The 111194-nt window shown below is 33.3% G+C and overlaps 5 protein-coding genes and 1 long non-coding RNA gene across 17 annotated transcripts in view; 4 read left to right on the top strand and 2 right to left on the bottom strand.

Moving 5' to 3' along the window:
• Window positions 1-1129: 1129 nt before the first annotated feature.
• Window positions 1130-2934, top strand: LOC119631890 (NADPH-dependent diflavin oxidoreductase 1-like). Its single transcript, XM_038024449.1, is given in 1 exon segment — window positions 1130-2934. A coding segment is annotated over 1 exon segment (1758 nt). The 5' UTR covers window positions 1130-1170; the 3' UTR covers window positions 2929-2934.
• A 218-nt stretch (window positions 2935-3152) lies between these two features.
• On the bottom strand, window positions 3153-3699 carry LOC119632712. Its single transcript, XR_005246805.1, has 3 exons — window positions 3549-3699; window positions 3360-3472; window positions 3153-3301 (listed from the first exon to the last, which is right to left on the bottom strand). It is a non-coding gene; the product is annotated as an uncharacterized LOC119632712 (long non-coding RNA).
• A 5584-nt stretch (window positions 3700-9283) lies between these two features.
• On the top strand, window positions 9284-79080 carry LOC119632262 (serine/threonine-protein kinase mig-15). Of its 11 annotated transcripts, none has more exons than XM_038025081.1 (17): window positions 9284-9428; window positions 19975-20040; window positions 44971-45661; window positions 45969-46372; window positions 46442-46639; window positions 47176-47196; window positions 50097-50392; window positions 51258-51396; window positions 54658-55713; window positions 64168-64293; window positions 75944-76453; window positions 76530-76685; window positions 76762-76929; window positions 76995-77144; window positions 78030-78164; window positions 78633-78707; window positions 78771-79080. In XM_038025081.1, the coding sequence occupies exons 1-17, from the start codon at window positions 9360-9362 to the stop codon at window positions 78942-78944; spliced, it is 4434 nt and encodes a 1477-aa protein (XP_037881009.1). In that variant the 5' UTR covers window positions 9284-9359; the 3' UTR covers window positions 78945-79080. The 11 variants fall into 11 exon arrangements, with proteins under 11 accessions (XP_037881009.1, XP_037881008.1, XP_037881014.1 ...); XM_038025080.1 differs by having other exon boundaries at window positions 51240-51396; XM_038025086.1 differs by having other exon boundaries at window positions 50046-50392; window positions 76211-76453.
• An 8845-nt stretch (window positions 79081-87925) lies between these two features.
• LOC119632003 (ubiquitin-protein ligase E3A) lies at window positions 87926-92129 on the bottom strand. Of its 2 annotated transcripts, none has more exons than XM_038024668.1 (8): window positions 91824-92129; window positions 90481-91763; window positions 90179-90420; window positions 89761-90121; window positions 89482-89699; window positions 89239-89420; window positions 88661-89153; window positions 87926-88580 (listed from the first exon to the last, which is right to left on the bottom strand). In XM_038024668.1, exons 1-8 carry the CDS (start codon window positions 91898-91900, stop codon window positions 88242-88244), a joined length of 3195 nt encoding a protein of 1064 aa, XP_037880596.1. In that variant the 5' UTR covers window positions 91901-92129; the 3' UTR covers window positions 87926-88241. The 2 variants fall into 2 exon arrangements, with proteins under 2 accessions (XP_037880596.1, XP_037880597.1); XM_038024669.1 differs by having other exon boundaries at window positions 90179-90402.
• A 1425-nt stretch (window positions 92130-93554) lies between these two features.
• LOC119632061 (protein FAM91A1) lies at window positions 93555-96840 on the top strand. Its single transcript, XM_038024760.1, has 2 exons — window positions 93555-95583; window positions 95651-96840. Exons 1-2 carry the CDS (start codon window positions 93741-93743, stop codon window positions 96712-96714), a joined length of 2907 nt encoding a protein of 968 aa, XP_037880688.1. The 5' UTR covers window positions 93555-93740; the 3' UTR covers window positions 96715-96840.
• Window positions 96841-106088: 9248 nt separating this feature from the next.
• LOC119631948 (mucin-17) overlaps window positions 106089-111194 on the top strand; it is a 219066-nt gene continuing 213960 nt past the window's right edge. The window contains exon 1 of the mRNA XM_038024565.1: window positions 106089-106722. The gene's annotated coding sequence lies outside the window, so the exon portion shown is untranslated. The remainder of the gene's footprint in view (window positions 106723-111194) is intronic.

Here is a 111194-nt window from a genome sequence, read left to right as displayed (position 1 = left end):
GGAAAATTCTTAGCACCTCTTGAACACTTTTTAGTTGTTTTGGAAAAATTTTTCTTGTTGGATTTTGCACATTCACATAGGAAATGTATTTTTTCCTAACCTCAAATGGAGTTTAAATTATCTAAATTTTTCGCACGCACAGAGTCGTATTTAAGGATTTGCATTATTTAATTTTTCTCACGCACAGAGTCGTATTTAAGGATTTCAATTTTGTTTTTGCATATATTTAATTTTTTTAAACCAATGATAACATTTAAAAAATACTCGAAAATTAGAAATCGTTTTTCAGTTGCACCGGCTACGGCGTAATTTAGAAATGGACGAAAGGGGAATATCCAACATTCCAATACAAAAGCACCAAATCGATTCCTAATAATACCCCACAAACATTTCACCAATCCCGCGATAATTGAATCATGAAATTCCCTTTTTTTTGCAGCGCTGGGCACGAGCGCAAAAATTTCATTTAAAAAGAAAATGTCAGTCAAGGCAGAAAGAAATAGGTAAATTTTTTCCTAAAGATTCCATTCGTAAAAGCCGAAATGTTTGTTCGCTTTTTTAAAATGCACTTCCAAGCTCTTTTTTTTTCTATCCGCTAAAAGTGGATACGGATTTGTGGTAAGACACTTTCGACATTTGCGCTTTTTTTTTATCCTTTAAGGGTGTGTTTTATAGAATGCATATTCACATTTTATAGGAATTTGAAGATTATCCGCCGATTATCCGAAGATTATCGTGATGCCGAGTGTGGTGGAATTTGCTTCATTGTCTGATATGAAGATAGCTATTGAAAAGTTGGATGACACCGACTTGAATGGACGTCGTATACGTTTGGAAGAAGATCGGCGCAGTGGCCGTGGAGGACGTGGACAATCTGGATCGCTGTCCTGTTCTAAAAATTAAAAAAAAGTAAATAAATAAAATAAAAGATAAAAAAATTAAAAACTTTAATCAAACAAATACTAAAAAAAATAAATAATAATATTATATATTAAATCTAACCTTACTAGTCTAAGATCCAAAGAACTCTGCGTTTACATTGGACCTTTTTTGCACATCTCAGCGAAATTTCGTTTGTTTGCTTGCTGAATAATAGAAGAAGAAGAAAATAATTTTAGGTTAATTTGTTAGTTTAATATAAAAAATTAAGGCGTTTATCTAAAAAAAATAATGAGAATTCTTATTTTGTATGGTAGCCAAACAGGAACAGCCCAGGACGTGGCCGAACAGTTATAGAGAGACTCAAAGAAACGCAACTTCGACGGTCTTGTAATGGCTATGGATGATTACCAAATACAACAACTCACTGAAGAATATTTGGTATTCTTTGTAGTGGCTACCACTGGGGATGGTAAAGAGCCTGATAATATGCGGAACACATGGAAGTTTCTGCTGAGACGTAACTTGCCAGTCGACTCTTTGAGCAACTTGCAATTCGCTTGTTTAGGTTTGGGAGATTCCAGTTATGCTAAATTCAATTACGCAGCAAAAAAGTTAAATAAACGCTTACAACAATTGAGTGCCCAACCTATTGTACCGTTAGCCTTGGCAGATGATCAGCATGATTATGGTTCAAATGCGGTAGTTATACCATGGATGACGAATGTATGGGAAGAGGTGGAAGAACGATTGTGTTTAAACTTTCGAAATGCCGAAAACTTACACGAAGCTTTTTTTTTCAAGTGGCATTGCTGCAGATTAGATCATACTGCAATTCTTGATGAAGACAATTATCACCTACTTTGGCCTCATCGCCAAACTCCCACTCATTCATTTAAACTAATAAACAATGTGCGTACCACTGATCCTTCGCATTTTCAAGATGTTCGCTTTATACAATTTGAAGTGCCTGAAAGTGCAACTTGGTTACCCGGAGATATTATAGAAATTCATCCTCACAACTCTAAAAAACAAATTGACGAGTTTTTTGCCTTAGTCCAAGAACATGAACTGGACTTTGATTCCAATACATTAGTGAGAATGAGTAGCAACCATCAGGGCATGATTCTGCCTAAATGTTATAGTAAACCTTTAAATGTTAGACAAATGGCAACATACATATGGGATTTGAGCGCTAAACCGCGACGAAGATTTTTTGAATTATTGGCTTTGAACTGCGAAGATAATATGGAAAAGGAAAAACTTTTAGAATTCACTACTTCCGATGGTTTGGAGGAGGTACTTAATTATATTAATCGACCACGCAGGACTGTTCTAGAAGTTTTGCAAGATTTCCGTCATGCTACGTCCAAGCTGACTTTGGAAATTTTTATTGAAATGTTTAGCTTCATACAAACCCGCAGTTTTTCTATAGCTAGTTGTGTAGAAAGCAAAACGTTGGATCTCCTAGTAGCCGTAGTAGAGTATAGAACTAAAATGTCTTCGCCGCGTTTGGGTCTTTGTTCGAATTGGTTGAAATGCTTAAAGATAGGCGACAACATTTTGGGTTGTCTTAAACGAGGTACCATGCAATTACCGAAAGAGCTTAGCACACCTTTGATAATGATAGGACCTGGTACAGGGATTGCACCATTCCGTAGCATAATTCAAAAGCTTACAATTAATCAAAATGATTTGAACTCACATAAAAGCTTAATGTGGATATTTTTCGGTTGTCGAAATCGTTCAAAAGATTTTCATTTTCAAAACGATTTGGAATTATGGCACAAACAAAACCATATAAAGCTCGTTGTTGCTTTTTCAAGAGACCAAGATCATAAGATTTATGTCCAACATCTAATAGAGGAGAATTCGCAAGAATTGAAAAAATTAATAAAGGAATGTAATGCCTATGTGTACGTAGCTGGTTCTTCCACAAACATGCCTAAAGCCGTAAAAGAAGCCTTTATAAATGTTTTAGATAAAGATGAAGCGTATGTCGAAAAAATGTTTAAAATTAATCGTTATCAAGAAGAGACGTGGTCATGAAGATTTATTAAATAAATATTACGTAAATGAGCAAGAATTTAAAAATACTGTATGCATTCAATATTCCATCAATAGTTTGTCGGCCGATGTGCGACAAAAAGGTCAAAAACCTTTTTGTAGAACTTGCAACTCAAAGTCTTCAGCGTAGAACACCTAGAGAACAAACAATAAGCAATCAGCTTATATTTAATATGATTATATTTACTAGCACGCATTCCGGACAGTAGGTTATTTGTAGATCAGGTAATATATTGCGATAATACACAAATTTGCTGCTTGGCTTATTACGGCGTTTTAAAACCAGCACATGATTAGGATCTATAGCTCGTAAAGCATTCCGATCTAAACTTAACGGCAACGCACTGGCAACATCCTGTACATTAAACGGTAAACATTTTAATCTCCAACTATAAATATATAAACATACAGACCTCATTAAATTGATCTTGATCTTCACTGGCTTTTGGCGGAGCTAATAACAATCTCTCCGCTTCAGTATCACTAATATCAATCTCAGGATAGAATTGCACTAACGTTAAAATTTCTGACAATTTGTTTATGTATAAGCTTTTAATAAACGCACGCTTCGTTTTAGTTTATTAAGACGCTCTATGACTTACCAAATGATATAAAAGAAAATATATAATACTGTTTGCAAGTGGGGCAAGAGTTTCCATTTAAATGTTGACTATAATTTGAACATTTATAGCACAAAGGCAGCAATTCTTCGGCGTCATTGAAACCGCTCTTGCAAGCCTTACTGTTTAAATAATTAATCTAAATTATCGCAATATAATATTTAGTTAGGAAATTAAATAAGAAAATATTTTTTTATTATTAATAAAACTTACGTCAATCTGTTCCTGCACGCAGAAATGTTCCTACACTACGGATTTAGTTATCAACAAAGATGCGCAGAGAAAATTATGCTGTTAGCCAATTCCCCATATGCAGACATATATATGTTTTATATGCAAACATGGTTAGGATATGGTTTTTTTATTCATTATATATCAATCTTTCATATACCGTGTGTTGAGAATAGAGTTAAATCTTTGTCATGAAGAAGAACAGAATTATTCATCTGTTCATAGTTTTCTATTTCACGAATTTAGAGAGTAAGTAAATGAGCGAACTTCGAATTTCACAACTTTAGAGAGTAAGTGAATGAGCGAACTTTGAATTTCACAACTTTAGAAAGTAAGTAAATAAGCGACCACTTGTTAGAATGTAAATATTGGAAATATTTATTCTCCTTTCTCCGCATCACATAAAAATATATAAAAATACGAGTCAGTTCCTTTTTACGAGCCGTGTTATATTGTGTTTGGCCAAATAAACTGCGAATGTTGTAAACGAAATTTGATAAGCAAATATCCAATTAAAGAATAAATTCGTCCAGAGTTAAAGCTTGGAAAAAAGCGCGATAGACTCTGCTAGCCTACAAGAGCACTCACGTATACTACCAGTTGGAACTCAAAAAACCCAAAAAAAAAAAAATATATATATATTTAAATTAATAAATAACTTATTAATTAAATTAACGTGTGATAGTGCCCTCCAATAACCTACGGTTATTAAGGTACACCTTTCAACTGAAAATTAGTTAATTAAAAGATGCTTAATTAGTGCCCTGATATCTTTCCATTAATATTTAGCCTACAGAACAAGTCTATAACCAGATAAAGTAGTAAACAAGTAAAAATTACTTCTGTTAAAACAATTGCCAATGTAACCGTGATATAACGTATTTTTTATTGATACTAATTCTTGGAGGGAGATATCTTTAGATTAAATGAGAAAAAAAGCGAAATATTGGGTCATTAGTCAAGTGAAGATGTTGATGATAAAAACATGACCAACACACAGGCGAAAACACAGGCAGAATAACTGAGATGAATTAAATAATGAAATATTATACCTAATCAGGTAATTACTAGTCATATTCAGCATTATAGACAACCCCGATTAGCGTTATAAACCCATTGACACTGACAATAATTTTCCGATTAGATAATAGTTTTCATGATCTTAAATATCTGCGACCTGGAAGAGCGAAATCCATTGTACGTCTGGATCTAACGAACTGAATTTTCTCTTATAGACATTTTGACTCATGAGTATAAGTAAACGATGCATGACCAGGACTTCTAGTATTCTGCCGTGTTTACGCCTATTGAAGACGTATCCAGCTATCTAGCACATTAACTGATAGCCGATTGTAGATCTGTTTTTTTGAAAGTTGCCATATAAATTCGCTCCGTAGGATATGAGTAGCACAAGAAGTAGCTACAGTTGCTGTGTGAAAGTAGCACCATATTGTAGTTTATTGTTGTGAAAAAGTTATCGTGTGTAGTTTGTTGTTGTAAAAGTAGTAACGTGCGTGTTTGTTGTTGGACATTCTAGTTTTTGTTTACATTTGCCAAGCACGTGCACGTGTTTACATTTCAACAGTAAGACCATATGTATTTTGTTGCTACAAAAGTAGCACCGTGTGTAGTTTGTTGTTGTAAAATTAGTACCATGTGCAGTTTGTTGCTGTAAAACATATTTCACGCCTGAAATAAGTGACGAAATAATTGCCTGGAACTATATATTTTGCTTCTTAACAATAAACGTAAGAGAGAATGATGATATCCAATATAAGCAAACGATATGAAAGACCACAAGAGAGAGGGATAAAGTAAAAGAACTGAAATCACGTAAGACTATACCACGAACATTTTTATTTTTTATGGGTTAGGCGATGACGTATTCAGTAGAACTGTGCTTGAGTGCATTAACACAATGGTAAAAGTACTCGTGTGCTGTTGTGTGTGCCTTTGCTTAAGCAATTATATTATTATTTTTGGAGATATTTTAACAGACTTTGATACATCGACATGTTTTGGTCCAAGGACGATCGTTATTGAAAATTGTTCAGATCAGACCGCTTTTGCGACCGCTGCTCACATAACGCCTCATTTTGAAAAATCATTATACGAATAATTGAAGAACGACTTAAGATAAACCGATTAATCGAAAATCGGTGCGACAAGATTATATTTGAGCAAAATTGGAAGTCTGACTAACAATATGAATCACCGCTTCACCCGTTATAACTCTAAATAGAGCAATGGGTAGTATCATTATAGCTTTGATTTTGTCTGAGTTTAACTTTAAATTATTTAGAGAAGGCCAGCATGAGACCTAAACGATTCTGAAAATCAGTCCACGAAATAGATCTCGAATATATAAATGGTGCAGGTTATCAGACATTTGCAACTTTTATTTCTATGAACTTTCCATGAACAAGACAAAAGACGCAGCTTGGTTGAAAATGGCTTAAATTCTAGATATATGAACAAAGGAATTGACGAGGTCAGCTACAAACAGCTTCTTTGCAGCCAGTAAATGATTTCTTAGTTTAATGCGCAGAGACGGAGTACGAGAATGAGCTTGTGTGTCATGTTACCACCAAATTACTGCAGCGTTATTCTTAATACATACAAAATAACAGATGGCATACAGGTTTATATTTACGATTCAGTTGTTCTCGACTTGCTGTAATTACAGACGTCTCTGCCGCCTCCTTGTAACGTCGTCTAACCACATGTAATAGAAACAAATAACGTGGGTCTTTTAGCGAGCCACCGCCTTCACCTAAGAAGAAATTCTATTAATCAAATATTCATATAAAAATTTTTCAATCGAAAATATGTCTTTTAAGAATTTTAAAAATATAAATGTAAAAGACGACTAAATGGGGCTTAATATAGAGTCTTGGACGCCGATAGAATTAAGTTGTCTTATTTCAGAGAAAAGCAGCCGACTCTAAGACACTAATGCCGACTATTCAAACAAGAGCTAATAAGTTTAATAGCGGTCAAGGTGAAATCGAGGCAAGACTTTAGCTTTTTTTACAATAGATTACGATTCACATTGTCAGAAGGCTTTGGCAAGTCCACAAACATTTGTTTACAAATAGTTCAAGGAAAACAGTATTCAATCTCAATTTAATTTCCTTTTTTTTTTTTTACTTGTTCTTACACTATTAGATCGAGGCAAAGATGCAGGCACATTTATAGATAATTAACTACAGATAATGGCCACTTTTAACCACTGATTTGTGCTAAAGCAAGAACGAAACGATAAATTTTTGAGTATTCTTTCTAATCATTCTTATTTGCGTGTGACGAGGCAAGAAAGGCCAAGCATGAGAGTTTGGCATCGCAGTAGATATAAATATTATTATACCAAATTGAAATAAACATATATAACTTTTTCAACTCAAAAGTTAGACATACTTACTCTCAATGCTCATATTGTCATAACAATCACAGAGCCTTGTAACAAGCCAAAGCACTGTTTGTTTATCTCTAGAGAATATCCTTTCCATGTAATCCACAGCAGCGGTGAAGCATTTTTCATACTATTCAGAACATCATGTTTTCGCTAGCAAAAAAGCCTTTTGGGGCATAAAACTCTACATTCATCAGTTGTAAAATTTTCAACCTTACTTAAGAGGCCAGGAAGACAACCGGCTTAAATGTAACACTTCATTTGTAGACAGATTTTCTGAAAGTGCACAATAATTGCTTTTATTCATACAGTAATCACAGTGTGCTTCCCTGAAAATAATTAACAATAAAGATTTGTGATAATCTTCTGTTAAATGCAACATGGCATAAATTAACTGACAAGCGACTATATTGGAGGAACGATACAAAAATTTGCTAAATAAAATACACTCTGCACGAACAAAAATGCAGCGATGTGTTATATAATATAATATTAGATCAACTGGATCAACTCAACTTGAATATATCATGGGAGATAATGAGATAATTTTAATATTGTATTTTTTATAATAACCAAAAATTTTCAATAAAGTTAATAAAAGAAAGAAAAGCAACAATATGCTTTATTTATATATATATATGCTTCATTTTACTACTGTTGCTATTGTTTGTTGTCAAATTGCCAATTTGTTTGTTTGTATAGATTTGCAATTTTAACAGACCTTTTTATATTGTTCCATTTTAACAGATTTATTGCCGACGGCTTTGCCATTTAACAGATTTCTACCCGCCTGCTAATTTTTGTGTAAAAAAGATGTTTTCAAAAACATAACGCTGGCAACTCTCAACCAAAAATAAAGATGATCTTGCCATATGTACCCGTTAGCTGGATTTTAATCATAAAATTATAAAACTTTCAGTTTTATCAGAGTTCGGCAAAAATCTACCAGTCTATCTTTAATCTAAAACTAAAGCAACAATTTTTCCTTCTTTGCTTGATAAGTAATTAAGATGAAACATGTTTCCTGCACCTAACGTTCTCGAAATGAACTCGTATATTTAAAATAATCATGAAATTAGTTTCTTGCCTAAAATCAATTTGCCAGAAATGCAACTGTTATTTTGACTCGTACTGCGTCTAATGAAAAGAATTTTTTAATTTAGTTCTTATTTAGAATTTATTTAAAAGTTCATTTTTATTGTTTTCTTATTTACATCTTGTTGCACTTTGTATGTATTTAACCACATACAAATGTCATCGCCTTGTGGCAACACTTGTTTAAAAGGGAGAATAAGATAAATAAAAGAATAAAATTTTATTTTTCAGTTGGGCTGCGAGGGCTGCGAGCGATGTTGAAAAAGCAAAAGTCGGGCGTGGAAGTTAGATAAAAAGTAGTTGGAGATTTGTAACATTACTAAAAAGAAATAAAAAAAGCTTTATAATAAATATATAATATATATTATTTGCGTAAGCAAAAAACGTGAAGTTCTTGCGGAATAATGTCATTACAATGAAAATATGAATACGTTGCTTTATATAGTACTAATTCCCAGTGACGTGACGTCGAAAACAGGCAAAGAGAAATACGAAAAAAATTCATAAAAAATTTTTTCTTCTATACTTTGGCAATTTTCAGTTATCTATCAACCGACCAGAAATTGTCAAAATGGAGAAGAAGAAATTTCATTAAAAAGGGACCGGTAGTAAAAGATATTGAATGAAATATTTTTATTATTTATATCAATAAAAATTCTTACTCTGCATATATGAAAAAAAGTACCCTACAAAGAATAAAGGACCGTCATGTATTGTAAAAAAAAAAAATTCACGACAAAAGAAGCTGACAGCAATCGGGAAAATGTCTGCGTGTGTTGTTTGTCGAGGGTATGAGGAAATCTAAAAAAATTATTTTTCTAAATTTCAACTTAATATTAATGCAAATTTTTGTTTTTATCATATAAAGAATGTTTGAATTTTCAGCTAAATTTTTTTAATAATCCGATAAAAAGCGAAGAAAATTAGTGCTCAATAAAGAAAGTGAATATATATATGTGCAAAGTGAAAAGAAAAAAAGCAGTAGAGAAAAAAGTAAAAAATAAAAGCAATAAAAATAAAACTAAAAAAAAAAATAATATAAACAGCAAACCAAAATGGCGCACCAGCAGCAACTTGCCTCCGTAAATTGCTCATTAGATGATATCGATTTAAATGCATTAAGGGTAAATTCTATTGTTAAAAAAGCTGATTTTCTTATTTCTAAACTATGTGCAAAATAGTCTACATATATTATAAACAATTAATATAAACTTGTTGTATGCGTGTGCATGTAAGTTTATAATTTATTAGGTGTATGTGTGTGGAATGTGTGATTAATTTTCTTCGTTTTCTAAAATACTTATACTACTGGTTCTTCGTATTGGTGGGTTCTACGCCCTCTTTATTTTAGTGTTCAGTGTGTGAGTGCGAGTATGTTGAATCTATGCACGTGTATGTGTTGTATTGTGTGAATGTGTATGCGTACGTGTGCGTGTATGTGCCATGTATTTGCTTTGATTATTTTGCTTTTTTATTGTGTGAGAGATATGTGTGCAAATCCCCAATCTTTCGTTAGAAGCTGGCCTGTAATTTAAGTAAACTTTAAAAGCAAAGCATGGAGTTATATATTAAGTTGGTTAGAATAAATTACTTTCTTGTTTTCATTCACTCATGCACAATATATACAGCTTCTGCTCCATATAGCGCGTTTCCCTATTCTTATTATAAAATTTATTTTACTTCTTTCTTTTTTAATGTCATTACAGAAAAATAATACATTAAACCGTAAAAGACCATCATATTTTGCTTTCTATATTTGCCTCCGATGTTAAGGTAGTAGAGTTACCCCCTGATAATGTGCACAAAAAGGATCTAACGAAATATTTTTGTTTCTCATTTATATTAAGTCATGGAATATCTAAGGCCGGCATTCTTTGAGTATTATGTCCAAAAAATATGATTTTTTAGACAAAGGGTCCATTTAAGTGTAGATTGTTTTCCTAATTAATTTAAATGTGCTCACCATTTCGGTTGCCTTATTTTCCACGTGTTCTTGGTGGCGATATAAGTCTAGTAACTTTGGCGTTTTTTTTGCAATGTTCGTAGAATGTATTCTGGATAAGGGGAGACTCCACAAGTAAAACTTTTCATATATTTTGCACGAACCATTAAATATATATTGCCAAAGACAAGTACAAATTCCAGCATTTTAAAAATTTAGTTGCTTAGTGATATTTACGTAGTAACCCAAATTTCTATATGAAATTCTACGAAAATTTAGTGAAAATATGCTTATTGCCATGTTCGTAAGAAATCGACATAGTTGTAATATATAATACTAAATCTTATTTTTTTCGCATAATTTATTAAATTAAAAATAGCATCTTGCCGTTGTTGTCAAAAGCTTTTCTAGTTGCTAATAGTATGAAGGATTTTTTTCATGTGAGAATTATTACGATGACAACAAAAAACAAGTTACTAATCAAGATTTGTGTTTTAACAAAAAAATCTTTCAGAAGTGACAATTAGATGACCTTTTAGTAGTTATCCAAGATTTTCCAGGTCTTAGTTGCAAGGAATTTGGATTGAAAATCTTGGCAACTCTATGTCTTAAGCTTATTTAAATTTATTGGTTTCGTTGTGCGTTCTGTTCTTGCTTTTCTTTCGCACACATATGCAGAAAAACACACATCTACTTTTATTTACATTCGCGTACTTTTCACAAATATTTCTTTCATAAAATTTCTCAATGACCTGAAACCACCACGATTACTTCTCCCTAATATTTTTCTATAGCAACAATTGTTGTTAATGCTACTGTTGCTGTTTCTGTTGTTCCTGTAGATATTTTTTCTTATACTTTAACAACTTACAGTCGCCTCTCCATGCCACATCCATGAACAATTTGGCTCTGTTTTTAATACCATGCATTTGCAAGTCCACACATCCTTTCTTTTTTTTTTAAGTTTAAACAAAAACGAGAAAAAGGTAAATGTGCGTTAATGTTGCTTTCATAGTTAAAGTTTGTTGTGTAACGTGTGTGTGCTTAAATGTGTAATATGTGTTTGTTGTGTGCAGTCACATATCACCAACATCATCATGGATGTATCATTATACCCAACATATCAGCATCTTTCTCGTCTTCAGCATCGTACTTACATAGTCTATTTTATTAATGTTGAAGCTTTTAACTAAAGGCCGAGAAATATAGAAAATTCTCGTAGAAACATTTGTTGACTTTGTCAAGACAAAAGTGAGACTATATATATATATATATATATATATATATATGTATATAATCTTTTGCTCTTCAATTTTCCTATTAAGATATTTAAATGCCGTAAGAAGAAAATTATTCAATCGGGAAAGTTACGAATCAAGAGTCATTCTTCTTAGCTTTTCTCCTTACTTAAGTAGCCGATAGTTATCAACTCCCTGAATAATTTTTGGAGAAATATATTAGAGAGAGTACCGAAGAGTTTAATTAGATCAACCGTAAAGCATATTTAATGCATTATATATATATAATATATAGAGGTGTATAACAAATACAAATAAGCAAATTAATATATTATATATACCTATTACATAAAAATGGAACCATATATATTACATAAAATATAAAAACATATACTATTATTCTACATTACATACGTAGATAATTTATTTATACATTATGCATATAAAAAATACATTTATATACTTTACTCCCCGGATTAGTTAGTATTGTTTTGTCGCAGTCTATGCGGAATTCGCAATTAAAATGCATATTCTGGCATCATTTATAGATTTGTGTAAATGATGCCAAGTTTTTGCTTTAAGAAATAAAAACAATCATGCCAATAGTAAATAAAAAATATGTGTTATTATAAAACTAAGTACGGAAGAAAACAGTAAATATATGACAGATATGAAAAAGTGTGGGAAGAAAACCAGAACGAGACGGAAAAATTCGATAAACGTTTATATTTAAAACGTATTTCGTGAGTTTATTTTTTTTTAATAAGAAAAGCGAAAGAAATCATGAGTGTAAAGTCAAATTAGAAATGCTACTTCTGCATGAATTTCAAGCCGAATTGTATATAGAGTGGGAGATAGAGCTGAATGCTGAGCATTGAAACTACCAAAAATCCTCGTATATAAGTATGATTTTTCACTTATACAGTTGAATGAAAATGAAACAGAAAAATTGGTGTAAATGTCATATTTTATTTACTATATAATTTGAATGAGGAATTTAGGTCTATATAATGACAACCAATAATCCATAAAAGCCCAATTTTTAGCACGATCACCAATCTGAAAGTAGCCACTACGTCCAAAAGCTAAAAAAATTAAAATACATGCGTGCATGCATACGTAGGCATGTGCGTAAATGTTCTGTTTTGTCGTAATGGCGACACATTGCCAACAAATGGTTTTACAAATTTATTATTAATGACAATATTATACTGACAATAATTATTATAATAATATTGTTGTACCCCTAAGGCTATTAGTAAACGAATGTGTGAATAAGAACAACTTAGGTGAATTATACAATAGAAAAATCAAAGAATGATTAATAAATTGCACTGCATTGAGAATTGTAACAAGTACGAAAATTATATTCATCTGTGGTCCAATATTCTGTCCCCTCCACGATCATTTTACATATAATATCCAAGTTTTTATATTCACATCAGAAAGACGGATATATATCCAATTTGTGTTAACGTTTGCAACACCAAAAAGATAGCTTTAGGGACCCTGCAAAGCATATATATCATTAATAAGCGTCACACACTCAACTAATGTAGCCATGCCGGCGTTTATGTGCACAGGCAGTATTGATATTAAAAATGTGCCAAATTGGTTGAAGGATATGCCTACCGTAAAACGTAAACCGAAACCACGGCTGTTTCTTTAAGCAAAAATTTATAGGTGTTTGCTGTTTGATTTGGAACATGCGATGAATAGAGCTGAAGTTTGCCCAAAATGTGATTTGCACGAATTATCGTAAAATTAACGTGATTATTAACATTTAGATGAGAGTGAAGTTTGAAATCTAGATTAGAGACCAAACCAATAAATTCGATTTCTTTATTCGTCATTTTGACCCATGATAAGCAATCACAATCATAGGCAGAGGGAAATGAAGCAATTGTTTCAGTTTTAGATGAATTTTACTTTAACTTATTAATAATGGAACTTACGCATAGTACCATCAAAGTCTTCGCTGATTTATAGAATCCAATTCTTTACTAATCTGCATGATAGTGAAGGGTAGGTTTGCGCGTTATCAGTATGTAAATTGAATGTTGAAGTCATGGCTGCATGGAAATAAATAATTTTTGACATTCGTAAACCAAAAAAGCCCCACAGTAGAGCATTGCGGAAGAAGAGTTATCTGACGGTAGACTTTCAAATCGATTTTTCGGATAAGATATAATAAGCTTAATCCCTGCCGTATTGAAATCAAGCGAAAATTCCATCTTTTCAAGAGTAAATTATGCTCATTGTTTGAAAAGCTCCCTTAAAAAGCGGTAATAGACATGAGCAGGTAAATAAATACCAGGACCGTTCTTTACTTTAAATCGGAGCGCACCCCACCTCGGGCTATATTTTATGGAATGTCCGCGACGTAATGCAATATGCTGCCAAAATTTTGCATACCTAATATGTATACATTTTAAAGGCATGATAAATACATGTTGAACAATAAAAAAAAACAAGATAGGGAGATAGCAAATTGATTGTAGTTTTTCGTACAAGCTTTTTTGGAATACGATTCATTTTTATTTGAAACGATGGTCGAATGGATATGTTTGGGTAGTGGTATTAGTAATTGCAAGGGTATAGATTTTCATAAAATAGCATTTAAAAAAAAAAGTGATTGAGTCATATCCAATAAAATTTTTGCTCGCTTCGTTCGCTTATCAGCCCACAAACGATAAACATACAAAAAACGTAATAAACCGCGCTCGCCCGGCTTACCATACTGTTTGAGTAGTAGAAATAAGAAAATCAATGTGGATGTAGACAACTGACAGTAATTGAAACAAGTAAATTTTAAAATAATATATTTTATATAAATCAGTATTTTAAATAATATAATATAAACAAGATTTAAAATAACACAATGTAGAAATAAAATTTTGAGAGTTTGTGTTTTTGCATTGAAATAAATTGTCTTTGTTTCCCGTTTTCCTTTTTTGTTTTTTTTGTAATATGTGGTGTGTTTTTTTCTTAGTTTGTTTACATGAAAAAGCCATTTATCATTTCGGCGAAGACTAGCAGAAAGCTGGGCCTGGTATAGCTGAAAATTTCTATGAACGGATTCTCATCACTTTTACTGTATTCAAATTTCATAGTCTAATAGGAGAACAGAAGTGCTATGCGGGTAGAATGTTATAATCGCTTATAACGCTCTGCATTGCTCTGAGTGTTGCTCTCAAAGTGGTTCTGCGAACAAAATTCGCAGCAAGACAACGAGCAAAACAAAAAAAGTAATAAAACTGGGGCTGTTGTGTATACTGCTTTCAAGCAAACGCAGAAATCTCTAATTTTTCGATCTGAAATCCGGTGACCACCTTTGAAATTTATTAGAACATAAAATGTGAAACCAAAATATTACATTCGACAGTGTACTAACCGAGAAAGTAATAAAAACTTTGAGTGATTTACAAGATGTGCCGATTTGATTGCTTTCATTGTCTGTCAAGCCTTATCGATTGACGAAATGTTCACAGTTTGCTGGTTCTTTCTTTTTCTCAGTTTCTGCATACATTGTTATAAATTTTATGAACTTTCACAGTGTGTTTCGTAGCCTTGTTGTGCGCGTTATCACTAGCAGGTCACGAACCATATGTTTTTCCAAACAACTGAACAGCTGTTCTTGGTTTCTTTTTATTGTTTTTTTTTTTTTTTTTTGATAATCTGCCATTTAAGCATATGTGTGGAGACTACAAAAGCATGATATGGTTCGTTATCAACTCAGCAGGTCACAGCAGATTGTCAACGACAAAATTTTTAAAAACTTAACGTAATTAAAAAAAAAAAGTATTAAATGTGTAAGAAAATATAATCACAAGATTTTTGCGTGGTGTTGTGCAAAATAAGCAAAGGGTATAAAAAAATTTTTTTTCATTAGGTTCGTAGCGCATTTGAGGGATAGGGAAGACCCGTTTCTAATTCGACGTCCTCAAATCAAGGTACAGGTCCTTACTTAAGTAAAGAGTTGTCCAGTATAGCCATGAAAATGTATACAATATATGCTTGCTGAAATGGACGCAGAATCAACTGTTTTCGGGGGCGAAGCTAAAACCAGCAGCAATCCAACCGATATCCAAAGAGAAGAAAAAAAACTAGACAAAACTCATTTAAAAATATATAATCATTTCAAAATGTTAACTTCAAAAATCTTAAAGACGTAAGCGAGCCCTGCATATCAGTTGATTTTTCCAATGGTTTATACGACGAAAGCAACGTTACCATTGCTTTAAATAAATACTTTTCTACATATTGATTATATTTAGTTCTTTCCATACTGCGCAATAATGTTACTTTGCAGCCAATTTGTCCCATACATTTTTCACGTGTTGTGAATTTGTCAAACTTGTTTTATTTTTCTTAATATTTGGATTGTTTTTTGCCAAATGCCAAATAATCATTTAATTGCTCCTGGGTTATGTTAAAATTACGCATTAATAGTGTACTTTATATTTTGCAAAGATAATTTCTTCCTTTGCAAAGCCGTATATTTTCATTTCAAGCTTCAACCTGGTGGTTTTCATAAATTAACAGCCCTGTTTTAGCGCAAAATTGTTATTGGGGAATTTCGCTGTCCATTTTAGTTTAAAATGCGAAATGTGAAGCAAAGTGACAACAACTACGGCAGGGGGCAAACACAACCGTAAATTTTATGATAATTAAAAGATAACTACGCCAGAATAATGTTGTTAGAATTTTTAGATGGTGTTATTTTAGTACTTTATCCAGATTACTACGATGCAGCAGTCTGGCCTGTCTCTTTTATTTTATTTTTTTTTTTTTAGGTAGGAGGAAAAATGTCTAATTGTTCAAAAAAATCTAGGCGGCACGTTCTAATATAAATATAAGTAAGCTACAGCGTTCAAGCCTAATGATAAAAATTTTAAACCAACGTTTTTAGTGGAATTATTTTAAGTTATTTAAATTTTATTGTCATTTACATTCAATAATTTACATATGTTTTAATGATTTTTCAATATTTTGATTATTTACATATAATTTGTTGTACCCTGCAATACTTGTGATACAAGTTTATATTAAGTTTGTGCAGAAAGAAGAAAGGTTTGGTTGCAGTCGAATATAATTTTCCTGCGTGTTCTAGTTGGAATTAATTGTTATTTTACAGCTATTTCCCTCAACTTGCCATGATGTGACAATTACTTATAGATAATAATATGCATAAATATAACTTGGGTAAGAATACAATTTCGGATTTTCATTGCTTATCAATATTTTGTTTTGCAATATTACTGGTGAGTTTTTCATTGCATATTCGTAATGCATTTGGGTCTTATTACCGAATTTCGTTTTATCGAGTTAGGGGATCATTGCTTTTGAGAGTTTTCCCAATTAAATTGCTGTGCAAAGTGCGAAATAAATGACTTACTGAGTTATCCTACATTGTCATCGGCGATGATAATACCCTTCAGATTTGAAAGTTTTATTAGTTTGATTTTCAATTGTTTCCTTTTTTGTCAAAAATTGTCCACATAAAATATTCTAAACTTATCGTGTTTAAAACCTTTGGTGTGCTTTCTTTCACACACTCATTAGAATCATTTTAAACATTATTAAAGATGATTCACTATTCATTTCCAATGATAATTGTTTTTCCCTATTCCAAAAAAAAATATATATATATTGCGCATTGTATCCCAAGCCATTATCTACAACAACAACTATTCACAACTCGCTTGTAATCTGATACAAATGTGACAGATATTAGATGATCAATGTAAAAAACCATAACAGAATTCTTTAAAATGAAATTGCAATGCTATCTGCGCGCCAACTCACTATATTGTTATCATTTTTATTATTATGCATAAATTTTAAAGAATATCCACAGTCAGAACACCGTTGTACTTCGAAAACCGGTCATAGTGGCAAAGCGAAGAGATCTGAATATGAAAGAAGATGAAAGAATATATTAACAGAAGATACTCTCATAGAATATAGAACAACACAATAGTAAGAACGCGTTCTAGAAACTTTCACACATTTTTAAGTTTTACGAGGTGCATTTTTTAAAATCGCCTGCACTGTGCTGCTAAGTTCTCAAAGTAAAAGCATCACTGCAACTAGGTACGTTTGAGTTTGTAAATATACGTGCTTATGCTGTGGACGCGAGGACAATGCAGCATTTAATAACATACGTGGTGGACTCCGTGGTGTTAATATAAACTACCACGAGTGTGAATTTAAATTTGGATTGCAACATAGATGCTTGAAGCTCTGCTTGATGAAATCATACTAGAAAATGTTATACTTTATGTATTACGTATATATTAGCCTAGGTACGAATTTCAAAAAAGTCTTAAAAATAATTCCTGAAGAGAACATTTGCTTTTTTTTATGCACATCCGCCAGATATGCTAAAACGGTGATACTGTGCTCGTTTGCTCATTGATATTTGTCATTTGCCGAAAAATATTAGGGATAAGCGAAAAAAAGAAACTCATTACTGAAACATTATAAGTAAGAAAATTATATCCGGTCGTGAATGAATCTTTTGCACTCGTCACCGTTATCCTAAAAAAGATAAAAAAAAAGTAGAAGAACAACATTTTCATCCTCTATAACATGGAGTGGGCGCAGCTGCTTTTTCCTATTTTCAAAGCAAAACTTTTTGTTGTATAAGCGTGTGGGCGTTTAAAACGTGTCCTTGAAAAAGTTTAACTCACTTTCAAATTCTTTTGCGAATTTGTAGATGATGTCTTCATTTTTGCGAATGGAAGAATGTTTATCATTTTGAAGCTTGTTTCTGCGCTCAACATGTTGGGAACGCGTGGTCCATATTTTATATTTTTGTGCAGGTGCTACAGTATCGGCCATAGTATATGCGTTCAAATTTTTGTATATATATCTGCTATAGTTTATGAGTAATGAGCAAACAACCAATCTTTTATTCCTTTTGATAAACAAAGGTATTCTCAGTTTACGTGATACTGCAAGTGTATCCACTGACCCATTGGAACAGAGGATGGGTGCATAAACTTCCAATGTTTCTGCCCAAATTTGAAATCGACAGTTTCATATTGTTCGCCTTTTGTAAGGCATTACACAGACGGACAGATGGTCATGTTTAAACCGATTGAGGATTTAATGTTAATCTGGAAAATAGATATACTTTGCCGGATCTGTGAGGTTGCATATGTTTTGAGAAAATGAATATACTCGTTATCCTTGGGTGATGCGTATAAAAATAGCAGAGTTTATGGCACTCGGTATGGTATATCTGCGAGGTCAGCGGAGAGCTTGCATACCAGCAAATTGTTTCTATAGGTCCCTTGCTATATTTCGTCGATATACTTTCTCATCTTCGACTTATTACATTTGCAGTTTCGAATGTTAATTTAAAACCGAAGTAGGCTGAAGTAAAGACGCGATTTTGCGGGATTTCACTTTTTTTCGCATACGTAAATATGCTTATGTAACATATTTATAAAATCAATTTAGTCGCCATTAAGTTTATCATTCTAAAAAAGTGACTAAACAATTCAGTCTGCACTTTTACTTAATTGGTTTATTGGTTTCCTTTTGTGTACATTCCGCTTAAGCATATGCTTCTCCGGCTTTGACATTTATTTCCTATCTCCTAAATGCAGTGTTGACTCTGCTACATATTAACTCTGCCGTATATAGAATGGGATTAATTTTACTTTCACATATTCGCGAGTGTCGGATCTTTTCTCCTCCTTTTCAATTCACTTTTCTAACTGTTCTCTTATGCTCTTATGCTTTCCGTTTTCAATACAACGGATTTGGTTTGTTCAGAGTACACATTATATAAGAGATAGGCCGTGCCGACTGTAGAAATCACATACATTTTCGCACAAAATAGTGAACAACGAATCGATAAAATCAGCTTAAGCATTGGAATTCATTTAGTCATGTCTATGTGCCTGATTGCTGAAGTTATTCCTTTTTATGAGTTTTATACTGAACTTACAAATCTGTCAGCAAAAAATGTAGGTGAAATTTCTGTAATAAGTTCGAAAATTAGGGAAATCGAACGTAGTGATTTGCGCGGAACTTGAGCAAAAGTATTAACTGGACTTAGATAGCATATATATGTAAACGACGGTTCAGCGATTTGAAAATATAGGATGTATTTTCCGTCAATGGGTCTTGGCTCTTTTTTATCAAATAACATTTTATATCGGTTAGCGAGCTAGGTATTAAAAAATTTGAGGAAAAGCTGAAAATTTAATTGAGTCCAATATCCGCTTAGGTGCTGTAGCAAATATTAATCCAGTATTCGAATTGAGTTTTTATTGAAAAGGTCAATTCGAAGGCGATATTTACTCGTCCCTTGAGACAACACGGGTCTAATAGAGTAGGCTATGCTATGCTTGATGTAGCTCCCAGATTAGTATAGCCGTGCTCATCATGTACTTGTTTCATATATTTTGTTTCCACAGAGACTATGTTTCGGCAACAATTTTATAATGATTTCGTTTGTTTATTATATTTCAGGATCCTGCTGGCATATTTGAACTTATCGAAGTTGTCGGCAATGGCACTTATGGTCAAGTTTATAAAGTAAGTTTCCCAATTTAATCATATATTAATTTCAAAAATAATCGCTTTGTCTTATTATTGAATCCTAAGGTGATATTTTTAATTTATTTATTGCGTTGCTTGTCAAAAATATGTCCTTTGGATTCAAATATTTATGGTTTTTTTTTTTTTTTTTTTTGTATGACGAATCCGTTTAGTGAGCTGTATCCTGTATGTAGAGAGAAGTGGAGAAAGATAGGTAGGGATGAGCTCATCATGGGAGTAGGTGTTATGCCTCTATCGACTGAACACTTACCGTAGGTGGGACAACGCTGATCGTAATTAAAGTATGCTTTACGACACTGAGAATTGAAGTAAGTGATATAATCCTGATCTGATAGTAGCACTTCTTAACTGTTTGGTTATGTGACAACTGAAGGGCAGAAGGGATATTTCGTCTTTCGATTTCATACAATTACAAATCGAAAACGTCAATTTTTATACTCATAGCACACGATGTATTAATTTTATATACATATGTATATATAGAGTCCTTGTTGTCTACCGTTGCCCAAACGTAGCACATCAAATTCATATCCCAATTTTCATTTTAAAATACTGAATATTAAACCACTTCTGTGGTCAAAAAAATTCACGCATTCAGTCAAATTTTCCATGAATTTATTTAATATGCCAAAATGCTACATTCTACCTTTTTCTTCTTCTTCTTTTGGTATATAATAAGAATCGCAAATTTTTATCGTATAAAAATTTCAAAATAGTGTGAATGGAGTCCGACTAATTCCATTCTCCGTAGGGCCGTGGGATCTAGAGATTGACATCAGACGGACAGACGAGACGAGATTAATTCAATTCAAGAAATTATCCTGATTCGATTGGTACAGTAAAAGGGGGGGGTTTATATTTCAGGTCGTGCTGGGTGTTGCAATATGTCCCTGTCCGACCATACATTTTAATAATAGCGTATTTCGATTCCGTTGGTCCCGAAGCGGCATAAAATTGCATTTCTTATTACAACTTGCAACTGTTGATGTTCAGTTTGTCAGAAAAAAGCGTAGTATGGAGCGAGGAGTAAACATTACCAGATATGGGCCAAAGGTTTTGAGACGTTTGACCACCATCTGAAAAATTAAGCGCATAATATAAGGTACATTTATAAAAGCATGGTAATGGCGGTACAATGCTGTGGAGTGGCGTGCGACTCATCCAGATTCCAATCTTCAGACGTTTGAGAAAATGTAATGGAACCATATAGTTTTCAAGAGCATTCGTCCGTGGGGCGAAGCACGCCAGTGTACTAGATTACATCAAAGGATCGCAAAATTTGCGACTTGTAGCTTAGACACAAGAATACAAGAGAGAGAAGCTTCGACTCCGAATCGATCGGCTTACTAAAAGACTAAAGTCTTAAGTGTTGTAGGCTACATGTAGAGCATATTCGTACAGGGAAGTGTTAGCTATTTATGTGTTTATGCCTTCATATCATATCGTTGATTAAACATTGCCTTTGAATATTATCCCTGATAATCTCAAAGCGACATTACAAGAGGTAGTAGCTAACGTCCTAAAAATAACAAAAGGAATCGCGCTCGTTACTTGAATATTGGCCATGAAATGCTGCTTTCCAAATGGGTACAGAGTTCGGTCACAATAGGGCAAATGCCCCTCGTCGTAAGTGGATGACTCCAATGACAAAATTGCTTACTCTCTCTCTGACCTGGTCACCGGTGTAAAATAAACACGTAACGATACGAAGGATAAAAATAAAACGGTAAACGCTTCTAAATGCTAATGAAATATACAAATGCAATACTGGCCATCAACTATTCCACATCACTGCGTCGAATACGAAGGTTTATTTATTTTCGTGATAAAATATCAAAAATTATATTTAGCTTCTGTATAAATACGAACTTTTGATTACAGTCCTCATGTGGAAACGGGACCAAGATGCAGACTGACGTGTTGAAAGTAGGATCGTCAAGTCTTTTTTTTTGGGCTATCCACGCAAACGACTTTGTTCCGCAAGTAGAGCACAATATAAGAATAGGAGGTTACTACCGTTCACATAAGAAATCGCTGAATCGCTGAATCTCACTAATGCAGATAGACGAGTTTCTACAAGAATACACATAATACGTAGATTAATAGCTCCCAGGACTAAGTAATAAAAAAACTTTTTTCTTCGTCAAATTTCCATTTCGTTGCCTTTCTTATAGAACAATTTGCCAAGACCACTTGCCACAGTCTCTACAATGAGCAAATCATTTTAATAAAATCTTCATCGTGGCTTCACCAAGAGAAATGCAAATCTCTGGAGCACTGGATTTAAAGAATTCAGCAACGAATTGCATTCAATGCAAGCCAAATAAGATTTCATTGAATAAGTAAAGATAGACTTGAATGACTAAGCCTATCGCCTTATTAGTTATGTTACGCTTTCGTAACAACACACTATGATTTTTGCTTTAACACTAGAACTACCAGATATGTCATTTGAGTTCTTTTCCATATCCGATTACTTATGAAGCATGTAATGTTCCGAAATGTTGTAATCATTTTTATTTGTATGGAAAAGTCAACCGCGAACGGGTCGAATTATGGATCAAGCGGGTGGCGATTATTTATACACCAAGGTTACCAACAACATATCTGCACAAAATTGAAAATTGTAGACGAAAATATAAAAAAAATGGTTGGTATTTTTGTGTTTTTTTTTTTTAAGTTGTTTTACTTTTTCATTCGCTGTGGCGCTTAGGTGGGCCTGTAAGCGGATCGCAACCATTTCTCTAACATTGAATTCTTAATTCGTCAAGGAATGTTTGTTTCGAATTCCAGCTTTCTATATGTGTGCAAAACATTAGTAGTTGTGGTGTTAAATAGTTACAACAGCTCTGCCAACATATGCTGTTAGTACCTGTAATACGGTGACGCATCTAAATCTTTGTATATTTTTTATTAAGACATTTTTTCCCGACTTAATTTTATATATTATTGTGATAATTACAATATTGATTACAAATATAATTGATCATATTTGCTGTTTATATTATAAGTCTTAGTTTTTTCCTGTGAAAATACAATGCAGGTATAGCAGCAGGCGTACCTGATAGCTGACTAATAAAGTTTTGAAGAAAAACGATAGTAAGTTTTTTTTATCTCAGAATAATATGTTGCTACTACTTTTACGTTGATCTCTCTTATAGGATCCATTGGTAATATTTACATTAATTTTTAGTTTCATGTCGGTTACAAGATGTAAGTTCTCGAGTTTTTAGGCTATGCCCGCCGATTCTTAATTTCATTTAATGTACATATCAAGTCTTACCTTTCTATTTCAATTTCAGAATGCCCGAAGCACACATTTTTTTTGTAGCTTCACCTGAATTGCTCTTCTCAATTGATAGGATATAAGTAAATAAAGAAGCCAATAGGTAGGTCAGTGCATATAAGCGCTTATTCTTTGATGAAATTTCATTGATAATTATTCATAAATTAGTAATTCGAATGCACGAATCCGCCTATGCGCAATAACTTTTTTTTTCATCAAAGTATTAAAGTCAATAAGCGAGGAGCGATAGTAATTTTTCATATTATTGAACAGAAAGGTGTCAATCTGAGCGAGTGATTCAAAGTGAGACAAAGACAGACCATAGCAACTAAATAATGTTATGAGGTAAACGATACTTATTTATTATGATTTTCATATTGTGACGCACAAAAATATGCATGGGACACAACACGCAATGAGTAAAGCCGCGGCTATAAGAGCTCAAGACTTTGCTTAGAAAAATAAATATTTGCCTCATATTTTTCCTCATCACTTTACACAGTTTAAGTTTGCAGTCAATTCACCTAAATCGATCAATTCGCAATTCCCTAATTCCATAATAACTAAAAACATATGATACTTTTTACTCTTTTTTTTTTTTTTTTTCCTTAAGTCGTTGATTTTCGTCGAGTCTTATATATACTTCCAGTTATGTAAATATGAGCTTTCGTTTCGAAAATTACTATAAGATATTGTCAGCTCGTATAGAAACATGAAATGAAATATATTTGGCGCATACACAATACGATTTTTCTTCCCACACAATCTTTGACATAACCTAGTAATAATAGTAGTAGTAGTAGTAGTAGTAGTAGTAGTAAGTAATCAACCATAAATTTCGCATAAAGTGCAAATTATAATAATTAAATAGAATTTGTGGCTATATTGGATGAACTTATTTCTGAATATTATTTTGCGAAAAATTAAAAATACATTGCTCGATGCTGTTAACAATTCGAAAAGGTAGAACTAAAACGCCTATTCGTTTGCATATGCTATCAACCGTGACAATCGTTTCGTTTTTTTCATAAATGTAATAACTACTGTTTTGATAAATGCTTGAAATTATTATTCAGTAAACTCAGTGTTCAGTTCAGTAAATTGAATAGCATTTTACATTTTACGACTTCATCATCATTCCTTAGTCTTACTATGATAAAAACAAAAGATTTCAGGTTTATTTTATTTCCTTTTTTTCTTTTTGTTGTTTTTGCTTAAACATCATCGCAATCAACTAAAAAAATACCAGGAATTTACACTCATTTCATTTCGATTTAATCAAATATTGTCGTTGACTCGATCACGGTTATGATTTGTCAATTTTATATGTATATGTATGCGTATATGTAAAATATATATATATACGCATATATATATATATGTATAGATAAATGCGGGAATGTATTGTTCTCACTTAACATTTTTAGTTAATTAGTCATTGCTATGTTGTTTGTTAGCATGCTTGCTAGGCAACAACAAAAGCGAAACCTTCAAAAAGTTAGTTTATTTAGTAAATGAACAATAAGAATAAGCAAAAAGGAAGTTACATTTGATTTCATATCAATTGCTTCCATCTTGTTCATTTTTCAATTCTGTATGTACCCTACCCGATTCGCGGTAAGAGTATGTCAACACCATGTGCGACCCCACATAACATTCGGAGAGATTTAAGTTAGACAAAATTGGTTTTTTTTTTTCTTCTTTTTTGTGGGTTATTCTAATCGACCCAAAGTCATTTTCTGGAGATGTTGTTCGGTCTATGTGTGCATGTATTTCTGCATTCTGCACATTTGTGTCGCAATTTTTGCTCTCACGTGCTGTGGCATAAGCACAATCCTAATGGATTGAACAGATCCGTTCAAACTACCGCTTTTAAAATAGACCTTGACCAGAGGCAAAGAAAAAAGTATACAATATGCAGTAATACATTCTGTATGGAATTGCGTTTCTATATAGAGCGATTCTATATAGAGCGCGGCAAAAGCACCACTGATATCATATGCAAATTGCGCAAAAGGAAAGCCATAATGCAGGCTCGATGGGATGTGTTGCCTTTTCGATTAACAATGGTTGTAATCTTTGACTTATGAACTGCCTGGGCGGTGTTTCCGTTTTTATAACAATGCTTAAAAAATCTGCTCTTTAATTGATTTGCTTAAATTACAGTAAAAAAAAAAAGAAAAAATCGTAAGTGGGACAAGAGAAGAAAAGAAAAACGTGTAGAAAACATTTTTGTAAAATTCGTTATCAAGTAAAAATCAGAGTGTTGAGCAAGAACTTTCTTAATTTTTTAAGAGTTTGAAAATTTAACATTCAACCGTAATGACCTTAAGATTAGCATACGTTTTATTATGAGCAAACAAGCCCGGTGACGCTTAATTGCATAAAAAGTTTTATTCAAAATTTAATGTTGTGCCCATGTGCGTGTATGCTTATTGAACTAATGAGTTGCTGTTGGAATATCGAATTTATTGCAACCTACACAATCGTCAGCATAACAACTAAAAACGGAAGTTGAACCGACATTCCTCATGTTATATTATAGGGTCATCAAATAAGTGCTTTTTTCTCTTCAAATTTATGCTAAACACTAAATGACAAGAGATAACATCATGAATTTTCTCTGACTCTAGATATTAATTCATTTTCATATCAATTCATTATTAAAAAATGATTTCATGTAAATGGACTTGGGTAAAAATTAAATCCTGGAGGATCAGTCTTTGTCAATTTTCGACATAAATCTGCTTTAATATCACCAATAACACGAATAATCTTGGTTTCTGGTAGAGTAAGCCAATGCTCGAACGTAACCCACAAGTAAAAAGTCCAATATTTTTATATAAAATAGATTGATTTTGTCACGAAATATGTGATATGTCGGCCCATTTTGTCAAAGCCACATATTGTCGAAGTCGAACTTATCTGAATTTTGCCATAGAACCATATTTATCACGTTTCAACGTCTCAGTGGGAAGTGCGTTTTATTTACGTTTACTTTACGGAACCACGAAATGGATGACCCCACAGTAAATACACATCTCTCGGAGTAAGAACTGCTGACCTGTTTTTAACTTTTGTTTAAAAATTATATATACATACATATAAGTATTTGCCTGAATTCGTTTACACTAAGGGCAGTAACGAAGCAGAAACTAACAGCAACGCAACATACGATGAATGGTTTTTTTCCCTCCTTTCTTTGACAAAGCAATGCTTCAGCACTAACACTGGGAAGAAAATTGAAATTTATAAGCCACGTGGTATAGTATGTGTCGGCTAATTTCTGCGAAAAGCAGGGTTTCCCAAACACTCTGCCCGCAAATGCGTAAATTTAAAGAACTTGCATATTTCATTATTACTTTTGAGATTCTCAATCAATTTGTGTGGAGTGGGCCTTTCTCCTGGATTTGATGAAATTGTTCTCGACATTGCCATCTTTTCTAATTCAGTTCAATAGTTTTATCACTGCTTTAAAAGATGTATGCATTTCGAAGAAGAATTGCTTTTTCTTTGGCAATTCCTTGCTTTTTTTCTGTGTAGTTAGTTAACTGTGTTGATTAAAGCGATAGAACAACGATGGGTGGGTAATAGTCCCATGTGAATGTTTTTCTCTATTAAATTGTTTGTGTCTACTTACGAACACACACGAGTGGCGCAAAATTGCATACCATTGATTCCTAATTACCTGTTAACGAATAATGTAACTTTAATGACTGTACCCTCGGAAAGCAATAGATGTGTGAAGACTAGGATCGAATATGTCCTGTGAAACCATTAAAAGTTCCATCTGTTAACTTGAATTGAGTCAACATATTTAAAATATTTTTATCTCACCGAAGAGCCGTAATGTCCTTCTTCAAATTTTCTAGTCCCAACTGGAAATATTTGGAAGCCATTTTCAATAAATCATTTCTCTCCCCCAAGGTTCTTTAATAAAATTGTTCATTCCTAGCGAAAGAGGCCTCGAAATAGTAATTGTGTAAGTTTTCCTTCTACCAAAAATTTGAGTTAATCCTCATGCCCAGCGGCTATAATTTACCAAAATGTTAAGGACTTAAACTCTAAAACTGGATTCACGCGTATAAATATGGTGGGCGTAGAAATTCCGTGCGTGGTTTTCAGGAAAACTTGGCTAAAACCTGATCCACATTTCTTCGAAATTTTTCTAATAGCTTCTACTCCTTAAAGGGGCTAGATTATACCGAACTGAAGGTGGTGCCTTCATTCATTCATAGGGTCGCGTTTCCTTATTTGAATTTTTCACTCCTCCTGATCTTGAATTTATTGCCACTCGTGCGAAAGTTGGCAATGGAAACTCTTCGTAACGTCTTCCTATATTCTCTTAAAGGAAGATGTTACTATTTATACAAAACGGACTGCTCCTATTCGCGATGTCATTGTAGCTTTCAAACATTCCAAAGTTTTTGTAGTGTGTTTAAGGGATTTTCACTTACTGCCCGTTACTTGGTGTGCATTGCATCCAATAAGAGACAATGTGCTTATCACTGAAGTATCCCTTGATTTATCCCTTCTGTAGCATCATTCTTTAGATTCGCAACTTTCTTTAAAATAGTAGTAAGTCTCAGCCTGCGTTTAGATTTTGCTTCCATTGCATATATGATAGTTCAATTAGATCAGCCGACAGTATTCTTTTACCCGGATTAATATTTTACTTCTCACACACTCAAACTCGATTGTTAGTCATTAAGCCTGAATTCGTCGGTGGGAACATAATAACTCGAGCGCTCTTGTCTTGTAATATCCTAATATTAGCTATTTGTGGAGACGTTTCGATTCAACAATCCCAGCTTCGAGCCACCTATCCGCCGTGACAAAGTGCTTAAAATCTATAAAAATAGGAAAAAGAAAGCTTTTCAAAAAATATATATAAAAATTGCGCAGGATATATAGGACTATTTCCAATCCTACACTGATAAATCTAATATCTAATTAGCGTGACCGTCTAAACTACTGCAATGCTGGACAAAAGATAGAATTCGCCCTTCTTATTACATTTTTAGATTCAAGAGAAAACGATGTAGGAAGAGTGGCTTGCCCTGTATAAATGTGGGTATAGACTACGGGATGTTTGTTCAAAATTGTTCAAACAAATAATTAGGCAACAGCTAGTTTTCGCTATCAAACCACCTACGAACGAACCTTTTGCCATATTTTGAAGGCACTCTCAAGTGCTTCGCACACGGATACCGTATATACTGAATTAAGGAAGTCTTCGATTCAGTTAATCGTAAGCTATTCGTCTGTAAATTGCAGTCCACTGATTTCTTCCTTATACTATTTGAAAAGGATATGCTCGCTCTCGTCTTCATAATAGATCGTTCTTTTCAGTTCGATAAGCTCTGAAGAATAGAGCGTGACGTCAGGTACCCCTCAAGTCAGCGTTTTAAGATTTTTTTTGTTTGTTCGATATGTACACTGACGGTGTCAAAATGTTTTCTTCCTTTACCTTAAAACCGCACTGAATATAAATAAATTATATTATTAAACGGATGGGAGGCATTGTTCGAGCGGACCAGTATGCATCAACATATTGTTTTTGGGGGATTAAAACTATACGCTATCAATTCCGTCATACTGTATAAATTTGTAAAAAAGCAAAGAAATATGCGGCCACTTAAAATATGCAAAATTGTTGATTAATCAACTGAAAGGCTTGGCGCTTTTACATACACTGCTCCATTGGTACCCATACAAGTGTTCGGATCAGAAAAAACCATACCCAGCAGAACTATAGAGTATAAAATTTGAATAATATATTTTTAACATGTCTTGTTATTATTATTAATTTCGTCAGAGAAATAAACTCTAAGACTGAACTGTTAAAGCACTAGCATCTAAGGGCTATCGGCTTTTATTAAAAACTCTACCGCACTTGAGATTCGAACCTACGACTCTTGAGTTTTTGTTGAGTGCCGAAATTCCTCGCCTTCGGCCACTGATACGGATGTAACTTAAAATATTCAGATAAAAAAGTTGTTCTCACCTTAACCATTGATGTATAGCTGGTGGTGGTCCCTTCACAAGAATAACGCTTGGAATGCAAAGGCTTAAGTTAATACATTGTACAATTGACTCGCCGGCACTGTTAAGAGAGATTAACTTAATAGTATTCGTAACCATGATTCTGGAAACTTTTCTTTCATACCTGTTTAGAACAACACGTTTTTTCCTCGGCTGCTCTGAAAATTTTTTTTCCTTATAAAATTAAGTTATCAAAAGACATTAATTTTTATTTGTTCAAAAGTGTACTTTGTGGTGTAAATAAGCACAAACGCTTTCTGTAGCCAATTTCCAGTCTTACCGCTGATTCAACTTTTTTACTCGCTTCCTACCGTATCGTTTCCTTTATCCAATTCAAATTATAACGAAGCGGATCCCAATGCTGAGCCGTTTAGACTCTTGACTAAACCAAGTGTTCGCTGAGACGCCACAAAAAGCATCCTCGGTGCGGCAAATCTTCAATTTATTTCTTTTCTGCCGTCTATTAGTTAGACAAGGCCTCCTTCTTAAGTATCAGTAAGAGGAGTGTTTAGCTCCAGTTGAAGAAGTAGCAACAGGAATAGCAAGAATAATAGTACATTACAGGCATAATTGCATCACCAGCAGATTTCCCTCTTTGATGCATGGATTGGAAGACGAATTGTGAAAGAAAGCTCTCCGTTGGGCTAGTCGTAATTGCGGTACGATTAATGCAGATTTTCACAAACTATCTTCAGGCAGACCCAGAACGGGTCTATAAGAATCTAAAAAAATTAACTGAAAAAGTTATTAAATTACAAAACTCTTTCAATGGCTGTAAGCTTGTTTGAACGGGTCGAATTGGTGTCGAAAAGAAACCTAGAGGTTAGTGGGTCTTGCATTGAACGGTAATAGTCACTACATTACATTAAGATTGTAGTGATTTGCATTCTTCAGTACTTTCGGCGATGTCTCTATGGGTAAGTATAACCCATCCATTGCGTCGGCTTCTTCGGTTGGGGGTGGCGTTTCTTCATCTTTGCTTACCTTTCATCTCCCAGCGAAAAGTTTTATGTATATCATTAATGATGCGGCAGGTATTCAAGGGGTAGTGACGTTGCTTAATGCAGAGGCCAGCGTAAGCGAATGGAGGATGATCGGTCCGTTGTAGCCCATCAGTAAAGTTTCTTATACTAATGAATTTGACCAGGTAGGGGACAATCCTGTGGTCATTCCTGCGGGTCAAGCTCTATTCGCGTTGCATCGAACACAACGGTTATGGTATTAAGCTACAAACGGTATCAAATGCTGAGATGAAGAACGTTCGAGTTTTTAAGTTTAATCCTGAGCAGCCTAGAGAAATATCGTCCTTTAAAACTTTAATACCGCTTTCACTGTTCGATCGTTTGTTGAATTTGTGTTCCTGGCGTAAAGGCACTTTAATTAAAGAACTTTTACCTCGAAAAAATAAAGTTTCGCCTATAAGACTGGAGCCTTCCGTGGAGTGCTCAAAAAACGAAATGGCAAACTCGTTATCTCAAAATATACGTGGCCTCAGCATGAAACTTAATAACTTCCTAATTAATTCTATTAACTGGTCGTACTCAAAGAATGTTATTTAACCTCACTATCTCGCAGGAAATCTTGGTTGCATCGGGTGTTCCTCAGGGGAATCACTTGGGCTCTATGTTATTTTTTTTTTTTTTTGTATTAACGATCTTTCTTTGTGTGTCCGCTTTTCTAAGATTCTTAGGTTTCGAATGACTGGTTTTCTGTCAAGAGTGTGTCATATAATTTAAGCAAATGCAAGAAAGTGTCCTTCTGTTGGGTATCTCCGCTGATTACTCGTTACTCTATCAACAACTATATGCTAGGGAATGTAACTTGCTTTAAAGGTTTGGGTGTGTTATTTGATACCAGAATCAAGTTTAGCCGTTACATTGAGTTTTCCGTTAACGGGCTTTATTAGGAGATGGGCTAAAGAATTTAATGACTCGTATATTTACAAACTTGATACGGTTGGAAATGATTGGGGTTTGATTAAATTCATTCGAAGCTGGGTTTCCTCTTCTCATCTATTAAACATTGTCGGCATCAATGTTTCGTGTCGATCTTCACATCATTCCCGCACGAATCAGTTTAGCTCGCTATGTAGTCTTTATACCAGGAATTACCTATCGCTTTGATCAGTTTACTGATTTTATTATTAAAATTAAAAACATAGTGTTATCATAATGCACATAGTTATAAATTGAAAATGTAGTATATAACGAATCGTTTCGTCATGCTGAATAACGTAAATAATTAATGCGCGCTGGACGGTTAGATAGTCTCTTATATTGTTGTTATTATTATTATTATTATCAATAGTAATATGTATTAGCTTAAAGTTTAAGTCTTGGCTTGTATTGCAGTTGTCCTGGTTTGCGATTGGAATATGTTTTTGGAACCAATTGTGGAAATAAATAAATAGATGAATAAATATAACTTAGCCGATATATATACAATTAAGAGCTTTTCAATCTGTTTACGGTCCTTTGCGAAAGTTCAAGAGATATTTATAATTTAATCTCAATATTGAAATTAGATGCTATGAAATCATCTCCATAATACGAACGTCTTGCCTATGTCGTGTCTAATTAATAATTAATTAATCTTTTAATCTTTAAAGCTTCGTTTGATCCGCCAATTGATGTAAACCTGTTCATTAGTACCGATTTTATTTTGGCGTGTTTGCATCGATTTGGAGATTCACCTGTAACACCATAAACTATACGAGCTGTACGTGCTATTAATGTGCTTTTTTTCTTGGTCATGTTTTTCGTACCTTATACTTTTAACTGTCGGAGTAATTCGGCCCAAGGAACGCTATTGAACATGGTTTGGACCGGTTCACTTTTTCTACCACTCTCCATATAACACCCTATTCGGACAAGTCGTTATGGGGGAAAAAATTGTATTTTTCCAAATTCCTCGACAAGCGTGGCTAGATAATAGCATCTCGGCAGCGGAAACTTTAAGCGCCCCCTCTTATGTAACGAAAACTGCAGTTCAAGTCGTTAAAAACGACTTCTTCACGTTATCGATTTGAGGTAGATGAGTTAATATTGTTTGTGTGCTAGAACCGAACTTCAACGTTAATTCATGGGCAGACTAAGATGACGCGCGGCACATTTGTGTGGTCAAAGTCACCTATAAGAAATTTCGCGAAGGAATTTGATATCTTCAAGTCACCTATGCGATATGTTCAAAGTCACCTATACGAAATATCGCGAAGGAATTTGATATCTTCTGCTGCGTACTAACGCTGGAGCCGAATGTACCATTACGGTTTCGCGCAACCTACGATGTCGTTGCTCCACGGAAGAACTCGTATTTTATAATAGTGCGAATTTAAAAAATTTTTAAATAATTTTTATACCCACAACTGTAAGAGAGGGGGTGTATGCTCATTTTGTTCGAATATATATGTAACATTCAATAGGAAACTTCAGAGACCCTGTCAAGTGTAGATATTCTTGATCAGCGTAAAATTCTAAGTTGATTTAGCCATGCCCGTCCGTCTGTGCCGTTGTGTGTCTGTGTTGTGTGTCCGCTTCAAATTTAGTAAAAACATTGGAAGTTTCTGCACGCAGGTTGCTATTAAAAATGGACCAAATTGATCCGAGCGAAAGCGCGCAGTGGAACGTAATCTGAACGCAACTTCATTTTTAAATTTTCTTTTTTCTTTTTTCTTTTGAGGTTTTATGCTTATCTATCATAAGGTGAACAAGACCGAGTATTTACAACTATTTTGTACACTCCTTAAGTGAAGATATATTATGCAATATGGGTATGGTAATAAAAGAACTTGGAGAGTAGAATGCGAAGAACGTAGTGGTGGGTATGCGAAAATTGGCGTCCGCTTAATATAGCTTTCCTACTTGTTATGGTTCGCAATCATATCTTTATATAGTCGAGATGTATAACTTTTCAACCAAGCAAAACAGAACCAACGTAAAATAACAAGTGGTTAAAATTGCAATAATTATTAGTTACAATACAAATTTGACCCGTGCGAACCTAATAGTTTGCGGTTCAGTTGTACGGTCATATTTAAATTTTCAAATATTTAAAGAGAGAAGTATGTCCATCATCTTGCTTTTCATTCCATTCTCAGGGTTTTCTTAGCGTTTAGAAGATGCCCCACAGTTGTTATCAGGTCCGACTTGGAACTGCTTTGCAATAGACATATTGATTCAGGTTTTCCCATTAGCTAGTGTTTCAAATCCGCGCATGTTTTTTTTTTTTGATAGTCTTCCACTTTTCTAGAGCAACTACGAATAATAATTGACAGTATTTGCATCCCATATATTTCGTAAAATAAAATCCTATGATATGAAAAATGGGATCCTGTATTGGTCAAAAAATTGTAGTAGTCCTAGGTGTGCGCTTCTTTCATGACAGCCACTGGTACAGTAAATCAAACATATGAAATTTTCATTAACAACTAAATCAAAAATAAATCCCTTATATATATATATGTATAGATAGATAGCGGTTGGGATTAATTTTTAATGCATCATGAGGAAGAAAACGTAATTCACAAATATTCACTACTTTGATGTTTCTTCTTTTCATGACATCATTTCATTGTAATGTAATCAAAAAAAAAAAAGCAATTTTTTTTACCCAACTACCAAAGTATATCACAGGTAATTTAATTAAATTTATCACGCGGTAATTATAATGAGTTCTGGTGTAAATACACATATTTCTATTTTATTATAGAATGTATTCCGCACACAAAATGAAAAACAAAATGAAATAAATACAATAACTTTCATACAAGTTTTTTATTATTTCATTTACTGATATAATGTACATGTGGTATGCTTAAAATGGGTGTGTGTGTGTGTGTGCATGTGTTAAACAATGTAAATTTACACGACCAAGTTTGGAGATATAAGAAAAATTTTTTGATGATAGTTTGGAAAAAATATTCAATTCACTATAATTCACATTCAATTATGATAATTCATTACGGTACTTGCAATGTGTACACTACGAAGTGGATGTTGTTGGGCTAGATTTGTAAATATCAGCAAATATCGGTATAACGTTTATATGTGCTTAATAAGCGTAAGATTTAGGATGGATTTACTCCTGCTTACGTGTTTTAGGTGGCATAGCTTAAAGGTATACTCTTTTTTTGATTTTTACTATTAGTACTACTACTGCATAGATAGCAGTAAATAAGGGAAGTGAAACAAAATATTAAAATATACAAATAAGAAAAATATATTCGGCCATGGCCGAATGTTATATGCCCACCATACTTCTCTTTAAAAAAAAAAATGTTGCGAAATTTTACAGCTATTTCAGGATCCTAGAGTAATGAGCAAAAATTGCACTTGCTTGCTCTGGTTTAAGTTATACACGGTAGGTATGCTCTTTAACAGATTTGGGTCATGCACTTGTTATATAAAAAAACAAAAAAAAAAACAAATTTAAACATGCATTTATCAATATATTCCGTGTATGTACATAAATCATTATCAAGAAATATTCTTTCTCAATTACTTCAAAGATTTAGAAAACTTATTTGCTCATATTGCACTGGCAAGGCCAATAAGCAAATTCTTTTAGCAGATTTCATAAATTGTTTATTTATAGAAATATTTGGAAATGAAATCAAATAAGTAATTGCGGAGCTTTACTAAACCTATCGACAATGGCACAGAGCGTTGCAGAAGACAATTAATTAACTTTATACATATCCCAAATGCATGAGGTGTCGATTATAATGCAAAATATTAACGTAAAATATACCGCCAGTGACATTGAGCTCAATCAAGTTACAAAATTCAACTTTTGTAGGGATAATGATAAAAATTTCAAATATTTTTTCCTGGTTTCCATTGATATATTTCGCACATAAAGAAGAGCTACTACTCCAATATAGTAATAGCTATAACTATTCGATTAACTATTTGAATTATGGGCGTTCTAGTTAAACGACTGTTTTATACAAGGAGCCTTATTCTGCCATTGCTATCGTTCAACTATCATAAAATTGATGCTTGTGTTTGCTTATCATAGTTGCTGTCATTTTGTAACACATTTCGTATTCTAAACCAAAATGAGAGCGAAACTCTCTAATCACAATTTTGCTCTAAAGCAGGGATGTTATTTTATGAAAGTCACATGTTCAAGTGTCAAAAAAAAAAAAAAAAAAGAATATATAAGAAAGAAAAATCTTCGCAAAGTGGAATGAAGGCAAATTATTAATGCATATTTTTAAAACAATAATTTATATATTATTTTAAGTGTGTGTTGATCGGAAAAGAGGTTATCAAAAATGCATCCACGCGCTATTATATTATTATTTGGCGTTTGTCATAGAGCACCCCAGAATTTAAGAAATCAAAATAGGTCCGACAAGTCCGCTACCAATGAAAAACTTGTGGCACAAATTGGCTACACAATTCAACGGTATTCCTGAACCTACCAGAAATGCGTAGAAATGGAAAAAAGTAAATATAAATGAATATGTAGAACGGTATTTATCTAAAATAATGTTAATATAATTTTCAGTCTTTAAATCATTGGGAAAATCAACTGATATGCATGGCTCGTTTGCATGGAAAGTGGACCTTTCGAAATGTTTATATTTTTATAAATGAAGTTGTTGAAATATTTTTATCCCTTTCGATCAAATGTATAAAAATTTTTTATCATGAAATAAATATTTTATTTTATATACATTACAACATGTTTATATAATTTTTTCCAATTTTTTTCTTTCTTCTCTTTGGATGTCAGTTGGAGTGCTGCTGGTGACAGCTGCGTTAATAGAATTAGTTCATTCTGAGCATATTTCAGCATTAATATCTCTTTTCGTAGGAATATTGCATGCGTGAAATATATACGTTGCATTTTCATGGCTACGATGTAAAAGTCGTCTTCACTTAAATAAGCAAGTAAACATTAATTTGAGAATGTCGAAGGATCGTTCTTATCCCTCAGCATTGTTTCAGCAATACAATTAATTGCTGCAGACCTGCCTTTGCTTCGTCACCATGTTGTAAGCCATTCTATTTGTTTCTTTCACGGTTTTAATACATCTCTATTGCTCATTGAAGGCTTTAATGCAGCACATCTAGCACCTGAAGTTTGTATATCCATTTTTCTAGTATAACGATAAACTAGACTTGTCCTTTCGGTTTGTTATTCCCTGGAATCGCAATTGGCTACATTCTTCCAACCGTTTCTTTTCGGAACGCTAAAGTCCACACAGAGTGCGATGAAAACCTGACATTTGCCAGCGAATTTAGTGGTCATAAGTTGAGTTTAAAAATGTTCGCCATCAGTCGACATCTCGCAATAAACAAAAAAATGTAACCTACAATTCGCAGCAGATATTATTTTGAACTTTGGTATATTGCTGTTAAAAAAACCTCTTAGTAAATCCGGCATATCGTTTCACTTTCATTAACTATTGCCCATTCATAGTATTTGTTTTCAAATTTCGTTTATGTAAATCCATTAGGAGTACCTGAACCAAGTGGCGATTTTCTGTCTTTATTATACGCATCATCCAAGGATTGTATGTATATTGACTTTGTCAAAACAAAAAGTTTATGTTCGTCCGTCCGCCTGCGCAATGTCTGTTGTACACATTCTCTTAGGCGCAAAAATGAAACTATCTGGCTTCAATGTAATAGATATATTGGTATTAAGGATGGTCCAAATCGTTCGATGGACGCAATAAAATGGAGTGCAATAAAAACTTTATCTTCATTACTGACATATTCGGTATAAAAGATTCGGTCACAGTCAAATATAATTCTCCTACTTGGTTTCGATATCGTTGCCTCAATATGTTAAGCTTCTTCGGCGGTCCCGAAGAGAATGCTGACAATTGGAAAAAATATATCGCAATTCCCGCAACTACGAAATACAAGAGTTTTCCATTTGCCAAAACAAATTTCATTAGTATTCCACAATTAAACCGTTTTGCTTTTTAATTAAAAATTGAAATTTATAAAATAATAAACAGTTGTTTAACGAAACTCGTATAGGCACTGCGCTAATATATATCCGGCTACTTCTCTTTATGATAACAAATTAATGTGTGTAACTCACAACGGCGTTCCTCCGTTGATATGTATTTACATGAATGTGTATGCTATATCGCGCGCACTCAATAGCTTTCAATATTTTCAAGCTCTTCCATACACACACAGCAGAATTAAAAATCTTTTTTTTTTTTTTTTCGTAGTAGTAGTCATAGCATGGAAAAACTGACTGATTAATATTTTATCATTGAAATGTCAATCATCACGTTTTTGCTTCTTTATTTCTGAACGGGTAAAGCTCTAAATTAATATTCGTTTTTTTTTTATTATGCTTATAAAAAATTAAGAAAATTATATCCGTTCGTGGCCGAATTTTTACACGGGCGCCCCCCCTTCCCCTCACCCTAAAAAAAAGTCAAAGAAATAAATTTTCTTGCTCTGTAATATGGAGCTGATTTTTTCTATTTTCGAAATAATCGCGTAATCGTTTGGGCGTTGTAGGCGTATCCTTGGAAAAGTTCAAGTCAAACAGTTACACTTGCGCAAACAGATAGATGGACCGACGGACAGACGGGCTTATTTGAATGCATTCTGAATTTGAGACTTTATATACTTTATGGGCTTTTGAAGCTTGTTTCCGCGCTTCATAAAGTATTGAAAAAAAATTAAATACACTATAAAATTGGGTAGACGCTGTCAATTTTTTATATATTTGTGCAGGTGGAACAGCATCGCCCTTAGAATATGCGTTCAAATTGTTGTACACTTATCTGCTATAGTTTATGAGTAATGAGCAAAAAAACATTTTTTTACTCCGTTTGAAAAGCAGAGGTGCTCTCAGTTTACGAAGTGCTATCGGCGTGCCCCTCGACCGATGCAACTTATATTCAATATTAACACGCGTGGACGAATTTCGAATGTTTCTGCCCAAATTTGAACACGATAGCTTCATTTTTGCGGCCAGGAGAATTTTTACAACAGACAGTACACAGACGGACAGACGGACGGCTTTTATTTTGCTTAAACAGTTTCAGGAAAACTAAACTCACCATTCAATGTCGCTTTTTTGTTACGTTAGAACCAGTTTTTCCTTTTTAAACTGTGTACTGTACGCGTTCATAAGGGAAACAAAATTCAAGTTCAAGTTACATAAAATAAGCAGAGTTGAAAATTATGGTCTTGGTATTGTCCCTACGACAAGGTAAGGTATGTGTTATATCTTAATAGATTCTAGGTAAGAAGCATCTTTATAAGGGACCGTTGCGAACGAATTTTGTAATTGCTTATTTCTAGTTGGGTTACTAGTTGATACGATATATTCCATCCTACTATTATAGAAGACGAGTCTACCTATTTGATACCTCCTATACTTCATATTACACTCGATTTGTATCGCAACTAAAACCAATTTATTGTGCTCTTTTTGTTAGTCCGCCTTTATTTCACACATATATGTAAGCAATTGATTGTACTTCCAAAGGTGAAGTGAGTAATAACTTGAGTTCACTTTCACTCTGGTTTCTTCAAACAACTTTTCAAAAGCATATTTTACGGTTCCCGTTGACGGTTTTTCCGTTATAGATTTTGAGCTAAAGTTCGACGAATTTCGTACATCATCCGGTAAACGACAGGAACGCCAACCTTTATCGTATAGTATCGGAATATAATGAAAAAGGCGTTTTTCTTAAGATAATGATGAGTTGTGGACATTTTTGGCCGCTGCTAACTTCGCATTTTTATCATCTTTCTAACAAAGTATGAATCCCGCATTAAAGTAGGAGTTAGTTGGTCTTTTGAGTCAAACTATGTAAGCACCCAGTTTTGATTACCACCATAATAAAGGCTGCTTAGAGACGGAGAAACGTCTGATAACATGGTAGCGCATCTCAGTTTGGTCTTACTAAAGTTTCAGGGAGAAACTTTTGCAATACGCGTACAAAAGTCCGGTTCTTACCTTTTCTGCTTGATCGTTGATATTGTTTCGGCCTCCACCACAACGGTCTGCGCTGTCTTTCTCATCACCCATGACTATTCAGTAGCGTTTTCCTTTGAATTAAGCCGTGCAAATAACCCTTCCTATCTGCAGTGGCTCCAAGCCAAACTCGCGCACCCAGCAAAAATAGTTGTTTAAAACCAAATGTGATACAAAAACAAATCCTTTTTCTTCTTTTTTATAGCACTATGTACTACATTAAGCGGCATAAACAAATTTCAAAATTTATCTTCATTTATTAAAATAAAGATAAATATTCCAAAATGTACCCAGTTTCAACGCCAAAGCCAAACTCGTACAGCTATGGTTTTATTAGCCAAATTGGTTTTAATTCAAGCCTTTTTGTGAAAAGTACTTGGAAGAGTTCCAAAAATAAAATTTTTTTTTGTAAAATTTTTAAATGTTATTTGTTTGATTGTGTCGCTTACTAAAAAAAGGATAATAAAAAAACAAAATGGGAAAGCGACGAGAACAAACCAATGTTGAAGTAATCAAATTAATAATGCAACACAACAAAAATCGCTGCGGGAGTTATCCGAGTTAGTAAATCGAAGCCACTCAAGCATTCAACATACAATAAAGCGATACAAGCCTGAAAAAAGGGGTTGAAAATAAGTCAATAGTAGCCACCAACAAAATTTGATCCGTGAAGGATGGCCAATACAACGCCCACAGTAAGTTTAAAAAAATCCATTTTTAAGTGGGTCGAACTTCGAAGAAGTTGCCGAAAAGGATTTAGGAAAAGAAATATTTCCCACAAATAATAAGAAATATATTAAAAACAGCGGATTCCAATGGCAGAAGAGCAAGGCATAAATTACTTATGAACAAAAAAAATCAAGACGCAAGGCTTCGATTCGCCAAGGAAGACCAATCAAAAGATTTGTCATTTTGGACAAATGCGTTAATCACTGACAACCCTTCCAGTTCATATGGCAGACCATATGTACAGAGAAGGTTGAATGAAACGCTCCTTGCCAAATTTATGAAGCTAACAGTAAAGTATGATGGTGGGGCGGTAGTCGCGTAGGATGCATTTTCTGCGGTGTGTTGCATTTTGCCGAAGGCATTATGGATCAGCACATGTGCCTTAATATTTTGAAAGGAAGTTTGTCTCTTTGCAAGAAAACACTTGGTATGGTTGAAGACTTCGATTTTTACCAAGCCAATGACCCTAAAAATAAAGCTTACAATGTGCCTGGTCCTGGTTATTATATAAAATTATCCGAATGTCATGGGTACACGAACTCAGAGTCCGAATGTAAACCCTATCAAAAATTTATGAATCTATCTAGAGAAGAAAACTCCCCAGCACACTACAAGTTCCAAGAACGATTTTAAGACACTCTTCAGAGCGAATGACAAAAAAATGAAACCAATTGCTTGCGAGAAACTTCTTCCCAGTACGCCAAATAGATGAAATGGTGAAATGGTGATGAAAGACAAAGGCGCCCATACTACTATATAAATATTTGTGAAAAAGTTTTTATTTAGATATAGGAAAGAAATAAAAAAATTGATAGTAACTCTTTTTTTAAATTAAACCACATTTTGATTATTAGATATCGATAATTTTGAAGGATTAATAAATTGTTTTAGTTGTTGTACGAGTTTGGCTTGGAGCCCACTGTATCTGTATTTCCTTCTCTTTTTCATTCGCTTTCGTATTAAGGTTAATTTAGAAATTGAATCTAAATAGTAACGAACGCGCTTGTAAACACTTAAGATTATTCACGTTACGTTGGTGTTATGTTCAGGGAAAAATAAGTCTTTGTGCCATTTTAACTAAGCTTATGGTTATTGTAACATCCTCATCCAACAAATAGTTATACAGCGTCAAGTACTTTATTATGTTCGGCATTTGTTGTTTTCTGCAGATTGTGTTCTGTTTAGCTTCAATTCGCGCTTCTATCAATATTTCATCTAAACAATTTAATAAGCACCAGGTCGCGTATCGTACGGTCGCTTAATGTACGGTTCGTGCACGCCGACTTTTGTTTGTTATTGGTAAAAGGTAAAAAAAATTATCAACTAATAAATCCTGTCTTCGCATATGTGTTATTATTTTTATTACAGACGAAAAGTTTGATATAAAACAAATATTTACATATCTTTTCTTTTCTCTTTGAGTGTTTCCGTTGTCGATTAAACGAATTGTTTTTTTCCATTTGCTTTACTACTTCCATCAACAGTTAAATGATTACATTCTATTTTCGCGTTGGCTGGCTATCAGGTTTCAACTGTAAAACGTTCATTATTTTATATAATACTTTTTTTACCTACTTACTACTAAAGGATCGGCATATATATTCATTTTGTCGAAATGTTTGCAGCGCTCAAATGGGCCGCCTTCAGAGACTCCCATCAAGTATACCTATTGTTGATCAGCATGAAATTTTAAATCGTTTTTTAAGTATGTCCGTGTGTCCGTCTGTGTGATCTCGGCGATAAACATGCTACTAGTGGTCGCAAAAATCGAGATATCGACTTAAAACAAAAGCATTGGAAGTTTTTCCCCGTAGGTGTGTTTTGGAAAATACTTTTGTTTTCATTACTTATAGATTACTTTATATATATACAGCGTATATTCTATAAATGATCGTAGAGTACCTATACAAAAATGGAAAACATCGGTCGAGCCCGGAAGGAAGCTTCACAGACCCAGCAAAAGAGTGCATATATTCGTGATCCTAAATCGGTTTGAGCATGTCCATCTGTCCGCCTCTCTGAGTAATGCCTATTGTAAACAAACAAAATGAAACTATCGATTTCAAATTTGGGCAGAAGCATTGGAAGTTTATGCATGCAGATTAATATTAATAAAAATGGTGCCAATGCGTCAGAGAATACACTTACAGTGTCACGTGAACCGAGAATACCTCCGTTTTTTCAAAGGAATAAATAATTGGTATACAAAAATTTGAACGCATATTCTATGGCACCTGTCCACGCCTACCCAATCTTATAGTATATCAAAATGTAATTTTTTTTTTCTTTTCAATATTTTTATAAGGCGCTTCCGCGCACAAGCTTCAAAAACCCCATAAAATATATAAATTCTTGATTAGTCTCAAAGTCGAAATACACCTAAGCATGTCCGTCTGTTTATGTGCAAATATGAAGAAATCGCCTACAAATTTGCAAAAGAATTTCAAAGTGATCCAAATTGGTCAAAGGATATGCTTACAAAAACTCTGAATACCATCGCTTTCAGCGCTTTTCAGTTGTCACTCATAAAGTCTAACAAAAACATTATAACAATTTCCACTATTATTCTGAAAATAGAAAAATTAGCTGCGCCCACACCCAGTATTATAGAACAAGCTTACCTTCTTTTTAAATTATTTCTAAGGTCATGGTAATGGATATAAAAGATGTGATCACGACCGAATATAATTTTCTTACTTGTATTTTTTTTTTTATTTTCGAAATAATTGAAACAAGAAATTATTTTGGGACCACTGACTGCCTGAAAAACTGTTTTGGTATAATTTCTTTTTTCTTTTTTTTTTTAGTATATATGAAGCTTTTTTTTTATATACTGAAAATATATTTGACAAAGTTTTCGCAACTGTTCACTACGCCGTCAATATCCATAGATTATTTTCAGTTATAATTTTATCTTGAACTTGCTATTAAATAATTGCAAGAATTCCTGAACAGCTTGTATTAGATGAAATACATTCGCGAGTCGTGTGACTTTGTTAGTGCAAATTCTTTCAACCCATACTATAAGCGCAGTTGAAGACTGACAATCCTTGGATAATTATGAGCGGAGGTTACTGCAAATTTTTTCGAAGTTTTTTGTTTTATTCGCGTAAGAAGTTCTTTGAACTGAACCTTGTAGAATATATTCGAGCATTTTGGCGGAAAGCGGGGGAATGAGAAAGAATATGTGAGCATGAGAGGTTCCTGTTACGATCCTTATATTGTAGACTAGACTCTGGTAGAACACGTAAGGGATTTTCGCCACGTTCATTTAAACCTTTTTGCTTTTTTACTCGAACCAAAGTCAATATATTTGGGCATCACTAGCTACGACCCGTTGCGATTAAATAACATTTTGTTTTTAGATTAAAATTTGCACCATAAAACTTATTGGGCGAGGTCCCCCCTAACGGGGTAAGGCCACTTTAACAACCGAAAAAAGAGGTTTCTTGACGAATGTTTTTTGTATGGGACCAAAAAAACAATATTTATGAAGATTGATTATCAAGCATAATATGCATACCTTATGGGATCGCGGAATCATATTTTTGGGTGCTGCAAACATTATGATAAACTTAGTATGCCTAGTATATATAATGAAGTCATGTTGTGCAAGCCGTTTTCAAAAAATTTGCTTCGAAAAAAACGAGTTGTGGTGCCTTTAATTCCATCACAAGAAATTTACAAAAAAGTTGCTGCTTTTAGGTTATTACAGTGGAGAAAAAAGTATATGCGGCCATGTGTGAGTCTTTTTATTAGCTGGGCGTGGGCGATTTTTGCCATTAGGTACTGTAGGTGCGTTGATAGAGTGTACAAATTTTTGCCGTTTTAGTTCATTAGTGATGAAAACAGAAGTGTTTTCTTTTCCAACCTTTGTGTACCAAGTTTTAATCTTTTTAGTAAATTCGAAGCCGATAACTTAATTTTTGCCGCCGAGAGCTATTTAGGACAGACATTACACACACGACCTGTCGGATCTAGCGATATGCTTATATCGTATATTGAAAATTGGTAGAGAATGGCATAAGCATTCTAAGAAACGACGAAAACAAATAAAATAATAATAATAATAATAATAATAGTAATATTACCTTTGACAGCAACTCAGTAGTCGGAGGTTCAAATCTCAAGTGCGGTAGAGTTTTTAATAAAGCCGATAGTCTTAGATGCTACTGCTTTAAGACTTTAGACTTAAAATTTATTCTCTGGCTAAATTTATAATAATAATAATAATAATAATCTTTGACAAGAAAGGTAATTTCGCCAAGTGTGTTTTGGGAAGAATTGCATGAGGCCAGATGGTGGATAGCATATTTGAAGGACACCCTTGCCTTATTGTAATGATTGAATTTATTTTGTTAATAATAATCTTTTAAAAGAAATTAAACTTATTAAATAAAAAATAATTTAATTTTAGTGTAAATATTTATTTATTTATTTTTTTATCTAAATAATTGTTTCAACAATGCAGGCAAGGTTTCTTGCTGTCCAGTTCTAGTTCGCTTTCCATGCGTTTCCATATTCTCCGTAAATATCCTTATTTCCATTCTCTTATTCATTTCCCTTCCCTACCTTTTACAATGAAATCTATTTTTTTTCATTAGCTAATGGAATCAATGTTTTTATGCATAAAAAAATATTTACATTTCGTTCAACGTTCGGATAAGTTATTTAGAAATGCTTTAGCCGTTAAGAGAGTTCTCTCTATATATAGAGTTTGATAAGAGGATTACTTACTAACTTATATCTTGTTGTGCTGTAATTTCTCGATGACAATTTTTATATAACCGCGCACGGATTTGTAAAAAAATCCAACGAACTTTTGTTGCTTTGCTAATTATTTTGTTTTTGAAATTCTTTTCTCGCTATGTTTTCAGGGTCGTCACACAAAGACTGGTCAATTGGCTGCCATAAAAGTGATGGATGTCACCGAAGATGAAGAAGAAGAGATCAAATTGGAAATTAATGTGCTTAAGAAATATTCAAATCATCGTAATATTGCTACCTATTATGGTGCTTTCATTAAGAAATCACCGCCTGGCAAAGATGATCAGCTTTGGCTGGTTATGGAATATTGTGGTGCTGGTTCAGTAACGGATTTAGTTAAGTCCACAAAGGGTCAGAGTCTCAAAGAAGAGTGGATAGCGTATATATGCCGCGAGATTTTGCGCGGACTTAGTTATTTGCATTCGAATAAAGTCATACATCGTGATATCAAAGGACAGAACGTATTGCTTACCGATAATGCCGAAGTGAAGCTAGTAGACTTTGGTGTGTCAGCACAATTAGATCGCACGATAGGTCGCCGAAACACGTTCATTGGTACACCTTACTGGATGGCACCCGAAGTTATAGCTTGTGACGAGAATCCCGAGGCTACCTATGATAATCGTTCAGATTTATGGTCGCTGGGCATAACCGCATTGGAAATGGCTGAATCTCAACCGCCACTTTGTGATTTGCATCCGATGCGTGCTCTTTTCTTAATACCACGTAATTCGCCCCCTCGGCTAAAATCAAATCGAAAATGGTCAAAGAAATTTCAAAGTTTCATAGATACAGTGCTTGGTATGAAAATGATATGAAAGACAACCTTGACACTTACCACCTAAATGATATACTAACTTTGTCATTCCGCTTATAATGCCTAGAAATAGACAATGGGTGAACAGTCAGTCGGTCAATTGTGATAATTATACGCAATATTAAGAGAATATAAACATACATATATATATACTTATATGTATATATAAATATAAGTATATATGTAAGTGTAAAGCGTTCGTATCTTGTGGTGGTGGGTTAAATTCAAGCCAAAACTTGTTTATTTTGATCAAATATTTCATATTGATTTACATTGGCTTCATATTTTTAGTGAAAGACTATCATCAGAGGCCTTACACAGAACAATTGTTAAAGCATGCCTTTATTAAGGATCAACCCACAGATCGTCAAGTGCGTATACAACTAAAGGATCACATTGATCGTTGTAAGAAACGTAAACAGGAGAAGGAGAGGGAAGATTACCGTTACTCTGGTTCAGATAATGATGATGATGAACCACAGATAGCTGGTGAGCCCAGTTCAATTATACAAGCTCCCGGCGACACGTTACGGCGTAATTTTCAACAAATCCAGGAGGGCCGCATAGCGGCTGAACAACAACAGCAGCAACAACAAATGGCCGCTGTGGCTGCGGCGCAGGCAGCGGCTGCTCAAGTCCAGCAACAGGCCCAAGGTCAACAACCACCAGCCATTCGTCAGCAAAAAGCAGCATCGGTAATTCAGATAAAATGCATTACGAGTATTAGATTACTTAAGCTATAATTATTATTATATTTCAATTAGCGCGATCAACGTCAACAAATTGAAGAGCCTGGACCGCCATCACGTCCTGCTTTGCCACAACGTTTAATAGTGGTACCGGATCCCCCACATGCTAATCGACCATTGCCACCGACCCCGAAAAGTTCGGAATCTTCTGCCCAAACGCCTCAACAACAACAACAGCAACAACGCAATTCACAAAATAACTTTAAACCATCGGTATGTATTGTTGAGCAACACAGATTGTCTAAATCAGTCAGTATATATAGCATTCATTGCCCTTTCCCTATCTGCATACCTTTAGTCAAATGGTAATTTTGTAGGTTTATAAAAACTCGCATATATATGTATGTCGATATCCTTTCATGTTTCTCCCAAAATATAAACGTTTCTGTCTATTCCATACTTTTATGCAATACGTACCCATGTACATAAAATAATTAATTATTTATAATTTAATTTTAGTTTCTCGGCATTGTAAATTGTTAACTCTTTTTTTTTTTATTTTAATGTACATTTATTTTCATGTTTATTATATGTGTTTGTGTGATGTTCTCTCTCGTTTCCGGCTGTCGTCTTACTATTATCAACTCACATAATTTTTGTTGTATTTTGTAAACCAATACTACTACCCTTACCTTCTGTACCTACACATCAACAACCTAATATTATAAAAATAACAACAAACAACAACAAAAATGTCCTATTTGTTCCCTAAACTCCAACAACAACCTCAACATCAATTACCATCACAGTTACCACCCAGGAGACCAGAGGTAGGTTTTTCTCTCTTACACTATATTATTTTATACACATATGTATGTACATATGAACACTTTTTTGTTTTTTTTTTTTATTAAAAAAGTGGCTTTTATTTTATACCCACCACCACAGCAATGGAGATACGCTAACTTTCATTACATTTTAAACATTTAAATATACATCTATCAACAACCCTTCAAAGTATATAAACGCTTTATAAAATTCCAAAAATTGGCGAGACTTGTATACAAGCACACACTCACAATATCTAATAAAATACTAAAAAAAAGTTCTCCACAAAAATTTCAATTATTTCAACATACTTCCATTAATAAGTTAGGTCCAAACTAAATATCGGTCGTTGTCATACATTTGGCCGAGACTTTTTTCATTCGCCTTCAAAAATTTACCATTTTTCTCTTACAATTACCAAAATATTTTACGTATCATATACATAGATATATCTATGGTAGTGGATATCTAATTTCTAAGTTCTATCTAAGTCGTCTTGCAATCAATAAAATATAGTTCGCTCAGTTCTTCATATATTTACTTCTATTTTTGTCCACCTTTTAAGAGCACTCGCTCCCTATCGCTAATCAAAATGTTGTCACATTTTCACGTACGCTTCAAACAAATTGAAGAAAATCGACCAACCCTCACTTATCCAACATATACAGACATACAGAGCATATTTTCACAATATATTGCAAATGAGCTAATATTCCAGTCAAATACAGTGCACAGCGCATAGCGCTACTTTTACCTCACGAATACAATTTACTGACACTTCTCATTTTTCAAAATACAAAACTTTGCACTATTTGCTCAGAAGAATGAGCAACAAACGTAAAGGTGACAAATTCACAAACACTCTATGCTGCATGTGTTTTTTATTCATCTGCCTATATCATCTCACATAAGACCGACTCCCTTCCTCCCATTGCTTATCAATTATATTTAAAATTTTTATCTGTGTGGCTTTACTCTCGTGAACTAAAATGCTAGCAGCGTAGCTTTATATTGCACTTATTTATCGATACGGTCCCAATTTGATTTGTTTGTTTGTTTATCGTGACTTAATTTTCAAGACAAAAGAACAATTGTAAGAAAATAGTTAATTAATCATGCGATGATTGTTCGAAAAATTGTTACGAATTGCAAAGGTATTAAAGGTTTTAACGCTATGCATAGAGTAGAGTGATCAGAGAATAAATGAATTTGATGCATTATCTTTTATTGTAGACCCCTTTGCTCTTTCACGCAGAGGATGGTTTTATTAGCTTCAGATCGAGTCATAAGCTTCGGTATTTTCGTTATCGGTGAAACAAAGTGGGCATGACTCGGACGGAAAAAGTGAAAAACGAATAACCAATCACGATAGTTGGCCAAGCAAAGCCAATGTAAAACGTTGATATGCTCTCATTGGTTAAAACATCACGTAACTATACAGTTTTAAGCGGATTACTTCTGAATTGCTTATGCGATCCATTTTATGTTCAAGATAAAAGTGCTTTCATTCTTGACTATTTGATATGCAGAACGATCTGCTCTTCTCAATCAGATTGTGTAAACTGAGAAGCTAGCCCCATAGTTGGAAACGAAAGGGGGGCATCCTTCCTGTAGCCATCCCATGACCTCGTCTTGATTTATCTTGGTTTAAACGTTCTATCAATCAAAAAAAGAATATATGTCCTCCTCGTATTTTCGCAATTGAGAGACAAAATGTGGAAAGGACATAACGTAAAGCCGGGGTTACCCTCAAAGCCTAAATGACTTAATCTATGGCGACTTTCACCTCGCATTGGATTCATTTACTGAATGTCTCCTTGGCAAGAATTACTGTAAGCTTTCTCCATAGTAGGAGCTGGACTTTTTTGTACGTTTAGTTCATTCAGCCTTGTCCTTTTGTGGCGGCACTTGTTAACCAATTCAACTTATCTTTGATTGGAGCAACCTTAAAGACCTTGTTAGGTTTGTTTTTCTCTTATAACAAAGAATCCAGGATTTTTCTGCTGAGCTATGCATTGCATGAAGTCATCTTGATCTGGTCAGCGTTTTCGTAGAAACGTTGTCTGAAAGCAGGTGACGGGTAAGTCAGCCAGTCCCGGTGGTGATTCACCTGTGACATCTGTTTCCTAAAAACTTTATGAAAAAAAACCAAGCCATTTGAGCTCATGTAGACCCATTTCGGGTCATTGTAAATATAGATTAGTTCGTTTTACTTATTTATACCGAAGGACCTAAGTTAACCTAACTTACAACGAAATAAATGCAAAATAGATGTTGCACTGAGGACCCAGTGAAAGGATCTAAAATCTTTTTAAACGGATTAGTTTTTCGCTCCTTCAATATAATATTATTTTGCAGCCGGCAACCACTCACGCAATACTTTCGTAGTAATCAACAATGGTCTCGCTTTCCTTTTCTTACATACTTTATACATACTTTGCTAACGCTTTGAAAACAAAATGTTATAACTCCAGTTAGTTCATTAATGCATTTTACTAAAACAAAAAATAATGAAATTATTTGAAAGACAAATTATTTTTATACAAGACTCTAATGCCACTTTTACCATTTTTTTTTTATTTTCCCTTAAAAAAAAAAATCACAAACTATTGCTGTAAACACATTAATAAAAACACGTAATAATTGATATTTGAAATTGGTAACAAAAATAAATAAATAAATAAATAAAAAAATGTTTACCATTTTCCATTGCATCTACACACCTACACCACAAAAAAAAATCCATTATCCATTCTTTGCCTGTCATTCATTACCACCACCAACCGACAACCTATAACATACAATCAATCAATCAACCAAATCCAACTTTGCAAATTATATGCAACATTAGGATTTGGACATGATAGCGGCACAATTAAATGAATTAGGGGTCTCTCAACAGCCGCAAACCGGTTCATCAGCTTCAGCATCGTCTTCATTTGGACAACAGCAGCAAGCTCAACCGGAAGCACCACCGCGGAATAATCGTCAATCGGGACCATTACCACCAACGTCATCAGGTTCGGGGAAACCAGCTGCCGTTTTACCACCATCATCAGCTAATAATCATCATCATGTGGCCGTTTCGAATCCCCTCGATCCAATGGACAGCAGTGATTCTGATAGTGAACCGGAAGAACCCAATGATCGCGCACGTAACGACGGTACTCTGCTAGCAAGTGATCCACCAAAGCCACTGTAAGTACAAAACAAAAAGAACAAGATTGAATTGGAAATGTACGAATAATAAGGCCAAGTTAGTTTAAGAGCTATCCTCTATTCAATCTATCTACTTAGTTGACGCATCAGAGGGCAAGCGGGCATATTTATTTTACCGTTCCGTTGCGCAAGCATTAAGAGCACTTTCAAAGAAGATGAATTAATCCACACGTTTTACTAGCATGAAGTTTTAACTTCATTTTGCTATGTCCGTATATTCGCGCCTATTTATGGACGAAAATACGAAAATATGATAATAACTTTCATCTGTTTGGAAGAATTTGAAAAATATTACAAAAATTCCGGTTGCAATTAAAGAAAAGATTTATTGATTGATAAATAAAAATGAACCTGACACTTAGGCATTTATTACCATATGAACCTCATACTTATATCGGCAAACTATAAAAAGAGAATCAAATAAGGCGGCTTGTCATGCTGATAAAATAGACAGATTCTATTCTTTTTTAAAGCATAGGGGAGAGTAGGAGAATAGCCGAATTTAATGTATGCATGGACATACAGAAATCGCTCCGACATACATACCCTTGTTTCCTTAAATCGATCAATATTCGCCTACCTGAAGTTAATGTGGACTTTCCTAAATTTCTTTAAAATGTATTAATAATAAAATTAAATTGATAAGTTAATTAATAACCTTGAATCTCTTTTTCTTCTCATACTATTTCTTATGTATGTACTATAACAATTTTATGTTTGTATATTTGTTTGTGCATTTCGTGCATTTTTAATTAATTTTGGTTTTGTAAAAAAAAAAAAAAAAAAAAAAAAATATCTTTTTGGTTTGGTTGGTTGGTTTATTTAGCCCTGAATTTTCATATAGGCCTGGACTGGTTCCAGTTTCGGAAGATTCTACTACTCCAATGACGCACGGTGGCAGCAGCGGACCGCCAAATCGTCCGTTGCCACCAACGCCCGACGATGACGAACAAGCAGGCGATCGAACATTAATCATGAAGCGGGTAAGTCAATCGAAAAATCTACCCGTATTTTGCATCCATTTGTTCTTCCTAAATATCGCTATTGCAGTAGCATCCGGTTGGGAGTAGGTTTTTTTTCCCTTTTTTTTTTTTTTTTTTTTTTTTTGTTTTAATTTAAAGAAAAACAATTCCCTGGAATAAATTACGTACAACTATGATTTGAAAAATTTTAATTGGTGATTTTTTTAAAAGTGTCGTCTATGACATTCTCTTTTGGGTTGTGACGATTCAAAGAATTGTATAGCGAACGAACATAAAAGCAAAAACAAAAAAAAAAGGTGTGGAACAGTAAATTTTATAATATTTTTTTGTCCACAAATTAATTATACTAAAGTTATTTTGCTGCCATAAATTATTGTACATTTTTTTTTTTTTCAATTGTACAGCGGTTTAGGGCTTTTAATAAAATTTGCAAAAAGAAAAACAGAAAAAAAAAAACCAAAAAATTTAACACAAACAGCTGAAAATTAAAACAATAATCCGTGCAGTTTACAAGTGGTTGTGGTTCTCTCGACTTAAATATTATTTTCAAATAATTTTATTTGAAATTGATCATAATTTTTATAGTTGTATTTTGTTTACATTCTAAAATATATATTTATAATTTTTGCAAATACTTTTCGTGAACTTTTTCTTTCTTATATTTTTGCATTTGAAAAAAAAAAAACAAATAAATAAATAAATGTTTTTTTTTTTTTTATTTCTTTAAACAAAATTTACTTTTTGCGCTATAATATTATACTTGCATATAAAATAGCACTCAATGATTTACTCTTTTACATACATATAATCGTGTATAAAAATTAAATAGATTTAGTTGATATTTTTGTATATACATACATATCTTTTCTTAATTCATTGTACCGTGAAGAAATATCGCAAGAGACCATGGTTCGTTTTTTTTTTTTCTTTTTTTTCATTTTTCAAATATAAACGTATGTACGTATGAAATTCATGAAAAATTTTGCAAAAGTAATGTAACAAAAAACTATCACTCCCTGTTTAACTCATCCCCTACCATTTTCGACTCTTAACATTTGTGAAAATTCGTGTGCGTGATAACTGGGCAGATGCTCTCTTTTTTCCACTCTCTCTCTCTCTCTCTCTCTATCTCTCTCTCTCACACACTCTCTCCCAAGTTTTTCTACTTCTCTTCCCCGCATCCTCTGATCCACCTTTTTCCTCTTCCGTTATACTTGGAACTAGAATCACCGCGCAATTATATCCTAAGTAGGTTACAGAAACTCTAATAAAGTTTTATCGAGAAGTACGAAATAATCAGTTTGACTTTTAGAGTTCATAAGGTAATGGTACTGCGTGACACAATTTTTTTAGAAAAAAAAAAAATTTAATAAATACGTCCTTGTCTCCTAGCTGTGACTGTCTGTTCGATAAACGTATTTAGCGGCAGCCACGCCCATTTAAATGTTCTTTCATTGCAAATATATGTATAAGGTTTATACCTAGGTCGAATCATGATTATACAAAACTATTAATACATTATATGTCTGCCCTAGTTTGCCTTAAACGGTCATAAGTTTCTCCACGCAAACGCGTGTTTAGCCTTCAATAGAGGTCGGACGTAACTCGATCTTTACGAAAACTCGATTCGAGGAAAGCTCCAAACGACGACAATCTTTGATCTTAAGAGAGAATTGAAGACATTTTCTAAGGTTTTACTTGTTAACAAGTAGAGTGACCCTTTAACACCTTTTAAAAGTACAACTAACGAGGTTTTCCTACCAAATAAAGTTAATCTAACTCAAATATTTGCTGGGAGCACCACCGCCGCAAAAATGTGAGCATGTATTATCGAAATTGGGCATTTGCATTCCTTGGTCGATCAGTATGGCACTTTATGCGAAATGAACAGATCGGCAATTTTATCTTAATTGAGTCTATAAACTGCGATTCCGTCGTGGTATTTTTGAAAAAGATTTACTCAGACATTTGCCCGGACTATCGGTATGTTTGGTCGCAAAATTATCGCGTTCGATTTGCTAACACGATCACAGTTAAACGATTACATGATCGATCTTTCATATCTTTATGTTTATTAAATAGAAGAACGGAAGGATAACTGGGACTTTTAATCGAAAATGTGTATGGAAGCTACGAACAACCAACCAACCTCTAATAGCAGTAGTTACAGCGAAAGGAATTGGACATATATTCGTTTAGCTATCTAATCTAACATTAGATCAAAGAAATATTTCGTAGTGTTTTTTGTAATAGAGTCAGGTAACTTTAGTAGCGCTAATCCAATCCGCGGCCGTATATGCATATGTGAAAACTCACTGTGTTTTGTTTAATCATTTCAACTAAGAAAATAATGCCGCGTAGAGTTGCCAAGTTGACATGTTATGGGATTTATAGTAAAGACAACCGATTATTTGAATTGGTAGCTTGTCTCCGCATTGGAAGCTGCGATATGAAAGATCAGCCACTCTCCGGTCGACCAATTGTAAATAAACTTGGTGAAGTTCTCCGAAAAATAATACGAAAACGGCATACGTTATTTTATGATATCACCGCAAAATTCAGAATTGACCAAAAAAAATATTGAGTCTTTTTTAGGGCATAGAGTAACTTGACAGTGTGAATTCAATGTGAATTCTTACCGAATCGAAACGAACTTGCACTATCTTTGAAGTTGGGCCCCGTATGATAATGGATGTAGCTGGCAAGGTTAGGTATGACTGTAACACATTAAGATGGTAAGAATCCTCAATTCTTATGCTTAAAGAGAGTTAGTATTGACATAATAGATATGATTAGCAATTTTCTAAAAAGAATTTTCAAAAAAATATTGTTTTGCGAAAGATTTAAATGTTTATCATGCTATCTCTGCGTAAGGAAAAGAGGCAGTCGCCTTCCTTCTCTCTCGTATATGTTTCTAATAAGCATACTGTTCTTGGAAGCCCCTTCGTTATTGTTGACGTCTCTCAACATAGCATTTAGAGAATTTCAGGCTAGCAAGACTATGTTGATCTGATGAAATTTTGAACAGAAAGCTACTACTCAGTTGGGCCGTTCACACGAAAAAAAAGAAATACCCCTCTCCGGTCCCCATCGTTCTTCCTCTCATCCGCTAAGTTTCTCTTCCTTTCCCATCAATGTGCTTCTTTCTATTCCAATGTTTTAAAAAAAAAAACTTCCTCCTGCAACATTGCCTTTAAGAATTATCCTTAGAAACTCATTAAATGTATAAATATGAACTTCACATAACATACACATATATAGAAACTCGAAAATCAAAATAAATTACAAAAATCAGCCTCGACATCGACATGTGCAAATCGGCCACAAAACGATTTACGTGATGAGGTTGTTTTGTTGCGCGACTGGGATATTGAGAAATTCTTTCTTAAACAGAACAGTGGCGAATTGAGCGGCGGAGTGATCAGTCTTTCAAGAGCGGCAACTCTTACATCGTCGAATATAAGTACATTAAAGGCTGAACAGAAACTGCAGAGGTGCAGCTTGGCCGAATTGCCACGGCAACAACATCCACAGACTCCAAAAGGATTCCAACCGCTGAAAGGGCCAGGGGTGAATAACGTTGCAAAGAACAATAGCCTTAACAATAGTAACAATAACAGAATAGGTGCTCAAACCAAAGAACAAACACAGCAACAACTGCTTCGCTTAAGTCCGGCAGAAGCAATAAACAACCAAAAATCCAGCGTTAATGTTAATAACAATAGTAATAATAATAATAATAATAATAATAACAACAGGTCTTCCGTCACAAGTGCCTTAACCCGCAGTGCCAATGCTACACATAAGCGACAAGAGTCAGACTCGAAATTACCGCAAAATTTTATACGCGGTTTCCGACGCGAAAATTCGGACTTCTTTCCTCTTACCAAACGACACTCGACCGTGCTGACGAATAGCAATTTACTGCAATCGATACCACCGATGCCGCTGACACAGCAATCGCTGCAACAATCATTCAGCTCATCCTCACAAAGAGGCGCATCCATTATGCAACATAGTAATGTCTTTAAAAATGATCATAACAAAGCAAAAGATAATTCCGTCTCCGCACAAACAAAGGCTGCCAATCAGGGTAAAAGTAAATCGGGTACCGGTAAATTATCGTCGTCATCGCATGGCACAAACGCGTCCAGCAAAAATAATTGGACTAGCAATCTAACGCCGAGAAATCTAGATTTCTTACGCCCACGTCGTGAAAAGACTGAATCAGTTATAATTTTGCAAAACTCTGCCGCCAGACAACAATTGGTACATCAACTTGTACAGCAGCAACAACAACAACAACAGCAGCAGCAGGTAAACAATGCTCTCTCACTCACTCTGTCTGTCTCTCTCTCTCTCTCTCTCTCTCTCTCTGTCTTTCTCGTTTTCTCTCTCACTTTTTTTGCTCTCTCTTGCCTTTTCCCTCATATAAGATATAAGGTTTAATAACTATTCCACCAACACCGCCACCACCACCACCACCACCACCACCATCACCATATCATCCCACTTCAATAGCTGGTACTAGTTAAAAAACGATATTCCAGAACTTAAATAAACAAATAAAATAATGATGTAATAAACCATTGCCAAATTGAAACGAATTGCATTTGTTCTCCGGCAGTGTATAATAAAACATTTCCTCCCAAAAACAAATCATAACTTAAAAAAATTACATTAAATTACATGACGATTTTAACTTCTTTACATATCAGAGATTCTCAATGGATAAAATAACATTGCCCCCCTCCCCAATTCGCTGCATTTCTTTCGATTGAAAATGAAAATATACATTTGTAAACGCAAAATGTGTTTTTTTTTTTATTTTTTTTTTTTAAATTTATCAAGAACTATCCACTCACGATTTTGTTGTATATATTTTATTATACCCTACACCACTTGTGGTACAGGATATATTAAATTAATGCGGAGGTATGTAACACGCAGAAGGACTTAAGATAGACCCACCTTATATTATACTGATCGATTCAGAATCATAATTTTCAATCAGAACACGTCATTGTACCAAATTTCATCAAAATATTTCAAAAATTGTGACCTGTAGCTTGAGCACAAATTTATATAGGCCGATATGAGACGGACAGACGGACAGACAAGTTTAGATCAATTCTGATCATGAGTACAATATAAGATGGGTCTATCTGAAGCGCTTCTGCGTCGCACAAACTTAATATACCCTGACCAAGTTTAGTACTGTAGGATACGAAAGCCCTACTATCTTTTATGCCAATGAACTTAAGCTAATATATAACATATAACAACATTATTGTCAATATGACGTTCAAGCTTTAAACGATCCTGATAAATATTATTCTCAATTTTACCGTAATATCTGTGCTATGGATTTTAAGATAAACTATTAAATGTGAAGGGCATTCATTTTCGAGCTCAAGTTTTTAGCGCAATTAGTACAAGCGAACAATGAACGATTGGGAATGGAACGGTCGGACTTGGTCGTTATAAATGAGCGGACAAATGAAATTTTGTATACGTACTTCCTCTACGTATTTTCCTCGACGACTCGTCAAAGACGTTAACCTGTATATGGTCATCTAAAAATTCATGCTCAAGGTGTTGTGTAAGATAAGCCTTTCTCACCTTCTTACATGCTAGCTTTTTAATTACATTTAATTTAATGTAAAAAATACAAGTAATTTTTTATGATATCGAAATATCTTAATAAATTGTAAACGCAATGGAAAATTTTTTACATTTATATATACGCAATCTATCAATTCCGATCTAGAAACATCTCAAACATTTTCATTTATTCTAGCAATCGAAAGAAACACGACTTGAATTCATGCATATGCTTTGATCCTTTTTTTTTTTTTTTTTTTTTTTTTGTTTTCATTATTTTCGCATTGAGAATCTTTGCGTACGTATGCACTAACAGCATTAGAGATAAGCTATATTCCAAGAGAGTCAATATATTTACTTTATATTCATTATATATATTCATTATATTTGCTGTAATATTAAGTATTGCTCGATTATATTTTAATTAATCTTATGCTTGTCGTGGTTTGTGCTACTCTACCAACATTTGATTTCGTTATATGTATTAATAATTAATAATTAACATCGTTTCGTTTTTGTTTTTTGTCTCTTTTGCACATCTGTTACTAAACCTTTCTGAAAATATGTCATGCACACCAAGCACAATAAATTTTGCAATAACATTCAATAAAAGAGAAATAACGAAAAAAAAAAAAAATCACCAATTGTGTATGTTTTGTTTTTAATTTATTTTGTTGTTTTTTTTTTTTGTTTGTTTTTTGTCTTAACTAACGCACGTCGCATCTTAGGAAAGAAAATTGTATGTAAAAAATTATGCATATTTTTGTGTTTTATTTCAAGTAATTATTTTTCAAAAAATTCTCGATTATATAAAATCACTTTACCATCCATCCATAAGCATTTCTGTATGTAATATACGCACAATTAATTACATTTTGTTTTATTGTTTTCATCATTTTGTTTGATATGTAGTTTATTATTTTTTTTCTCTCTTTCTCTCTCTCTCTCTCTCTCTCTCTCTCTTTCTATTTATCCTTCGCTCTCTCTCTCTCTCTCTTAAGCGAACAAGAGCCTCTACCATTTGTTAATTAGCTTATCTAATATTTATTAGAATTTGTATCCATATACAAGCAATTAATGTATGGAGACGAGAAAAAAGAAACAAAAAAAATTTGCACCTTTGTACCGCTAGAACGATCATTAAGAACTCATTTGTGTTAACATTTGTTATTAACCATTGTGAAATTTATTCGTTTAGTTTTTTAAGCTAATTTCCTCTTAAAACAACTGCATAACTTTCTTTTTTTACTAATTATCTATTTCTCTCCATCTTATAAGCTATATATATACATACCCCTATATATATATATATATATATATATATATATATATATATACCTATATATATATATATACATATATATATATATATATAGACAGAGATATATATAGTAAAAGTTAAAAGTGTTCATGCGGCATCCATGAAATTTCGAATTTTCCCAAAGTTTACGTCAACAACGTTTGGTTAATGAGACATTTGATTATTGCTCACTGTAAATTTCGTTTGCAACCTTTTTATGCCTGTTATCTTAAAACATTTGCAAAGTGTTGTAGCAACAAAAGTATATTATTTACGTGACATTGTTTCCTAGAAAATCTTTGCAACGTGCCAAACCACAGCGAAAACAAGTGGCGCTCTCTTATTTCCTTACCGTTTTAAACATCGTAAATTCAATTCATTCAATTTCATTTCTATCTTTAAAACGTTCAAACGAATAATATCGTCTTGTGAATTTGCTTTTTTCTTCTTTCCCCATTTTTTAGCGGATTGAAGTAGTCCTTATGATAGCCAAAAACGATACAAAATCATAATTATGACCGAAATGAAAACTTAAACGGCTTAAAACGTCAATTTTTCGAACACATAGTCACATTGAATAACTTAGTCAATGCAAAAATCAAATAAAGATGAAAATGTTCGAAGCCATTAAAGCAATTGAGTGGTGTAAGCAGCAAAGCATCGTAGTTTAGAATCGAAACAAAAACTTTCTTCAAAATTGGATTTTAAAAAGTTGAAAAATCTTTTTCTTGGAACCATGCCTGTCATGCGGAGAATACTGTCGGTTTGCGCGATACAAAATTTAAAATTTCCTCAAAATATAGCTTAAAGTTCAGAGACGTCGTTTGTCGTTTTCCATTTCTTTAATAATTTAAAGTTTGTCGGTTCCATGGTCGGGAATTTCAAGCGATTTTTTCCAGTGCCCCTGACACACAGCAGTACTCTGGGCGATATTACATGACAGAACGTCCCAAGTCAAAAGATATATATATATTTTTTTTTTTACGATATTCATAACTTAACAAGCTTGCTGTATCTTAGAACAATATTGACACCGGAGAATTTTATTGCGACTGTCGTTTTGCAATACACTATGGCAAGAAAGCGCATTGCTTGCTCTTATGGCTACTGGTAGTTGACCACAAGAATGCAGCTAATCGTCCGAATCTTCACGAATGATCCGATTGCTTCTCTAACATTTATATGCTTTTTCTACGGAATGATTTACCGACACCTCCAAAATGTAGCGCAGTGAACAGATAGAGAAGGACACGGGAGAACTCAATCTTAAAGTCAAAGCGATCGAGTTGTGTCGCCGTTTTCGTTAGGATGAAAACCATCCCTTGCAACTCCACTTCTCGATTATCGAGCATAATAAACTGTATATTCCTTTGATGTTCTTTTGGTGAAACCACATCTTTTCGGTGTCTACTGCATTGAGCGTCATCATTGTCCGTACAACCTTCTTTCAAATCCACAAACCATCGAGAAATTGTTCTTTTTGGCGGGGAAGAGTTGGTAAACACTTTTCAAGCAACTGCTGAGTTTGAACCGGGTTTCTTTTTTTTTTTTTTTGTTTACTAAAACAGAAAATTCCAGAATAATAAAAGTAAATTCACGAAAGACACTGTCACACTCGTAAATAAATTATCGAAATGCCATGACATTTTGGTGAACGTCCTTTGAGTGTAGTCATTTTTCAGAAATAAGGCGCTTTTCCCAGTTTATTTCCCATTTAAATTTAAAACCCTATCTCTGCTACATTTTGAGCATTTGACCTGGCAACTCGGAACTTATTTTCCATGCTACTGGTATCGTTGTTTGTATCGTGGCGCTACATGCATTCCGTAACTTTATTATTTCGCCATATAAATATGCATTAATACTGAAATACTGAAATTTTCACTGAAATTTGACTGCTTTCACTGTGTTTGCCCTATTCATTTCGGGTAAAATATTTTAAAATAGAAATCTACGTTGTTTAAAACATTAAGGAATTAAACAAAGATTTTTTTTTGTCTTACATCAGATTTAGTTATCATAGTAGATGTATACGTGTAGATTTTCATCCTTCAAGTTTTTTTAGGTCCTTGTTGCTAGTCGTATGACGGTGTTTTCGAGCGAAATCTTCCCCTAATAATCTATATATCTATTTGTTAATAATCTGTACATCCATTTACCTTACCTAAAACGCTGGCTTGAACTATTTTTTTACCTTTTCAACTCATCTTTTCCATAATGTTGAGAAGCTCATAGGCGTATGTGCACTTCTTTCATATAAAATATATATATATTATATGTATATATTTTGATGTAAAATATTTGATCGGTCTGTATTCAAAATTTAACTAAAAACTAAAGCCAAAAATACTGCAGAACAATTAAAAAAAAAAAATTATTTTAAAACAATACTTAAGGTTTACACATATAGATGTGACTTAAGCAGGTGATATGATGATCTTAGCTCATCGTAAATAGAAAATTATTGCATTTGGTGCCATAAAGTCCTATAAAGGGATGTATGTTCGATTGAACGGAACGTTATTATCGTCGTTTTCAAATGTTTATAAAATTTAATGATAATAACGGCGATTTCTTATACTTTTCAGCGGCACAGAGAGAGGGTACCATTAGTTTTCCTCCAGTTCTTTCTATAAGGACTGTGGGTTGATAATAAAATCCTATGTATTTGAAATTAAGTCTAAAGAAATTTATTAACTTTTATGACATCTTTTGAAATATTTTCAAAACAATTCTCACCATAACCTCTTCCATAAATATATTACAAATTTCGTCCTAGAATGAATCTTGGGTGCGCTTCATAATAATAAGGTAAATCGTTATTCTTATTAATTATTAGTTGATCGATCGTGGCGTTATTTTCGCAAAAGAACGTTTGTACGATTATGTGAAATATTTATATTCGCATTCCAAATGATTATCGGCTACAGCTCGCTATGTCTTTTTAGCAAGTATTGCGAATAATTGTGCACATATCGACATCGGATATTTCAGGAAATGCGATCAACGATTTTCTGAAAATTTTGAAAATTATATATTTTGAATGACTATAACCGTGCGTGTCGTTTTGAAAAATATTTATAAAGCATGTAACATGGCTTTCTGTGGCTTTCATTTATATATGCAAAAAGAACTCCTAAATACCAATTTCTTCCTATCTACTTCAGTGTTGCGACACCGATGACACTATTTGTATCAAAGAGAACTCAGACAGTGACGGGCAATGTGGGCCCAATCACATGCCCAATCATATCTATGCTCTTAAACATCCGCGTAAGCTTTGTTGTGCTTATACAAGGACACCGTTACGAAAAGTGTTTTACGGTAATAAAAGACGTTTGTCCGCCAATTAAATCCTTTTACACTCTCACTGCTCAGAGCTGCTCACTCTGCAATTGTCCGCATAGCGCACAACACACTATTTCATCTTTTTGTATAATCTTTTAATCGGACTCTCCCCGCCTTTGGCCCAGTTTCACCTTTTAGTCCCTCTTGACGAGCACAGTGCCTATATATGGGTGACTTCCCATGAATGCCCCGCCAATAAAAAGCAAAAAACAAAAGGCAGACGTTTTTCCATATTTCGACGTTTTTCCATAGCCGTCCTTTGGGGCCATCTGAGAATGTTGGGTTCAAAACGGTCTCGTTCGATTTACTTGGACTTCATTTTATGTTTATTGAATGATTTTTGATATTTTGATTTTAATACCTTTCGATGCCATTTGATGATATGAAACTTTGATTCGCCGCAGACGCAGTCGCAAGTGAATATCTAGACACGGGTTTGCTTGTTTTGGCGAAAATGTATCTTGACTGGAATACTGTTGAGTAATTTCGTGGCAATGAGTTTCACCGAACATTTTGTGCACTGGGAAAGAAATATAACGACTGGCAATTTTTGGTAAGTGGGCGCTTTGCAACAAGTCGCTGGCTAAAAAGCCAAGAATTGTCGCAGTAAAGTAAACAAAGCAAATAAGCGAATACTGTCGAAAATTGATAAAGTCCAAAATTAAAAAAATGTGGTGTTGCGCATATGATTTTTAAATCGAACAAAATCATTCTTATAATTTGCAGAAGCAAGTGACGCGAGACGGTAATACTTTCTTAGTTCCAAACATAAATTGATGAAACTGTATATTTACACGACAGGCAAAGCCTGGAGTAGATGTCAGTACACAGTACAGTGCAAAAGCGACGTCACGTAAGTGGCCCTTGCAGACGTTTTTTACAGTTTATATTTATATTGGACATGGCCGCAATCAACCTGTGAATTTGATACCGACAGTTGTCTAAGAGAAATAGCAGAAAATAATTGTACTCCAATTGACAGAGGGACAAACCAATAAATGTGGTAACAGCAGCGAGGAAAATAAAAACGCAACGCGTTCGGACAACTGTTTCGAAAAAAGTATAAAAGTCATTCTGGTCGCAAGAATTGTCCAAATCTGTCCAAATCTATACAAATATAGAGAAATAGAGCGGCGTATACTTGCAATAAATGAGGGCATATATTACATATATTTATACAATACTTATACAACATATGCCTAATTGTAATGGTATTATGAATTTCAAAAATCATTTAATGAAAAGTCAACTATTTAACCCGTTAACTGCTGGCGTTGAAATGAACAGATCGCTACCGTTTTTGAACGTAACATCTGGAGATGGTGCTGACATCTTCTCACAAATATGTCAGTGATTTGCGGATTTCTTCTTTTCGAGTTGACTTCAGTCTCTCGTCGATTGCGGGCATGTTTTCGCAGCGAAATCGCACTCATCTTTGAAATCGATCTTCAAAAGCGATGAAGGAATGCACATTTCAGATATCGGTTTTCAATTTTCATTTTTGCGGCCGCGACAATCCTAAAAAAAGAGCGAATTAAATTGACTTGATAGAAATAGGTGTATAGAAAACGTCAGAGACGCTGAATATTTCCAAAAATGCTATTAATCTAGGAATCAACTGAATCTATATTATCATGCCCAAAAATCGAAATCTTTAACACGTGTTACATGAGCATATCCTATTAGAGTTTTTAGTTAGCGATGCATTACATGTTCTTTTTGAAACTATTGCCAATCTCCTCCTTTAATACTTAGGACGATCTGCGGATCGGAATTGAACTTGAAATAAGAGGGATGAATAATTACTCTTTACTTAGATATTGGCAACTGTCAAAACGCTATGTCCATTAGTGAATGTCTTCTCCATGGTTTTGGGTGAACGTAAATATATTTTCAGATGCGCTTGAAATGCGATTAAAAACTTTGTTATAAAAGCAAAAAAAAGTCGAATTAATGACAACATTCACATATGTCGAATACGGTGGGAGGGGGAGTGGAACGCGCATGCTAATCTTATTGTATTGTAATGCTCGCAAATAGTGCAGTAGAGTATAACCGTAGAAAAGTATGTTCTTTGTTTTCGGTGAGGTATGGATTAATGTAGCCTATAATGTCTTTATGTGCACTTATCGTTAGCGATCGATATCGTCGATGATTTCTTAAACGATCAAGCTGAGAATGGTCACGATCGGTTAACTGAAAGTTCGCAATTGGCAAATATTTGTTTGGTTTCGGGTACCCAAGGTTCGCTTTCTTTGTATACAAATTTTCAAATATACATTTTATGATTAATAGGTGTGTGATAGAAAGCAAAAGCTAATTTTTTTTTTTTTTTTCATTATTTTTTATGAAAATAATATATGCATTTATGAATCGACATAGCTAACTTAAAAAAAAAAAAATAATAACAATAATCATTACTATTATTATTCTCATAAATCTTAAGTGAACGCTAAACTCTTGTTTTCTAAAAATAAATTTTTAATTTTTTTACATTAAAATCTGTTGAATTCATTTAGAATCGCAATTCCGAGAACAGTGGTCTTGGTACACCTGGTACACGCACTAGCAGTGTCTTACCCGACTTACTTAGTCAGGCTTCACCAGCTACGCCCCCACGCCATGACAAATCATCCAGTGAGGAGGTAAGTGACATAGTTTCTCTACCAAATATTTTCTCTTATATTTTCGCTTTTCTTGTTCAATATTTTTGTCTTGTGTTTACTTACTTCTTTACAATAATTAGCGCCTTTTAAAGTAAATAAATGTTCGTTTATTTCGTTATCTTTTCATACCCATCACCGATGTATGCGAATGTTCATTTATTTTCTCAAAACAACTGCAATACCCAGCAAAAGGCCTCAGGGGCTCCATAAAGAATATGCGTATATATATATATACATACTTGACCAACATCAAATTCAGAATTGAATTAAGCATGTCCGCTTATGCGTCTGTTTGTTGGTGTAATGTACATTGTAAACACTCTGCTGGCTGTAAAAATTAAGCTATCACCTTCACCCCCGCAGTGCAACTTAAATTGAGAACACGTTTGTTCCTAAAAGCCCGTTACTCATATCCTACGCTAAATATAATGACAAAATTTTCCTCCCATTTATCTTACCGCGCCCCCCCCCCCCCCCCCCCCCCCCTACCGTACCTCTGTAGCGAGAAATCGGTTACGCCCACCGCAAAACTGTAGACTATCAAATTTTTTATATAAATTTTTTATTAAGTAATTGTCTTTTAAGAAGAAGAAAAAGGTGGTGGGTATAAGGGATTCGGAGATAGCCGAATATAATTTTCTTTCTTGTTTTCATTAGTTTCCGTTTCTCAGTTAATTAAACTTACATATACAGTATTTTTTTTGTCAGCCAAAGTGTTTTGTTTTCGTCTTTCACATTTGCAGAATAATTGTTGCGACGTTTGCCCTCATATTCATCATAGGTACATTGTCATTCCATCCTTAGTTGATATTTGTAAAACAAAAGCAATTAGCGCTTAGAACACTTCGACAACGTCGGCCGTTTAAATTGAATTTTTTTCTACTAAAATACATAACAGAGAAGAGAAAATCAATTATGCGATAAATTGCTTTCTGATTTTTTGGCAAGTTGTTCTAATATTTCTTGACATAAAAAATTGTTCCTTACATAGAATTTATTATTATATAATTTTTTTAAACACAACACTGGAAGAATGTATGAATCGATTTTTTGCGCCCAGATTTAGGCGCAAGATGCCTTACAAAGCTTAATAAGCCATGTCTGCTGATTTGAATGTTTTCTAAAACGAGGTTTGAATTGGTACATTTTTAAGGCCGCAATTAACATAATACATTTTTGGATCGATTGAATGAATATTTAAAATGCCCTATGATGATCATTTTTTATCCTTTCTCTGTTTAAGGACTATTTGAATTTGAAGCATTGCTCGCATACTTGGAGATCGCTTAATGAAGTTAAGCACTCAAAAATGATTATATCGAAGGCTGACTTAATCGGGTAATTTTTTCTACAATCTTTCCTATATAATATTTTTGAAAGCCACTTGCGAGATCGACGGCACACCGAAATGTAATATGTGATAAAAATGTAGACCATATATTTCATGGGCCTGATTATCTTCATCTTACTCCATTTTCGTGATTTTTGCAATTCTCAAAACTGATATCTCAGTTTTATTATCGTACTGAACTTCTTCGTTTGAGGTAAGCGATGAATACCAGGAGTTCTCTCTGCTGAAATTAATCTCATCCCTAATTTGCTTAATATGCTTTATGTTGATCATGCTGATTCGGAATTGCATGGCGGTAGCTAGCATGCAATTAGTCTCGGAAATACGGTGACAACCAAAAGATAATCAAATAATTCCACTTGCTGGCTTATTCCCATTTCAATATTGCGAAACGTGTTGCCTACTTTTAAGAGTTGCCTTCGTATTAACATCTTAATATAATTTTTCTGGCAATAAAATTTCGCCATGTACTGCGAACGAAAACTTTATACTTATAGCAAAATCAAAATCAAAAATAAGACGTACATACATTGTGATCGAAATCTCACAAACGGTATAAACATTTCGTCTGCTTTGTGCAAAGCTTTCGATCTAAAAAAACGTTTGAGTTACTTACTGACTAGATATTCTTAACCGCTTTTCATTTAATTGAATTCAAATTGAAGCTAATTTAATCTGAACTATGATCCGCAATATTGACTAGAATCGACGATATATTTATTTATAACATGTATATTTCAATTACTCAGAGTATGCCCCCTGTGGGTGTAACACGACCACATTCAGAAAGGGAAAGTAATAGTGGACGGTTAGCTGATCTGTGTGCAACCAATCGATAAGTATTACGCCTCTGCCGGACGAGCCTAGTCACTTCAGCTACGACCAAGTATGCTCTACAACGCTGAGATTTGAACCCGCGCGAACTTACTTCTTACCTTTATGTATGAGTGCGGTTGTTCGTTGTCATAATAAACTCTAACTTTATGAGAAATTTCCCAAAGTTTTTGAAAAAATTATTGCAAAACTATTTAGGTTGATGTGAAAGAGATTTCTGCGGTTTCGGACATATCCGCAATTTCTGAAGCTGAAGTTATGCAAAAATTACAATTTCCTGCTCATACAAATATCCCAAAGTTAATCATCAAATATTCGAGTGAAATATCCTTGCAATCCATGAGACGTCTTTTCTCTTTTTACGACTAAATAGTGATTGATTTAAAAGCATTGAAAATTGATGTACAGGCGTCCCTCCTATAACACGATTAATTCGTACCGTACTATATCGAAACAAGGCATGCCGTGTAGTATCGAGGCCTTTTCTTGTGTTATATCGAAATCGTGTTAAACGAAACCTGGAAATAACATAAATAAAAGCAATGTGTACCGTGCTACATCAAAACCATGTGCAAAATTGCAAAATTTTATGATAACTGAAACTTTATTCCAAATACTGCGTAAATGAAAAAATAAGTTGACTTAAACTTTTTATTAAAAAAAAAAAAAAAAAAAAAAAAATTAAATTCAACATTATGACGAAATACAAAAGTTAAAAATACAACCGAAAATATATGCAAAAAATAATAATTCAAATAGTTCCCGAACATCATCAATGGTTATATTTGAAAATCCGTTCCCTTCTAAACTAGAAGCAGCCAGTATTGTTCTGCTAAATTCTGGTTGCTCTTTTCGCACAAAGTTTCCTCTTTGGACCATATGGGATGACAAAGGTTTCCAACACGCATGAAATGTAGTTTGATTTAATTCGTTGCAAGTCAAAGCTACAATTGTGAGTCAATCTACTCTTTCCAAGCTTGGGTAAGCGTGACATTTTTATCGTTTTCCAGTCTATTGCAAATTTCTCAATTCCAAAAACTTTATCAATTTCATTTACAAAGAACAAAACGCAAATCTGACACTTCTCAAAATGAAACAATGAGACATTTTTCACTAGCAATAAATTTGGGGCTTACCTTATTGAAGGCAATTCAACAATAAATGCAAATTTCTAATACATAAACGATTTTTTGAAATCGTGTTTTATTAAAACCATGTTACAATTCTCCTCAATTCATGTACCGTGTAATAGCGAGATCGTGGTTTACAAGTACCGTGTGTTATACGATGAACGCCTGCACTTTGCTTTGATTTGATTCGTATGCTTGGGGCGGCTATTACGCCTATTGACGCATGCACTTCGAAATCACCTTCAATGCAAAGGCGCTATAAGCGAAACATTTTCATTGATGTATATGTATACGCCGTCTATATACATGAAGTCTAAATCTCATTTCATAACTTTATCTCGTAGCGTTTATAATCTACAGCGATATTAAATATAGGGAATAAAATTTATAGAAATTCTTCGTAAAATTGTCAAAAACTTAAAATATTCATTTTAAGCGAAAGTTGAATTCCCCGCTTTTCACTCAAAGATTCAATATGGGCAAACAGAAATTAGCCACACCCTGGCCTCATACATAAGAAGATGACGACGTTCGTTCTGCACGGCGAAGAAGATTGAAATGCCTTTAAGCTGACCAACTTCGAGACGGACGGTTCATTGTGTTTGAACGTTTTTTATCTTTGTTAGAACACCATTCAAAGACCATAAACGTTGTCAATGACACGAGCTATTAGCAATGTTAGTCGTTTTGCAAGTACTTTCTTGCTTTGTTTTCGCACTGAAATTGGATTTATTGTGGACTCACTATTGAGTATTGAAATTTTTGTTCATCTTCTTTTTCACAGTTTATAAATATTTTATTACATGACATGTTTGTATAGCGACTTAGCGACTTTTACGCGTATATTCTTTTGTCAAATGCTCTCACTGATCGTCTACGAAAATTGAACCGACGGTCATGACGTAGCGAAAAATGGTGAAGCAATCATGTTTGGAAAAAATCACAGAATATGAAAATAACTACTCAGCGTCTCAGACAGAAATGGAGGAAAGTGAATTTTCCTTAATTTATTTGCTAACGGATCCATTAACTGTGTTCTTATTGTGCTTTCCCAAATTTATAAACGATTTAACAAATTAATTAATTAATTAATTAATCGGAAATGATTTCCTCCTGGCTATGTACCGAACAAGTTCGAAAAAGAAGCACAGGCAGGCCCCTGATTAAAAAAAATACTGTGTATGTCTTTTTCTTTTTTTTTTTTTTATGCTTTCTTTCGTCTATGAATTTTAATCCTTTTTTCTATATTTATGTACACGTAGTAGTAATTTTTAATTCGTCTCTTGTATGATGTCAATAAGTAAATAAATACATTAACAATTAACGGAAATTTATTAAAATTAAAAATCAACATACACTTGATATTTACATTAATTTTTGCGATGAATAATATATATATATATACAAATATAAATAAAATATTTTCTTGATCATTTAACTGTGTTTTGTCTTTCCGCGACGTTTTGTTCTCTCTGTGAGCTGATGGCCACTACGTTTAAGAATTTAACACTCAATGTAGGGAAAATTACCTAAAATAGTAAGTATTTTTTATATTCCTTAAAAAAAAAAATAAAAAAATAAAAAAAACCAAAAAAATTAAATGAAATAAATTAAAAATTAAATATTTCTTTAACGTTCAACATTCAAACTCAAACTCTCTCTCTCTCACATTATATTATTTGCCAGAGAAAAAATGTTTTGTGATTAAAGAAAGATCTAATTTGTAAATTGAAGAATATTTTAAATATTTATTTTTATCTAATACTTATAAATATGATTAAAAACAATGATTGTGCCTTAGTTATCATGTTATTCTATTGTCTTTCTATATATGTGTGCGCGGGTGAATAACATCCCAAATAATGTAATTTTTATCAGCTCTTACCCACCACTAAAATATGTGGATATACATACCTGTTTTAATGATCTGATATACTGTATATATATATATATATATATATATATCTATGTATGTATGTATATATATATATATATATATGTGTGCATATATATATTTACCATCAGTGTGAGCTTGGATAATTCCTATTACCCCTATGTCCCCTTGTTCGTCTGTCTTTCACCCTGTTTTAGTGATTGCCATAGCTTTTGACCTTTCGAAATTTGACAATTACGATTTTCATCAAATTCAACTGACAACGAGTCCATACCAGCCTGCAAAACCGAAAAAATTTGAAAACGCAATCATGCATTGTCACTCAATTCGCATACAAGCAAAAGTTCTGGAATGGAACAAACAACGCATTCTGTGGAATGATTTAAAAATTTTGATGTAAAATTGCTTCCGATTACCTACCTGCCTTGACAGGACCGCAATTGATAAGAAAATATCGTTTCTCATTCAGTGTTAAAAGATTCTCTTTCTTTCAAATACCATAGACAAGCAGTTATTCAAATTTCCTAACGACTGTCGTTTACATTCTGAACGTAATTTTTTTCAAAATATTTGCTTGGATATGCTCACTCATTTGCGTTTTTGTAAATTATCCATAAAATAGAAAATATTAAGCATTCATATATATATAATTTTTAAATTATATAACCTAAGGTGTACATACTATACATATAGCAACTCATTTATAATTTGCTGTTCCTTAACCATATATATATATATCCTGTATATAGAAATGATCTTCTTTATTACTATTGAATCCGCTTTCCGCTATTATTCCCTAAAAAAGTTTATTCAAAAAAAGAAAAATACCTGAACGAGAAGCATAGACGCATTGCTACTTACCTGTTAGCCAAGATAAACGGACAGCTAAATATCCGACATGGTTTCGCCTAACACAATTTTCACCTCATTTTTCATGCAAGCTCTTATACGGTACGAAATCCAAAAAATGATAGAATCAAAGTCCCAAATGACTACATTTAAGTTGTGTGTCAATTTATTGTTTTTGTTCGATTTTTATCATAAAATATAATACTAAAATAGATCTTGTTGACGTATATGGATTTTTGTTTCCTAAGAAGAGGGGGCACGCCGTTCAAAATACGATCCCCATCCCAAACAATGCTTTGTTTATCTACTGAAAACGAATAGTTTCGAATTCATGGCAATGTAACAATTGAAATCGCTTTCGGTATATATATATATATATATATATATATATACTAAGATGACTAAAGTGAAGCACTGTTTAGAGATTTTTAAATTCACTCTAAACTCAGCTATAAATTGTAAACGCAAACGGACCAAGTTACATCCGGTTTGGGCCCTATCCTGGTCAAAGTCATGTGCCAATAGCCTGTTCTCAAAATACAATTTGCCTAAACATTTTCGCGGTAAATCTTCAAATGCATCATAAAGCATCAATGAAAATATTTAAGGATTCTTCAACCTTAGCAGATCGATTATATCAATTTGCTAGAAGAAAAGATACTATATTCAACTTTAACGCTACTAACAACTGACTTTATTCAATTTGCGGTCAAATGAGTTCCAATCAATTAAATCTTAAAAATATATACTTTTCATAAAATCTTTTCTGCGGTCAAATTATTTCTGCAGCTTATTATTATTTGTTGATTTTCTTGAAGGAGAGTAGTAAAAAAGACGAAGAAGAAAAGTTCTTTTAAATCGCTTATTAAAGAAATGGAAAATGGGGAATGCCATCAATCTATTCCCCGTTTCGCATTTTAAAGTTTTATTACTCTCAAAACGATATCTGAATAGTTGTGAAAGAGCAATTTTGGGATTTTGATTTTTGAACACAAATTGTATTAAATACATACATAAATGATGCATCGTATATATGGGCACTGAAGTATGGATGAGGATGTGAACTAAATGCACTGCTTCTTCTTTTCATTAAAAACATAAAAAACTTTCGGAATTACGGTCGATTGAGATATTTTCAAAAACAGTGGCAGAGCGTTCAAGTCGATTCGTCTTTAAATAATTTTGATTCGATTTGTTGTGGCACACGGTTTCTATTCAAAATGGCGAATAACTTTTTTGTTCGACATGTTTTTTTTTTTTTAAAACGAAAGACTGCGTTAATCGAATACTATCCCAACAGGGCTTTACAATATTTGTAAGCTGGCGACTGCTACGTTTGTCAACACGACAAATATGCAAATGAAGAGAACAGTGCACGCTTTCGACGACCACCATTGCCATATGGATATGAAATTTTAAAAATTTTCACACATATGCGTTCATATTCTGTAATTGGATTTTTCAATATTTCAGTCTTAGCTTAGGGAGGGCCATAAATCGAATTTAGAAATGGACGTGATGAACTCCCAGTAATTGAAAAGAAGTTGAAAATTGTAATCCCTGGCCTTGTAAACGACCTGCAATCAATATCTTATATCCATTTCAAAGTATCTTATGTCCAATGGATCAGAGTGAATGAAGGCATTTGAACGTATGCTCGAAGGTAAATATAAAGATTGATTGACCAAAGAACAAGTTAGGAGAATCCAAAGATTCGATCCAATCTAAATATATAGTTATAGTGTCTTTTACTTTCTCATTTTCATACCCTTGTCAGAAGCATTGAGCGCATAAATCCTTTTTTGTAACGCGCAGATAAGCAATATTCGCTCAAATCACTCAAATTTATTTAGCAACTTCGCTTTAGTCCCCGGACTGGCTTTGTTCTCTGTTTGGCCATATTTTGTTATAATTTTTTTATTACATACACCCAATTCTTTTTTTACACGGTAGATATGTTCCTTAAAAAACCGTGCAAAAAAATCGTCTACAGATATGCATTCAAGCTACGGTGAGCTTTGGCATACGCTCTGCAACTTTAAAAAATCGTGTACCGTGAAAAAAACTCTAAATATTTTCTCAAAAAATCGTGCAAAAAAAGTGACAACAAATCCATAATATATTAATATGAAACAAAAGCAATTCACTTTTATTACAAAAGAAAAAAAAAAAAATCAAATAAGTGCATAGTGAAAATTGATACAAAAAATTGAAATTGAAATTAGAAATAAAAAAATCAGTTTCACAACTATTCGTCGCTACTTGGTAACAAACAAAAATGTACGTTTATTACTTTAAAGAAAATAATTTATTGCTTTCTACGGACTGAGCGGCCTAACCCGAAACAAACAGTGAATAACCAAATGCTGTATTCAAGATGAAGTACAACGAGATAAAGAAAAAGTGATCATAAAGTTTGGATATTCCTCGTAGTAGGCCAGGCCACTAACAAAGTTAAAATTTAAGTTAAAAAAAAATTTTTTTTTTTTGGGATTCATGCTACAACAAAAAAACTTCGTGTGAAAAAGTGTATTTATTCTTATCGGTGAACCGTTTTATTTCGAAATCGGTTAATAGCGGCCGTGTAAAAAAAGCGTTTTGTGTATTTAATTTACAATCTATTCAACACAATAATGTCAACGGGAAACTGACATGTAGAGATATCGCCCCCAAAGGGGACAGTAAAACACATACATTTGAAGAATTCATTAAAATAATTTAGGAAAAGGATTAAATAAATTCCGAAATGTGATGCCGATTCAGTATATGTGATGCCCTTTCAATCTCTTGTGGGATTCATGTAAAAGAAATATTACCGTTTGTTCAATTTTTGATCACAAAATTACCTGTCTATGTCTAAAAATGATTAATATAGACTTAAATAATGTTCAAAATTGGGCTGAAGCGATCGTCAGGTTTATCCACAATTAGCTAAAATTTGTAAATTAAAAATTTGCAATACTCTTTGCAGTACTATCGTACTATCCCGGCCCAACAGCAGGTATGTTATGTTGAATAATAGTTTGGGAAAAAAGTACTGAGAGATTCTCTTTCATCTTTTATTGAATCGTTCTTTTAATCAAACTGAATTGTAATGAAATATGTAAAGACAGCTATTTTTATGTATGACCTTCAGCCATATTTCGAAAAGCTTGGCCAAATAACGTTCGCAGTCCACCTTTGAAACCAGTTTTAGACCATCATGGGCCTTTTCCACAGAATGTAACAAATGATCGTGGCACGGAGACAGGACAAGCATAAAAGCTTTTCAGTCAAATTCAATCAAGACGTACGCGAAATATTTCGCTCGAGTGTTTCCAAAAGACATTCTGGTTTTATAAAACGAACAGAACAATATGTGTTTATTGTCGATATAAAAAAAAAAGGAAGAAAGAAACTGTTATTTATTTGCTTATACGAACAGTATTGTAATCTTTGATCATGTACAGGCAATTCTAGTGAAGTAGTTACTATTGTAAAAATGTTTGCGTGTTGGTGGAAGAGAGCGCGTTAGAAAGGCTTTCAAAATGATAAACACGATGACATTGGTTAAGTTTGTTGGATAAATTTCCGCATGATCGGCAAAAATGTTGTCTACTTCGGGTACATAATTTCTAGTTTCATTACTGGACAAAGATTGTGGATTAAAAATGAAAGCGAGATTTTTGTTTATTTAAAAAGTTAAATACTCTTCATTTTTCCGATATAGGACGATTCAACTCATGAATGTACAATTTCAATATTTCCTATGAAATTGGTTATAATATCACGGTTTTATTGCACCTTTTGATTCTATCTTATTTGTCCATGTCGTATGTGGAAGACTCCGCCCTTTCCTTACTTTCTTTTCATTCCTTTTCATTTTGATCTCTTTCTTGAACGCTTGCCGCAGTCTGGCTAATTTCTAGTAATAGACATTAGAATCAGCCATTTCGACGAACTCTAAAATTCTTCCCATACTAAAATAACAGCCAGAAATGATTTGCCTCGAATAGTTAGTTGTTCGATCTTGTTGCAGTTCAGTAATGGATATCGCATCGACAACGTGTGAGGCACCTAAGCAGCATTGAGCTTTTTTGGGTGGATCTTATGGAACAATCTTTTTCCTAGGCCTTTGGTATGATTACGAGATGATTTATTGATTGACTTCGTTGATTGTTCGATCAGAGCGAGGCCCATCTTTGATATCGAAATTTTCGGAATGCAAACCGAACAAACCTTTAACATGTCGTCGCTTTCAATGAAGTCTCGTGACCTCAAACGTCATAAGTTTTGTATTTGGCTTGTCCTACGCTCTTGCCTCTTTTAATCTATCTGTATGAAGTAAATTGTTTAGCATTGTCTTATATATGACCCTCTAACCGCAAAAATGTCTCGTGTGTTTTTCCAGCAAACCGATGGATTGTTTCTCTGGTATGTCATGCTAAATGGGATGGATGCCATTGAATATGTTAGGTTGGAAGAATATCTTCTACGGAACGGCATATTTATGTTAAAATGATGCTATAGGATGCCAAAACGCTTCTTCCATTTATTATTGATAGAGTACTTGTTCTGACTTGTTCTAAACAAGCTCATGTTAAGTATCACCAAATCGAGCTCTAAACGAATGTAATTATTTTCTTGTCTTAAGACATTAAAGACAACTTTTCTTTTTCTTTCTTTGCAACTTTTTGAGTAAAGATACGCATACTTATGCATATTTTGATTTGCAATACGGAAACTAGATGAAATTGACTATGAGTATTGTACACTAAAATTTTAATTAAGATCGACTGAGAACTTTGCCTTCTTCTGCTTCCAGATAGATCCCCTTTTTCTACTGGGGAAAAATGCATTTGTATATATCCATAACTACTACATATACAACACAATATCCATTTATGTTTACATGCAAATGTCATATACCAACTATATGTATGTTAATATTCAACGTTCAATTAAATCGATTTAATTATATTACATTAGCAAGAAAAACATTTAAATATAAGAAGGAGAATAAATAAATTTAATAAGTAATAACTTTCTATGCTTCATGGCGTCTGGGAAAGACTAATCACATTATGTAAAAAATAATAATATAACAATTATTGAAACAAATATTGATTTCACGAATTCGAACATTTTTTTTTTGAATAGTGAAACCATTATTTATTCTAAACTAAAAAAAAAAAAAAAAAAAAAAAAAACGCATTTGCAATCAAGATACAAGTAGTTTCCTTTTTCTATACACGAAGACATTGGTTATGGCATGCTGTTCTCCACTTACATTCCCATACATACGTATTTTATTCTTAAAACGAGCTTAGATTACATTACAACTTAAAATTCTTTTTTATATTCGTATGTTTACAATATATACAACATATGAGTTGTAACCTAGATATAAGGCAATCAATATCGTGTACCTATGATTTAAAAAGTTTCCTTTTTTTTTTTGGTTGGTTTTCAATTCTACTTAAAATTAAGAAAAAAAAAAGAAGAAGAAGAAAAAAAAAACTATTGTTTCTCTCTCTCTTTTTCTTATTCTCTTCCTTCTCGATCAACTGCTCTTTCAATAATTGCTGTTAGTATCAAGCGGCCATCAACTCATCCGTGAATTCGACACCGTCAAAATTGCTTATTAGCGGCGGTAGCGGAAGCGGTGGGTCTAGTAATTCCCCGCAATCGACAATATCGTTGACAAATTCTTCGTCTTCGCGTCAAAATAGTCCTAAGAATTCAATTAGTAAAACTCGCTCTTCCAGCAGCATTACTAATCTATTACATAAATCTGCTTCTTCCTCCTCTGCAACGTCCATATCCACATTGCCTGTGTCACCGTATGCGCTTCAACAGAAACAACGTAGCTTTTTGACATTTGGTTTCGGTGCTGGTGGCTCGGGTCCATCGCGACGCGAGTCACATGTTAATGTCAATGTAACGCCTACATCGCATGAGGCTTCTAGCGATACACCGGAAATACGGAAATACAAGAAACGTTTCAATTCGGAAATTCTATGTGCCGCGCTCTGGGGAGTAAATTTATTGATTGGTACCGAAAACGGTCTTATGCTATTGGATCGTTCTGGTCAGGGAAAGGTAAACTTCATTGTTGCACTTTGGTGTTTGTTTGTAAAAAACCTTCACTACATTTTGCTATATTTGCTATTGATAGGTTTACCAACTAATATCGCGACGTCGATTCCAGCAAATGGAAGTTTTAGAAGGCCAAAATATATTGGTTACTATATCGGGCAAAAAGAATCGTGTACGAGTATACTATCTATCATGGTTGAAATCGAAAATTTTACGCACCGATGGCTTATCAGATGTAGGTTAAGTTTTCAAAAACTCATATCTAGGTTCTAACAACATCTTTAAATGAGAATTTTAATAATCGTGTTTAGCAAGTGGAACGACGTAATGGTTGGATTAATGTCGGTGATTTACAAGGTGCTGTACATTTCAAAATTGTGAAATACGAAAGGATTAAGTTCCTAGTGATTGCATTAAAAGACTCGATCGAAATTTATGCCTGGGCCCCAAAACCGTATCATAAGTTTATGGCATTTAAGGTAAACATGAAATTCATCAAGAGTACACACAAACAATAACAACAACAAAATTGTTTCATATTTAGAATTTTGGCGAATTAGAGCATCGTCCCTTGTTAGTTGATCTTACTATTGAAGATCAATCCAGACTAAAGGTAATTTATGGCTCCGCCGAAGGTTTTCACGCCGTCGATTTAGACTCCGCTGAAGTTTATGATATCTATCTTCCTAAGCATGTAAGTACAACGACATTTTCATCCTCAAAGCACTTCGCATGAGCGCTTGCGTTAAGGGGTCATAACTCGATAATTGCATTATCTTAAATTTTATTATATTCGCTAATATGAAAGCACAATGATCAGATTTCATCTTGAATCATAGTTTTGTGCGCGAAACGAGATTGCGGTCTTTTAAAAATTTTTATATATATTGCTTCTTACATGTATGTGTGTAGTTTATAATATTATTATTGTTATTTAAAATTTTAATATAGCGTCTATATGTCCTCTTGAGCAATATGTTTGAGCGATATGTCATTATATCCTACACCACCTGTTAAGATACACGATGTTTCGATGCTCGTATGAAACACGCAAAATCATTTAAGATAAATCCATCTGTTATTACACTAACCCATTCAGGATTATATTCTGCTTATCCGATGTCTATCGATATCGCAATTTCCCGATATTTAATGAGTGCAGACAAATCTGTTAAGAATGAGTAAGATTGAACATTTTCTACGGCGTTTCTTCCCCCATTACGTATAGCTTCATATTCTTCATGTTCCATCTTTAATGGTTTTCAAGCTAGCGTTTACATAACTAAACGGTATAATTTTTAATATATCTGATTATTTAACACGTTGACTTGCTGAGCCAAATTGAGACTGTGTTAGTCTTTTTGTCGAATTCGCTTCCATATAAGCGAATGTTTTAACTATAGCAAATATGGATCAAATCAATCCACGTAACTTTTTGTAAAAGTCATTCTTATAGGGCTAAAAATTTTATTTGAAATATGGCAGACAATGGTGGTGTAGGATGGATGTTTAAGAGTCGGCCTTGCACGGCTATAATATTTTAACTTATTGCTTTCTTTCTTTCATTTTATGTACTTAGACTCAGGGTGCAATAATTCCGCATTGCATCGTTGCTCTTCCGAATTCAAATGGAATGCAGTTGCTGCTTTGTTACGACAATGAGGGTGTATACGTGAATACAGTCGGCCGAGTCTCCAAAAATATTGTATTACAGGTAAACGAGTTAGAAATATAAGAATCATCGCTCACCTGCAATCCCCAAACGTACGCATCGATTATTTAATGCTTACCTTTAGATTTGCCTACTGATCAGAAAAGCAGAAATCATTACACACTTTTGTACATCATCTTAATAGAATAGGAAGGAAAGTTCATTTTTAATAGTCATCCGCTTAGCGCAAGGGCGCAAGGGCGCAAGAGACCCTTAGTTAAGTAAATGTTGTCTAACGGTAGAAAATATATCGAAAATGAAAGACTTAAACTTATGATAACCACATTTTTAAATATTCGTCTAAAGTCTAATCGTTGCCGCTATCAAATGTGAGATCTGGAGAGAGGGATTAGGGACATTCCCCTACGTATCGCTTCGTCTCGTTTAATAGTCTTTTGCTTTTGTAATTTCTGTGTAGATATCTATAGCTTTTTTTGTTTCTTGTTTTTTTTTTTTTTTTTTCGTTTTTAGTGGGGCGAAATGCCTACATCTGTGGCATATATTGGTACTGGACAAATCATGGGCTGGGGCAATAAAGCAATTGAGGTAAGTTAACAATAATTTGTGTATTTTCTCTCTTGTAAAAGCCTCTTTTTACGCATAATAAAGATACGATCCGTGGAGACAGGCCATTTAGATGGCGTGTTTATGCATAAGAAAGCCCAACGTTTGAAATTCCTTTGCGAACGCAACGACAAAGTATTCTTCAGTAGTGCCAAAGGTGCTTCATCGTGTCAAATCTACTTCATGACTCTGAACAAACCGGGTATGGCCAACTGGTAACAAATATGGTCCATAGATCAAACTATGAAGAAGCCGCAATAACAGTAACCCAACTAAGCAGTAATTAATTTTTTTTAAACTTTCATTCTCTACATAATCTGCAAGTTTTTAAAAATAAGTAAGAAAAATTACTGCTTAAATTTTTATAATAAGAAAGTTTTTATAATTTTTTTTTTTTTTTTTTTTTTTTTTTATGAGAAAAAATAGAAGAGTTTGAAAGTGAAATGGAATGCACATATACACACATATATAGACATATAAAAAAGAATATGAAATCATAAAAATGATTATATGAAGTAGAAAAGATGGAAAAACTAACAAGAGACGTATAAGTAAACATATTATTTTAAATCGATTATAATAATTAAAGAAAAAATTGAATTAACAAAACGGATCGCTTAGATATTAAGATTCAGGTAAACAAGAGTAAAATATAAAAAAAAAAAAATATATATATAAATAAATAAATAAATAAAACCATTCATATGACATAATAAAATGGAAATATAATAGAGATAAAATTATATACAAAAACAATCGTAATTCTCTGCAAAGGGAAAATAGTGTGAAAAATGGTTATTAAAAAATTAATTAAAACGAAACCTTAACAAGTAGATTCTGAAAACCACTTGTGTAATAGTTTATGAAAGTTAAGTGGATTTCTCGAACGTCGTCAAGAGGAAAAGTATTAAATTAAAAAAGAAATTATTAGTAAAAAAGAAAAAAAAAAATTCGTAATTAAAGCAACAACAACTGACTCACCTAAGAAAAAATCACAATAAGCAAAAAAAAAAAAAAATCATGTTTATATATACCTATATGCCTATTTTCGAAATCTATTCGCAATAAGAAGCACTTCGAACCAAATCAACAAAAAAACATTAAGAGTTTTAATAACAAAAACTTCTGTAATATAAATAAGAAATATAAAAAAAACAAAAAAAAAAAAAACGAGAAAAAAAACACAAAAACAAAAACTTAAAATAATCCCTTTTCAGTCTTGCTTTCACCGCGAACATTTACTCTGTTTTCTTTTCCTCATCTTCTCATTTATATTAAAGAAATTTTTCTGAAGAAAACTTCAGATTAACACGTAAATGAGTAATCTGGTGTGTTCTATGGGTATTTAATCTATCTGCTCAGCAAGCAAAACTTATTATATATATATGGACCTATGTGTATGTGCATATTCATGTTTGTATGGTGTCCGTAGTTTTTAATTCGCAAATCTATTGTTATGCTATAATGAGCTTATACTCTAATACATCAGATTTTCTTCCTTTTTTTTTTTCTTATTTTTTTTTTTTTTCTTAATTATTTAAGGAAATTGTGTAGCATTTAACAATTAATATGGTTTTTATGAATAGTGAAACACGCTTCTCCGAGGATATTTCTAATAAGGGGTTTTTAGTGTTACACGCTTAAAAATAATTCCTTCGTTTCGCTTAAGGTCAATTAACATATTTTTTTAAACAATAATACGCGATGTAGGACACGGACTATAAACACTCTTATTGTCGTCAATACGTTAATATAAAGTTTAAATTTGAAAATGTCAAAGCAAAAAAATTATTTCTCAGAAAATTTTAAAGTTTGCATTAGTAGTAAGCACGAGAGCTCTTATCGCTTTTACTTTGCCCCTTTCTTTTTTTTACCCGTTTTTTACTTTTAAGCAACTATATAGAAATATTACATATACGTGATGCGTATACTCATTTCAAACGAGCTTTTTTCCCTTACCGCATTTCAATTAGAAACTCGTATATTTCTATGCCGGAACGAAATGAGCAATGAGTAGAAAGAATTTATAAAATCGTCTCCTATTACGGCAGCTATGATTGCATGCTGTCGCCTACTGGACTTACAATATGAAATTGCAATATACGGATGCGGGTACTCTGCATTAAAAAAATATTATTAAAAAATTTGTGAAACAAAATTCATTCAACTTAATATTTGAAAATATCTTTTCTTTTATAATATTGTCCATGCGCCGGGAAAATCATTTAACAGTACTTACGTACACTTACTACGACTTTGAAAATTGTGAGAACTAAAAACTACAGCATATATGCAAATATATGCAAATTCCTTGAAATGTTTTTAAAAATGAAATTGCCTTTTTATACATTCTGAAGAACCCCCCTCGCCGTAGTAGAGAAAAACATTTTTTCTTAAAATTTTTTCTTTTAATTACTAAAAATTCTTGCTGAATCGCAGCAAATTTTGCATACATACATTTCGAGCTTTCGATGTTTTGAAAAACATTTCAATTGATTTTTGGTTTTCTTTTTTAAGTTTTCACCAAAACTGCATTATAAAATGCAATTACTTTTGATAGATGAAAAATGGACGTAGCAGGGTGTTAGCGTTTTTCTTTTTAAAAGATTAATAAATTATAGCCATTTAAAAAATTTTGAAATTCGAACGCATACAAATGCTGGCTAACTGTTATCGGCTATGAACTTCTGAATTTTATTTGTTAAAAAGACTCTCGTGTCGCTTTTATAAAATCTGCTGAGAGTTTCAAACGGTTTTAGTATTCTTTTTATGTGTTTAAGATAAATCGAAAATCATCTGTCTCTCTCTTTTACTGCTAAATAAATAAAGTTGAACTTTAATTTTTATACATTTTTTTTACAAACTTTATACATTTTTTCTTCTTTATATATTTTTTTCTCTTATAGCATTTACATATATTTACAATTTAAAGTACTTTATAATCCTCTATATATCTGTGTGTGTATATATATGTATATATATACATATATCTATATATATATATATATATATATATATATATATGTAAACATTAAAAATTTTTGTATCCGCTTTTTAAATAGAAATTATTTTAAAAATATATTGAGAAATAAATAAATTTATATCATATTTACCTAAACAAAAATATTAACTACTTTATTTTAATTTTTTATTTTTTAATGAAACTAATGTTAAAAATTTTGCAATATGAAAAACAAAGCATAGAAACGCAATTTGTAAAAATTTAATTAATAAATATTTATCAACAACAATAGCTACAATAAAAAAGATTTATATCATCTTAACGATTTTAAGGATACCACTCTTCAAAGGTAGAAAAAATTCTAGAAATATTCGCAAATATTTTTCAAATATAATTTAAAACATAGTTTTATATATATATATATATATATATATATATATATATGATCCACCACTCCGCTCTATATACACAAATAAACAGAGAATTTAGATTACACACATCCCAATTTATACAACGTTATTAAATACAATTTAGGGTAACAAAGCATACGCAGCAGTAGGTATAAAAAAAGTTAAAAAAAAAAAAAAAATACACACGTCAACCACAACCACAGAAAGAAAAATTATTATTATAAAGAGCAACAACAAAAGCGAAAATGAAATGATTTAAAGAAAAATTTATTGAAATAAACTTCAACGTAAATATTTAATACTAAAGAAATAAAATTTATATACGTATATAACAATGGTAGACAGCAATCGTTTTAAATTTATTAACCCATTAAGGTAAAGTAGAAAGGAAGACAAATAAAACAAAAAAGGCAGCGGCGAGAAATAGAGGAAGAAGTGACTTTTTGTTCGATCGCGCCAAACCGTTGTAAGATACTCTGACTAATTAAAGTGATTCCAGTTATTTAGAGACGAGTGATTTGCAAAAACGAAATCAATTTATAAGGCCTTATATGTTACTCTAATTTTTTTAGTGAAAATTTTTTTGTATTTGATCCTTTTGTCATTAAAGGATAAATAGCCCCATAACTAAAATTGTTTTTTTTTTTTTTTTTTGCAGTTAATTGCCGAAGAAGAAATTAGTATATGACACACATATAATATGGATTAAATTTGCATCGGTACACTTCCGGAGAATCAAATTTGGCCTTTGTAAGCTTTGTAGTTACAAAATAAACAAAGTCTTTATTTTGCCGTCCAATCCTTAAGAAAATCGATGGTGTTTTCATAATCTTCTATCATAGTAAACACAAAAAAAATGTAAATTCTTTGCAGAAGTAGGTTGCGGAGAGAGTAAATTTGCTCGATATTTTTACGCGAAACTTCCAGTTGTCGATAATCTACATGAGAGTTCTTTCGATCATAAAATTGCTCATAAGCAATATATTCAAAGGAAAAATAAATTATTATTGCACATATTCGATGAAATTAATATGTATGTGTGTCGAAAGACTACGGAGCACGAATCTCAAAATGCATTATATAGCAGTTTTCGCGTTTGGCCTTAAATGTGCTCCGTAATAGTTCGCAAGGAAAAGAAAGCACGGAACAAATTTTGAAAAAACTTGTTATTAAAATAAACATATCAGTTGGCCGCCCTGTCATCCGGTGCCGGTATATTTTCTCTTTTATTCGATCTTTAGCGAAATTTCACCCACTAAACTCAAAAAATCGTTTTCTACGGTATGCTAGAAGCTAACACGGCTCAAACGTAGAAAAAAAAGGGCAACACAATTGTAAAATAGAGGGAATAACGATGGACCGCCGTTTAAGTTGTTAAGTTGGGCTTTTAACCATTTATTTATTATAAGCGACTCTGTGCTTTGCCTTTCAATAGCGATCATACAAATTATGGCGGTCTACTTTTAGGCTAAATTGTAAAATTAAATAGGTTTAGTTCGCGTATTTTCGAAAACATCTAAAGGAGATGAATGAGATAATACAAAGCCGCCTGTTTTTCACAAGAGAAAAACGATTTTTAAAGAAAGACTAGTTAGCCAATTTTGTGGTCTCCTTCTGTATGAAATGCCAAGGCGAATGACACAATCTACAAGCATCACAATTTCGTGACACGATCTGAAAAAATGAAAGACGGAAGTCATCTTTAGCACAAGCATATTGGAGGAGCAAAGGAATTAGGAAGGCTAGTGCATGTTTATATATGGCCCTTAAACAGCGGGCAGAGCTGACCATTAAGCACAACTCTCTCCAATGAAATTGCCCATTTATTTCGTGCCGAAGCTTATATTTATTATTTTTTAACGCAACGTCCTCAAACTTAAATCGCTCTCATGCAAAGATCTTCGTGATCCATATTTGGTACAATTAATTTTCATCCCTTATTACTATCATGGACCAATTTTTGAGTAATGAGTAATTAAAAATTCGTCCTCTTTGAAATACAAACGCTTACTAAGGAACTATCCTATAATATGTATCTTAAATATTTCTCAAATATTTGCTAACGGGGTAAGTAGAATGCAAACGTTTATTGCAGTAGATGTAAATTGCTCTCTCAAAGTAAAGAGAAGTGTTACATTTCTATATAGATAACTCTGTGACTTCACAGCATTCGTTTACGTTGTTATTTCCGTTTTCCGTTCGAGATTTTACTCAAAATGAAATTTAAACGTAACGGTTATTCTACAATAAATACTCTGCAAGAAATCGTTGACTTGAATCATTGCGATAATAACGAATTGGAACAGAACGAGCAATCAAATACGGTGAAGTGTTAAATTCTTAGAATAATATTTAAATGAAATGAATGTCAAACAGTTAAAATTATTAATTAAATACATTTTATGAAAAGTTTAAAATCAACTCATTTAATATGAAGCTGATAGAAAAATGACAATTTTTACAAACATGACCTAGGATGCTGTATAAGCCTCCGCTATTTCCTGAGAGCTTGCGTGCGTGCCGGCCTTGCTGCACCAGTTGTAAAATTTCATTGACTTACGCAATGCGCGCAGGAATAGTATCCATATTCGCATAAGCCTAGCTTTTAATTTAGGCGACAATACCTTTCTTACATATTGTGATACTGCATCAATCGCAACCACCAACCAACACGAATTTTGTAAAATTTCGACCACTGCCCCTTAGGCGGCAATTCCGTAACCATACGGATCAAATCAAACCCGAAATATAATATATGGAAAGAAAGAAATTTTTTGCGTTTAAATTGCATTAAATATGCAACGTTTACACAAATGAAAGCAAACAGGCACACGGACTAGTCATAATTCTATAGTAACTAAGTATTCACACGTACAATTCCTACTTAAAGTTGAATCCAAGCGACTTCTATATTACTTAATCCATTAGCGTAAATATTTATTTATTTAACCTTTTAACGCACTTCTGAAAGATAAGAGGATGATTCGGTTTGTCAAATCGTCTGTGACATCCAGAAAGACAATTCAGAGAATCGTATATAGCATATACATTCATAATATTCTTAGTCAGGATCAAATTCTGAATCAATTTAATCATGTCCGTCTATCCATCTGCTCGTCTGTCCTTTTATTTGTTGATTTGTGTATTTGTCTATGGTAAACATACTCTCGATTGGTAAAAAGATTGAAAACTCTTACAGTCAGATTAGTAGTGAAAACAAGCCAAATCGGTCAAATAACACGCCCATACCACAGCTGGGAGTGCCTCTGTTCACAAACCAAAAAGATGGGGTGTTTGTTCATTACTAATAAACTGCAAAAATATATTCTATGGGTGATCCTCTAAAGTACATTCACAAAAATTAAGAGAGTCAGCAGCGCCTACCTAATATAACAGGGTACTAAAATTTCGTTTTGTTCGTGTTCTTTTTAAGATAAAGATGGGTAGTACAGATGATTCGGCTTAAGCCGCATATAATGTTTTTACTTATTTACTTTATCATCATCCACTGTTCATATCACATATCACTTGATCGCCTTATAAAAAGCATTGTCCTCAATGCGTGCTAGTAAAATAATGTTCAGCTGTGGCCGAACCTTTTATACCCAACAGTTTTGTCTTAAAAAAGTGCGAAAAATGAAATTTCAATACTTTCATTATAAGACCTGTACAAAAAATGGAAAAATCCAAATTTCTTCTTACAATATCAGCACAGTTTTGTACCCATGGTAACTAACGAAAATAAAAATAAAAAGTAGTGTAGTCGGGCAAGGCCGACTATTAAATGTCCTACATCACCTCGCCAAGTGCAGTTAGTCGCCAATTTTTGCAATAATAATAGATAAAATATTACACGTTTTTTTTTATGCCGTGACGTACTTTCCATGAGAGCCCGCTTATTGGAGGATGCCCAAAACATCATATGACTTGATCCAAATTTAACAAATTTTCATTATTTTTCAGATTCCGTGGTAGAAACCTAGAAACTGTACTTTTTCTCCATACAAGGGCTTGCTTATAATGATAATCTTTACATACGTTAGGGTCTAAACAACGGGCCTATGTTATCCGCATTCCGTACTGTTAATTTTCTTGCTAAATTGCTACAATGGATCAATTTTCATTATATTAAAATTATATTAAAAATTAAATCTTTTTATTTTATGTAGAGTGGGGTCCAAGAAGTGTACAGTGCAAATTTGGTCGACTTAATTTTTATATTAAATTACTGTCATGAACAAATTTTCATTACACTGCGTTAACAACTAGGCCTTTTTAGCATATAAGGGTTTACATTTCCTGAGAATCCTTATATCCGGTGGTATCCAAAAAATATACCTATATGCTCCAAATTCGGTAAGGATGACTTCTTTGCCAGTTTACCCTTACGCATCAATTTTCATTATAAAGTATGGAATATTAGAGCCTTTTCCCATATAAGAATACAGTTTTCGTAGGGACCGGTTATATAAGAGGCTGTTCAAAAAATTGCCCCGATCGAGCGAAATTTTTCGTATCAATTTGGCATGTCGAAACACTATTATACAGCGAGTTTTGTCGAAAAATTTTGAAAATTGCATCTTTTTTCTATTTAACGATTTTTCAATATATGGCTTCATGTGAAGTGGTCGAAAAAGTGGACTCATCCAAGCCAATGGGTCAAAGCACGCCATTGTGCCAAACTTTGTCAAAATATCTGAAAAATGGCGATATGTAGGTTAAACAAAAAAATATACCTGGAAAGACAACAGACGGACAGACTGGCTTGGATCGATTCAGAAAATTATTCCAAAATGATCAGTGTAATAAAAGCACAAACTTAATCCTTTTTTCATTCGCATTACAATCCGCGAGTCGCGACCGTCATTTGTCACCAACAGCGAAACACCCGAATACTAATTTTTACGATTTGTTTTTGTTTTTATGTTAAGAACTGCAAATTATTTACAATGTCTCCGTAACGGAGCCCTCGAGTTTGAAGACCAATTTTAAATGGTTCGGCTTCGAAGCCCTCGAGTGCAAAGGGTTAATATACCTTGCATCATAAGTGATGTAGCGAATAAAAAAATATATATTGTCTGAGAGTGAAACTCTTCTCCAATGAATGTACACAATTTGTTCTGTTGCTCTTTTACAGGATTAAGGATTGCTTTTCAAGATACGCACTTCAATCCTTTTTAAATTTTTTCGATTTTCTAAATTTCTCTTTATTGCTCGATTATGAGATCCAAACGAAATATATATGAAGCACCCATCTGAATGTATAAGCGTGTATAAATTTTCTGCGGTTTACTTGCTAACAACTAAAAAAGACATATCTCGAATGAAAATTAATTTTCTTATAGTCGCAGTTGCCGGGCGGTAAGCTTTTTGCTGACGTTACTTCTCGCAAAATTAAAAATTTTCCCTGACTTTTCAAGTCTTGAAAACATGCCCTGATTTGACTCGTTTCATTCAAATTCATTTTACTGTAAATGAGTCAATATGCCCATCATTTCAATGTTTGAAAAATTACCGTTTAAATTCTATAAAATTAAAAACTGAAATACTTTTTGTTTCTTTATTTACAAAAGAAGGAGAAAAAAAAAAGTTAAGGAAGCTGTTTTTAATTGTGGTTTTATTTGGAAATCTAGCCGTCAATGTATTTATGCTTGTAATATATATTATAGAGCGAGTACAAAATGCCAAAAATATACATATTTTGGTTGCTGTTAATTTTTTTATTATTCTTAAATGGAGTTGTATTATAGTGTAAGTAATGTAAATAAATAGTAAGCATAAAAATTCCTTTTAGAAAATGAATAAAAAAAAAAAGAAATTAAAAACAGTTTCTGAACAAAAAAAAAAAAAAAAAAATGAATAGAAGTTTTCGTGGAAAATAATGCAGCTTGCAGCAAGCTGAAGGTGGTCTTCGTTTACTATAAGCCTTTTGTGTAGAGTGAAGAAATCGCAAAACAAGACACACACTTAAGGATTTATTATTCTTTTCATTCAATTATTAGTTGAAATAAATTTACACAAATTACAAAAAACGTATTTTTTTACCTCCTCCTTCTCCCGCTTTTCCTTTCTTTTTTGAGCTGATAGTTGAAGTCAGATTGTGAATGCGGTCAACAAAACCTTCTGTTTCACGCACGCTTTGCTTTACAGCATACCAAAACCTTTCGAATAATTGATGGCTTTAAGCAATCGCTCCTCTAACTTTGCTTTGCTACTGTATTCAGGCAACAACAGAACATTAAAACAAGTATGTGATGTAGGTAAACGATCACTATCGGGTCCATGACGTGTTATCAGCAATCTTAATCGACTTAGACCACCAACCGGCACGCGATCAGAGCCAGTGGTGAACTCTAAAAGCTTACGTTTAGATTCTTCAGGCAATGAGTGAACAATACTCCAAAAATCTTTAATAATTTGGGTATCGTTTGAGTAGCCGCCTTCATATTCCGTAGATTTTTCCAATTCGACAAAATCAAATTTCTAAAAATACGGAAAGAGAATATATATATATATATATATATATTTTAAGTAAGTATTAGATTCATTACTGATTTACTTACTCTGCTACCACAAACTAACAATTCGATTTCTTCAGGTCTAAACAGCAACCTCAGGGGAGATTCATCGGTTACCATTTCGAAGCCTCTTTTAAAGGCTCTAAATTGTCTTTCTATGTTTTTGTTGAGCAAAAAATCACTATACAAATCTACAAATTCTTGTTTATTGTGCTGGCCTACGGTGATTTCACTGCCACCTGGTTTCAGTTCGTGCTCTATCACTTCATCAAATATGGTTTTGTAACTGATTTTAAATGTCTGCATGAAAACCTCTTCCATATCTGATTCCTGGTAATCCAGCAACGATTTAAGGCTGCGATATAAGGTGGGGTTCCAATCTTTGAGATCATAAAACGTACCCTGGCCACCCATAAGCTTACGATATACCACCATGGGAAAGTTCACAGCCAAAATGATGTTATTATAAATAGCTAACCCTAAAATAATGCCAATTAACGTAAATTGTGCTTCATTCTCGAAAGGTGCCGAATTAAACCTAAAAAAAAAAAAAAGAAAAGAAAAATAACAAAACGATATAAGCCAAAACCAAAATAAACGAATTTTAATAAATATTAGCTCACCACATGGTATTGGTTTCCTCTTGATGAGTAAACATGCCAAAGTTTGGATTGAAGATTTCTTCAATAATTAATTGGAAGAATTCTTTGGAAACGCCTCCCTCATCAATACCCTGCTCACCTACAAATTCTACGACCAATTGTTTTTTCAAGTCTTTTGGATTACTCATAGCCACCAATTCCAACTGAAAATGTGTATATACAGGAAAATTGTGATCATTTCTTTTAACAAATCTGAAAACTCACTCCAATTAAAGCATCATCGACAAGACTATCACGCCGCACTTTTAATTTTAAATCGGGCCGTCCTCCCATATCGTTACCCTCACCAAAATAATTTAATAAAGAATACAATGATGAGTTGCGTTCACTATACATTCGTATACGACTATCATAGTATAGCGCAACAACTTTGGCAGCAGGCGTCAATATAAATGAATATAACATAAAGGAAAAATGATTGTCTGCCGGAAGGAAATAATTAAGTGATTTCCGCGCTAACAACAATGGTTAATAGAAGCTTACCTTCCCCTAACGGGTCCAAAGATAAATTCTTATAAGATAGGTAATCACGATCCATTTGTATGGCATCACTTAATGGCTCATTATAGAATTCTTCGAAGGGCACTAAAGGAACACGGCAATCCATACACGAAACATTCAGTTCTTTTTCTAGTTTATCTTCGGCGAAAGCCGGGTAATGAGGTCTAGGTACTTGGGTATAGAAGAAAATATCATCCATTTCATTTGAGGCGGTTATACCGGAGGCAGAACTAGAGGCACCGCCTCCAGTTTCCAATGACGTTTCATAATTGATTGACGTGGCTCCAGCCACTGAATTGAAAGTATCCAATTCTCCCGCTAATATATTAGCGTAGAAGGCAATCTAGAATGCACTTAATTTAAATATAACTAATTCGATTCTATCCTTTGTCTTTCTGACCTTTAACACTTTGGTAACTGCTATGACATCAGAATTTTCTTGAACGGCGTCTTCATCTACCATTACTTGCAAAGTAATTAACTGTTGACAACATTGTATGAAACACTGCAATTGATCTTTAGAGTGTACGGCCCAAATACGAGCCAAACGAGCGTGTGCTGCAACAGGCATGACATGAGCCGCTAGACATAATTTAGGCATGCTACATTCCAAATAACCGAAATCTGCAAAACGATTAGAAGCTATTGAAAGAAAATTTATAACCGATTAAACTGTGCGATTAAGCTGTAAAATGCTCTTACTTGTTGTAGCCATGTCAAAACAGATAACAAAGCAATGTAACACTTGTTCCCAATCGTGCGTGCGACCAAATCTAATGTTTTCCGTTAACAGTATTATGTTATTGTTTAATATTGCGGCCAGGGCTGCATTATTTAAAGCATACAATTTCTTTTTTACCCGCCTCAGGCTTTCTAAATCCACTTGAGTATCACTGCTTTGTGATGATAAATCACTATCATCTAAATCCATTGAACCGCCATCTTCATCCATAGGTTCCACAGTGGACATATCACCTGCAGCTAAAGGATCATTTAACTGTATACAAGTGCTATCCTCGTCTTTATCGTGTTCACCCTCTAATGTACGTAAGTCTTCTTTTTTCAACTCCTTCGGTGATTTGCCGAGTAATTCTTGCAACTTGGTTGCAGTGGCACTGGAAGTTAATTTCGCTAATGGCGGACGTTTAAAACTTTTACTTAGCTTTTCTACTGAACAATACACTTCGTTAATGGCGTGTATGAGACGATCGTAGGAATCAAATTTTGTACATTCATCAATCAGTTCGTCTAGCATTTGTTCGTTTAAATATTCCACCGGGGACAAAGTAGGTGTAGGTGGTCCCGATACCTTGGGCGGGGTAGTATTGGAGTTTAATGTAGTGATTGTCACTACATCACCCAAGGTTATCAAAAGAGGCATTTCTTCGGTGGCACAGCTGAAAGTGTTGGTATTACTGCTTCCTTCTGAACTTGAACTAGTGCTGGAGGTACCTGAGGTAATGGTACTATTGCCGCTGCTTATATTGCTACTATTACTAGAACTTGTCTGTTCCTGAGGGGATATACTCGAGTCTAGATCTCCCAAACTAGGTGTAGTGGCATTGCTGGCTGTTGTTGAACTGGTGGGTGAGTCATGTTGCGGCCCTGTACGTGGCACTTTGGGTGGTTGCGTATAGAAATCACACAATTTGGCATCCTGCGAAAACAATTGTATAGCCTTGGCGGCTATTTCATTGGGTGTCATGGCTGCCACCTTGCCGCTAGAAGCACAATTGACATTGGAGCACTTTGGATTGCCACAGCCTCTTTGCAATTGATAAAAATAACGTTCAATGAGTTCTTTTACAGCCGATCTTTTCATGTCGGCGTGTGGATTACTTATAGGAGTAGAAGGTGAAGATGTCGTGTTAGTGGAGGCGGTAATGGCGGTAGTGATAATGGCGGTATTGGTTGTTGTGCTATTAGCCGTAGTACCTGTAGTGATTGGGGTTTGTCTTGCAGACGTAGACAAATCCACTTGAATTCTGTGACAATTATATATACATATATATATTATAGGAATTTTGAAAGAGTGAATACCTTACCTCGAGTTATCTTCGTCATCCGACATTGAATTGTTTTGAGCCGCCTCTCCAACTGGCAACTTGTCTGCTGGGTTCATAGATACGTTTTATTGTTTGTCGTTTTTACGCTTTTTTTTGCCACACACAGCAATACACACTGACTTTTCCCCAATTTTATTAAATGAATTTTCTGTCAAATACGTCTAAATCTCTATTGTTTATGTTGCGGATTGTTATATTTCGGATTGCAGAATTTTTCTATCAAAAATAAAGAATAAATTTTCTTTTTTTTTTTTTTCTTATTATTGTCACCCCAAAAAAGAAAAAAGGAAATTAATCGATTGTGTTTTCTTAACTGTCATTACCAATGTTGCCATAAGCTTAATAATCTAACTCAATAGACAGCAGCCTACTCTATACAAAAAAATTTTTCTTTTCTGTCGATACAAGACTACTTACTTATTCGATTTGTTGATTAAGATACAAGTAAATTGAATTGTGATAATCAAGAACAATGGCAAAATATCTTAGCAAATTCTGGTAATAGCTATGGTATTCTAACTAATGGTCTCATACGAAATATTCAGCAATAGCAGACATGCTAATTTATTTTTATTCTCCAGTTTAAAATAAATTGAAGCATTATGTTATATATATGCCTCAAGAGCGCAAGTAATGTTCTCCGGTAAAAAGAAGCACTAAATTGGGAGTACACTTTTGGATTAATATATTTCATGATTGAAATTTTTTTTGCAATTTTGAACTAATTTAATCAATAAATTTAAATTGTATAAGCTAGTACTTAATAATGAGTTTATGTAATACATCTAAAACACAAATGTATATTGTAAACTATAAGATTTGAAATTCCATTTTTCATATGAAAGCATATGGTTGCGTATTTCTGTTAACGGCAATGGCCAGAGATCTTTTATAATTTGGAGTCAAATGATAGAAGTATTTATTCGCTAATTATCTATATATATTGAGGAGTAAGCAAAATAAGAGCAAGAAGTGAAGGCAATGTTCTTGAAATTTGCTAACAAGTAATGGAAAAGCATTGTGTTCGAGTTTATCGAGGTTATAAATTGGAGATTGAAAATTGCAAATAGCCATTTGTAATCACTCAATGATTGCAATTTGTAATGTTTTTTTTCTTTTGGAAATGTACATTTTGGATTTGTAAATTTGTAAATTTTGAGAAATAATCCCTTCATTATCATCAGTACATATCATAATTTCGAAAATAGTCTTTTAAACAAAAGCGCATACTAACCAATTAGATTGACATTACTTTACATATCAAAATTTATTTTCTTAGGGTTGCGACAAGTCGTAAGATAATAATGCATTCTATTAACCATTGCCGATTTGACTTATATGATTATCTTTATATAAAAAAATTCCAACTTTTCATACGAAAAAGTAAACACAATTGTGGCGACGTAGAATAATTCGTCATTTTCTTAAGTGAAATCTTTCTCTCTCTCAGTAAAGTGGCAAGGCACTTTAAGGGGGTACCTATATCGGACTAAGCTAAGAATTTTCTTTTTATTCTTTAAACGTATAAAAGAGTCATTATCATTTTAAAATATTTACTGAATAACACGTTTGAAGCTTCGTTTCTTATGCAGTATTTCCGACATAAGTAAAGTGCAAAGTACGTTTACCATTTCTACTTACGTTACGTTATCGTCAACATGCTACTAAGCAAAGATAATAGTTGTAATCGGAAATTTACGTTGTAATTACTTGTGCTTGGAGGAATGTAAAAATTCCAATAAAAGGTTTTCATGAAACAAGTTGAAAACCGAGAAGAAAATGCTGAATGCATTAGACTATACGTTTTAAATTTCTCAAATATATTTGGAACGCGTTGTGACCAAAGTATAAATGGTGTGACTGTTAACAGTTGAGACATAAAACAACTGCAACAAAATGAGTTCTGAAAAGGTTGTTGAGGACATAGCCAACTGCGTGCGTCAGAATGTGCCGTGGCATTTATTGCCCGTTCATTTAAAGCAGATATTGCATAGTAATCAAAGGGATTACGAGAAATATGTGTTTAATTACAGTCTAAAAAATCAATTACGTTTTCGTGGTAATCTAGTGGCGAAAGTGTTTCGACGTGAGCAGCGCTATTACGAACTGCTGGTACAGAAGAGCATTAACACATTGTGCTTGTTTCCATATCATTTAGCTGATGTTGTCACCAAAGGTTTAAGAGTGACACCATTCAACTACTACTTGGATGTTTTATCACAATTGCTGCGCAACGACAAAAGTTACGATACCTTACCCAATTTCACGGCAGTGGATTGTTTACGAGTTTTGGGTATTGGAAGAAATGAATATTTATCTTTGATTAGCGAGCTAAAAACTCATACTACAAGAGCTGTGTTATTTACTGCTAAGCCGAACCCGTTGGCTTTTTTACCAAAATTTCCTCTACGTATCCGAATTGAACCATGGTGGCGGATAGAAGTAGGCTTTATTCTGGAATCCGATATAAAGTTTGTAACGCCGTCGGAACGTGGTCTGATTGACGATTTGATCGACTTTGGCTCTCAAACAGCGGGCAAGTGCAATTATAATATTGTCCACAGTCTTTATCGCAAAGGCTTAATCTACTTAGATGTTCCCATATCTGGAGAAGACCGTATATGTATACCTCCCTTAAGGAATTTTGTAATGAACCGCGTCAGCGGCGATTACTTCGAAAATCTGCTCTACAAAATCTTTGTTAGCGCTGATGAACATATGACTATAGCAGAATTGGCTCAAATGCTGCAACTAGATTTGGATTCAGTGAAGCATGCCATTAGCTTATTCTGTCGATTGGGCTTTGCTCAACTTAAAGAATCGGCTGTAAGCGAAAGTAGTTTAGGAGATTGTAATAAAGATAAATTTCATTGCTCATGGGATGAGTTTAAAAAAGAACAAGCTCTGGCCAAAGATGTACCACAAATTACACCTCTTAATTACAATAATTATACCGTTTCCGATGCAGATATAATCATCAATCAAGAGAAACCCAAAGACATGTACAAAGATAAGCAAAAAGATAAAGACAGCAATTCAATTGGATACCTGTCTTCAGATGGCAATACCAGCGAATTTAGTTTTGCCAATATGCCCATGCCTTCTCCTCAGCCAAATACTTCGCCTCCGAATACAGGTATACCGTCATCGGATGATCCAGATCTTTCCTCGGAAGTTGATGATCTTAGCGAGAGTACAACAAAGCAAAGCGTTAGGGAAGTTTCCTCTTTGACACCACCATCCGTCGCGGAACAATCGCCGAAAACTGGTAAACGTGTGGGATTCTTGTTCGATTCTACCCTCACGGCATTCTTAATGATGGGCAACCTATCACCAGGCTTGAAAAATCATGCTGTGACAATGTTTGAAGTGGGAAAGTTGTGTGAAGAGAGTTTAGACACATTTTTAAATGAATTGGAAAAGGTCTCACTGCTTGATGCTGAGGGCGAAGGCGATGTATCGCGATACTTTGCGCACGCTGTCATACTACGATCAACCATTTGTTCTTTGCGTCATTTATTACCAGGAGGCTTAGATCTTTTGCGCCTAGAATGTTTAGAATGCTTGGATCAAAAGACTAGAGATCGTGTATTGGAGAAAAAATATAAATTTATTATTTCGGCCACCCCTCTGACTGCCAATCTATCTCATTTGTTTAGTGTACCATTTTTTGGTCAATTTTACAGTACTTGCGATAGCACGCATATGTGGACGAAGTTATTCTACAATCATGTAACAGGTAAATAGGAGAATCAATTTTTCGTCCCAGATTCAGTAATTATTATTATTATTTTTTCTATTCTCAGGTTACGGGCCGCCTAGTCTGTTTTTATGCCGGGGCACCGTATTGAAAGCCTTGCCACGCTTATTCCTAGGTTACGGCAAGTTACTTGTGTACATTTTACATTCTGATTCCTATATAATTAATAGTGAAAATTTTCGTAATTTAAATGATCAATTGAAAAACGGTTGCGTTCTTGTACAGGGTTATGGTATACGTACACCTGGGGAATTACGTTATGAAGCCTTCCCCTTTGTAAAGACCGATCCGAGTCAAAGTAAATGGTCCACACATAAAGCTGTTCTAAAACTAGAAGAACATCTGGATCTAGAATACCATTGCGGCTATATAACATTTTTAAATACCGGTGTACCGGATATAGGTTGTGAGATATGTGATGTGGACGTACACTTAAAGCTCTCCAGAAGCAAACTTAAAATTGATAAAGTAAAAAATAACATAAATAATCAAACAGAAAAAGTGCCAAAGAAACCGAAAGGTAGAAAAGAGGAAGTTACTATGCCTGACATAACTAAGGAGTTAATGTCTCCCGATAATACGGAGTTGACTAGTTTTTCACGGCCAGGCAACTCACCGCAACGTAATTTAAAAAGCCCAGATGAAAATTACTTTGCAAATAGTCCACAAAATAATGAACATTCGGCGGTATACACGATGGCCGAGAATTGCAATGAACTCTTGGCCAGTGTTAAATCTGAATTAAGTCATGCCTCCGTGGAAGAGTTGCTAAATTCTGAACCAATCGGTAACTACGACGTTAACGCGCCAGATATTACAGAAGAATGGACTTTACTGGATGTTAATTTCGGTGTACCGCTATTCGATGTCGACTGCAATACACGGATTTGCGAACAGATTGTGCGCAAATTGTGTTCGGAGGAAAATCTAAAGAAATTGATTATTAGATCTGAACAAATGTCCGAGAAATTCTATAAATTTGTTAAACAATGTTTATACTTTGAAGATGAACCCAGTGGCGAACTGGTAAAAATTGGCAAAAATTTACCCCATCCGCGTCTTAATCTGGCATTTGAAAATGGAAAAGTTTGTTATTGGAATGGCAGATAAACACAAAGTGAAAATAGCAGAGAATAGAACGTTGAAGAAAGGACGAATTGTATGTATATTTCTTTTTACAGGAAAGAAAACATTCCTCTTATCAAGTATTCGATTAAATAATTGTTTGTTTGTTTGTTTATACACAATTTTTTTTTTTGTTATATTTTATCGCGAAAACATTCCTGAAAAATTGAAAAACCGGAAGAGAAGAAAACGATGCAATAACTGAAAAATATATTCTTCTTAACTCTTATTAATTTTGATTTCATTTGATCGCAAATATTATTTATGGCCATTGAATTTTTCTTTATGACAAGAGAAAATTTATAGATTTTGAATCAAATGAATTTAATTAAAATTGTAAAGCGTAATTTAAATAAATATTAAAGAAATATTTTAAATATGAAAATTAAATTTCATTTATTTATAGAGAAATTTACGGTTCCTAACTTTGGTTGGTCAACAGAGATATTCAGAGATTGTTTCACCTAAATGGTTCTCTTACGAACCAACTAAAACTGCGATTTAAAGGGACTTTCGTATTATGCTTTGGAAGAATGTGATTGCTCTCTTTTTTATTTTATTAAAGAAGTTTCATTATTTTTTCCGACGCATACATTCTCAGCTTAAAAGCTGTGAATTTGAGAGTGGCCATAATATAAAAAAACTGTAACTTACAATTCGAAAAAGATAAGATTGGAAACAAAATTGGATATTAATTCTTGCAGGAACCGTCTGAGAGATTATCAGAAAAATGCTTCATCCGATCGCAAGGACATTAAGAATAGCTAAAAATGAGAGGGCCAATAAAGTATATTGACTCGAGTATTTCATTTATTAGTCAGTGTAAAATCGAAACTTTGTATATATCATGTATATAAGATGCAAGTTTCGCTATCAAAGGAATACAATTTTCTTGCAATTTGAAGGATCTCAACTGAAATTGTCAAATATTCGTCTGTTAATGAAAATCTGAACTTGGACATTTAAAAATTTCTGTTCTGGTTAATATAGATAATCGCAAAGTAAGGAATTACTTATATAATCACAAATTTGTAATTTTCATAAGCGATTTTTCATTTACTAACTGAATTGTTTAGCTAGGTCTAGCAAAATGCTGAAGCTTTTATTTTGACAATACTTTTTCTTTTCCAAATCAGAGATTTTTATTTCCAAAATTTCCAAAAATTCAATTACAATTTCTATCGAGACTTTTTACATTTCCAATTTGCCAGCTGAACTTCTTTGCGAGCCACTCCAGCTAGCATCAAGTATAGAGTGCCGCGTCAATACCTAAGTATTAGTTTGTTCTCGACTAGTTTATGAAGATATACTTGTGTATTCTTGCTAATGTGCCATGGCATACATTCACTTAAAAAACACAGAATTTTGACGTTTGAGAGAATGCGACGTAAAATCAAGAGAAACTATTGACAGAATCTTTGATCGTACAAATAATGAGAATGCGATTGCAAGCAGTCAAATTGGTACAAATTAACAGCGTTACCACTGTTATTGATAACAGGAACACAAAAAGAGCATAACAGTTTCCTAGTTTGAATTTTGAGCAATATGTTGAATCATGTTATCATTTAATTGTCTATGGTTTAACTGGGCATTTGTTCTTTCCCATGGTATAGCGTGCCTGCCTGCTCAAGAAAAAACATTAATAAATGCACAAGGAGTTAGATATCGACCAACTGACGTTGACAGCAATTGCTATCGTAGATGAAACATAAGCGCTTAGCGAGATACTAAAACAGCAGTATTTTTCCTTCAATATTGTCATTTTGGCATTAGGAGCTAACAAAAGAGAGACGGTTTAGTTGTGGCAATAGGAAAAAATTTAGGATTTCGCAGTTTTGTTTGTTTGTTTGCATTTAAATGAAATATGGAGCGGAAGCAAATGGTTTTTTTCTTACTTAGTTTGTGGAATGTCTAAGAATGATGAGGGGGAGGTAGGTGTGCAGCTTTGTCCGGCAATCGTTATTGATGCTTCACAACTAATACAAGAGTCAGCTGCATGACGCTATTAATTTGCTTATCGCAAGCGAAGCTACAAAATTACTGTAGCGTGTTTTGCTAGCGGTCGCTGACAGTTTCAAGAAGGTTCTCAAGCCCGCCAAATGTCCATAAATAATTAAATAAGCGTTAACAATATGACCACCATCATAGTAATGAAAATGATATGCATTGTGTATGCATATTGTTCGAAATCAAAAATTTATCGCAATCGTGTTAGTTCATAAAATGGCCGCAATCGCTTATAAACAAATTAAACGACAAAAATATGAAGGCTCGTAATTATTGCTGTCATTTATCTAAGAGTTATATCAGATATTAATCTTACATATGCCGTAAATATGTAGAACTGCCGTGTCAAGAATTGATGCGGAAATTGCCTTGATCGGCCAGCTAACATGCTCAAAAGGGAGAAAAGAAAAGAAAAAAACAAAAAAGGAACGGTGTTTATTGAGATAATAGGTACCCAACAATCATTCTAAGCGAACTTACTTACCACCGCTGTTACTACTACAACTATTACTACTACTCCTGTTACAACTATTCACAGACACCTGCACGTACACACCCATGGATAGCTGCAGGTATCTTATTCAATTTATGAGTTATAACAAAATTGTAGGTTTGGATGGTTTGCAGCGCACACACATATCCATGCTTAATTACATCTCTTGGTTTGCAGCTCGAGCAGATTTTCTGTATTGTCCGCTTTTAAAAGCTTTGTGCAAATATCAATGATAACATTGACGATAATTACGTTATAAAGAAAAAGTAAGAAAAGTGATGAGCAGCGACGAGTTTCATTAGTACTTTTCTCATGCGACGGCTTGACATGATTGAAATTTTAATGAAATGATAGTATATTAGAGTATATGGTAGAAGTGTAAGAGATTTTTAATAAAAAAAAAAAAATTATATAAATTCTTAAGAGGAAAAAAAAAGAAGAAAAATAAATAAATAAACAAACATTATTAAGAGCAAATTATATATCAATTACTATATTTACATGTGTGCAAAATTTCAAAATAGTTCGATTATTTGCTACCTTCTATTTATGTATTGACTCTGTGATGTGATCTAATCAAAATAATTTAGGGTATATTTATCATATATCGAAAATTCTTTTTATGCGTTAGATACTTTTCTAAACATTGAGTGCACTATTTCTCACACATTACACTGCTTCTCAAATCAGTTAGTTACCCGTAACCATTATTATTGTCTGCCCCTTTTAGTAACTACGCTATAGTGGGATGAATCTGTACGTACGTAAGCATTCAAGCTCGTTCTCTACTTATATACCCTTTTAAGTGAGTGCGAACGATTTTCTGCATACGCGTTCAAAAAGCTTGGAGTATTTTACTAATTGTCGAAGTAAATTTCAATTTAAACATTCATTCCATCTTTTGTTCATCCGCTTTTTGCGAACTAATCCTTTGGAAGGCACAATTACCACTTCTTCCGTGGAAAATCGAAACTTATCAATTTGCCCCTTAAGAAACCTATCCATGCGCTCTTCATTTGAGAATAGAAGAGTTGTCATTGACTTTAGGGGATACACCAGATTTTCCTATAAAAAAAAAAAAAAAAAAAGCTAAACACTTAGATAGAAACCGCATAAGATAATGATAATGATAGCGCCTTTCCTTTATTTTTAGTTTTGTTTATCCGCAAAATACATCAATTGGCTAAAATGGATGAACGGTACGCGAAAATTTTTAAAGGTCGTAAAGGTCGTAGCTTCTAGCGATCTCAGTTGTGATTCCACGCAACGAAAAACATTTCTTGCACATTTCTCTTAAACTCTTTTTAAAAAATTATAAACCTATCAGAGAGATATGGTGTTATATGTGCTTTATTAAGAGGTTTTGCTACAAATTTTTAAAATCAAAATTTGATAAAAAGCATCAGGTGAGGTTTGCAATAAAAAAGTTCGTTTTTCTTTTTCAAATGACTAGTGAAGCGATTAATTTTTATTTTCTCATACATTATATATACATTTCGAATGATTTCAATAATGAATCCAGTGTTTGCTGTTACTGCAAGTATAACGCAAATCAAAGTGTTAAAGTAGCACCAGACGCTGTTTCTTTTTATAATATGTTAAGCATATTATAGAAGCTTGCATTGACCATTAAATAAAATCCGGCTGGTCGGTTCGTTCTTTGGATTTTTTTCTCAATTAACGAATTTTGCCATAACAGGTGCAGAGAATACGTGCTGCAACGGGTTTAACTGCATCAACTGGCAAATATGTGGGCATTGTAAGTTGGTTAAATTAAAATGACTCTACATATATAAAAAGTGTGTATATAGACGCTCGTAGACACACGCATATATATACATGTGGTATGTAAAGAAGGAAAAAATGTGAAAATCAATGAAAACCTCAGATGTACTGTAATTTATTTTAATATTAAAATAAAAATAATAATAATAACAACAACAATAACAAGAACAACTACAAAATATACATTTTGCAGCAATGTAAGCAATGTAAGGAAATAAAGAGTTCGTTTACAAATGGCTTTTCTTCATTTTACGCGTATTTATATTGCGCTCGAAAAGACTTTTCTATATATATGGGGACGACGCGAGTTATTGCTAAGGTTCAAGTGGCAGAGTTCGCACCTTAAGTCTTTCGTTTCCATCTTTTTTTTTTTTTTGCTTTTCTTAAGAATAATTTTTTCATTCGCGCTTTCTTGACACATTTAATGTCTTCATTTACTATATTCTGTTATTCGTTTTTATTTTTCTCAGCATTTCCTTGAAAAAATTTTTATAAAAGAAACGCATAAAAATACCATTTCTTGTCTTTGACAATCATAAAATGCAATCATTTCAATTGCTGTTTTTCTCTATTTATTTGCGTTTGTATTTGTGTTTGTGTCTTTATTTTTATTTTTCACAAGACTCCATCCACATTTATATGATTGAACAAAATCAAAAGAAAAGTAAAAATAAAGAAAAAAAAAAAAAAATGAAGAGAAACAAACTTGTGAAAAGCCGTGCTACTAACCTCTTTCGTAAGTCAGCCCAAAACAAGCAAGGTGGTAACCAAACAACCAAACAACCAAACAACCAACTAACAAACCAGCCACTAAATGAACGAGCAAATATACAATGCTACTACCGCCTCACCGATCGGACAATGAATGCCTCGGAGTACGTACTTGCACATCAACTAAGGAATTTCATGTTACCATCTACGACAAGTTGAGAAAAATGTCTTAGCATAACTTATTATTTATTTTTTTTTTTTGTTTGCCTTGCTTCTCTTCTCCATTCAACATTCTAAATAAACATTAAAGTATAGCGTAATCAAAGTAAACTGTTCGGGTGCCATGTTCAGCGAGAAAAAAGAACATATTGTATAAAAATATGTTTTTGTTGATTTTATGATGAGATAAATTTCAAGTACCCACAGAGCCGAGCCAGGAGAGAGGAAGAGAAACAACTAAGATATGCAAGAAATTACTGAAGTGTAAAGGCAAGACAAGAGAGAAAATAAATTTAAAATTTTAATGAATTACAAAATAAGAAAAGCAAAAAAAAAAAAAAAAAAAACAAACAAAAAAAAAATAAAAAAAAAAAAAAAAATAAAATTTAATATTTTAAGATTTTAATTTTATTTTTTAGTTAAGGCAAATAAAAACAAAAATTTCCCATACATCAGACTACTCCGACCGCTCTGACCTAGGCTAAGAAAAATTATTTGAAATATTAGATCAAAATTTCGTTCCCTATTAAATGCTTTGAGCGATTCGTGCGAACTAACTACGTATTTCAATTGAGTCGTCAAGAGGATAGAGGATGGAATGCACATAAACGTCTCAAGTTTTATAATTTGTTTAAATTAAAGATTCAAAGTTTTCGCTCTCTTGGATCAAAGTAAGATGCGCACTAGTAAAACTAAAATTATCGGCTCCAAAAAAAGAAGAAGAAAAGTACAAAATTATATCTGAATTTATAGTCCACCATTTATTTTTATTATTATTATTATTATTATTAATTTCGCCAGAGAAATAAATTCTAAGACTAAACTCTTAAAAGCACTAGCATCAAAGGCTATCGGCTATTATTAAAAACTCTACCGCAGTTGAGATTCGAACCCACGACCATTGACTTGCTAGTCGAGATTCCTCGCCTTTGGCTACTCAGGCGGATATATTTATTTTTAATATAAATCATTCCTTATGAACGAATGTTTTATTTAACTGGAGAGATTTAACTTCTGTTTTAGTTTTCTATATCGTTCGCTGAACACCATATACGCTATACAATTTGCATTTCCAGGTATCAATGCAAATAGATTTTTACAAATTTTTATTATACCCAATGTTTGGGGACCGAAGTACACTAGTTTGGATTTCGATGACTCAGGGATACGTAGCAAAGAACCCTTAGGGTCTTCAGAACTGTCCTTCTCACGTGTGGTTTGTTTACAAAAAAAAAAAAAAAGAAAGAAACTCTTTCAACCTCTACAGGACTTCGTCTACCGAAAGATGATACATCAATATACCATAGTTAGCTATCAGTCCAATGCAAAATGCCGTGCGGGTTTTATCGCTTGAGGCGACCATAACGAATATAATCTATCATAATTTTTATGCGCTGGGGTGAATTCACTTTCAGGCGGCTACAATTTTCTTATTTAGATACTTTGGGAACTTGATTAGATTATGCTTATGACAATTTTGAAAAAAAAAAAAGGACCGAGAGATTTTTTGAGTTTTACTTAAAAACATAACGGGCATTATTATCTATGCTATTTATCTACGGGAATTTGCTATAATCGTTTTTTCATGGATTCTGGATGAACGCGAAAATTTGTTAATCCCGCCCTTTTTGATAAGTTGGTAAGTGGTTATAGCTATGTTACAAACTCCAACTTAATTAACTTATTTTGTCTCGTTGGCTGATCGTAGGCCATACTCTTCCGGCTTATTTCGACCGTGTCCGTGCTTTTTTTAATCACTTCATATCACTTCGCATTAGTTTCCCAACCCAAATATATGAAATAATTCTGATGATTACAAGTTTAATGCAAGGTAATTTTCCTAGCCGTTCATAATGTTTTTGATGGGTTTTCGTCGTTTCATCGATCGTTATCATTAACGTGGATGCATTCTAATTAAGACCATCTGCCCACCTATCAGCCCTCTTATGTTGTATATATTCTTTAATGTTCTTTACCTACCGATTGAGTGCTTACCCACTAGACAGGCTCTCTATCCGTTTCTCTATTGTAACTTCTTTTGTACTGTCATCGTGTTCCTTCCCAGAAGGATTGGTCAATTTAAAAAAAAAGAAACAAGTAGTTCTTAAAGGTTGCCCGAAATTTTAGTTAGACTTAGCATGAATGTTTGTTTGGTTATTTGTCTTTGAAACTAATAAGGAGAGACGAAGACGAACAAACTTCGGTACTTCAATTTCGCTTAATTTATTTTTTCGCCAAACGGCTTTTAATTTTTGCTATTTTCCTAAAGGTACCCGAAACCCGATTTCCCATCCACAGTTCTACTCTATTTATACCAATTAGAGTACTTGCTTTTGACTTGATTACTTTGTTCTTTGCGCTCTGGTTATTGCCTGATTTGTCATGTCAACTGACTAACATCTATGAAAAATGATTTTCCATTGGAAAACATTAGGTGGTAGGGGTTGTGAAGATTCATATGAATATGAATTTTTGACACAAAAATCAAGTAGGATTTTGAACGCCAGCTGAGGAGGATTTTAGACTTAAATCAAACGAAAAGAACAATGGAATGGAACACTTGAAGTTATCAAGCATCGTCATTGGCAACCGTAGGAAGATAGAGGGGTGCTTTGCAGAAGCGGAATAAGAGAATGGAATAAAATTCCCAAAGACCCTTCTATTTGTTGGTGTTGAAGTCTCACCACACCCGAAGCATTTTAAATTTGGAAAAATAACACGAATATATTCGTTTAAGCACAATTCATTATTCTCGTCCACAATTATTCCCAAGTTAATGCGGCTACTAAGAAGTTTCCTTTACTACTACTAGTACTCGATTGATCACTTTTTACAGACAGAGAGAGAAAGAGAGAGAGAAAGAGAGAGAGAAAGAGAGAGAATTCGAAGTAATGAAATATATACTATGCATATATCGGACGCTACTTATTGATAAATATTTTAAATTTATTTAATGATCAGACAGTTTGTTAGCAATTAGTGTGACTGTTTTTTTCTTTTCGTAGTTATTGTTCTTGTTGCGTTTTGTTTTTTTTTTTTTAACTCTCCTTCCCGCGTTATTCGCGTAACTGTGTGTTTTTCATGATTTTGTTTTTTTCCAGTTGTTCGTTAAGTTTCTAAGTTATCGCCGTTTACTATATTTGTGCTATTTGTGTGCTGCTCGATGTACTCTCAAAAAAAGTGAAAAACGGGTTTCATGAGTTTCACAAGAGCGTGCAGCAAAGTAAATTTTACTCTCAAAAAGACAACATTTTAAAACAACAAAACACATGCATATATGTTTTGATTGTTTTGATTGTTTCGATGCCTTAAAAATAAACTATATATACAATATAATATGATGTATTAAATAAATATATTAGTAAATAATTTAATTATTATATTCTTAATATATAAATTGCACATTTTCAATAAAGATAATGTAATTTTATTTAATTTATACAAAAAAAAAGAAAAAAAAAACCCCTCCAAATCCTAACAATATATAAAGGTTCCGTAAATTTTGAAAAAATATGGCCAGGATAAAATAGAGAGTTACATTTTTTGCGGGTATTTCCCCCCTCCATACCCTGTAAACCATGCTGTAAAAGCTGCAAAAATATATCAAATAGCTATGGATTCTCCATGAGCGTATAGTTGCAGAGTAATTTTGTAATGTTTTGGAATCTTTTCAAATTCAAAAGGGGCTCAGATAATTTTGAAAACACGCCCACTTTCTCAAAATTATGTTACCAAGAACACACAATTATTATATTAGTTTTCAATTAGGCCGAATAAGCCGGGACCGAATGGACGAAATAATATTACATAAAAATGAATGTGTGTTTGTTTTTCCATGTCCACTTTTCTAATATAATAATAATAATAATAATAATAATAAATGATGAAAAATTAATTTTTTATGTTGAAATATCTTTTATGAAAAATATCCATTCTTGAGAGTATGGAGTACATGCGTAGAGTAGAGTGCAATCTTTAAATGCGTGTAAGCATAGAAACGAGATATGATCTGATGGTGATTCAAGAATAAGGGATACAAACATTTTGATAAAACAAATATACCCATCATTTTTAGCTAATCAAGTTAACATGTCTCCCGTGTGTTGCCGTTGTTGCTGCTCCTACGGTCTCAGTCGATTCAGTCGATTCAGTCGATTCGAGGATTTATGTTTGAGCCAAGCTAAGCCGTTAAGCTAGATCGCAGTTAGAGTTTGCAACGTTCACAGTTAACACGCGTTCTGCTTTAACATTTTGAACGAAAGCAATGAAACACACAAGCATTATAAAAACATACATATAAATGCAAAACGAATTAAACAAACAATTTTCTGGATTTTTCAAATTAATTTAAACCAAACAAAAAGAAATGTGTTTGTTGCTGTTCATCTTTAAATGTCAACAAAGAAATAAAATATATTTTGCTTTGCATTTTTATATGCGAATGTTATGCACAATGCAATTAAAGAAAAGTACAAAGAAATCATAGTAACTAACTAACCAGCAAGCTATGGCACAAAGTTTCACTTAAACTAAGAGATATTTTTATATTATGAATTAAATTAACAAAAAAGGAAAAAAAAAAAAAAAGAACAAAAAATTTTTGTTTAACTAGTGAAAATAGTCTTCGTCTTAAAGAGTGCGCTCCGCGGAGGTATCGTTAAACAGCAAAATAAAAAATTTATTTAAAAAACGTGCGCATTCTTTTTTTTTTTGTTTTTTTTTCTTTTTAACGTTGGTTTTGTGGCTACAAATTTTGCGGTGAATCATTAAATTAAGTAAATAAAGTTTATATATTAATAGCAAAAACAAGAATAAATAAAAATAACACCAGAGAAAAGAAAATTTTTTTCTTTATATGCTAATTTTATGACATATGGACGACAAACAATCAAAAAAAAAAAAAAAATAAATAAATAAATATATATATATATACGAATGTGGATGAATGATAAAACAAGTATTTGGCGAATCTTGGATACCTAGTCTATAAGGCAAATATATAGTTTAAAACATTATTCGTGAGCGTGTCGATCGCCTGAATCGAATCGAATATTTGTAATTTTTACGCGAACCAATTACTTATGTAAAATTTTGTTTGCATTTGGTTTGTTAAGCATTAGTGTAGGGAAGAAATATTGCGAGATTTGGTATTTAGTATGATAAAGCAAGGGGGTGAGAGAACTTTTGGCTGGAAAGTTAATTGTGATGCGTATTCCTTTAACGGTTTAAAGTTGCTTTCAAAAGAGGAACGTGAACGACAATTGGCCAAGTTTTTCGGCGATTAGACACACAGAAGTTCCACATTGTGAAACTTTTTGAAAAATTACAAAAAATCTCTTAATTCTTTTTCCCCCTCCCAAACTACTATTAGTATACGATTTCATCTTATGTGTACGTCGCTGTACAAAATGCGTGAAAATTCCTTGCACACATCCGATCGCTCGTCGGTAAAGGTTAGGGATTACTTAATTTTCTATCGCTTTGCACGAAGGTTTTACACGGATATCAATCGTCACGGATCGTCTTTTGCAATTGGGCATTTTTTCATTACTTAGCGATTATCGTCAGTGAAGCTATAAATACATGTTGACACATTTTCAAATTTATTTCTTTTTTTGGGGTGAAGCGCCTTTCGGAATAGAAAACAAATAATTTAATCAATGCTCGATCGCATTTCATACATAAATGTGCGATAAAAATGGGGAAGGGGTTTTCGAAATCGACAGCAAAATCAATTTATGAATCGTGACAACTCTAATTCATTTATTAACTATCAATGCGTCCGTCTATGATCATTATATGAAATTTTACATATTTTAATTGTGATTAGCTCAGTAAACTATCCGCATATGAAATCGGGTAGAGGCATAATGTATTAACTTCTTAATTTCATATTAGTTTTCTTTCAATGTTCTTTACATACAATATTATAACTACTGCCATTTCCCTTAAGTGAGAAGACTAAGAAATATTTGACATTTTTCATAAACAGTTCTCTTAGACCCCTAACGCTTTTATTAAACTGGAATTATTTATGTATTATAATGTTAATGAAGCAAGCGTAGAACTGCGATAGAAATCCCATCGAAGGGGATCTCATCCATTGCGTCTATGCTTATTTTTATTCTATGCGTCTGTTTGTGTACACCTATGTGTGAATATGTATATATTAATTGTAATGGAAAGCTTTTGCCGCTAGAAAACAGCTGAAAACGATAGTAGACGAGAACGAATTTTATCCAAATCCGCTATAACCTTCTTCTTAGCACGAGTCTTAGGGACATCGCTATGAGTATGCTTTTCTACACCCGTGTACTTTTTAAAACAGTCCCAATTGTTTAGAGAAGGCAATCTCTTGGCGGTGCATCGCCTTTTTTTGATTCAATCCATTCAAATTAATTTGCATTTTTGCCTGTGCAATAAAAATGTACTTAAACAGTAAATGCATTAGTTTTATATGTATGTATTTATAGTTTAGACTTTGTTTGCGTATTTAAAATAACTTTGAACTTTTATAAATGCCAAATGTGAATCACGGAGATATAATGCAATACCAAGTAATCAGGTAATCGTTTTCAGCATATATACCGAATATTTTGTCTCATTTGTTCCAACATTTTACGAGAACGTGCAAAGCTGAAAAATTTTTATTTCAATTTTAATAATTATTTTATTTATTTATTTATTTATTAATACTAACTTGCGTAAATATTGCAAATTTTAAGATTGCTTGTGTAGGGATATCAATCACCTTATGACCTTTTTTCTTTTGAGTTTCTTTCCATTCGCCTAAAAGGGGCGAATATATGTTGAAGAAGGATATAAACAGATTACCATTTGGTAGGAACGACGGGGTGGTGAGGCGATATTTTAAATTGTCCAACAAGTAGCGTAATCTTATTACAAGTACTTGCGATTTCCACTATATCTTAATTCTTATTTGCAGCGAGGTGTAGAACATGAAAGCATTGCTTCTCTAGAAATGTCACGCCTCAATTTTGTTCTCAAAAAATTTCAAAAATAACCTGAATAATAAGTATACTTAAGATGGATTGATGCTTTCATATGTAACAAGTTCGTATATTAACCAACTTTTCTTTTTTTTTTTTATAACATGAGAGGCTAATTGCATGCGATTTATATTAATTAGCTTAGTAGATGATGCAGAGATGATTGACTGATTAATTAATTCAAGAAGATTGGTGTATTAAAAATTGCAGTAGTGTTGCTTTAGTTTTTTTGAAAGTTATTGGCCAAACTGAATTGAAGAGATTTTTAAGTGATTTTTAATTTTTTGTAAATTCGATCGAGCAGGATTTTATATATGGCGATTCTATTGATTGTAGACAAACGCTAGCTAGCTGTGACCACTTTTATTCATGATTTCAGATAGGTTTTGTGGATAAGCACCAACATCTTTCAGATGAATCTCGATCATCATCTTTCATAAGGACAACAAGGAGCAACTTTTTCAGTTTTTGCGGTGCTGTGATTGTATAGCGGCCGAATCTATGTCATCAAGATTTTTTCACGTTCAAGTGTTGACAAAAGATTAGTAAAAAGAAAATATTTATGTTGTATGTATTAGTGTGATATTTAAAAGAGATGCAAGGATGGCAAATGGAAGAGAAATTTGGCGAAAATGTTTTGATGAGAGATTGTTATGCAGAAGAATTTTGCAGGACAATGGTGAGTGAAAGGTTCTCTACATTCTGAAAAAATTCAACAGAAATCTAAGCTTTTAGCAGAGCAGGGGGTACCTTCAACTTTCGACGGATGTACGAATACATAAGATGAACATTGATCTCGTAGAAGCTCAAAACTCTCACTATCTCTATTTACTACCGATATACTCTTAGCTTGATATTAAATCCATTTACTTTCCTTCGCTTGTTACTCACGTGTTACGCATATATTAAATGAAACCTAATATTTTTGAATAGATGTCTACAAATAACTCAAAGAGAACAAGGATTGGGATTTTATGTAACACAGATCGTTCTAAAAATGATTCAGTTTTTATTCACGCTGCAACGCGAAAGCTTGTACTGAAGCTTACTGATATTTTAGAGTTTCTTTAAAAGAAAAACTTCCCTTATTTAATCAGCAAGAAAAATTTTGCTTTGCTACGAAATAGTGACCTTAAGTCTACATTAAAAGAAAAACTTCCCTTATTTAATCAACAAGAAAAATTTTGCTTTGCTACGAAATAGTGACCTTAAGTCTACATTAAATATTGGATATATAGGAAAAGAAAGCCGTCATCGTCGCTAATGATACTTTCGCGACTTCTACAAAATTGCTTAAACAGTGTCGCTGGAAAATTATAATTAAATATTATTGAACCGAGTTCGTCCTTTAACCATGCACACTTTACCTTTAAGAATTAAAAAATAAAAAAAATAAAAATAGGCACTGGTCTGAAGTGTTAAGGCCCTTGGTCTCCCTGCGTAATATAATTATGAATTTATTTTCAATAACTGTAACGTTTGATTGATGGACGGCAATATTGTGTTAGCTTATAGGAACCATATCATATCTCCTTTAGAAGGTATGAAAGAAAATTCCAAAAATGGATTTACTTGCTCCAACTGCTGTTTAAACTTAGTTTTCTGATCAAAGGAAATTCTACTCTTCGCTTTGTTTTCCTCGTTCCGTTTTTATTGTATAAAGTCAATTCGGTCCAAATTTCGCACAGCTGATTACTATCAAAACTAATACCCTTTACCAATAAACCTAAATTAGTAAGCTTTCGTCAATACGGTTGTAAAGGTAGAAGTTTAAAAACTCGTCGAATCGCATTTAAATTGCCGATGTTACCCGTTTAGGATGCGAAGACTCCTAGAAAACTCCTATATATATATATAAATTTTTTTTTTTTTTTTTTTGGGGGGGGGTGTGTGATCAATCACCCGGTCTAAAGCGATGCCGAAAATCGCAACTTGTAGGCTATTGCTTACAATACAATGCATTGTGCCTATGCTCATGATGTTGGCAAATTCTGAAAGGTCACCTTTTCGTATACCCGAGAACGGTATAAAGCGCCATGACGATGAGTGGATGGACAACATCCTTTCATGCCCATGCGGTAAAAATATACTGAAGCTTTAGATGTTCACTTAACTTATGCGTTTGTATGTTCACATTTGCGATTCACTAACGCGATTTCTAATATAATGCGAATTAAATATAATGGAAAAATTTATGCGTAGCAACGATGATGTGGTTTTTATGCAGCTACAGAGAA

Source organism: Glossina fuscipes, unplaced genomic scaffold (genome assembly GCF_014805625.2).
Source record: "Glossina fuscipes isolate IAEA_lab_2018 unplaced genomic scaffold, Yale_Gfus_2 1, whole genome shotgun sequence".
NCBI lineage: Eukaryota > Metazoa > Arthropoda > Insecta > Diptera > Glossinidae > Glossina > Glossina fuscipes.
Note: the sequence above shows the minus strand (reverse complement) of the source record. Positions and strands in the feature narration are given on the sequence as shown.

Coding starts and splice junctions, on each gene's coding strand:
- LOC119632061 (XM_038024760.1), top strand. CDS start 93,741: ATGAGTTCTGAAAAGGTTGTTGAGGACATAGCCAACTGCGTGCGTCAG. Junction 95,584..95,650: donor ATTCTACAATCATGTAACAG/GTAAATAGGAGA, acceptor TTCTATTCTCAG/GTTACGGGCCGCCTAGTCTG.
- LOC119632262 (XM_038025076.1), top strand. CDS start 9,360: ATGGCGCACCAGCAGCAACTTGCCTCCGTAAATTGCTCATTAGATGAT. Junction 50,393..51,239: donor AGTGATCCACCAAAGCCACT/GTAAGTACAAAA, acceptor TGGTTTATTTAG/CCCTGAATTTTCATATAGGC. Junction 76,454..76,529: donor ATCGTTCTGGTCAGGGAAAG/GTAAACTTCATT, acceptor TGCTATTGATAG/GTTTACCAACTAATATCGCG.
- LOC119632003 (XM_038024668.1), bottom strand. CDS start 91,900: ATGAACCCAGCAGACAAGTTGCCAGTTGGAGAGGCGGCTCAAAACAAT. Junction 90,122..90,178: donor CAGTTACCAAAGTGTTAAAG/GTCAGAAAGACA, acceptor AGTGCATTCTAG/ATTGCCTTCTACGCTAATAT. Junction 89,700..89,760: donor TTTGGACCCGTTAGGGGAAG/GTAAGCTTCTAT, acceptor TCCTTCCGGCAG/ACAATCATTTTTCCTTTATG.